This window comes from Manihot esculenta, chromosome 11 (genome assembly GCF_001659605.2).
Source record: "Manihot esculenta cultivar AM560-2 chromosome 11, M.esculenta_v8, whole genome shotgun sequence".
NCBI classification, from domain to species: domain Eukaryota; kingdom Viridiplantae; phylum Streptophyta; class Magnoliopsida; order Malpighiales; family Euphorbiaceae; genus Manihot; species Manihot esculenta.
In genome coordinates this window covers 3334266-3470480 of record NC_035171.2, presented here as the reverse complement: position 1 = coordinate 3470480, position 136215 = coordinate 3334266, and the positions used below count along the sequence as shown (strand labels likewise).

Sequence of the window (136215 nt, the reverse complement as noted above, 5' to 3'; positions counted from 1 at the left end):
GCCATCGTCCCAGAAGATTTTACTTGGATGGAAGTTATCTGTGGCACTGTTCAGCTCTTTGACAGAGAAGCAACGAGTTGGATTACTACCTCTGCCATTATTAAACGCGATTGAGGTCTCCAATAACGTTCGCCCATTTATCATTAAGCATGTCTCCTCCACCGCTTTCTTGTCCTTATTCTTGGGTCTGAAGCAGGCAATCATCTTGTTGGTTTACTGTTCACTTATTTCAGATTCAGATCCATGATAAAATTTCCTAGTTGTTGGAATTGTACATGTTATGTTGCGAAACCCTAAATAGAAGTGGAACGAGTATGTACCTGTGGATGGCCAAACCAAACACCAAGGTGACCTTCAGCCCAAGAATCCCTTGCTCCACAAGGATGAACAAAAACAGTTTCAGAACCAAAAATCAAGAAACGATAAATAAGTTTCACAGAAAACTTGACTTGGGTCAAAGTTGTTGTGGCACTGAGGAACACTTAACACAAAGAAGCAAAGGATTGGATTCTGCCATAATTGAATGGAATTGAATACTGTGTTGTTCAGCAAAGGGCGAAAAAAATCATGTACCAGTGGATAGCGAAATAAAAAATCAGCTGATGAAATTTTAATCCCAAACGGAGACTAGAAAGGCCAATTTTCAGCTTGTCGTGAATACTTTCCTGTCCTGGAACTACAAAAACCATAAATGAATAGACGAATGAGTTTTTTTCAAATCAAGAACTATTCTATTAATTAAAGCGTTTGAAAATTCTCCTGGAAATAAGTTGCCCGTTTTCTGGCCATGCCCTTGCTCTAGAAAATTCTCACAGGAGAAATGAGGCCATCTCAAAGAAATTTCGAGCCCAATTCGTCGACTTGAGAGAGCATTTAGACGTGTGTGTAACAAACATCCACAAGAGTTTGGGCTACCATTTATATTGCTAGAACAAGAAGAAGCAGGTGATAATCTGGCCGTGTGCTGAAGTTTCACTAGAAGAGTAGAGCTGGAACCATAACCTACTCTGATGGCTCTATCCATGGGATAGGCCCACAACGAAGTTCCTCTTCGGCTATTTCCACTAGAGAGGTTAGGGAAAATATTCTGTTCGTTTCACGAAGAATAGTAATATAGTAAAGTTGAACATTGCATTTCATTATTCACAAATTTTTTATTACTATTAAATATTAATTTAAAATACACTAATAGACTTAATCCGATTGTATAAATCTGGAAAATTTCAAAATTTATTCTCTCAAATTTTAATTCGTATTTAAAAAAAATTAATTTAAAAATAAAAAGATACCATCACTATAAAAGGGAAATTTTGCCAAATTGGAGATACCATTCCCAATAATTATTAAGAATAATATATTTTATTTAGATTTTAATTATATTATATGTGAATATTAATTTGTAGCTTTATATTGTCAAAGCCATGCATGTTAGATTTGCAAATTTTTCTTTTTCTATTAAAGAATTATATATTAATAATTTAACATATGCAACATGAGGTGCATTTCATATTTGATGTTAAGTATCAATTTGTTGGTTTTTTTAATAGTTCTTTTCATTTTTTTTTTATTATTATCAAATTTCCACATGATTTTTTTTTCCATTGTCCACGCACTTGGATGAAACGAATACGACAATACATTACACCGTTTTACTCAATCCTATAATAATTATAACCAAATAGCGATCATTCCGTTCCTTATAATATTATTATAAAAAATAAATAAAATAAAATAAATCAGATACCACTTGTGGCCTCTGCTGTTGACCAATCAAACGGAGAGAACATGATTCCATGCCTATATATTATCAAATTGCTCCAACAATAATTACATTTTAATACCAAATTACTTGATATTCTACCATATCTCTTTGTAACTAGTACACCAATCATTTTTATTCATTTTTTAATAAAATAATTAGAATAAAATTTTATTATATGATCATAATCGAAACGTTGTTAGAAATTATGAAGAATACAATAAATCTATAAATAAATAAAAAAAAAACAATTTCGACCATTTGACAAAAAGAAAAAAAAACTTATGAATCTCATTTAAAAATCAGGTATTATTTACCATAATATTTCAAATTAGATATGTATTTAGTTGAATTTATAAAGTTTCTGTATATATAAAAAAATTTATTCCGGTGGAATTAGGCTCCCCTCTACTAATTCTTTTTCTCTTATCCTCTAGTGATACATAACCGTCATATTGGTACAGTATTATCTGTTTCTATTATACAAAATAGTATGTACAAGCGTATCTCTTTATCCATTCTAGTTAGGCGGCCATTATTTCTCTTTATCCATTCTCGTATTTGATGAGTTTTGAGTTTATATTTTTCTGCAATCTCGACCTCAGTCTAAATGTTAGGTTAATGATAATAACAAATTATACTTTATTTTAAATAAGGGGAGAAAAATCTAAGCTAAACTAGATATGTTGTATAAAATTATAAATCTAAGCTAGAAATAAGAGACAAAATTGAAACCAATAAAAAAATATGAAATTGAGAGACAAAATATCTAAAAAAAGGGATGGGAAATCTAATAATTAGAAGAAAGGACCCATATGAATCAAATCTCTGAGTTGTTTTGAAACTTACACTGTGCGCTGGCTTTGCAGATAAAAAAAATCAATGCATTCCTCGTGCTCGGTGCCTATGAAGCTTCTTCACTCTCGCATACGAATGGGCATGGAGGTGGCAAGCAGCTGGTTTCGTCATCGTCTCCTTCCTTCTTTTAACTATATATATATATATATATGCAATTGGGAGCAGACTCGATATAACAATCAGATTGTTGTGTTAATTTATATTAATTAGAGATTCATTAATTTACAATTACAATGTTCTTCGTTTACCTTTTTTTTTTCTTATTAAAAATATATATTTTTTTATTATTAGCGAAATAATTAATACTCTCATATATATATATATATATAATAATATTTTAACATGTAAAATATGATTAAAAATAATAATGATGAGATACGAAAAGAAATATAATTTATGTTAGTATGCTCATATAGTGTTATTTATCGCTATTTTATAGAATCGTACGTATAAGTGTATTTATCTATCTGCCTTCCATCGTCAAGTAGCCATTTAATTTCTCTCCGACACTTATACTAATAGGGTCGCGGTATAGCGGAACTTACTCCCTTATTTTCCATTACGTCAAATAAGTTGGATTCCTTTTAGATAAGTTTAGGTCCCGATCAGTCCAATATACTCGATTATGGATTAAATTATATGCCGATGGATCAATTTAAGTGGTAAATTTTAATGAATTTTAGGTCTGACTCTTCTATCAAGACTCCACCTGTGAAATTTAATTATTTGAATTGGGAAATAGTTATATGAAAGTATTTAGCCTTTAATATATATGCCCCAAAATATACTTGAGATACTTCAGTAGATATCAAAAAAAAATCCAAAACTAAATAAGACCAATGAATATATGCTTACTATAATCAAGAGGGGTGTTGAATATATAGATGTTCTAACTAATAAATAACAGAAGCATATGATTAAATATAAAATACACTACAAAGAAATTTACCAATTTATAAATTATGATATGATGATGATCTAAATATGCACACAGCAAAACCCCAAAAAGCTGTGGTGGGTTAGCTTCCCAACTTTATACAGAATCTGGAAGATGTTGCTTTTTTGTCTTTCTCCTCCAATTTAACTTATCACTTTACACCCTATCACGCAACACCAATCTCTTTAACTCAACCCTACTGGTAAACACAAACCCTAAACAAAAAATTCACTCATTGGTGGCAATTTGGCTTTAGTATTGCATTATATTATTGTAGAATGCTGAGGAAAAAGAAAGAGACTCAAACGGACAAAGCAATAGAGTCGACGTGGACAAAAAACAGATGAGAAAAGAAGAAAAATTTTTTTTAATTGAACGTTGTTTGGTACAACAGTGTTTCAGTGTGTAGACTCTAGACGCACTTCTCCACAGGAGACCCATTCTTCTTTGGCCCCACACTTCATCCCTTCCCTTCTTTTGTCTTCTTTTATCTTTTAATTTCTCAAATTCTTTAAGAAAGTGATTTTCTTCAACTCTTTCATTTTCCCCATTTTCTTAACTCTCTCTGTTACCAAGTTTTTGTCAGTGGAAAATATTCATGGTTGGTTGAGTGTCACTATAAAGGAGCGTATCCTCCATCTTCCCCTTTCCTACAAAAACCCTTCATTTTTCTCCTCTTCCTCATCAACCCCCTCCCCCTTTCTCTCTCGCTCTCTCTGCTTCAACAATGTCAGAAGAAAGCACCTGCAGTAACTCTTCTTCTTTTCCCACTGCTGCCGCTGCTACTACCACCACAGACACTTCTTCTAGCAACTCCAAAGCTCAAGATGTTGTAGCTAGAAAACCAAAAAGAGCAAGAGATAGCAAGCACCCTGTCTACAGAGGTGTTAGGATGAGAAGCTGGGGTAAATGGGTATCTGAAATCCGTGAACCCCGTAAAAAATCACGTATTTGGCTTGGAACTTTCTCTACGGCTGAAATGGCGGCGCGTGCCCATGATGTCGCCGCCATGAGCATTAAAGGTAATACAGCAATTCTAAATTTCCCTGAACTAGTTGATTCACTGCCTCGTCCTGTCTCGTTAATGCCTCGAGACATTCAGGCAGCTGCTGCTAAAGCTGCTTCAATGGTCGAGTTCAACTCGTTAACATCGTCATCCCCATCCCCATCTTCATCTTCTTCGTCTTCTTCATTGTCATCGGTGTTATCAGAATCATCATCCTCGGTGTCAGAATCCGAGGAATTAAGCGAAATCGTGGAGTTGCCAAATATAGAAGGGAGTTTTGACTCGGCCAAACCGCAGACTGAGTTTATATTGTTCGAGTCGGTGGACGGGTGGGTTTATCCACCAGAAGACATGTATGGAGAATTCTCCGATCAGTGGTTGGGATTGGAGAGATTGATTTCCAGCAACTTTGGAGCTTCAGTTTGGAATTAGAGGCTAAATTGGTGTGCTGTTTCTCTTTTGTTTTTTTTTTTTTCTTTATCAGGTTAATTATATTGATTTTAGCTTTTAACTAGATGCCAAATGTTTGGCTTCTTTTGCTGACTCATAATTTCTGCTACTGTAATATATAAATTCATACTGTTCTAGACTTCAGCTTCATGCTTCTCTCTTTTTTTTTTTAATTATATCATTACGTAACAAGATAAATTTTTTTAAAGATTTCATTTCATTTACAAGATTATTAATTTATTTATAAAAAAAATTACAATTTAATTGATATTACAAGTAATTGTTGGCCCCATTTGTTTCTTGTCAAAATATAGGACTTTTTTAAAAAAATAAATAGATATAAAGGAAATTACTGTAGAGCATGTTATCAAAAACAAATTATTGGTTATAGACAGCTGGGAGAATATTACAATCTTGTCATAATCATGTTTTTTATTTTGTGTAAGAATCATACATGTTCCTGTTTTTAACTTTTTTTTTTTCTTTTGACCTTTTGTTTTTTTTAATATATATATAAATGGGTATGAATAAAATCAATTAAATACTAATACTAACTAACAAAATTGAAATAACTGGAGAATTAATCATTGAAATTCTGAATTTTTAACAAGATTTTTAAAATGAATGGAATTTTTAGTATTATGATGAGAATACGCTGAATTCATTTAAAAATTAATTTAATAAATAATAATATTATAATTTTTATATTATAAATAATTATTCAACAATATATTTATATTATGAATTTATATAAATTTATTTTAGTAGTAATTATTATGTATTAACATTTATTTTGTCTTTACCCATACAGGTTCAATTAGAAGAAGGCATATTAACCAAATACGGAAGCATTGTGGTGGCGCAATCACGGTCGCCGTCACCAGTCACCACTTTGAAGCAAATTGCAAAATGTACCGTTGGGAGGATCGCATGACATAAGCAGAATGTACCGTTGCAAAGCATTTCTTTTTTTTTAATTTTTAAAATTTCATTGACTTGGTACATGACATACGTAGACGCTTTATGCGACAAATTCAAGTTTGATAATTTTTTTTAAAATACTATAAAAGAAAAAAAAATCATGTGGATTATGTAATGGAAAACGAATTAATCCGTTGATTACCCAAATTCTATTTGCAACTTTGGAATTCAATTCTCTCTTTTTTAGTTTTTTTTTTTTGAATTTTTTTTTTTTTTAGCTAATTGTAAATTTCAACCTATAAATACATAAACAAAATTTCCAAAGTCAAATAGTTAATGCAAGAGATAACGGTTAGTTGGATGCCGTTTGTTTTGGGCTAACTTCCGAACATCACGTGAGAAGGGTGGGGCTGGCTGAGAAGCTAGCTTGATCTCATTGACACGTTTCTCAACTAAAATTTTAAATTTTGAGAAAAAAAAAAGTAGAATTTTAAATATTAAAATTATTTACTCTATTTATTCTAGAATTTTTATTTTAACTTCATTTTTATAAATTAATATTTTTAAAAAAATATTAAATAGTTTTGAATATTTAAAAATAAAAAATTTATTTTATCATATAAAAAATTATTTAAATTGGATTTGTTGGAATTTTAATGATACATTTATTTTGCTAATATTTTAGATTTTAATGCAATACGTAGATATAAAATGCAATTTATTTTTCCTTTAACGTTAGTAAATTGATTCATTTGTATAAAAATTTTAGTATTAATAAATAAAATGGATAAAATTATTTATTTTATTAATTAATTCGATAATTAAAAGAATTAATTCATGACTGTGACACTTGTATATAGCCAGCTAAAACCTCAACAATATTAATATTCTTTGCTATTATCAAAAAGCTTATAATTTTAAGAAACAACTATGAATAAACTACCTTAAAATCTTAATTACCTGTTTCATAATTGAGCATGGGCGGCAAGTAATCTTCGCCAGTAGATAATTATTAATTATAAGACAACGTGGTTGCTTCATGACTGTTCAATTTTCAAGCAACTAAAATTTACTAAGTCAGAAGTTTAAAGAAAAATTTATTAATATATACATAATTTTTTAATGAATTAATTCTGTAATTGTCACAAATTGACGTATATGTATTTGGTTGTACTGATTGATCAAATCCCAAGTGGCCAAATCAGTTTGCTGAAAGTACAAATTGAATTAAGTAATTGGTCTATATGGAATTGTATTCTAAATTGTTGTGTCCTTTTGTACAATTATAATTAATTCCCACGTTGATTTCATAATAATTATTTAATATTACTACTAGAAAAAAAGTCTTTACTGACAATGCATGGGCCAGCTACTTTCGTTTTCTTAAAGCAAATTAAAGAAAATTGTTATAAACAAAGACCAAAACAAAGAACTTATATTAGAAAATAAATATAAAAATAAATTTAAAGTTTTTTAATTAAAAGAGAATAGATTTGCAACTTTTCATCTGCCCTGTTGGGTTTTGTACATTGAACATTGTGAAGGAGGAGAAGAGAAATGGCAGATTCAGAACCACAGCAGAATCAATGAGTTGGTAGATCATAAGTCAAAATCAAGAACCCTAGCTCTTGTTTCCAGCATTGGGTTTTCCAGCTTTCGGGAGACGACGTTGGGAAGCTTGCTTGGGATATTAAATTCAGAAAATGATATTACGAAAGAGACTTTTTTTTTTTTAATTTTTAATTTTTAATTTTTTAGGTTACATTGTCCTTTTTAAGTATTTGTGATTGCTATTATATATAAAGCATTTTCCTCTTATTTTTATTCATAATCCTATTAAATTTATATATGTTATTTGCTTAAGTTGGTGAATGAGATATTTATTTTTTTAAATATGAATAGGGAAATAAGAAAATAGAATATGAAACGTTTCAGATTTATTCAAATATATTTATCACCGATCTAAATTTACGAACACTTGTCGAAAATATCTTTATAAATTCTCTTTTTATCTATTTTTTTATTTTAATACGATTATTTTTTGAATAAATGTAATACGATTAATAATAAATGTTTAGCTTTTAGGTATATTTAAAAAATAATTTAAAATTACTAAATTAAAGATGATTGATAATACATCCCATTTGTTAGGTTGTGACAATAATATATAGCTTTCTTAAATTAAGTTGGTGAGAATATATATATATATACATGTCCTTAATTGTAATTTCCAACAGATGATATTTTTCTCTATGTTTTGAGATCAACCAACATTTTGACACTACGAATTTTTACATAAACAAATTCCCACTCATTAACCATTACCATATTAAAAAAATAAGAAATATATGTATCCATTGAAATAAATTTAAAAAAAAAAATAAATATTATAACCTAAACTTGTTAATATAGAAAAGCAAGTGTATATCATATTGAAAAGAAAAAAATTATTCCTATAATGAATTTATTATAAGATATATTCTTTTTATAATTCGATTAATTTGAGAATAGACTTATCGAGTAACAAAATGCTCTTTTTAAAATTTTTAAAAGTAATATATATATTTAAAGTTTAATACTCACAGATTTAATTTGGTGATAAATGCATTTGAGTAAATTTGAGATATGTTCTGCTCTATAATTCTTAATTTCTATTTTAAAAAAAATTAAGTATAAAGGAATCTATACCATTTTATTTTATATATATAAAAGGGTTGATAAAACTTTTTGTTGAAATTAAAAATTATAATTAAGTTTACATTTCATCTTTGACGATAGTGATGGTTGATGTTTCAAGTATAAAGTCGAAATCAATTTGTTTTCATCGGTGAAAACTGTCCAATTAATTAACAGATTCATATGAAATTAAGATTAAAGAAAGACCTAGCTACACAACTTGACAAGTTATAATTATAAAGAAAACCAATAACGAATGGCATATAATTAAAAGAAAACATTATTAATTCCATTTAACTTTCATTTTTAATTTATCTTTTTCTATTACTTAACTTAATTTTCACATGTTTTCATTAATCTGAAATGTAGAGCACGTAATTTTAAAAATAATTTTTAATATTTTAATTGAATTAAAATATTAATTTTTAATGATCGAAGAAATAAATTATAAAAAGTTATTTGTCATGATCAACTACTATACGGTAGCGTTGAATACCGCCTAAATAAATGAATTTTCCAGGGTGGTTGGAATGATATTGGATGAAACAGAAGAGTGAGGCCCATCTCCTTTAAGGGCAATTGTCCAATTGATTGACCTAACTTGATATGCAGAGAGAGAGGAGGGAGAGGAGGACAGGTTAAGGACATGGGCTTAATGGCACAGTTGCATAATGGGGCATATGATTCTCATGTGGTTAGAACAGAGAGTGGGTCTTTTGATGAATGTGCCTCAAAAAATTGTGAGGTTTATATTGGAAAAGATGATTAATGTTATGAAATCTTTTGTCTATTTCTTGTGGGAATTGCATTGACAAAACTGACCCTCTTACACCTACTACTGGCCCCATTAGGACTCTTACATCCTTTCAGTTTAATTCTCTATCTTACTCTCAGATTCATACCCTCCTTCAATACTTGTGGTCTATAAGAAATCATAATCTCCCCTCTTCTCATATTATTTATATTTTTTTAAATCATTCGATATTTAAAATTCACAAATTAATTCAGTCTGATATTGAACAAGTTAATTAAAAAAATATTATCTTTTAAATTTTAAAAATATTTCATATTCAAAATATTCGATTTAAAATCAAAATATACCTCCTATATTTGTAGTCGAAATCATAATGCCTTTTTCTCTTTGCACTTAAAATAAATAAAAAAACCTATAATTTCATTATTTTGAGTACAAAACACCTACTTTTAATATATATTTGTAAAATAAATGGAAATAAATGTTAATAATAACGAAAAAATAATTAATATGAAATTTTAAAGAATGGAGACAGTATTCAATTCAAACTGAAAAAATTGACCAAATTAAATTAATTTAAAATTTTAGTTCGGTTTTTTATTTATTTCGATTCAGTTCAGTTTTTAATTTCAAAAATTTCGGTTATTTCAGTTCGGTTTGGTTTTAATCAGAAAAAAATTAAAAAAATCGAATTGAACCGATTAGCGATAATAATATATTATTTTTAATAATACTGAGAGATTATATTATATTAAGATTAAAATACTTTAATTAAATTTTAAAATATTAAAAATAAAGGATAAAAAATAAAAAATGTATTAAAAATTCAAATCAAACCGAATCAGATCGATTTGATTCAATTTGATTTCTGATTAAAATCAGTTCGGTTTGATTTTTATAAATATTAAAATTTCAGTTTTCAATTTATTCAATTCGATTTGATTCGACTGAATATTCACTCCTATTTAAAATAGATGAAAAAATCAAAGGTTAACATAATTAAAATTTAAAAACTTTTTAATATTTTTTTAAAATATAAGAAAATTTTACTAATAATAATAATTGATGACCGCTGGATTTCTTCACCCCGGATCAGGGCCTTGACCACAGCCCAAGGCCCATAACGTAGAGGCCCACGCACCTGATACGCACAACAAGCCTGACTCATTCAACCTTCAAGGCTGGGCTCAACCAAGCTTCTTCACTCAGATCGGCCCAGTCCGCGACCAGCAGGCCCTCTCCTCTCAGGCTCGGCGTCCGGCCCGACTCTCGGCCCAGCCCAGTATCCAGAGCCATACTCAGACAGCCTAGCAGATCCGCTTGAGCGTACGCACGAGGAGAATCAGAGGCCGTTACGCATGGAGCAGGCGGCTGATACCCTCGTACGCCCGAATCTGTATGTCAAAGACGCGTGTTCCAATCATGGAGAGGCCTTTACACGTTACCAGCAAGCATAGCGAAATGGATAAAAGGGGAACCCCCTCCCCAGAAAGTTTAAGTTTTATCTTTGAATACAAAAACCCTTGTAAAACCCTACTCTATTGGATCTCAGATCATCAATAATAATAATAAAGAAATGTATAATTCACCCAAAAGAAGGGTGAAATTCTACCTAATTAACACCCATTTATGGTAATCTGTTTCTGTGGTTTGAAGGCTCATTCTCAAGGCAGCTTATTAATTAATCATATTTATTTCACCTTTCTTTAATAGTTGCCAATTGAGTTTGCTCATCTTATTGGCCAGAGTTGTAATTTGTCAATTAATTATAGGAAATATATATTTTTTTAATTCATAGAGTCTCTATCAATGAAAAGTTATGAATTAAAGCACCGAATTTAATTGTGAATGTTTACTAGTTCGAAGAGGAATTAAAATTTGAACCCTTCAACTAAATTTAAAAGTTCGCAACGAAATATTACTAAAACAGGTAGAATTTTTAAATATTATAATTTGTTAGTATTCAAAAGTTCGCAACGGAATATTACTTAAATCATGGTCGAATTTTCGAATATTATAATTTGTTAGTGTTTTGAGTAGTTTCATCTCGTCTCATACATATAGCATTTTCAAAACTGCACAATTTTTCTGATCCAAGTGATTTTAATATTAATGAAAATAGTTCCGTATAAATTTATCCAAATAATTTTTAAATTTATTTTTTATTTAATTTAAAATAAATAATTCAGATTATTTAATAATTTCGTGTTACCTATTATATATAATTTCTACGCGCGCGGGATATCACATAAAAAATTTATTATTTTTAATTTATATTTTTAAAATAAATTAAAATTTTCATAAGAATAGAAAAAACATGTTGTTCTACTAATAATGTAAAATAGTTTTAAAGTAATAATTTTATTATTATATAATCCTATATTTAGTAGTGTATTTTAAAATTATTTTATTGTAAGAATTTTTAATATTTTGCTTTTCATTTATTTTATAATAGTATCCTTAAAATATATAATTTTAGTTATATAAATATCATTATATTTTATATGGAAAATTGAAATTTTATTACAAGAAAAATGATAGAAAACAACTTAAAAATATTTTTTAAAATTTTTAGTTAATTTTTTTAAGAAAAAAAATGCAAAACTTTGTTTTACAGATTACTTATAAATATTGTTTATAAAACTATTCCAGTTTTTAAATAGTGAACAAATGCTAATGCTTTATTTTAGATTACCGTTGGAAAGTAACAGATGTAATTTAAAATATTTTTAAAAATATTAAATCTAAACATTGAAAAATAAAATTATTTTAGCATTTCAAAATTTTATAGTAAGGTTAAAATTAAAATTAAACACCCATAAATATTCTTATGATAATATTCATTTTATACAAAAAAATAAAATTAATAAAAAATTTCCTGTTGTCTTTCCCTATATAAATTAGGCTCAAATTTATCTATTAAAAATTATATAACTCATATTATTAAATTATTCTTAAAACTAATGAATGTTAATTTTTCATTCCATATTTAAGTAAGGATATATTAATAATAACAAATCAATTTTTTTAAAAAAGTAATATATAATTTAATAAAAAAAATTACTTTTATGGAATGAAAGAGTGATTTCCTTTTTTTTTTTTAACATAACAATTATTTTGTCAAAGTGCATTTTACTTTGGTGGTTAAGATCAATTAATCATATTGACTTTAAGGTCTTATACATCTTCTTAATATAGTTGAAATCAAGTTTTTTTATTATTATTATTTTTTTTTTGAAATAGAGATTGAAATTGAGAGAGTAAAATCTGAAATCTCTCAATTTATTTAGATACACTTACCATTAGGTTAAATGTATGAGTGCAAATCAAGTACTCTTTATTTTCTCTTAAACGCTCGATCAAATTATACTTTTTATAAATAATTGATAGAATACAACCTGATGAATCTAATTTTCCTTTTACTCCATGATAGATCTGGTTTTCTTCTTGTTCCATCATATGGGTCCATCATATGGATCTCTCAATATTCAATTTGATGAAAGGACCTGCAAAATAAACAAAGATAGTCAGGGGTCTACTGGAATGTCCCGGTGGAGACTCTCTGACGTTCAAGTCAGATTCATGAACTAGTGTAGTATGAATAGACAATAGTTGCAGAGAAAAATAAAGTAAAAAATATGGAATCGAGGAAGAAGCAGAAAGAAGAAGGAAGGACCCCCTTTTTCCTCTGCTCGTGATGTATATCTGCTTACAATGCTAGTTGTCTCTGTCACTCAGCTCCGTACGTACGGATGTGTCAGGATTCCTCTCCATGCCAGGCAGCCATTTAACTTTTCTCAGCGCGCATGCGGGTAGGACTGCAAAGTGACTGGGCCTGCTCCCTTACTTCTTATCACGTCACCTGGCTAGGCTCCCTTTAGATGGGCCCGCGCATGTGATCTGTTCGGCCTGCTTCACATAGTCGAGCTAGGACGCGCTGTGTGGAGCTGGATGGCTTTGAGAAAGGCCTGGTGGGCCTTGGGCCTGCGTCCTTCTTTAAAGACTGGCCTTGCCTTCAGGTGCAGGAAGTCCGGCGGTCATCACAATCGATTAAATAATTTAATCATTAAAATTATATCAGTTATTGAGTTTTGATATCTCTCATTTTATATTTAAAAAATAGACAATTGTATTTGATTTTAAATAAAATAATTAATTTTGATTGAAATATAAATTTAAAATTTCATAATTTTAAAAAATATTCCAATAACACTGAATTTTAGTTCATTTTATATTTTAATATAACAAAATCACACGTGAGACTTTTAATTTGATTTTACTTATTTTCAAAGACTTTCAACAAGCGCCCATGGCCTAATGGATAAGGCGCTTGACTTCTAATCAGGCTGCGCGTGAGTGAATTTGTCATATGATGTTGAGGCATGATTGTGGTGTCTCTTGTTTACCTCTAGTTATGGTTGATATCCTTATGAATTTCTCTTTTAAGTAAGTAAACATTTTGAAAGTGCAACTAAAAGAATTTAAGATAACATTGAATTTAAGGTAACATTGGCGATCTAATAGCTATGAAACTTCTCTTTGAAATAAGTAAACATTTTAAAAGTACAACATGAACTTCTCTTTTAAGTAAAGATTTTGATAGTGCAACCAAAAGAATTTAATCATGCCTCCTATTTACCTCTAGTTATGGTTGGATCTAATTGGGTATCCGTATTTCCTATGATGTATCCCTATAAACTTCTCTTTTAAGTAAGCAAACATTTTGACAGTGCAATCAAAAGAATTTAGAGTAAGATTGACGATCTAATAGCCACGAAACTTCTCTTTGAAATAAGTAAACATTTTAAAAGTGCAACCAAAAGAATTTAGGATAACATTGGCGATCTAATTGGCTATTCGTGATCTAATTGGATAGCCATGGAACTTCTCTTTGAAGTAAGTAAATATTTTAAAAGTGCAACCAAAAGAATTTAGGGTAATATTGACGATCTAATTGGCTATTCGTGATCTAATTGGATAGCCATGAAACTTCTTTTTGAAGTAAGTAAACATTTTAAAAGTGCAACCAAAAGAATTTAGGGTAATATTGGCGATCTAATTGGCTATTCATAGCTATCCATACTCCTTTCCTATGAACTTCTCTTTAAAGAAAGTAAATATTTTGATACTGCAACCATAGGAATTTAGGGTAACATTTGTGATCTAATTGGCTATCTGTACTCCTATGGAGTTCTCTTTGAGATAAGTAAATATTTTGACAGTGCAACCAAAGGAATTTAGGGTAACATTGGCGTGAGAGCTATACCAAAGAAGGGTATTTAATGAGAGGGAACCCTCTCGCATCAAATGAGTATAATATTTCTTGCATTTTCTGATATCTTTCTTTATCTTAATTTATTTATTCATTTATTCCAAGATATTTTGTGTATTATTAAGTCAGGTTTCTCGTGATGTTGGACTTGACAAGTTTGTGATAACAGATATTGTGAACATATAGTGTATAACATTTTTTAGAAAGAATTAGAGAATAATGTGTATTATTAAAAGACAAGTTTAGTCCTACTTGTGTGGTTGAGCAAGAAAGAGACCTCATGACCAAACAAAAGTTCTCATAAGTGGGTCAACGTGGAGCAGGACCAAGATAGATCAAGAAGTACATGTTTCTTAAGGCAAGTCGATGTTGTGAGTTACGATGAAAGCGACATAATAAAAGGAGTATCTTCTAGTAATTTCTTAGTGTTTGAGTCATAATGATGGTTTAATTGCTTCATGTATAGTCAATCTTAATAGTTGTTTTGAGTATATTTTTGTTACTCATAGGGTTCAATAAGAAAATACCACATGTCAGTCATCTTGGATATCTTATGTGTAATATGCATCTTTTTGTAGACATTTAGGTAAACTACATTCTTAAATAGAGAAAAGAGATAAAGTGTACAGAATACTAGAGCTTACAAATAGGGACCAGTAAGACGTGCAAAAGAGGAAGAGAGTACTGAGTGGGTTCTTTTGAAAGTGGGGACACCGCTTTCATATGAGGATTCTTCAAGCTTCGCTACAAGTAGAATAGGGTTGTGTTATATCGAGGAGATGAGTAAAGGCAATTCAACTCTTAGTGGTCAATTTTGTTGGCACACCAGTTGATTCATATTATGTTTTATTCTAGATGACTTGCTATATTAATTATTATTTGAATCTAACTTGGTTATCAATAGCCTTTCTTATGAGACTATTATAGGTTAATCACGATGTTAGGTGTGGCATGACTTTATGCAGGTTGATAGATTTACTGTATGATTGGGTCGTACTTTTGAGGTAAAGAGTAAGGTCAACATTTAAAGACAAGTAAAGGGGAGACGGGTTAAGAAGAAAAGAACCATTGATCAACGAGTTCAGACAGTAAGTTCAGCAAAAGAATAAAGTAACAACTTTTCGGGCTTTTTGCAAAATTAGGGGTTGGAGAAAAATTATTTGTGGATTTAGGGTTAGAAAAAAATTATTTGTGGATTTGGGGTTTGACTGCCAGGTAGCAGCCGAAAAAAGAGACTGGCGCCTGTTTAACAGGCGCCAGAGCCTGGCGCCAGTCTTTTTTTTTTTCTTTTTAAGAATGGCCTGGCGCCACTTAGAGTGGCGCCAGGCCATTCTTTATTTTTTTTAATTTATTAAAATATTAAAATATTATAATTATATTAATTAATTAATATAATAGTATATAAATATTTAAAATTATAAAAATTAAATTTATTTTTATTGGACTGCTATTATACAGTCGTACATATCACACAATAATATTAATGCCCTAATATTTTGGAGAGTTATGAAATATATTATTATATAATTTAATAACCGCCAGACTTTTCTCACTCTAGGGGAAGTTAAATCCGAAAAAGTGAAATAGGCCTAAGGTCTCAGAAACTCACTTCATTTAGTCGGTCCAGCATCTTCGATCCTGATGCAGACAGACACGGGCAGATCGGGCTGCCCGCGAGTCTGAGTTCAGCACGAGAAGTCCAGCCCGGTGATGTGACTTGAAGAAGAACAGTAAGCCTAGTCAATTCGCAGCTCTGCCGCATGCACGCTAGAGGAATTAAATGGCCGTCTGACGTGAAGAGAGATTCTGATACTTCCATACTAGCGATCTAAGCACTTTCGGTTGTAATTAGATAATATTAAATATTTTTATAATAATAAATATTTTTTATAATTTTAATATATTAATATTTAATAAATTTTATTATTAATTTTTAAATAAAAAATTATTATAATATATAATTTTATAATTATAAAATTAATATTATATTACGATTAAATATATAAAAACAATTCGATGGTAATTAGATATATAAAAATAATTTAATAATGTTGTTTATATTTATTTATTGATAAAATTTTTTATTATTTTAACAAATTAATACAGTAATTTTTTATTTAAAAATTAATAATAAAATTTATTAAATATTAATATATTAAAATTATAAAAAATATTTATTATTATAAAAATATCTAATATTATCTAATTACAACCGAAGGTGCTTAGATCGCTAGTATGAAAGTATCATAACCTCTCTTCACGTCAGACGGTCATTTAATTCCTCTAGCGCGCATGCGGGCAGAACTGCGAATTGACTAGGCTTACTGTTCTTCTTCAAGTCACATCACCGGGCTGGACTTCTCGTGCTGAACTCAGACTCGCTCGCAGGCAGTCCGATCTGCCCCGTGTTTGTCTGGATCAGAATCGAAGATGCTGGACCGACTAAATGAAGTGAGTTTATGAGACCTTAGGCCTATTTCACTTTTTCGGGTTTAACTTCTCCTAGAATGAGAAAAGTCCGGCGGTTATCAAATTATATAATAATATATTTCATAACTCTCTAAAATATTAGGACATTAATATTATTCTGTGATTATGTACGACTGTATAATAGCATTCCAATAAAAATAAATTTAATTTTTATAATTTTAAATATTTATATACTATTATATTAATTAATTAAAATAATTATAATATTTTAATATTTTAATAAAAAATAAATAAAGAATAGCCTGGCGCCACTCTAAGTGGCGCCAGGCCATTCTTAAAAAGAAAAAAAAAAAAGGCTGGCGCCAGGCTCTGGCTCCTGTTAAATAGGCGCCAGCCTCTTTTTTCGGCTGCCACTTGGCAGTCAAACCCCAAATCCACAAATAATTTTTCTCTAACCCTAAATCCACAAATAATTTTTCTCCAACCCCTAATTTTGCAAAAAGCCCCAACTTTTCACAATATTTGCAGTAGATTAAGGAATCAAGGGCAGAATATTTACCAACCGAAGACAGAGCTTTCAAAGTTTCATCGTCAATAAGAGCTAGCAACTCACAGAGATCAATTGGGGGAGACACCAACAACTGAATGAGTTCATACCAAAGATTAAGATTGCCCAACAATTTAATCAAACATGATTGGAATCAGGTCACGTTACGAGCAAGCCTAAAAGTGTCGGACTCCAAGATTGAAGAACCCCAACAAGCTCAGTCGATAAGGATGTCGACCATTTAAGTGGGGGAGTGTCAGGTCATAGAGTTTTCGGAGATCAAAATTGTAATTTTTCAATATTAGCATTCCCAAGAAGTAATACTGGAATAAATTAGTATAAATTAGTAAGAAGTTAAGGGTCGAGACAATTTGTTGTAATCCCTTTTCATATATTTATTTTTGGGGGTGTGTCATGTGAGACATATTGATGTCTTCTCCTGTCACAAGTCTATTTATTTTTAAAGCACTTTAGGGGGTAGTGATTAGTTGACCACCAGTAAAGGCTGGGCCTAGTTGGCTACCGTAGGCCTATAGAGTTTCAGAGTTATGCCTTCACTCCTTGTAGACCATCCCCCTGTCTACAAGGGAGGTGAGGATTATTGTAAGGTTTGTATCAATGATAATGTATAATTACTATTTTATCTCTAGAATAAAATAAGTAGTTTAATCATGAATTCTCATGTCCAATTGTTTCTCTGATGACTCTTGTGAGGCTTATGAGTATATGCTTCTTATTAGCTTCGCTATTCACTTGTATAATCTCAGCTAACATGATTGCTTGTTATTATAAATTATTAGGTGATTCTTCAGGCTGACTTGATTTGAAAAAAGTTCAAACCAAGTACCGCACAGTTCTAAGTGCTAAAATCTGAAACCGTGACACATAGCATGCCTAGATTGGCCTTTCATACTCGCATCGCTTTGCCTGCTCCTGAACATAAATGATGATTGCTTTATTCCTCGAGCCACATTCAAAACCTGTCATCAAAACTATCATATAAAAACTTTTCTTCTCCTCTGAATACCACTTATGCTTTAGAAAAGACTCGACCACTTCTCTTTTCTATTTACAGACTCCCTTACTCAAGGTAACTCCTATTCGTTTTTTCTCTCATAGCAATGAATAGGAACACTTCTTCCTCTTCCTTTAGTAGAAGTTCAACCTCTAGCTCCTCGTTTGATGGCATCATTCATTCTCCTGCTCTTATTGTCCTGCTGAAGGCAATCCATGGCCATGAAAGTGTCTCGATAAACGATACTCCTTCGATGCTGATTGAGAAGGATGTTGATCGTCTTTATGATCACTATCAAATCTCATGGGAGACCTTCTGAATCTATGCTCCCACCTTGCGCATTTGTGTGGATGACCGTATTCTTACTAGGGATACAATTATCATCTATGAAGAGCAACTAAAGGCAGGTCTTCAATTTTTGATGGACCCATTCTTCGTTGAAGTCCTTCATTTCCATAAGCTGGCTGTTGCCCAACTGCACCCCAACAGTTGGAGGATCTTGGTGGCTTTCTGCTTCCTCTGCTTCAACAACAACATCAAGTCGAGTGTTGCTCTATTCTCCCAGTTGTACAGTTAGGAATTTGAAAGAACAAAGAGTTTCGGTACTTCAACGGAGAAAACATCAAACCCTTTTCGATCGGATACCATTATCCCTCAAATGATGAAAAACAAGTTTTTCATCCTATGTCACCGAGTATCCGTGGGTTTTGGGCGGCTCCAAACTGCACGGAATGTATATGTGGAACTTCAAAAGGATGGGGTCCAGCCACGGCGGGACAAGGAGGAGTCTTTGAACCTTCCTCTAGAGGATGGCCTTGACATAGAGGATTGATATCACCATTGTGGTGAGGAACGCCTTTCTGTCCTAGCAAAGCCATACTCAGGCTGACTAGGCTTAGACTTCTCAACTATCTAACCTTCCAACCAACTAGGAAAGCACATCACATGCTAGCATGTGGGGTATTTTTCTTTTTAACCCATTTGTTTTTGAAACTACCTTATTTACTCACCTTGTATTTTATGCAGATATGGCTGGGTCACAAAACAAGTACGCGCCGCTCATAAAGGCAAAGCAATTGCTGGAACGATTGGTCCACCTTTTAAATGGGCTCATTGGATCGAAGAGATTATCATTCTTTCTCCTCCTCCACCCCTTCTATAATAAAAAATTGGCCCCTATTTAGCCTGAGTCTTCTATAAGGGGCGCCTCTGCAATAGTCCTTGTCTCTGTTGAGCCATCACCTGAGAACGCTGGGGTCGAAACCTAAGTGGCTTGTAGCATCCAACACATGGCATTGGCACTAACTAGGACGACCTCTCTTCTTGAGGAACTCCGCCTGTTAATCCTCAAAGCCAAGAATGCTTTGAGGCCTGGGGACCGTCATTGCTTGAATGAGGTCGAGATAGATGACCTCTTCGACAACATCATGCACTCTACCATGGAGAGTGTCCTCTACGCATATATGGCCAAGGAGTGGAATAAGACTCTAACGCGAGAATTTAGGGCCCAAGAGACAGACAGAGGTCTCCTACAAGAGGAATGCTCAAGGTTGAAGGCTTGGGTTGAGGAAATGGAGGGTACAATGAAGGAGGCACTAGAGTTAGTGGACAAGTTTCAGGCAGACCTGGATGAGGCCAACGCTTCCAAGCTTGCCCTTGAGAATCGGGCAAGAAGTGCTGAGGATCAAGTGGCTATACTCCAGTGCCAAGTTTAGGAGCTGCAGTCTCAGGTTGAGGAGGCCAACAAGTGGATATGGGATCCTACGATTATAGATATGATGACGCTATGCTAAATTGCTCTATAACGCTAACTTTTTGTGAAGTCTCACCCTGCTGAGGAGAGGGTGAGTCTCAGCGAAGAATCGATGATTACAATGTCTGGGTCTTCCTTTTTATGAACGTGACCATATATCACCTAATTAGATCCTTATTACGTGACCTTGTCTTATGGTGACAAATTATGACTTATTTTGAGCGATAATTATATTATATAAAGAGGTATTTTAAAATATTTTTAAAAATATTAATTATAAAACAACAAAATTATTTTAATATTTTAAAATTTTATAATTAAGATTAAAATTAAAAGTAAACACCCATAAATATTCTTATGATAATATTCATTTTATACAAAAAAAATAAAATTAATAACAAATTTCGTGTTATCTTTTCCTATATAAATTAGGCTCAAATTTATCTATTAAAAATTATATAACTCATATTATTAAATTATTCTTAAAACTAATGAATGTTAATTTTTCATTCCATATTTAAGTAAGGATATATTAATAATAACAAACCAATTTTTTTAAAAAAGTAATATATAATTTAGTAAAAAAAAATTACTTTTGTGGAATTAGGGCTATAATCGAACCGAGCCGAATCGAGTTTTGATAAGGTGAGACTCGATTAGAAAATAAATTTTTTTTTTGAAAGTAAAACTACTCATTGTATTAATAAAATTTTATCAAATAAAGAGGGATATCATCTCAAACAGAGAGACGATTAAAGATTCTCTAACCAAAGTATAAGCAGCTAGAGTAGCATTACGACGAACCCATCTAACAGAAATATCAGTTCTAGAGTCTAACAAAAATTTACAATCATTCAAAATTAAATTCCTATATAAGATAATTTGGCAAAGATACTCTTTCTTTCTCATCTCTCGAGCATAAATCATTGAACTCTCCCAAACAAAGCTACAAAAGAGAGCTTCTACGAGATAAAACTTAAATAAGGTTCTAAGACTGACGTCATCGTTGCGATTCCGGAAACCCATAATAACTAGTAAACCTCCATTGAATATTACCTTCCGAAACAACCGAATCAATAAAATTTAAAGAAAAACTAACCACAGACCTATGACTATTCCATGTTAACGAAAGGCCTCCTCCCAATCTTTGTCTAACTGAGAAGCAACCATCAAAATATAAAAAACTACGAAAAAATTTCATACGAGAACTAAGAGCCTTTGTTTCCGTCAAAAATAAAATGTTCGGCTTGTAACTAGAAACCAAATCCTTCAATACAATAATTGTCCAAGAATTGCCGCCATAAATTTATCAAAGAGGTCTGCATATTCTGAAAATTGATTAGATTGTATGTGAGAAATATTCCCACTATACAGAAATCATAAGTAATTATTGAAATATCTCTGGAGCTCTTAGTAGGGACTACAACATCTTCTTCATTGATAGTTAATTAACGCAGTTCGTATTTTATGGGAAATGGAAAAGAAGAAGTTAGGTTTAAGGAAAAGGTAAGAGTATCGAGTCACAAAGAGACCATAGAGGGAAACTTTAGTTCCTGAGATTAGAAAATAAATTTAAAAGTTCGAGTTCGACTCGAACTTCATTTATAAACTCGAGTTCGATTAATAAAATAAATATTAAACTCGAGCTCGATTCGTAATAAACGTGTTTATCACATTAACGATCCAACTCAAATTCCATTTAAAAAACTCAAATTTGAGCTCATTTATACTCGAATTTGAGCTCGATTATATTATAAACAAGCTCAATATAATTCAAATTCATTTAAATTATAAATAAATTTAAATTACAAATAGAATTTAAATTATAAGGTCATTAAAAGACTTTTAAATTAAATTTTTTTATTCAATTAAAATCTCTCAAACCCAAAACTAATGAAAAAAATATAGAAGGGTTGTCATTTTATAGAGAAGTCACAATCCCCCATATCCCTTCAACTTTCGATGTGGGATTGGTGTTGGCGAATGAGCATGCTCACGAGCTTGTTCGCTAGTCTGCTCGCGAGTCAGGTTCACGAGCCTATTCACGAGCCAGCTCGCGAGGTTATTCATAAACTTGAAAATGAGCCGAATACTGCTAAGCTCGAACTCAGCTCGTTTATTAAACGAGGCTAAAAAGTGAGTTCGAATTCGACTCGTTTAGAAAACGAGCTGAGTCCGATCGAGTTTTTATTGAGTTGAGTTTCGAATAACTCATGAACAATTTGATTCATTTACACCCATATATGGAACGAAAGAGTGATTTTTTTAACATAACAAATATATTATACTTTGGTGGTTAAGATCAATTAATCATATTGACTTTGAGGTCCTTTACCTTTTTTAATATAATTGAGATCAAGTTCTCTTTATTTTCTTATAAATATAGATCAAATTATTTTTTTTATAAATAATTAATTGAATAGAACAGTTTAAATAATTTAATGATTAAAATTATATCAGTTGATCAATAAATTCAGTATTGAGTTTTTATATCTCTCGTCTCGTATTTAAGAAAATAAATAATTTTATTTGATTTTAAATAAAATAATTAATTTTGATTGAAATATAAATTTAAAATTTCATAATTTTTAAAAATATTTCAATAACACTGAATTTTAGTTCATTTTATAGTTTAGTATAACAAAATCAGAAGTGAGACTTTTGATGAAACCTTTAATTTTTATTTAAATTTTATGTTTTCAAAGCCTTTCAACAAGCGCCCATGGCCTAATGGATAAGGCGTCTGACTTCTAATCAGGCGATTGTGGGTTCAAGTCCCACTGGGCGTGAATTTGTCTAGTTATTATATTTGAGATTCCGTGAGCAGGTTGGATATCATGATCTGATTGAGTAAAAATTGTGGTTATCAATTCTTATGATTTTCTTTTGTGAATTACTTGATTATGATATTGTGAACATATAGTGTATAACTTTCTTTGTGAATTACTTGATCCTGATATTGTGAATATATAGAGTATAACTTTCTTGATTTTCTTTTGTGAATTACTTGATCAAGATATTGTGAACATATAGTGTATAATTTTCTTGAGAAAGAATTAAAGCATAATATGTATTATTAAATAATTTTTTAGTGTTGAATCATAATGATGGTATTAATTACTTCATGTATAGTCAATCTTAATAGTTGTTTTGAGTATATTTCTTTTGCTCATAGGGTTCAATAAAAAAATACCACATGTCAGTCATCTTGAATATCTTATGTGTAATATACATCTTTTTGTAGGCATTTAGGTAAACTACATTCTTAGGTAGAGAAAAGAGATAAAGTATACAGAATGCTAGAACTTACGAACGGGGGAACTGTAAGACGTGTAAAAGAGAAAAAGAGTGCTGAGTGAGTTCTTTTGAAAGTGGGGACACCGCTTTAATAAGAGGATTCATCAAGCTTCACTACAAGTGGAATAGGGTTATGTTATGTCTAGGAGATGGGTAAAGGCAGTTCAACTCTTAGTGGTCGAGTGTTGTTGGCTCACCTGTTGATTCATATTGTGTTTTATTCGAGAAGGTAGTTGGTGTCTGTAACAGCCACTTCAACGCTCAAGTCAATAAACTAAAAAAAAGTAGAATGTAATGAGATGTTTTGATCTCAAGAGTAGTTGTGTAAAAATACACATTTTAATCTATGTATTAATAAGTTTTTACACGGTAAGAAGATGGGGATAGTTATCAAATTTTCTGAAAATTTGATTAGTACCGGCTAGTGAATATGAAATTCCACAATTATGAAAATTTCACAAGTACCGGCTAGTGGATGTGGAATTCTACGATTATAGATATGATGAGGACATGCTAGATTGCTCTATAACAGTAATTTTTCGTGAAGTTTCGCCATGCTGAGGAGAGGGTGAGTTTCAGCGAAGAATCGAGGATTACAGTGTCTGGGTCTTTTTTTCTATGAGTGTGACCATATATCACCTAATTAGAGCTCGATTATAGTGTCTGGGTTTTTCCTTCTATGAGCGTGACACTATGAGCGTGACCACTAGGGCTGAGCAGTATTCGGTTCAAACTGAAAAAATCGACCGAACCGAATTAATTCGGTTTTTAATTTTAAAAATTTCGATTATTTCGGTTCGGTTTGGTTTTGATCAGAAAAAAATTGAAAAAACCGAACCGAACCGATTAGTGATAATAATATGTTATTTTCAATAATATAGAGAAATTAAATTATATTAAGATTAAAAAATTTAAATTAAATTTTAAAATATTAAAAATAAAGTGTAAAAGATAAAAAAATTATTAAAAATCGAAACTGATCAAACCGAATTTAATCGAACCAAATCAAACCGATTTGATTTGATTCAATTTTTGACTAAAATCAGTTTGGTTCGGTTTTCATAAATATTAAAATTTCAGTTTTTGATTTATTTAGTTCGGTTCGATTTTGAACCGAACCGACCGAATGCTAACCCCTAGTGACCATATATTATCTAATTAGACCCTTATTATGTGATCTTATCTTATAGTGATAAATCATGACTTATTTTGAGCGATCATTTTGTTATAGGAAGAAATATTTTAAAATATTTTTAAAAATATTTATTATAAAACAATAAAATTATTTTAATATTTCAAAATTTTACAATTAAGATTAACATTAAAATTAAACACCCATAAATATTCTTATGATAGTATTCATTTTATAAAATAAAATAAAATTAATAACAAATTTCGTGTTATCTTTCCCTATATAAATTAGGCTCAAATTTATCTATTAAAAATTATTTAACTCATATTATTAAATTATTCTTAAAACTAATGAATGTTAATTTTTCATTGCATATTTAATTAAGAATATATTAATAGTAATAAACCATTTTTTTACAAAAGGTAATTTATAATTTAGTAAAAAAAAATTACTTTTATGAAATGAATAAGTGATTTTTTTTTTTGAACATAACAATCTTGTTGAAGTATATTGTACTTTTACGTTAAGATCAATTAATCATATTGATTTTGAGGTCCTTTATCCTTTCTAATATAGTTAGGATCAAGTTCTCGTTATTTTCTCATAAATGCTTGATTCAATTATTTTTTAATAAATAATTAATGGAGTAGAATAATTTAAATAATTTAATGATTAAAATTATATCGATCGATTAATAAATTTAGTATTGAGTTTTTATATCTCTCATCATATTTAAAAAACAGATAATTTTATTTGATTTTAAATAAAATAATTAAGTTTGATTGAAATATAAATTTAAAAAATATTTCAATAACACTGAATTTTAGTTTATTTTATATCTTAATATAACAAAATCACACGTGAGACTTTGTGAAATGTTTAATTTTATTTAAAGCCTTTCAACAAGCGCCCATGGCCTAATGGATAAGGCGCCTGACTTCTAATCAGGCGATTGTGGGTTCGAGTCCCACTGGGCGTGTATTTCTATTTCTTTTTTTTTTTTTTTCATGTAAATTATTATTATTATTATTATTATTATTATTATTATTTTCCGATGATAAATGGTCGAAAAATCACAACTAGGTCATTATAAAATACAATAATTTTTCTGGTTATTTTGGTTAGTATAATGATAAAAAATCAATAACTTCTAGCTTTGCCATGGCTAAAGCCTCTTTCCCCAGCGATGAGATCTCCTCCACCTCCATCTTCTAAATTTTGAAGCTACAATGTAAACCATTCTGCCATGTCCAACAGGACTTTTATAATATCCACCACATTTTGTTCTTGCAAACTTTACATGCATGGCATAACCAAAGTGTTAAATATTGCCAATCCCTTATATTTTTTCTTTTATTATTTTTTTGAAATCATCAAAATTAAATTATTTAGTTTTTTATGTTTTTAAAAATTCAAGATACTGCCATATATTGTTAAATCAAACCTCTTACTCATTTTATCAGAGAATTTGCTGCTCCCTCTACTTTTTAAATAATATTTTTTATTTAATCAAAATATTGAATACTAGCACTGAATTTTCTTAAGTTATTGAGTCTTTTGCATGGATAATCTTCAACCAAGTGTCCAAAACCCAGTTGGTAATGTGTAATGTCATTTTGGTGGCTGAATCCGTTTGTAGGTTTGTGTTATGTATTGCCTCCAAGAAATGAACTCATGGGCCAGTTGGTAAGGTGTATTATCATTTAGTGGCTTTGTGAAAAATTGTATGCTTCATCCCAAGTTGGTAGAAAACTTGAGTGGAAAATAAAGGTTTTCTTGTGATTTTGAATGAGATACTTAGCCAATTTAATTATTTGAAAACAACCCATTTGTTTGCTACAAGGCAACATGATAATATATATAATTTAATTTCCCATAATTATGTCGGATAATCATGTGAATTAAAGCTAATTATCATGTATTGGAGTTGGATTTTGATTGATTGATTGCTTAATGGGGCAATTATTTTCTAGCTATTTCCTTTTCATTATTAAAAAGAAAAAGGGCTAACAAACAAGCTTTAATAATCATTGCAGTCTTCGTCACTACTAATTCCTAACTAATGGGTCTTTTTGAAAATGAAGGAATGGAGACAAATTTAGGTTATTTAGTAATGCGTGTATCTCTTAATATTCTTTATTTGATTGAAGATAATTTAATTATAAAATTTAAAATTTATTAAAATATTAAAATTTGATATGTTTGGTTGTCAATATTTTATTAATTTATTTTTTTCATGCAGGAGAAATATATTATTTTCTTTGATCCAATTAAATTAGTTATGAGAATTTTCAAATTAGAGGACGCCAAAAAATTTTATTTATTCTTCTATCAAATCTTTCTGTGTTCATTTGTTCGATTAGTTTTAAAATCTTTGTCTGTGCATTTGTTCGATTAGGTTTAAAATTAAACTGTATCGAATAAATTAAAAATTAAAATTTTAATATTTATAAAAATTAAATTAAATCTAATCGATTTTGATAAAAAATTAAATCAAATCGAATTGAATCAATTTAATTCAGTTAAATTCGATTCGATTTGATCGGTTTAAATTTTTAATAAATTTTTTATTTTTTATATTTTATTTTTAAAATTTAATTGAAATATTTTAACTTTGATCTAATCTCTATATTATTAAAATAATATATTATTATCACTAATCGATTCGGTTTAATTTTTTAATTTTTTATTAAAATTAAATTAAATTGAAATAATTAAAATTTTTAAAATTAAAAATTAAATTGAAATAAATAAAAAATTGAATCGAATTTTTAAATTAATTGCATTCAGTTGATTTTTTTAATTTGAATCGAATAGCGTAATCCCGTTTGCTACTATTGATGATAGCTTCATAACTGGTCTCCTTCTTACTTATTATTTAAAAAAGTAAAATAATAATTAAAAAAAACGTAATGAGTTTTTCCTTTCTCTTCATTGTTTGTTTTATGTTTTATTTGATTTGATTTTTCTTTTTTCACTTTGAACAATATGTTTGCGAAGGCTAATGCTGCATGATTTAATTAAAAAAAATGTTATAGCATCAATCAAATATAAATAAATAAAACTTATTTTGGGTGCATCAATCCCCATTTTTCTTTTTCTTGAGGGAAAGAAGAAAATAACTATAAAACAAATTAATGGGAAACTTTTCTCTAAAAGACAATCTTACATTACAAGAAATATTTAAAATTTCCATTTCAATTGATAAATTAATTAATGAAAAAAAAATCTCTATACAATAAAATTTTTAAAATATTTTTCTTAATTTAGCTCTACCCTTCTCTTTGCCTATATACACTAATAATAGAAAAGTCTTTTATTCTATCTTGATTATTGCAGTTCTACATGTTTTTTTTTATTTTAAATTTCATCTAATATACTTAATTTAAAATTATAAACATTAAATATAACTAATGTGTCTCATTAGGGTGAGCATTCAGTCGATTCAATTTAATTTTAATATTTATAAAAATCAAATTAAATTGATTTTAGTCAGAAATCAAATCAAACTGAATTGGTACGATAAAATTCAATTTAATTTGGTTTGATCGATTTGAATTTTTAATAATTTTTTATTTTTATTCATTATTTTTAATATTTTAAAATTTAATTGAAATATTTTAACTTTAATATGATTTAATCTCTCTATTGTTGAAAATAATATATTATTATCATTAATTAATTCGATTTGATTTTTTTAATTTTTTTCTAATTAAAATCGAACCAATCTGAAATAATTGAAATTTTTAAAATTAAAAAGTGAATCGAATTGAAATAAATAAAAAATTCAACTAAAATTTTAAATTAATTCTATTTGATTAATTTTTTCTATTTGAACCGAATACTATTTATCCATATCCCTAGCCATGAAGCAGAAGTCGAGAGAAAGATGCATTAATTAACTTGGGAATTAGGTTTATAATTTGCATAAAATTAACTTGAAATCAACTTTTTCCAATTACTATTATTATAACAAAATAAAAAAATTACAAAAATGTTTAATATTTAAATAGTTAATAATTTTTTTCATATTTAATAAATAAATTTCATCGATGCTTCTTATTTTATTTTTCATTTTTGTATATGAAAATTTGAGAAAAATTCTATTTAAAATAGAAAAAGGAAATAATAAAACACAATATTTATTCGATCGGAACACATATTCTTTTTAGAAAATTAGGATACTAAAAGTTAAAACTTCTTAGTCCAAATAAAGAATTTCAGCTGGACAAATTTTTCTTTCATGAGAAGGATTATAAAAATCCAAGAAAAGAAAAACTGATAACAGCTGCTACTGAAATTCTTTTTCACAAAGAACTCTGCAAAGTAATTTTCTTCGACCAAGTTTACTCTTCAAAATTCTTGAAGCCAAAAGTTTCTGGAGCAAATATTTCTTCAATTTCTTTACAAGTTTTTTTTTTTTTTTTCCTTGTGTAAAAAGCCAACAGTGTGTAGTTGCTGGAAGGACCAATGGAAGGAAAACCAACAGTATCAGGAGCAACAGCAATCAAAATTTCTAAAATTACTTACACAATGGGACTGTTAACACCAATTTCTCTGGTGGTGTTTGTGGTGAGAATGATCCCATTACCAAGACAAGTAAAAAAGGAGACTGCTTAAAATTACTGAAGGGATCGTCTGCGTAATACTGTCATGCATGGGAACAAGCTTATTTGCAGACAAATGGATGATGATGATGGCGTCGCCTGCACAAGGTATAGATTTGATGCCTGTGGATATATTCTTTTTTCTTTTTTTTTTTTTTTTATTTTTATAAACCATGTTTATATATTCTTTCACTCTCCGTTAGGATAGCCAATCTATAAATATTTTTATTATTACAATTTATATATAATTTTTTAATATTTTTTCATTAATATTGGTATGTGATATTTTAATTTTTATAATTTTTTAATATAATGTATTAATTTATAATTAAAAAAATTTAAAACTAAAAAATAACTATATTTTTAAAATAATTAATAAAAAATTAATACATATTTATCTTTCTAATTTATGATATATATATTTATCACTTGAGACTAATGAGTGACGCAATTAACTTTAAATATTTATGTTATGTGGCGTAAATATATTTATAATTTTTTATATTTTTATAATTTTATTTTATATGAAATAATAATTAATATATATAATAAATATAATTTATTTTTTTATCACTATTAATATATAATCTTTATTTTCGTACTTCTTTTTAATATAACAAATACAATTTTTATTATATTTATCATAATAAATATAATTTATTATTTTTTTAGTCATTGTTAACTTATGATTTTTTAAATTTTTATTACTTTTTAATATAATAAATATAATTTTTATTATATATATTTTTACTATTATATAACTTTTTGATATACTACTACTTTTTAATATATTATATTAAAAATTTTATTATATTTTTATTATTAAAAAATTTTTATTATATTTTTTATTTTAATAATAAATAGAATATTAAAAATATTTTTATAAAAATTGAGTAAGTACCATATAAAAAAATTATTTGGAGAACTAAAAAAAAATCACTTTTCCTATATAGCAATAATTTTATAATAAAAGAATATATAAAATTTTTTTATTATTTCACAGTATTATTGTTTGTTTATTTTATAATTTTATAAAATCATAACTAATATAATTTAATTACAAATAGTAAAATATGTGGTGAATAATTATAAAAATAAATAAATAAAATTAATTAAAATTATTATAAAAAATATTAATTATGATAAAAATATAAAATAATTAAAAAGTTTAATAGAACTAATTATATAAAATATTATCAAACTAAAATTTTATTAATTCAAGTAAATATAAATAATTAAAGTATAATAAAAAGTAAAATTATGATTTTAATATTTTAAATCAATTGTTATAAATATTAAACAAATAAGTTATTAAACTTAAATTACTATAATTTATTATATTAATAACTATAATAATTTTAGTCTCTTTTACCCTCTATAGAAATATAATATTTATTATCCATTTTATATAAAACTCATTAATACAATCTCTATTCCATATATTTTTTTCACACATCTTTGTCCAACATTTTTAAATGGCTCATATTTTAAAATTTTAAAACTTTTCTTTTTTATTATTTTTTAGTATTTAGTACGAATCGTGCACCACTCAGCACAACCTTCGTAATTAAATTAAAGTTGAACGAGAAGTCATCTAAATATTATAAAGAGATCATATTTTTCTTTATTAACAGTGAAATATATTTATATCTTATTATAAAACCATTCATACTGATGATCACTGGATTTCTTCACCCCGGTATAAAGGCCAGGCCCATGAAAACAGTCCATGATCCGAAGGCTTCAATATTCCCCTCGAGAGCCAGGTCCAGCCCGCTCAGTCACAGGGTCGGACTCCGCCTAGACTCCTCAACCAAACCGGCCCAAACCTCTCGGCCCAGTAATCAGGCCCTCACCAGGCTCAATTTCAGCCCTACCATTCAACCCAGCCCGGAAAGGGGAAAATGACCAAGATGCCCCGCTGGTAGGTCCTTCCGCATGCGTATCAGAGGAGAATCATACGTATCAGAGGAGAATTAATGGCCGTTACGCATGGAGCAGGCGCCTGACACATCCGTACATACGGAGCTAGGCGGCAGAAGACAGCTAGCATTGTGGCAGAGAGATAGATATATATATCACGGTAAAGGCCACGCAGAGGGGGCTTTCTTCTTCTTCCTTTTCCTTCCTGGACACCAATTTTATTCTTTCTGTAACCCTTGCCTAAATATACTACTCTGAGCCATAAAATATGACTTGAGTGTCGGAGGGCCTCTGCCGGGGCACCCCCGGTAGGCCCCTGACCATTCTTTCTTATTTTACAGGTCCCTTCACCAGATAGAACATGGAGAGATCCATCAAAGAGCCCAGCAAGAAGGGACCCAGAAGAAAACCATATCTATCATGGACCAGGAAGAGGAAAATATTTATCACATACTATTACAAAGTAGTATTCTCTTAATATGATTGATATACTAGATTTTATACTCAAGAAATTATCATACTTAAAGATATTATGGCACCGCCACCGCCATACACCACCGTTAGAGTTTAATAAACTTTAATAAGTTTTTTCATAAAATTTATTATTATATATTAATAATAAATGATAATAAATATACTACTGTTGGAGTTTAATAAATTTTAGTATAATTTTTTGAATAAAATTTATTATTGTATATTAATAATAAATGATAATAAATATTAAAATTTTTAATTTTTTTTATCGTAATTGAGTTTTTTTAATTATTATTTTAAATTTAAAATTTTAAAGAAAATATTTATTTTTCTTAGTAAGCAGGTGAATTTATACGAAGAAATATTTTTTTACAAAATAATATCAAATAATAATAATATAAACAATTTTAATATATGCACACTATGGGTAAATAATTAGTGTAGAGAAAAGATTAGATAAATCACATATTTAGAATTTTTTCTCTAAATAATTTATCGATAATTTTATCTTAATAGAATTTTTTTAAAAAACAAAGGATAAAGCCTTATTTTATTAATTTTCCTTATTTTATTGAATTCTAGTAGAATAAATAATTCCCCTGTTATCTAAAATGGGCCTTGCCGGCTAGGTTGGAGTGGGTCGGATTATTCAAACTTTTAAGCCTTTAATGGTTAATATATCAGTATCATTAGTTCCTATTTGTTTACGAATCTTTAGGTTCAGGACACATTTTTCCTTATATATATATATATACTGTTGTTATGTATCCGACAAATAAAGGGTCATTCTCTTACTCTCTTTGTTCATTTTATTATTCTTCTTCTGTTGCAGGATTTTAGAGTTTATTTTTTTGCTCTTTTTCTCAAGATATCTTTTTTAAATTTATTTTTAGTTTTACTTTTAAATTTTTTTAATATTTTAAATTTGGAGTTTTGTGCTGATTGGAAGTTTCTGATTTTCAGCCTCCGACTTTGATTTTCAGCGCACTTGACATTAATGAAATCTGCTATCATACTGCCATGTACTATGCTGCTATGTATACAATTGGTCTGATTGACTTATTTCCGGCTTGAGGTTTGATAAAATCTGGTACCAGCCATGGTATATGCAAATGGGACACTTCCCTCTTCTAGAAGTCCACTGGTTGGCCCCATCGACAATTTCCTGCAAGTCGCCTTTTACAAATTGCAAATGGGACACTTTTATCTGGACCCGCAATGACTATACTGTCTAACTCGGTAATTTCCACCGACTCTAATTCTTCTTCGCTCGCTGCCTATTTCCAGGAATCTGCGATAATCGGAAATTTCCTCCGGTTCACCTTTTTCTTGCCTCCTCCGTAGAATCTGTAGTAATAAGGTGTTAAGTTGCCCTTATCAGGAATTAATATTTATCCTAATATTTTTTTTACTCCTTTACGGGCTGCTTCCTTCTTTAATGTCTTTGTCTTACTGGCTTCGGGCCTTCTGCTGGTTTTCATTTCCACATTATGAAGCTTTAATCAAAGTGACATTGAGACACGCAAGAGGAATATTTATATGTTAAAATTATAGAATGTTGATTTTTTTTAAAAAATTTTATAGATCGAATTATGTATTATGCATTAATTATTTGAGTGTGAACTGAAAGAGAACGAGTACTAAAATTGACTTTGGAAAAGCCTTTGTCTCACTTCAAAAGAACCATTGATCATCAATGAATTTCCTTGAAGGTGGCTGGAACTCGGAAGCTGAATGCCTTGAAGGTTCCATGAAGATAACAAAGAAATTAACAAGTGCTCTCTTCCTTCTCAGAATATATAGGTCTTTTGCTTTGTTGCCCACATATACTTCAGAAACCTGAACATACTTTTCCAGCCTTAAGCCTAGCACACAAAGGACATGGATCCAAGGCTTTTAGAAGCCATTCAGGAAAATGATAAAGTTGTCTTTGAAAAATTAGTTCAGGAAGACAAACGAGTGCTTCAACAACGATCATCGGATTCCTCTAACACATCTCTACACTGGGCAATAATGAAAGGGAAAACAGAAATAGCTAGAGCAATTTTAGAGCTGTGTCCTGACTTGGTTTCAGCTCAGAATATTCGAGGGGATACTCCTCTCCATGAAGCCTGTCGGGTAGGAAATGCTGATATGGTGATGTTGCTGTTAGAGACCAAACAAGCGGTAGCCACTCTACTTAACTATAACAACGAGAGTGCATTTTCCATAGCTTGTAGCCGAGAGCATCTTGATGTGGTTAAGCTCCTGCTCAACCTAAGTTGGTTAATGGATATCGAAGAAGCTAGATACCCTTCAAATGCTTTGCACCAATCAGTGTCAAGAGATAACACAAGTACGTTCTGAAACTTCTTTTATTTTCTTCTTTTCCCTTTTCGGGTTTGAAAATGTTCAAGTCCGTATGTGTTTTTCTCAGCCAAATTAATGGAGCTGGCCATGCAGGAGTTGTGAGGGCAATATTGGAAGCGAGGCCAAGTTTTGCTTCGAAAAGTGACCAGGATGGGTGTTTACCACTGCACTGCGCTTGTGAAAAGAGTAGCTTGGAGATGACAAAAATCCTTTTAGAGTATGCCCCCCAAAGTAGTATGGTACTTAATAACAAAGGGTATGCGCCGCTGCATTTGGCTGCAATGAATGGTTGTGCTCCCATCATTCTTGAATTTCTGTCGAGAGGTTCCCAATATGTCATTTTATTCACAAAACAGGGGGATTCTCTACTTCACCTTGCTGTTAAATCCGGCAGCTACGATGCCTTCATCGTCATGAGGGATGTTTTTACAACCATACCTCACTTCCTCCGCTTCCGAGACCAACACGGTAATACAGTCTTACATCTTGCTGTATCCACAGGCTGCTATAAAGTAAGAATCTCTTATTCTCTCCTTGTATGCTTATCTCGGGTCTTTTTTTTTCTCTTATCGACAAAGATGTGTTATGTTCAGATTGCAGAGTACTTGATAAAGGTTAAACTATTGGATCTCAATGACCAGAATTACTCAGGTCTCACAGCACTGGACATACTCGAAGAGGTAGCTTTCCCTCATGAAAAAAAATGGAGTCTTAAGGACTTGTTAGTTAAAGCCGGCGGTAAACGTAGCATTCTGATCTCTTCGACGTCACTAGTTAGAGAAACAAGTGACGTTGACATAGAGCACAAAGATATTAAATCGCCTACTTCTTCTACAAGCGCCACAACGACTCACAATTCACAACCAAGTGGAGCTGCTGCTCAAACAAATTATAATACGACAAGATCTGAAACGAAGCAAAAACCAGCGGAAAAGGAACTAGCTAGAGACATTAGTGATCACCTGAGAAAGATGCAGATAGAGGCACTACAAAATTCCAGGAACACCATTATAGTAGTTGCTGTTTTAATTGCAACAGTAAGTTTTGCTGCTGGGATAAGTCCTCCTGGTGGTGTCTTCCAGGATGGACCAATGAAAGGGAAATCAATACTAGCCAGAACAACAGCTTTCAAGGTGTTTGAAATAAGCAACACTATTGCATTGTTCACCTCCCTTTCAGTTGTCATTACTCTCATCAGGATCATCCCTTTTCGAAGAAAACCGCTGGTGAGAGTGCTAAAGATTGCTGACAGAGTCATGTGGGTGGCAGTTTTGTGCATGGGAATCAGTTTTGTAGCAGCAACTTGGGTGATCACACCACATAGTGGAGGCACCGAATGGATGCCTGTGTTGGCAACGGCTGCGGGTGGCAGCGCGCTGGGAGCGACCTTTATTGTTATAGCTGTGATTTTTACTATTCATTGGCAGCGGAAAAGGATGTGGAGGAAGAAAAGGACAGAAGGAAAGGTAGAAGAGCAACCAGTTGAGCAATTTGCAGTAGAGGAATTAGAGATAAAGATCCTTGGAAGCGCAAGTTCAGACATTGCACCCAATTACGGTTTAGGATATCACACATACTGATAGTTCCGATGAAAAACTTGTACGCCATGTATATACATGGAATTACTGCTGTACTATAAACAGGCTGGAAACAAAAGAATTAGACAAATTTCGGAAAAATAGAAGTTATTAGTAGCAAGAAACCAATATTAATAACTGCAATTAAATGCTACGAAAACATTCAAAACAGAGAAACTCATCCGAGAATATCAAAAGCAGTATTGTTCAACAGCTAAACAATTACTCAAAAGACATTGTTTAGACAAAGGATTCCAACAGCTAGCTGGAACCTGACACTGATCAACAAAGAATTGTTTAAGATGACAACAGTAAAGCAACTAACGTGGCAAGCAGAACCACTAGGAGTGAAACAAGTCTATCGGACACTACTGCTCCTGAACCACTAGAAATTGGTTTTAGTTATAACTAATTTCATGGAATTGAATTTTTAGAATTGAATTTTAATCTTTATTCAAACTAAACACACAAAATATGAAATTCAATTGAATTCAACAAAATTTTAGAAATTGGAACTGAACCAAACATAGCCTAAAAGTCCACTGGTTGGCCTCATATGCAATCTCCTGCAAGTCGCCATTTGCAATTTGCAAATGGGACCCTTTTTCCTGGACCCCCAATGACTATTTCCAGGAATCTCCAGTGATCGAAAATTTCCTCCGGTTCACCTTTTTCTTGCCTCCTCCATAGAATCTGTAGTAATAAGGTGTTAAGTTGCCCTTATTAAGAATTAATATTTATTGACCTATCTCTAGGGATAGGCATGTGTCGACTCTGTGAGACTTTTCTTTGCCTGTAAAAAGGGTTATTGCATGTGGAAATTAAGAGAGAAAAAGAGAATTTATTGTAAATGATTGTTAGAAATGAAAAAGGAAAAAAATTAGTATTTCTCAAAAATTCAATGAAGTTTGATATTTATTCTTCTGTTATCTTTTTTTTCTTTTGTTATATTCTAACATATATTTGCTAAGTTTAAATCAATTATTCTCATCTTTATTTTGATGTTGCATATTCTACAAAAATCTTAATTTTTTATTTGTATTCGTGATGCTTTGGTTTGTGAGCTACTTTTATCTGTTTTTATATATTTATTTTCTGTTTTTACAAATTTAATTTTAGTTTTAAACATTTATTTTTTATTCTTAATCGAACTTGTTATCCGAATTTCTAAACTTTCTATTTTTATTTTAGTGATTGTATTAGAGATTCTTTTGATTTTTCAACGGGCTATCATAGGCCAAATAATTTTTGAGAGCTTGTTTCAATGCTTTTGTGACCTTTTTTAAGTTTTTTATTTCTTTTATTTTCATCTACTTTCTAATTTGAAAAGTTAGAAAAAGTTAGTTTTTTCATCTACTTGTAAATATTCAAATACTTGTAAATATTCTAACACTTTGAAAGATTTATTCTAGGTTGGATTTTTTTATATATTTTCAAAATTCAAGACCTTTTGAAAGATTTTATATTTATCTACTTTTAAAATTTTAAGAAATTTAAAAGATTGGTTTCTTTATCTTTTTGTTTGGAAGTATCCAAAATTTATGAGAAGACTTGCAAGTCTATAAAGATTTAAAATTTATAAGACCTGCGACTTTATATTTTTAAATTTATATTTTAGACTATCATGTCTTTAAACTGATGTTTTAGACTAACATATTTCTAAACTATTTGAAAAAAAAAAATCTTGTTTCAAAGGATTGACATGTCTATAGAAGGCTGAAAATTTTTTGAAGAGACTAACAAGTTTATAAAAGACTGAAAGTTATTTGAAAGAACCACCATGTCCATAAAAAAGCTAAAATTTTTTTGAAGGAACCAATAAGTCCATAAAAGACCGAAAGTTTATTAAAGGGATCAATATGTCTAGGGCTGAGCAGAATCCAGTTCAAATCGAAAAAACCGACCGAACCGAACCGATTTGAAAATTTGGTTCGGTTTTTTATAAATTTCGGTTCGGTTCGGTTCGGTTTTAAATTTCAGAAATTTCGGTTATTTCGGTTCGGTTCGGTTTTGATCAGAAAAAAACCGAAAAAACCGAACCGAACCGATTAGGAATAATAATATGTTTTTTCAATAATATAGAGAAATTAAATTATATTAAAATTAAAATATTTTAATTAAATTTTAAAATACTAAAAATAAAGTGTAAAAAATTAAAAAAATATTAAAAATCGAAACCGATCAAACCGAACCGAATCGAACCGAATCAGACCGGTTCGGTTCGATTCGGTTTCTGACCAAAATCGGTTCGGTTCGGTTTTCATAAAACCTAAAATTTCGGTTTTCGGTTTATTCGGTTCGGTTCGGTTTTGAACCGAACCGACCGAATGCTCACCCCTAAATATGTCTATAAAAGGCTAAAAATTTCTTGAAGGGACCAGCATATCTATAAACTATAGAAATCTTTGTTGAAGGGATTCAATGCATGTCCATGAATTACAGAAAAAAATTTATTGAAGGGACTCGATACATATCCATAAATTGCAAAAATAATTGTTGGAGGGACCCTATGCACGTCCATAAACGGCTGAAATTTACAACTTTATTATTAAAGGCTTTTAGTCATTTCTTTTTATAATTTGTTGTTTGAGGAGAAGTAGCGAAAATCTGTTGAGATTGTTATGTTTTTCCTGAATTCCGTCGCTGCAATCAGTATTTAGATCATATCTACTCTCTTCACTATTTTTTTAACAGTGGCGAATCTTTGGCTTCAATTAAGAAGGATCAAAAATTGAAAGAAAAATTCTTGAGAATTATTGGCGAATAGAGATATTTTACTGCAACAAATTTACGCTTATGAGATCTTTTATCGAATGAAATTAAAGAAAATTTGTGTGTGTAAAACAAGTAATGTACTCATATATAGACATGTGTTGACGGAGTAAAGATTATATTTACCTGTAAAAAGGGTGTATTGCGGTTAGAAAGAGAGAAAGAGAGAATGGAGAGAATTTCGTGTAAATGATTGTTAGAAATAAAAAAATATATATATATATTTCTTTCTGTTTTAATGAAGTTTGATATTTGTTTTTCTCACCATCTTATTTCTCTTTTATCAAGATAATCTCATAGTCTGAAATATATTTGTTAACCTTAATTTCTGGTTTACATTTGTGATACTCTATTCTAAGAGCCGTTTATATCTGATTTTAGATATTTATTTTTTATTTTTAAATATCTAGTTTCAATTTTATATATCTATTTTTTATTCTAAATCAAACTTGGTTATCAAAACTTCTAAAACTTTTTATTTTTATTTCAGTGATGGTCAACAGCTCCTTTTAATTTTTCTAACATTTATCCTAAAAAATTTTTTACTCCTTTACGAGCTGCTTCCTTCTTTAATGTCTTTGTCTTACTGGCTTCGAGCCTTCTGCTGGTTTTCATTTTCTCATTATGAAGCTTTAATCAAAGTGAAAGTTATTGGGTAAAAACATTGTGACACGCGAGCGGAATATTTATATGTTAAAATTATAGAATGTTGATTTTTTTTAAAAAATTTATAGATCGAATTATGTATTATGCATTAATTATTTGAGTGTGAACTGAAAGAGAACGAGTACTAAAATTGACTTTGGAAAAGCCTTTGTCTCACTTCAAAAGAACCATTGATCATCAATGAATTTCCTTGAAGGTGGCTGGAACTCGGAAGCTGAATGCCTTGAAGGTTCCATGAAGATAACAAAGAAATTAACAAAGTGCTCTCTTCCTTCTCAGAATATCTAGGTCTGTTGCTTTGTTGCCTACATATACTTCTGAAACCTGAACATACTTTTCCAGCCTTAAGCCTAGCACAAAAAGGAAATGGATCCAAGGCTTTTAGAAGCCATTCAGGAAAATGATAAAGTTGTCTTTGAAATATTAGTTCAGGAAGACAAACGAGTGCTTCAACAACGATCATCGGATTCCTCTAACACATCTCTGCACTAGGCAATAATAAAAGGGAAAACAGAAATAGCTAGAGCAATTTTAGAGCTGTGTCCTGACTTGGTTTCAGCTCAGAATATTCGAGGGGATACTCCTCTCCATGAGGCCTGTCGAGTAGGAAAAGCTGATATTGTGACGTTGCTGTTAGAGACCAAGCCAATGGAAGCCACTCAACTTAACTACAACAACGAGAGTGCGTTTTCATAGCTTGTAGCCGAAGGCATCTTGGTGTAGTTAATCTCCTGCTCAACCAAAGTTGGCTAATGGACATTGAAGAAGCTAGATACCCTTCAAATGCTTTGCACCAATCAGTGTCAAGAGCAGACAGAAGTAAGTTTTGAAACTTATTTTATTTTCTTTTTCTTTTCCCTTTTGGAGTTTGAAAAATGTGTTTTTTGAGCCAAATTAAAGTCAATTAATGGAGTTGGCCGTGCAGGAGTTGTGAGAGCAATATTGGAAGCGAGGCCAAGTTTTGCTTGGAAATGTGACCAGGATGGGTGTTTACCGCTTCACTGCGCTTGTGAAAAGAGTAGCTTGGAGATGACAAAAATCCTTTTAGAGTATGCCCCCCAAAGTAGTATGGTACTTAATAACAAAGGGTATGTACCATTGCATTTGGCGGCAATGAATGGTTGTGCTCCCATCATCCGTGAATTTCAGTCGAGAGCTCCCGAATGTTTCAATTTATTCACACAACAGGGGGATTCTGTAGTTCACCTTGCTGTTAAATCCGGCAGCTTCGATGCCTTCATTGTCATGAGGGATGTTTTTACAACCATACCTCACTTCCTCCTCGTCCGAGACCAACACGATAATACAGTCTTACATCTTGCTATATCCACAGGCTGCTATAAAGTACGAATTCATCTCTCCTTTTACGCTAATCTCTAGTCTTTTCTTTATTTTTTTTATTTTTATTCTTTTTTCTTTATCGACAAAGATGTGTTATGATGTTCAGATTGCAGAGTACTTAATCAAGGTTAAACTGTTGGATCTCAATGCCCAAAATTACTCGGGTCTCACAGCACTGGACATACTCGAAGAGGTAGCTTTCCCTGATGAAGAAAAATGGAGTCTTGCAAACTTGTTAGTTAAAGCCGGTGGTAAACGTAGCATTGTGATCTCTTCGACATCACTAGTTAGAGAAAGTAATGACAATGGAATGGAGCACAAGGATATTAAATCACCTGCTTCTTCTAACGGCGCCACAACGACTCACAATTCACAACCAAGTGGAGCTGCTGCTCAAACAAATTATAATACGACAAGATCTGAAAAGAACAAAAAACCAACGCAAAAGGAACTAGCTAGACACACTAGTGATCACCTAAGAAAGATGCAGATAGAAGCACTACAAAATTCGAGGAACACCATCATAGTAGTCGCTGTTTTAATTGCAACAGTAAGTTTTGCTGCTGGGATAAATCCTCCTGGTGGTGTCTACCAGGATGGACCAATGAAAGGGAAATCAATACTAGCCAGAGCAACAGCTTTCAAGGTGTTTGAAATAAGCAACACTTTTGCATTGTTCACCTCTCTTTCAGTTGTCATTACTCTCATCAGGATCATCCCTTTTCGAAGAAAACCGCTGGTGAGAGTGCTAAAGATTGCTGACAGGGTCATGTGGGTAGCAGTTTTGTGCATGGGAATCAGTTTTCTAGCAGCAACTTGGGTGATCACACCACATAGTGGAGGCACCGAATGGATGCCTGTGTTGGCAACGGCTGCGGGTGGCAGCGCGCTGGGAGCGACCTTTATTGTTATAGCTGTGATTTTTGCTATTCATTGGCAGCGGAAAAGGATGTGGAGGAAGAAAAGGACAGAAGGAAAGGTAGAAGAGCAACCAGTTGAGCAATTTGCAGTAGAGGAATTAGAGATAAAGATCCTTGGAAGCGCAAAGTCAGACATTGCACCCAATTACGGTTTAGGATATCACACATATTGATAGTTCCAATGAAAAACTTGTACGCCATGTATATACATGGAATTACTGTGCTATAAACAGGCTGGAAACAAAAGAATTAGATAAATTTCGGAAAAATCGGAGAAGTTATTAGTAGCAAGAAACCAATATCAATAACTGCAATTAAATGCTACAAAAACATTTGAAACAGAGAAACTCATCCTAGAATATCAAAAGCAATATTGTTCAACAGCTAAACAATTAATCAAAAGGCAAATTGTTTAGACAAAGGATTCCAACAGCTAGCTGGAACCTGACACTGATCAACAAAGAATTGTTTTAGGTGACAACAGTAAAGCTACTAAGGTGGCAAGCAGAACCACTAGGAGTGAAACAAGTCTAACTGACACTACTGCTCCTGAACTTGGCTGTGGTGATGGTGCAGAGTAAGATTCAGGTGGATTTGCAATGGATGGGGGAGAATGTGATCTTTGGTGATGCAGTCCCATCACTTCTACAATCAAATGCTGGCCATTTCTGCAGTGACCAGGGTCTCCACTAATAAAGTAGAAAGGTCCTGGCCTGTCAAGATTGAAAATACTCCTCCCATTGTTGAAGGCAACAATAGGGTTGCTGTCGTTGCAGTGGTAATAACCCCATTTGTCAACTTGAATAACAGAGTCATTCTTGTACACGAATGCTGCAAACAGAAGAAAATCAGTACTGTGACAGTGCAAGAAACAGAACAACCCAAGATATGTTCATGTGTTATGGAGCACTTTTTTGCATGTAAGCACACATTCAGCTAAAAGAATTATTTTAGAAGTTGAAATTTGGAAATGAAATGAACTTCCAAGTGAACCAAATTGTGACGAACTCACAAAGAGAATCTCCAACTTGAAATCTGTTCCTTTCAGCCCATTGGGTATACACTGCAGTGTTGTTGCCCCCAGGCTCTTGCCAACCCAACTCATCCCCCACTTTGAAAACCCTTGCTGCATCAGCCAAACCGTTCATGCATGCTAGAAAGACTGGAAAACAACTAGAAAAGAGATGCACAGCAGATGCCATCATCTTAGTCTTCTTCATTTTACTCTCCTGGAAAGGTCCAAAAGCCTTACTGATAAGAGAATGTGAGAAGCAATGTCCGTTCAATCAAGTGCAATATAGGCTATGATTGATCATAGAAGAGAATTATATGGTTAAAGCAAGTAGTGGGTAGTTTTTATTCAGAAGAAAACGTGGTGTAATTGGCAATTATTGGTTGCTATAAATAAAGGAAACGTGCATTTCAAATTGTGGCGGTTAGGATTGAAAAACAGGGCAGATGTGTTGTGTTATTGCAGATGGTTATACTATACTCCCTCCCAAAAGGCTACGTGATCGTGGTGCGTGAAGATGTTGTCCAGGAATTGGTCATGTCCGTCTTTAATGGAAAGGTCTTATCAATGGAGAGGTATTGATTCAACCTCAGTTGACACTTTGGATGTGTCAAGCTGTACTTGGAAATTTATAAGATACTTAAGAGCACTAAAAGATAGTGCTCCTCAGAGAATAAAATTACAATTATTCATCAGGAGAATAAATCCAATGTATTTTGAAAAGAACATGTACTCCATAAACACTGATAAACTATCACTATATCAAGTGATAAAATATTTAAATGAATGATCAAGAACATCAAATTTGCACTTTATGAACGAGTATAATTCAACCCGAAACAATGGTGTGATGTCGTAAAAAAAATCCACTGAGGTTATAGAAATGTCAAAAATCCCTTGTGCAATGCCGACCTCTAGGCATGCCCCTACATACCAGTTTACTAGTTTCATCACTTTCAGCTTTTTTGCAGAAATGTAGTTTCTACTCTGCAATTTGAACTGTCACACAAGGCAACAACTGCTTCCTCAAATTCCCATCATTGCAGATCCAAGGAATCAGGGGCATTTTCAGATGGGTTCTCTTGGCATCTCGCTTATAAGTTGCTTACAGTGGTTTCCTTTTGGTTCATCATTGTTTCTTGGAACTCTACACGCTTGGCATCCCTGAGATCAATTATACTTGGTGGCATAGGTTTAATAGAACCATGCAACTCAACCAGATGAAAGAATTCTTGTTTGGACAAACTTTTGTTCTGAACTAGTAGATCAACAACAGCATCCATCAGCTCTCGATTCTGCTGCAGAATCTGATATAGAAAGCTGAATGTTTATACAAGGATACCAGGAAGTTGCACATAGGTGTTTTCTTCACATTAATATGAAAGATACCTCTTTAGCACGCTCGTAACACGAGTTTAGAATCCGAAGTGCCTCTAGATCAATTTCCTGCAATTTGCAAGCTTACGTCAGAAATGCATCAAGGCAATTTTTGAGTTATTTTCAATCCGTATTCACCTTGGCAGAAATGGCAAAACAAAATTTTTTGCCATGTTAATAAATAGAAAGAAAGGCAAGAAAATTTCTCAAATCCTGAGACCATATTGAAAACAATAGAAGTGAGCATGTGGAACATACATTGATACGATCTGCAACCCAGAAGTCAAACAGGCCATAATGTTTTTCAGAAAGCCCACCAAGAACATAAGTCCGAGCTGCCGACCTAGCATGGTCTGCTGTTTCTGCCCATATCGTACTCAACTGAAAAGTTCCATAAGGTGATAGAAAATCATTCTAGACCATGAAGAGAGTGATGAAAATTCGTGTACCATCTATGGAATGCAGTTTCCGATGAACAAAACAACTGATGGGCTAAACCAGCTAGAAATCTTATTGAAAACAGTAAACAGCATGCATGGTTTCAATATTATTATGGAAGAATATGTTGTGTTCTGAAAGCCATATCACTGATTTGAATATTTGATACAGAAATCCTTCCTCAATCAGAGCATGTATTGCATCGCTTCGCTAGGAAATCCATTTCACAATAGATGCCAGTTATCATGTTGGAAGAAATCTTGTTTCTGAACCTGAACTTTGGAGTTAAGTTTTTGGCCCAATTTATGCAAACTTTTGATTCAAGATCAAATTAGCCCCTTTCTTGCAAAGAAGATCAAAACAATAATCTTTGAAATTTTTAATAATAAAAATATTAATTTTATATTTGAATATTAACAAATTATATTATAATTATTAAAATAATAAAAATATTAATATTTATTATTAATGAATTTTTATAAAATTAAAAATATAATATTAATATTTTATTATTAAGATTTTGAAAAATTATTATTTGAATCTTTTTTTTTACCAAAAATTGTCTAGTTTGATCCTAAATAAAAAAGTTTGGGTAACTTGGGCCACAAACTTAATAGCCAGAATTAGACAGTGGCACCACCATGAAGTTTAGGGGAAAAACTGGGATTCCTTATCATGTTCCATAATTTCCTTTTGGCTATATCAATCTACCTAGTTTTGCAAATAAGCATGTTCAGGAAGGACCCAAATGAAGGAAATCAATTTTGAAGAGGGACAAATTATCTAATACTTTTAGGTTACACATAAGTCATCAAAAATCCAAACCATTTTGTCATTGATCTTGATGCAGTATAAAAAGAATTCTGTAAGCTGGAGAGCAACTATTACAAAAATAAATTCTCCACAAGTAATCAAAATTGTCGGGAAGAAGGGAATCTGCAACAACTATTATAACTTCTATCATCTTTTAGATAAAGCAGCATAAAACAAAAATTCTGAAATCTAACATTTGTGCACTCAACACTTTCTGCAATCTGCAAAATAATTTCCATGCATGTATAGTATACTGAGCCACACAAGCACAACCATGTATACATTAACAAATGTTCCTTTACCTGACCCTCACCATGCCAAAGCTCATCAGCTGCACGAGGTGCCAGTAGAACAGTGATATGATCCAAAAGGGATTGACGACTGCATTATAGGAAGAACCAAGATGGTATGGGAAGTAGATAGATACAATGCCCTTAAGCAATTTCAATGAGCAACTAACTGAATGAAAATAATTAAATTACTTAAGGGTAACACTTTTCTACTAATAACTAGCCATTTGGGATACCGCATTATTATATCAATCTAAGTCTTGCAATTATTGGTTTAATTTGACATGCATTTTGGAAATGGCTCTGCTGGAAAAGGAAGAAAACAACATCATAATTCAACAGGTTGCCTATTTTTTTTATAGTAATTTGAACAATAAAAGAGATTAAATAATGACTTGTAAGAAGATATACCTAAGCATTCCCCCCTTGAATTTGACATGATCCATTTTCATTCTAACATAACCAAGTTCCCTGCCAGCTCTAGGAGCAATAGTGACCTGGGCACAATGAAAAAATAACAATAGTTAACTTTTATGTATTCATATTATTTCACAGATTGTTGATCGAATTTTCTTATCGCCCTCTGAAATCCTTGTTTTTTTTGAACTGAAATCCATTTCAATTTGTATAGAACCAATTTCACAAAGGTCCAGCAAAGTCTCTATTGACTAGAGCAGTGTGCAGGAGGAAGGCTGCAATATTTGTGTACAACAATTATTACAGATGGCTGCACAATATTTTTGGACCTTTACTTTGAACCATAGAAACAAACATCAGGTTTTACCCCTTTTCTTCTTGGCTTCATTAATTAGAAAAAAAAATGTTTTAATGAAACATAGATATTCAATTCAATAAAGTTTTGTTTCAAAATCTCTCTAATCTCTAAACAAGTATAGATATGATGTGCGAAGACAAGTTCAAATATAAAAAGGGTACAGATGCAAGAAACAACTTTAATAGACAAGTTAAAAGGCCATACAAACTCAATATTTCTAAGATCAGGAAAGTTCACAGCCACAACTGCCGTGGCTGCTTCATTAATAGCTACTTGCTTCCATGTTTCAGGGCTTCTTTCCTTCCTATCTAGCATTCCTCTCTCTTCTATTTGTGCAGCTTGTAGCAAGTCATCAGTTGTAATCTGCACAGATGTTAAGTTCTTCATTAATACCCTACTATCCACAAGGGAAATTATTATTACATATCAAATTATCAGAGCAAAATACAAAAATGAGGATAATATAACATAATCACTTACAAATAAGCCCCACTGGAATTATTACGAACACAAGTTTTGACAACAAGGTTACTAAGTTCATTTCATTCATATCAATGAACTTAATTCAACTAAGCTTTAATCCAAACTAGTTGATATCATCCATAAGGATTATTTTCCTCCATTCACCCACTTTGCAAATTCAGATCACATCTTCAGGAAGAGCTAGTTCCCCTGAATTTTTTTACCTACTTCCACCCATTTAATGTCATCCTAGGTTTGCTCCTCAGTTTTTCATCTCCTATAACTTCAATGAACATTATAAATAACAAAGAAGTCAACAAAAGTTATCATGACATGCAAACCAAAGAAGGTGGAGAAGAATGTTAACAATTAGCTGGTCCAAAAGTCACCAGTGCATATTTTGCCATATGCAATTTTTTGGGTGGCATCCAAAAAGTGGCCAGATTTCTTTTCCTTCAAGAAAAGCAGGAAGGAGATTTCAATATTTGAAGTCCTATCCTCTTGCATTTAGGCAGGCACTTTGGCCCTCTGCCCAATGACTGCTGGTTTTATCTAAATGGTTAGAGTCTAAACTTGAGGCCTGAACCGAAGTAGATTGTTTATACAATCATAAATGATAAGCAATTGCCAACCTCCAATTATGCACCTCCAACCAAGAAATATTTCAACTGATAATCAGTTATGCACTTCAAATCTAAACACTAGTCAAAGGAAGACATTTTCTTCCAAATTTATCAGAAGTCACTTCAAAATTATTTTAATATAGGATGTGACAATACAAGGTCATTCATTTATAATAATATTCATTATTCAGGGCAAATCAAACCATAGACGATCAGAAATTCACAATATAATTGAGGCTGAAAATATTATCTCCAATAAATATCAAATGGAGAATCATCTCAAAAAACGAGTTATAGTTTGTCTAAAAAGTCTTATCTCAGACCTTGATATCCCATAGGCTTTTTCTTTTCCAATTTTTATAGAACATATACAGCTTTCCAATTCCAGTATACTATTTCTCACATTTATTTCTCACATTTCCTCTTTAGCTAGTTGCCTCTAAGAAACTCAATTACAGTTAAAAGTAAAGAGGACCATTCAATTAATAAGAATAGGTGCTACCTCAGTCCTTCCATCACGCATCATATTAATTGCAGCAACCTCAATTATGTTGGCCAGCTCAGCACCAACCATTCCATCAGTTATACTAGCAACAGCCATGTAGTCCACATCATCAGCCATAGGTTTTTTACGGGCATGAACCTAATTATGAACAAAGGAATCAAACAAAAGAAGTAGCGGATGGCAAATCATGAAGCCTAACAGAACCATAGGAAAAGAACATGCAAACATAATGAATATATCACCACCTTCAAAATTTCAATGCGGCCTATAAGGCCAGGTTTCGGTATAAAAATTTTTCTATCAAACCGTCCAGGTCTCACTAGTGCTGGATCAAGAATGTCTGGCCTATTGGTGGAAGCAATAGTTATCACTTCCCCTCTTCCTTCAAACCCATCCAAGCATACAAGAAGCTGAAATTTATGAACAACAATGAACATCAATCTGCAGATAGAGGTTTAACCTGAAGTAAAGAAAATCAATAGTCCTACACTCCAAGTGATAATTACCCCAACCAACCTGATTAAGAGTAGCATCACGTTCTTGCCCACCAGAACCTTTTATCAACCCACGCTCCCTTCCAACAGCATCCAATTCATCAATAAAAACAACAGATGGAGCCTATGAAAACAATAGAAGTATGATGGCACGTTGAAAGTTGTCCATCTCCAATAAAAGCATCAGAAACTTGAAAAAGCATATAACATATGAGAGAGGAATAGGAAGAAGGAAAGAATAATCAGAAAGGTGTTGCATTCTGAAGCAACTTCTTTATAGTTCAATAGAGCTCAAGGGGAAAAAAAGATCAAATGATAAAGTCCAGTTTGTTATTTTGAATACTTCAAAATTCATTAACAACGTCAGTGATTGGTTCAGACATAAGCCATAACAAACTAGACATAACCTCATTACCAAGTGCTAGATTAGGAAAGAGTGTGTAATAGTGCAGCTAATGACAAGACTTACATTTTCCCTTGCTTCCTGGTAAAGTGATCGGACACGAGAAGCACCAACTCCAACATATATTTCCACAAACTGAGATGCAGAAATGGAGAAGAAGTTCACACCTGCCTCCCCAGCCACAGCTTTTGCCAGTAAAGTTTTGCCCACTCCAGGAGGTCCACATAGAAGTATGCCACCTGAGGTAAAACCAATTCCAGCAGGTAGGTTATGCAGAAGGATGGGAAGTGTAAATAGCTTTAAAAAGCAACTAAGCAATAATAAAAGGGCACTTAAAGCATGCTACAGTAATGATATAATTTTTTCACTCTATATCCTTTTCTTTCTCTTCGTCTCAACAGATCTATCATAAAATTACTCTCCCAAAAATATCCTGTTAATTTGTTGTGTGGAAGTAATCCTACATGAATTAGGAAAAAAGGCAATGCTTTATGAGATCAATACAAAAGAATGTGTAAAAATAACAATCTCCCATTCGGGTGAATACTATGATATGGACAAACACGATAAGAGAGGAATCTATTGACTCTCAAACAACATATCAAATGAATCTCCATGTTGGAAGCCAAACTACAGTGGAAGTACCATAACAACATTTGATAATTATTCTTTATGCCAAGAAAACTTTATTTGCTCAATTACTCACATACAACAAGCAGTGTAAAAGAGCAGTGTTTCATGCAATCGAGAAATTTGCTATGCAAACAATGTGATAGCTATGAGGCTCTTCCCTAAAGAAAGAACATTTGCAAATACATATGTCATTCAAATTTCAAACATATATTAAATAACCAATCCAACCAGAAATTAGAGAAATGCCAAAATGTGAAAAATAACATGTCATGGTTTCAAAATCTTACCTGGTATCCTCACTCCTCTCCTTCGATACATCTCCCCATGTGTGAAAAACTTCACAATCTCCTCAAGTTCAAGCCGTATCTTCCCAAGTCCCGCAACATCTGAAAACTTTACATCCACACCCCTCTCCAAATACTGAGGTAATCTTCTATTATGTGCACGTCTAACTCTTGCACCCGACTTCATGAACTGCGTAGCCATCTTCAAGTACGCATTCTGCTCCCCTTTCCCTTGCTCACCTTCACCCTCACCCTCTTCCTCTTCCTCAATCCCCATCATCTCCATCTCCAACTCCCTCATTTTCTTCCTCTCCTCTGCCTCTGCCTTCTCAATCTTCAGCCTATCTTCATAGTCCTTCTTCTGCTTTTTATAACTAAGCACCACAGTCCGGTAAAATATCACAAAAAACACCACCCCTAACAGTGTGGACACATTTCTGTCACGTGCCAACTGAGCCCACATATTGGCCATCCTTATAGAATTCATTTGTGCATAAAGCAATGACTCCTTATTCTTCTTTTTCCTAATCTTCCTCTTTATCCTTCTCTGCTCCTCTTTCTTTTGAATTTTTATTATCATTTCAATCATTTCACGCTCCTCCCTCATTCTTGCCAATTCCTCTTTCCTTTGCCTCTTAATCTCCTCTCTCATTTTCCTCAACTCCATAGCTCTCTTTGACTCCTTCTTAGGCTTAAACTTAGATAACATGAACTCTGGAACTTTCCACAAAAACCCTAAATATGGTTTAGGCAGCTCCGGTTTCTTAACCGGAGGAGTATATGCATTAACACACATTGTATCGATCTTTAACTCATCCCATGCATCCCAAAACCTCTTATTACTCTCTAGAGAAGGCAAAACAGTCCTAAAAACTTTATTATCATCCGAAACCACTAAAACAGCCTCTGCCCGTTCTCTAAAACATGCTTTGGGCGCTTTAATTACATGCTTAAGCTTATTGCTTTCTTTGAAACTCAATATTTCAGTATATGGAATTCGATTTGATACAATTGGGAGATCCTTAGACCATTGTTTAAGCTCGTCCAAGGTTAAAGATTCTTGTGTTTTTTTCTGGGTTTTCTTTTTGTGACCTGTCTTAGCTGCTGCGGCAAGGACAGGTTGCGGGGAGAGAGAGGAGGAGATTATGGTGAGGGTTATAGGTACAGCAAGAAAACTGAAATGGGTTTTATTAGCTTTATGCGTTTTACTCGTTTCATTATGATTTTCAGGATTCGGGTCTTGTTTTTGGCAAGAAATGGAAGGGTAATCGCGTGGTCTTAGTAGAAATTTGCGAGGCTTTTGAACATTGGGGAAGGGCGAAGAGCTAAAGAGGAAATTGCTGGCCATGAAAATGGAAAGTATATAGATGAATTCAATGAAACAAAGTGAAGATAAAGTAGAACTCACATTGTAGAAGCTGTTAGCATGTTAGAAAAGGAGCTCGCTTTGATTGCATGAGATTGAAATTTCAGAGCGGGATGGAGGGAGAGAGAATTATGCGCTGTGTTGCTGTTGGAGCTCGTAGATAGTGTTTACAGCAGAACAAAGGCAATGATGAAAACGCACCGTTTCCCCACTCGGCGTTGGACACAGCACTTCGTTTGATTTACGGCATGTTAGGGAAAATTTTCGCAAATAAAGCAGGATTTTTAAAAGAAATATTAGAAAAAAAAAATCCAAAAGTTATCTAAAGTTTACCGTAATTTATATTATTTATATTTAAAATATTTATTAAATATATATTTTATTATAATAATATCATTTTTTTAATTTATTATTCACTTTATATTTTCACTTTTGTATAATATCATAAATTATTAATAAAAATTTCGAATAGAAAAAAATTGCAATTTAAAATATATAATATTTTATTTTATTTAAAATATTATTAATAAAAAATAAATTTTTTAAATATAAAAACTATATATAATTTATAATATTAAATATTAATATTTAATAAAATATTTTAATATATATTATTTATATGTGATATTTTATATAATAAAAATTTATGTATAATAAATATTTATTCAATATAATATATTTAACATATTATAATTATAAAATATATTTAATTTCAATATAAAATTTTAACTAAAAAATCGTATATTTTATTAATAATATAAAATTTTTAAAAATATATTATAATTTATTCAATTTAATTCTCAAATTAAAAATTTTTTTATCATTTAAAACTTTAAATATAAATATAAATTATTATAAATATTTAAATTTTTTTATCAATATAATTTTTAAAAATAATCTAATTATTTGAGAAAAATATTTTTTAATGAAATTAAAATTTTTATTTATATACCTGTATTTTAATATTTTAATTTATTAAACACTTCAATATTAAATTTAATTTAATAAATATTTAAATTAAAAAATTATTTTTAAATATAACTTTAAATCTATAATTTTATCGAGTGTTTAAAAATAATTTCGTGTCATTTTGGAAGAATCTTTTGAAAACTCCTTGTTTCACAATTACTTATTATAAGGTCACAACAAATTTAATTAATACCGATTTGTAAAAAATATTTTTAAGAAAAATATTTTTTGATAAAATAATTTATTTATTATTTAATTTTAATTTAAAAATAAAATATATTAACAAATATTTATATATAAAGCTTATAATATAATTTTAAAAATATAAAAAATGATTTATATTTTAAAAATAAAAAATCAATTTTCTTAAAATTACTTAATTTTTTCTTTATTTTAAACACTAGAAATTGTGAATTTATTTTTTTTTAAATATATATTTTGTAAAAATGGAAGTTAAGTTGCTCCTCATAATTGTTATTTGTATCTTATTTTTGTGAATTTAAAATATAAATAAGTGATAAAATCCATATAAATGTAATATAATTATATAAAATTAATTATAATTTAACTAAAATTAAATTTTATAAAAATATGATTCTAATTTATTAAATTTTAATTTATTGAATAAAAAATTTAAACGTTTATTGCATTTCATATTTATATCATAATTTTAAAATTTTAAATAATAAAATTAATTTTTTTATATTCACCTTAATTTTAACTATTTACCTTAATCAATTTTAATTAAAAAAATTTTAGTTTGTGTATCATGAGAATTATTACTTGAAAGACTTAATTAGATAAAAAAAATTAAATGTTTATGTTCATTTATATTTCTATTTAAAAATTTAAATTTCAAATAATAAAATTAATTTTTTTTAATTTATCATTATTATAATTAAGAGGATTAAATTAAATTTAAAAAAATTAAGACTAAATTATAATATAATAACTAAAATTTTTATATTAATAAATATATAGTTTTTAAATTTAAAATTTATATTGAAAATATATTTATTTTATATTTATCGTATTTAATATTAAATAAATAATTATTATAAATAAATTTTCACTATATAAAATACCATATATTAAAATATTTTATTAAATATTTATACTCACCGTTTTAAATTATATACATATTTTTAATATATAAAAATTATATTTTATATTAATAATATTAAATAAAATAAAATATTACACTTTTTAATATATAAAGTCATCTTTTATAATTTTTAAAAAAACTTAAATGTATTAATCATGTTTATTATAAATTCTTTAACATATTTAATATTTTTATTTTACTCACTTATATTGTATAAGTAAACTTGTGACGTATATTAATTTATTAATCGATTTGATAAAAATTATATTTTATATTAATAATATTAAATAAAATAAAATATTATATATTCTATTTTATAATTCTTTTACATTTTAAATTTTTATTAAATTATAATATGTATAAAAATGAGAATGAAAAATAAATAATATAATTAATAAAAAAAGACATTATTAAAATAAAAATATATATTATACTATTTTATTAGTCAAATAAAACTTTGGGAACTATATAATAATTTATTATTAACTTTTTCAGATTCAATTTAATTTTTTATTATAATTACGATAAATTAAAAATTTTAATTTTATTATTTAAAAATTAAAATTTTTTTATTATAATTATGATAAATTAAAAAAATTTAATTTTATTATTTAAAATTTAAAGTTTTAAATATAAATTAATGTAAATGTTTAAAATTTTTTATGAAATAGATTTTTTTAAGCAATAATTCTATGTATACATGTACTAAAAATTTTTGGTTAAAATTAATTAAAATAAAAATGAAAAAATAATTTTTATTATTAAAATTATAATATAAATTTGAAAAGTGATAAATTTTTAAATTTTTTTTATTCAATAAGCCTTAAATTTAAATTTATTAAATTATTATTTAGTTAGACCAATGAAAAATTCTAACTTTTAAATTTTTTTTTTTTATAAGAATGAGCATTACAATAGAAATAAACTTATATTCAACCCTCCTGCTTAAAATTTCAGAACAGGTGATGACTTCGGCCCGTCTCTTTAGGTCCATCACTGGTCAGCCTAAACATTCGTTAGTTAGATTTGAAATTAAATCCAACTAAATAAATTAAAAATTTAAATTTTAATATTTATAAAATTAAATCGAATTGATTTTAATTAAAAATTAAATCGAATTAAATCAATCTGATTTAATTCGATTCAATTTGATTTAATCGATTTTATTTTTAATAATTTTTTTATTTTTTATATTTTTTAATATTTTAAAATTTAATTAAAATATTTTAATTTTAATATAATTTAATTTCTCAATATTATTAAAAAAACATACTATTATCACTAATTAATTCAATTTAATATTTTTTATTTTTTAATCAAAACCGAATAACTGAAATTTCTGAAATTAAAATTCAAATCAAATTAAAATAAATAAAAATTTAAACTAAATTTTTAAATTAATTTGGTTCGGTCGATTTTTTCGGTTTGAACCGAATACTGTTCATCTAATTAGCACCATTCCTGTTTAAATGAACCGGCAAGACACTATAGACAGACGGTTCAATTCGCAAAAGACTTCCAACAATCGGGTCATAATCACTGATATAGGACATGTTATCATAATTAGATATGCGCCATCTTCCTCCTTACAAAGGCAGATTGAACATGGTGGATTACAAAATCTGACGTAACAAAGTATTTCCCCGGAACTAATTTAGAGAACGCATATATTTGCTACAAGTTTACATGCTCCCATGGGTGTGCAAACATCTGGTACAGGAGGCAAAGGAACTTCAGTAACTTGACTTGGATAGCCACATAACCTCCTGAGCAGCCAATGCAGCAAGCAAGAAGCAGCTGAAGAAAGTGAAGGCTATAGAGATAGCCACATGGTCACAGAAGTAGTGTAGAGGCTTGCAGAAATTTGGTAAAGGCATAAGTCGGATTCCTGTTCGGTTCAGATTGGTGACCCCTGATGCAGCAGCCGCAGCACTAAGCATCACATACGCGAACACCTGCAAACTTGAAGAACAATCAGACCCTTACAAAACATTATTTGTGCTTCAGCTGAAACTGAATTAATGAAAATTTCTCAAGTGCATGGCAGATGCAGATATCTCGCAAAGATGCACAAGTTAAACATGAGATGAAAACATAATTATTGAAAGATGCAGATGGGTATGCACGAAGTTGAAAACAAAATAATTCTGCAGTACAATAAAATATTCTCTGCCCAAAAAGAAAGTACAATGTGAAATTTGATACAGAAGTGCAAGACATTGAAAGGAGTTCTTCTATAAGGTAATGAAGCTTATATTACATGAACGGTATGATGCAACTTAACAATGCAATACTGACATTTTCAACAAGAGAAACAGTTCAACCTTCAGTTCTTTTTTTTTCAGTAGAACAAGGGAACTGCAACTTGCATCAGTTTCTAATCCTGTTTCAATTAGCTAAATGTTCTGCTAAAAAATAATCAAGGACACAAAAAGTTCTCTCTCTTTAGCTCTTCAACACATCAAGATAGTTTTCACATGTGGTCACCAGAAAATAGATCTTCCTGCTCTCAACTCATATAGTTCATTGGATAATGATAAACATTTGCTTCTTACAGATATAGCTTTGTTCCATAAAACTGATTAGCAAGGTTCTGTCGGTATTAATCAAAGCAATAATAACTCTTCCAATACAAGGAAAAGAATAATAAAGCCAAGAACATCAACATAGCATTACCCCCACATACGAAAGGCATTAATGTAATACCTGATCTCCTGCAAAAATAAGCCAAGCATGGGTTCTTGATGGAATCACTGGAGATTTTCTAAGCAGCCTTGACATGCTAATTAGCAGTTGCAGCAAGGAGTAAGCAACTACAGCTGCAGAGACTCCAACTAGATACCTGCTCAGCATCCAATAACAGAATCAACAACTACTCAACATACAAATTACCACCCCAACTGCCTTGTAATGATGACTCAGAACTGCATACATCTTAATTACATAATTGCTTGAATCCTCCCCTTTTAACAGTCATGTGCTTGATACTTGAGGAGTGAACTCTATCCAAAATGTAAGAAACTCTATAGTTAACAACCTTTTCAATAGAATCTTTTGTCATAATGTCAAACCATTCTAGAAATCAAGTAGTAATGCACTCAACCATTAATGTCACTCATGTCAAATATCAAAGATCTTGAAAACTCCGTGTCAAAAAATTCCAAATAGCATATAGTCAGGAACCCGAAAATATTAATTTATTAAAAAATCACGGGTTTGATTCTGTTCATTCAGATGTCAATGACCTGAAGGTCAGAGTACCTAGAATTTGTTTTCGCACGAAGCAACAAAACCGAGGGCAATTCCGTGAACACAAAGTTCAAGAGACTTCATAGTTTCCACATAACATGACAAGCAAGGCTAGCAAGCAAGGACAGAAGCCCGCTTTTGTCGGTCAGTTTGGGTCAATTCAAATCACAAATTGAAGATAGACTGTTTGGTTGCTAAGAAAATGCAGGGAATAAAAGAAAGAAAACAAAAGCAAAAAATTTCAAACTGCTATGCACTACCAGAAACCATGAAAAACAAAAAGGAAAGATAAAAGGGAAAATAAAAACCTCCGTTGATGACAATGATGTAATCTCCAAAATTCCATTTCTCTGGTTTTCTCTCACTTTCTCAGCAACCAAACAATAGAAACATCATGATCAGCAAGAAAAATAAGCATTAACAATAGACAAAGACACTAACATTTTGGCAATTACGTAGACCCAAGAAACTTAGCAACTTACTCGAACGATTGAGCGAATGACCATTTAGAGTGAACAGGAAGCTTAAACCCATAGATGGAGACAGAGGTGGACTGATGGGCTGTGACCATAAACGATAGTGATGCAACAGATGCGAGCATGCACAACAGCCTAAGTGCCACGTGCAAGACTTCAGCTTTCCGGCCAAAAGGCCTCGCTGCTCTTATCAGCGGCCCACTGATTGTGCCACTGATCTCCGTCGCGGCCACCTTTGATTCCGTTAGCTGTGCAGCCACCTCCGATGGTGGCACTTTTTGGTCATTCATCATCACAGCTTCACTTTTTCTTGATCAATCGTTTGCAGATGTCTTTTTCTGTATCGGTTGTCAGTAGAGGAGGAGGAGGAGAGATGACTCAGATGTGAAGCTGGAAGCTGGACTGTGGAGCTCTCTCCTCTCTTCTCCTCTCTTTCATGTACTATGGTTCTTTTTACAGAAAACTCTCTCTCCTAATCCTAAAATTAAGGTAAAGCATTCTTAGGCCCTATAATTTATTAAAAAAAAAAATTTTTATTTTTTTCTGAAATAAAAGGAAAAACCTAGTAAAATGTTAAATTAAAAATTTTTTAATTTTTTATTTTCAATGAAAATTTTATTAAAAAATTAATTAAATTAATTTTCAACAATATGATAAAGAAAATTAATAAAACTTTTAAAAGATTAATTTAGATAAAATAAAAAATTAATGTCGTTGCTGACAAAACAAAATCACAAGTGCACAAACTTAATTTTAAAAAAGTAAGTTTTTTAATTGGGTCCAATCATAATCACTATTAACTTTTTAAGATAAGGACTTATTTTCTGAAAGCACCTAATGACTTTATTTAACGCACATTGAAAAGGGGCAAAAAATAACGAACACTGTACTTTATTTTTAGTAAAAAACAAAAGAGTTATTAATTTTAATAAAATATAATCTACTTTCTTTTTTTAAAGAAAGAGGACCATTTAGCTACTTTTTAAAAAAAAAGAGGAATTTAGCTACTTTTTTTAAAGGAAGTGGATCTTTTTGTGCGTGGTGTACATTATCACGAACACTATAATATCAATTATCTCTACATTGAAATAAAAAAAAAAATTCAAAAAAAAATTAATTTAATTATTTTTTTTATCAACTTTCTTATTGAGAATAAAAAAAATTGTTCCTTTTAATTTAAAATTCTATCTTAAAAAAATTAAAATTATATATGAAATATGATTTTATAGAGAAGTCTTTGAATTCTCAATCATGTACGCGTTAAATAAATTAAATAACAAAAGGAAATAGCTTCTAATGTTAAATTATTTTAATATGGAAATTAACCAATAAAATTCACTCGAATTGCATTGTTTTTTTTTATTTATTGTTTTATGTTTCAAATAATCTTTTACTATTTCAAATTCAATATAGAATGAAGACTCTCTTCTCTCGAACTTAAACCTGAATTGACAAAGCCGTTATGCATCCCATTTTCGAAGACAATAAAGAGCCCTATATATGACAAAAATTTAATCTAAATGCCAAACATAACATCAAAGATTTTGGACACTATAGACTTGGTTGGAGAAGCAATGGCACCTCCTGACTGATGGGCGCTGCCACTGCCATTTTGAAGATAGTAGGGGCGAGAAGAAACTCTTATTGTCTTCAAATCTGAGCTTGTTGAAGATGGTGGTGGGGGTAAAGTCATGAATCCCGGATTGTTAATTCTTTCATTCAAAGCTTCTCGTTGCATAGGATCTACCGGCTTCACGCCTACTATTAGTACCCCATTTATTTGCATCCCGTTCTTGCTGAGAGCCTTCTGAGCATCAGAACGACTCTACACAAACGAAACCACAAAAACCAGTTAATGATAACTTCTCCAATTATGTCACATCTTAACATCATTGCATTGGCTGAAATTAACAGCAAAATTCAACCTTGCTTTGCCTATACAGCAGTGGCTAAGTCTCGACCAAGGAAAGACACTATCTCAATTCAGTAATTAACCTAGATGGATATTCAATAGATCATAACGCTAACAAACTTTTTTTTAAGTGAAAAAGGAGAAGGAAAATGAAGAAGAGAAAGAGAACAACAGCAGCAGCGCATTACTATAGCCTCAACTGCATTCTTCATATCATAATAAATTCCAATACCAGTAAACATGGTTTGAAGACGTTGGCAAATAAAATTGGTAATATCATTCTTTCTGCATTTTTTGCTGTTAAATGAACCCTGAGCAGAGAATCGCTAATGCAAACCCAAGCAGCCCAAGCCACATGTTGGACAGAAAATGACAGCAAAAATCAACCACTTTCAATCATATACTTCAATAGCCCTACTGCTATAGCTCAAATCCCATCATAAAGGAGGCATAGCCATGATATAGGCCAAATCAGGCATGCTTGGACTAATTACAAAAATCCATGGAAGCGTACAGGTAGCCCAGCTCATAACAAGATGAATAACATGCACATGCAGAGTTATTAAACCTTTGACGGAGGTTGACCTGACGGAGAGATCAGGTTGATAGGCCAGTGGTTCAACCAATCAATCATTAAAAAAAAAATTAAATGCACATAAATTACTTAAAAAATTAATCAATAATACTTAATACAATAAATGACAGATCTAATTAAATAAGTTGTAATTACTTTTTTTTTTTAAATTACAATATTTATTAGTTTATATTTACATATATCTTGATAATGTTTTTAAATTTATTTAGAAGTATCAATTTTAAAAATTATTACATTTTTTCCATATTTATGAGTAAAATATACAAATCTTTTTATAAATATGTAAATATATCTTTTTAATATTTCTGAAATAAGTTATACATTACAAAATAAATAAACATGTTATATTATTAGGGTATATATATATATATATATATATATATATATATATATACACACACTAATAAAAACAAATATCTATCATGTTAGCTCAATTGGTTGCTACTTACACCTTTTATGAGGCCTTACCATTACCAACACTCAAAAAAAATTGCTCTCACGACACACTAGTTTGGGGTTCGGATCACAGGTACTACTGTCCAGTTTGGTTGCATTTAGTAACAATGTGCACACCTACCGCATGAGCATGTCCATGTTTTACCAAAAATAACGAAGTTTAGTGGAACAATTCAATGCCCATAATTAACAGTTATGAACATGACATTGTCATTATGCTGAACCTTCTGGATTTCACAGTTCTGCATTATTACATTTATTAAATAAATATCAACCTAAACTTGCATGATGAATTTCTGATGTGTTAAAATGCATGCACTTAATCTGAACTAAGACATAAGTGCCAATAGGAGTTGCAACAAGGATGCAACGGAGCAAAAAAACTAACTTACATTAACAAAAGAACATGGATCCCCAACCTCAAATTACAAATAGCAAATAAGTAGAACCTGATAAAGAATGTGCATCCAGTTAGCATTCCTCGGACCAGGAACATGTTTCAATATCACACCACATTTTTCAAACTCCCGCAAAACTAAATTGGTATCACCAGGAGAGAACCTGCATGGAAATATTTGGGATAAGCAGTACAGACAAGAACAATTCCAAAGAGAACGTGAAGACATTTACATTGCAGAAATGGGATCAACAAAATCAATTTTCAGTGGGGATCAAATAATGAAAATTAACTTTTATCAACAATGATTTATACTACCACGGAATTCCCAACTTCACATTCTTCCAAAGAAAAAAAAATACAAGGACACTTGATAATCTAACTGAAAGCTTTCAAATGTCAAGGATAGAAGCAGTTAGTTGCTGCAATAAGTGTCTATCTTCAGGTATATGCTCAATCCCAATAATGCAGAAATAGTACAACCCCAAATCAAACAAACTAGACTGATAATTTTATTTTTTTTTAAGAAAAAAGGGTGTTCAACCAAATTTTGGGATTTAACTCATTGCAGAAAGATTAGCAAACAATATTTGGGGAGATATCATAAAAAAATGACACATACAGATAAGTAATAAACTAGTCAACAAGTGCGTGCAAAAGAGAGACAAAACATACCCATAAACGGTAACCCATTCTTCCTCATCAAGATTCCCTGCTGGCAAGCAGTTCCTCTGCCGCTCTGGTCTTGCAACTTCCCTCAGTGGTGGTAGTGTGATCAAAGCACCGGGTTGCACCACACCTTCAACTGGAGAACCTTTCCCCTTATCTTCTTGCTCACTGCTACTAACCTTAGTGGATGACCACCATGCTGAACCCTGTTGATTCTGATGATCACTCATCAAAGCAAATGAAGTGCTAGCCTCAGATTTGCTTTTTGCTGGAGTCATGAAGTCCCTCCCAGAATTTTGGATAGGACTTCTAGGGTCTGATTTTACTTCTGGGGAAAGAGGGTAATCAGGAATTCCAGATTCAGGGGAGAAATCTGAACGGTCCTCCAAGGTATACATGGGAGGGGGTGGAAGATCCGACCCACTAAAATTCTCACGCCATAGAGCAGATACTGCAGCTGCCTGACCTGGAGTTGAGAACTTCCCTTTATGCGTAGACACTGGGGAAGCCAAATCTTGGAAAAACAATGACCGACTCCCAGAGGATTTGGGAGTTCTACGTACTGTAGTGCTCATCTTATAATTCCTTCAACAGACTGACCTCTACCAGCAAGCAACAACATATTTAGCATTCGAAGATAAATTGGAAAATAAAATAAGGAACATGAATAACAGCATCGCAAGTAGACAACTCATCACTCACAAATGAGTGAAGAAATAAGCACACAAAGCCATCTCTCATCAACGAAAAATAAATTCACAGAAAAATCCTAACATAAACTTCAAATTAGACAAACTACTAAAATATTAAGTTTATTAAAAAAAATCCAGTTGAACAAGGAGTATTGGGAACCAAAAACACGAAATGTGAACGAATTCGAACTCTATTTCGTGATTATTCCAAGAAAAACTAAGGAAGAAAAAAGGAATACCTAGCATTCTTTCAATTCCTCAAGAGAGGGAGAGAAAGCGTACCTGCTATTTGGGATTTTATGGTTTTCCCTACCAGAAGCTTAGATGGGAGCAATCCGCCAAAATGAAGCCGGAAAAAAATTTAAAACCCTAACTAAACCTCAATATAATGCGATTCAAATTTGTCAGTTTAAATAGTTTGGTGGCGAAACTGACCTCCATTTTCTTTCCCATTCGGCAAATCACCACAAGGGTAATTTTGTCTATCGAGACTAATTATTTCTCTTAATCGCGTTTAGCCAGCACGACTACGCACGTGCAAAACTCTCTACTCCGTCAATATGATGTTATTCATCTATGTCCTAATGAAACTAAATCCATTTTGACGATTTAATTCTTTTGGATGAAGATCCAAATTTGGATTGTTTAAATAATAATAATATTAAATTTAATAAATATGTGAGATTAATTTAAAAAAAATATATAAATAGTTATAATATTTAGAGATAATGGTGAATCTTCTTTTTTAGGGGTAGAAGCCAAACATCCTGACTACCCTTATTGCTTTTTCTTCTTCCATAGTCAAGGAGATGATAATTAGTGGAGCCTTGCCTAGCTAGCTAATGGTAACCATCAAATTATAAACCCAACTGGCATTGGGCTACACACACCATGTGCCCTAAAAGCTAATGGGGTTACTACCTATACCTCAAGCTCCAATTAAATCCATAGATTTTTTCTATAATCTCTTCATTAAATATATATCTTCTGGAGTTCTCCTAAAAAATAGATAAAATGGCACAAATCTATATCTATATAGCTACCCACTCCTCTCTAAAAGACATGCTGGATGAGCAAATTGTCTTTCTTGGCCACCCACTTGAGAAGAAGGTGAGATTTAGTAGTCTTTTCAGAAAGAGAGCTAGCTTGGCCAATTGCCAGTCATAGCTATGCGTGGGATCCTTCTCTAAATATCTAATAATTTTAAATTCCTTTTGTGTAATTAAAAATTATTTACCTTTAAAAAACAAATCCTACATTTTTATTAGGTGTATTAATAAAAAAATTAAATATTTATTATTTTTCACATTTATATCTTAATTTGGAGAATAAAATTATTTTTTTCATATTTACCTCAATTTTAGCTATTCTTCTTAATCAATTTTAATAAAAAAAATTTTAATCTCCGTATCATGCCAAGTAGAATTATCCCTTAAAAGGTTTTTTAATAAAAAAAATTAAATCATTTATACTAATTCATATTTATATTCAAAATTTTAAATTTTGAATAATAAAATTAAAATTTTTTATTTTATCTCGAGAAATAAATTAAATATGAAAAATTATTAAAAAATTACAATATAGCCCTTAAAGTTTTATTTGGCTAATAAAATAGTCTTTAAAATATATTTTTTATTTTAATAATATTCTATTTTATTAATTCTATTATTTACTTCTCATTCTTAATTTTTTACACATATTAAAGTTTAATAAAAATTTAAATTATAAAAAATATTATAGTATAAAATATATAATATTTCATTTTATTTAATATTATTGATATGAAATATAGTTTTTTATAAGATCAATCAATAAATTAAGATACATCATAAGTTTAAGTTTAATTGTTATATAGGTAATCAAAATAAAAATATTGAATATATCAAATAATTTTAAAAAAGTGATAAATATATCTAAATTTTTATAAAAATCATAAAAAAGATAATAGTGGGTATAAATTTTTAATAAAAAAAACTTAAATATACAATATTTATATGTAATATTTTATATAATAAAAATTTATTTGTGATAAATATTCATTTAATATTATATATGACAAATATAAAATAAATTTACTTTTAATATAAAATTTAAATTAAAGAAGTATATATTTATTAATATAAAATTTTAGAAATTATATTATAATTTGCCATTAACTTTTTTAGATTCAATTTAATCCTTTTAGTTATAATTGTGATAAATTAAAAAAAATTTAGTTTTATTATGTAAAATTTAAAGTTTTAGATATAAATATGAATTAATATAAACATTTAGATTTTTATCTAATAAATTTTTGAGAAATAATTCTATATGATATAACACGTAAATTATCAATTTTTTTATTAAGATTAATTAAAATAAATGGTTAAAATTGAGATAGATATGAAAGAATAGACTTTACTATTTAAAATTTTAATATCAGAATGTTTAAATTTTTTTATCCAATAAAATTTTTATTATATACGATTATCTTCGGTTTCAATCAGCTTCACAATCTTTGAAGCATAGTAATAGTTTGGAGCCAAATCACTGAAGTGAAAGAAGACCACTACCCACCATGTCCATGGAGCCAAGCAATCACTAACTACATTATTACCTACCGACAATCACCCACTCTTAGCCCATAACATCCCATTGCACAAATTTCTTAACTCTCAAAATTTCCTCACAATCAGCATTTCTTACCATTTTTATCCGTATCAGACAAATTCATTAAAAATAACAAAACACTCGCTCTTAATCTTAAACAATGACACAACAAGAATGCCTCCAAACCCATATTCAAAATTTTGTAATTTACTAAATTATGTGAAGAAGAAACCAATGGAAGTAAGTGTGGGAGGTGGGTGGCGACAATAACCCAATCACCAACTTAGCAAATAACATGGAAAGATCCCTAGACAAGAAGCAACAAAGCCATAGTGGGAACTTTAGAGATATTATCTAAAACAGATGCAAAAAGAAACACAGTCATGCACGTCATCTACTGCATGTGCCTCCTCACATGAATGTCTATTCTTGTTTATACTCACATGTCTATGCATGCTTACATGTTATTATGTTTCATCTATTACTCTGTACTTTAGAGTACCCTTTTCTTTTATTATTGTTCTTGTGGGTCTCAAAAACATACATACATATAACATCATGTGTATCTCTCATATCCAACATATCCATCCAATGCCCGTATTAAGCAATATTTATCTTTTCATTGACAGTCGGATTTCATTTATTCTGCGCAAGACTGAACCAAAAAAATAACGCTAGTCCAAAATTTATAAAACCTCCTTTAGCTGACCGATCTACCATCTCAAATCTTAATCCAGACACACAAAGCAGATTGGATCGACCGCGAGCTCAGGTTCAACGGAAAGAAATTCAATCCGGTGATATGACGTGAGGAAAAATAGTCCAGTCACTTCGCAGCTGACATGGAGCAATTAGCCTTGGACTATACGACAGACTAGGACCGGATCTAATTTTTGCTGCCGACATCTGATAGAAACCCACGATAGCTTTTTGGAAAGAGAATTTCAAGACGCACGACTTTCAAAAGTATGAAAAGGGATATAGACTTATCACAAAGTTTGATATGAAAAATTTATCGTTTAGATATCAATTTTGCATTTTAATTTTTTTTTAGATATTTTAAATATTTTCATAATTTTGCATATTAGAGTTTTGTTTTCTATTATAAATAGTCTCTCTTAACTATTAGAAACGCACTTTTCAATATTTGAGAAATTTCAATAAGACTTTTAGCCTTCTAGCCTATCTTTTCTCTTATTTCGTCTTAACCAAACGATATTGGTTAAAATTTCTGACGGAGTCTAAATAATCTTTTATCAGCAGTTCTGCCCGCATGCGCGCCAGGAGAGAATTAGATGGCCGTCTTGCGTGGAGAGAAGCTCTAATATATCTATACGTACAGATCTGAGTGACAGAGACAGATGACAGGGGACACTGTAGCAAAGAGACCGTTAGATGTCACTAGCAAACAAAAAAATATAAAAAAAAAAGAGAGAAAATATTTTTCTCTCCATCTAAACTTATACTCATACCGTAAAACTTTCTTTTTAAATCTCACAACATCATCTTTCTTTTTAAATTTAAGGGATTTGATTAATTACTAATATGTTTAATTTGAAGGGCTTGAACTATTTAAACTAAAAAAAATGATGGGATGAAATCTTTGACCCAAGCAGGGAAGAGCAAATGTCTACAATCAAGTGGACAATTACATATCACCACTAATGCAACACCTAATTGTAATTAATTGATAAATATTTTTTTAATCATTAATCCACATGACATTGTGTGCACCATTTTGCAAGCTAAGCTTCTAATTGTTTCCCTTTTCAAAATTTTAATTAATTATAAATTATTATTTCAATGAAGATGGTACGTACTGAAAACGATATTTAGCTGGTTTATAATCCCTATTTCATTATTCTTTATTCACTGAAATCCATGCCCAGCAATTCGCTCTCCTTGTCATTGTAAAATGTTGCAATAATATATAAAGAAATAGAGAAAGTCATAGTACTCTTAAAGAAATTAAAGACCATGAATTTGCCAACCAATTCTTTCATGTGCAATTGTATTTTAGGTATGGACACACCATACTTTATGTGGGCCAGATGTTTTCACTAAAATATTCATTCATTCTACAAAATATTTTCCTCTTCTTTTAATTTTTATTAAATTCTATTTTTAATTGTTTTTTTTTTTTAATTTGAAGAAGAAAAATCTCCCATGAATTCAAATTAATTCTAATTTTTCCATCTTTTGAGCAAACTCCCTTTTTTTTTTTTCAAGTTATATCATTTTTTTTCCCAAAAAGAAAAGCTACAAATTCAAATGTGATGAAGCAAAATTACCAAACTAAAACTACTCTTGGACCCACTAGATAATATGCCTAAAGTTGGGCCCACTGTGATGATGAATCAAGAAATCATCGCCACCGTTCGATACGCCAAAAATCGAACTTTGATGAAGAAACTGTTCCTGCTGTGCTCTTTGCAATTCCTTCTGCCTTCTAAGTTCCATAACTTTCCTATGAGAATTTGAATGCTTCGTCGACAAAAAAGTTGGACTCGCTGCAGGTCGGTATTCGGGTACCAACCGACCCGACTTGTACCTGACTCCACAGGCATTGCACAAAGTTTTTGGTCCCATGGGACCAGTCCTCCATTGAGGAGTCTTCTCTGCCTGACAATGAAGACACTTCCTGACCGGAGCTTCTACAGCGGGATTCGAATTGTGACTTCCTTGTTTTTTGGAAGACGGTTTGGGGGCTTGTGAAAGGTGGAGGAGACGCGTTGACCAATCACAAGGGGCAGCTCGGGAGCGCTTAGAACGGGCCTTGCCGGGGAGTGGAGTTTCGGGCTGAAACATTGGGTTGTTAAGGTTACGGGCTGATGATTCCGGGTGGGATTCTGATGAAGATGACTCCGGCGTAGGTGGTTTCGATCCGGAGATAATGTGTAGGTTGGCTTGGAAGTTTTGTTCCGTTGAGAAAGAATCTTCCACAAAATTTGAGAGCCATTCAAGCTCAGCCAAGTCATCGTACTGCAACGCAGCAAGAAAGTTCCAAATTCAGTAATAGAATCAACTGAGAAACTTAACGATAAGAAAACTTATACCAAAACTGAATCATTATTTTAATAATTAGATAGTTAATAATTACCGGAACACAGAGTTCGCTGGAGAAGTGAGAATCGGCGAAGCTCTGGTGACCGACATGATTTCCGGAAATGGAAGAATTGCTGCTGTCATTGGAGTTGAACGTGGAAGAATCAATAGTAGCAGTGCAATTTTTAGTGATATTATCAAAAAAACCATCAGTCATTATAGCATCATCATCGTTTGGGAAATGGAGAAGGTCATCAACAGCAAAGTGGTCTCCTGGTTTCTGATCAGAATTTCTTTTATCCGGAAAGAAATCAGCCGCAGCTCCGCTGCCGAAGTATCCGCCGATGAAGAAGTCTGGTGCCTCCATTGGTCCCTGTGTAGATGAAGGGGAAGTAATGTAGTTCTAGAGAGAGAGAGTGTGTGTGTGTTTTGTCAATAAGAGATAATGTGTGAAGGATATTTAGAGTGTAGAGAGAGAGAGAGAGAGCGTGAAGCTTTAAGAGAGAGAGAGTGGTGGTGGAGGGTGGAGAAGGTGGTGGAGGACTGGTAGGGTTTTGAGGAGTGAAGGAGGGGCCAAAATGAAAATAAGGAAAAGTAGGAGCATCTTTTTGCATGGCAGAGGAATATTAATAAAATAAATAAGGAAGTGACTTGCAAGTTCTGTAAAGTTTATATTAAACTCTATCATTTTTCTGTTTTTGGCAACTTATAAATTATTTGAAAAAAGTACACTCTCCTACATTTTCTTTTTTTTTTTTTCGAATTTTACTTTTATCTTTTGGATTTTTCTTGATTTTCCTTTGTTCTTATGAAGTAATGAGCTGTCAATGGTAAACTTTGAAATTTTCCCTTCAAAATATTGTTACTTTAAACAAAGCTTAAAGAAGAAAAGCTCTTTAACAAATAATTAATTAAGTTATATTTATTCACTAATGAAAATTTTCAAGTATAAATTCTCAGGAAAAGTTCCATATCATAAGACAAAAGCCTGAAAAATTAACAGCAAAAAAGAAAAAGTTAAAGAGTTTAGTTATGCTTAATTTAATGGTATCATACAAATCAAGTGTAATTAGTAGTAACAGCAGAATTGTCAGTTAAAAGGGTAACAGCCAGGCAGCATAAACACTTGTCTTCCATATTCATCCTGCCATTTTTTAAATTCTTCCTTAATCAACCTCACTTAGCCTAATTACCAATTAACTGCAGTTTAATTTATAATAATAATAATAAATAATATTATTTTTAAAAAAAATTATTATGTAAGAAAATTCAACCCTATTGTCTAAGTGATTCCTCCGTTAGTGTCCAAGTTTACAGCTGCTCCAAATTATTATTATTTTTTAAATATTGGGAATTGTGCCTTTCTCTTTATTTTTAATTTTTCATAATTTCTCCCCCACCAGTATCAATGTTTAATTTCCCAAACTTAATTAATTGCTGTTTCTACTTCAATTTGGCCTATCATTACCTGCGATTTATATTCCCTACCCACGTTTAAGCACGATGGTTACAGCTCAACTTCATCTAAACAACGGTCATGATCTCATCCACGTGGCTTACAAACACATTTTTCTTATTTTCACTTTTTTATCTCATCTACTAAATCGGGTTAAGCAAATTAATTATGATTATCTACAGTGTTTAGTAAAAAAAAACTTTAAAAATGTTGAAGTATCTCTATCCAAATGCCAAAGTGTTGGATTAAACATTTCTTTCAAATGTTACAGACTGAGGCATTCAACACTAATCCCTAGGTTAAGGTTATTATAAATTGGGTAAATTGGATAAGGTTTTTTAATATATATTTTTTAAAAGTTTACCTAAGGATTGTTTTAATTTTTTTTAACAGAGGTGAAATAAATAAAATAAATATATAAAATGGATACCACCATCTTAATTAAGGGGTTAACTAATCCATCATTAAAAATTAAATAAGATAAATTAATAAGCCTGTGATTGTGAGGGCTTTTAAAAGGGGGTGGGATGGGGTCCACTGAGCACGTGACAAAGGGTGGTTTTGTCAGCAATCATGTGAGCGAGTGAAATCTGCCCGCTTTTCTTTAGGTTCATTTGTGGAGGTGGGTCAAATTCCATGTGGCTCGAACCAATTGAGACTTTCCCATGATGCTTCTTCCACACGTGCGTTATGTTTAACACCAACATGATTGAACGTGCTTACTCATCACGTGCTTGTCACGTGCATCTCTTGTCGATAATTACGACTTGGTTATATCTTCTTTTTCTTTCTAATAACCCTTAATTACAAATAAGTTTTGAAATTTAGTTTTTACCCTAGATTTACTATTATTATTATTGTTATATAAAATCCTTGAAGATTTTTCAGTTCGTACATTACCAATTTCTCATAGGACTCCACCTCTGTGGATTAATGAATGGGATCGGAAAAAAACAATGGTGGGGGTTGGAGAGAGAGAGATCTGCAACGTAACATGGGTTCCTATCAGATGAGCACAGGCTTAACGACAGAGACAAGGTGGCAGCTAAATATTTCAATACAAAAAAGGAAAGCTGCATGAAGATTAGTCTTAAATCGGTGCTTCCATGCATGTTTCCTATACAATTTTCTTTTTCGAGAAGCAATCACAATATTGAATGGTGAATATATGCAGCCTGCAAACACCCAATCCGATATCAAAATGAAGTAGCTAATGATGAGATATAGTTAATTACCTGATCATGAAGCCATGAATAAAGATTTTTACTTCCATTAATTAGCAACCTTGGAGATCATGTAAGAGGCACTAGCATTAACAGTCGATTTTTCTTCCAACACTTTGACAGTACTGTCACAACCACATCTCAGCAAGGTGAAGCAAAACCAGAAACAATAAGGACACCATGGTGTAGCCAATGGAGCCCATGAAAGTGAAGTTATACCAACTGGGTCAGCTTCATCAGTCCCAGATGTGTCCCAATCCACTACGTGCTTTTGCATTGAAACATTGTCATAGAAGCCGCAAACCAACAAAAGACCAACATGATGGACAGTACAGATGATTTGTGGTTATAGAAAACATGAGCTTGAATCCACTTTTTCTGATTTCCATGCTTCCAGGTTATGATTAGCTGTGCATTTTCTCAAGTCTATTTAAAAACAACTGCAATATAATACAAAATACGATTTCTTCCATCTATTTCTCTCTTCCTTTTATGGTATCAGAGCTATAAAAAGCATACTTGCTTTTTTCCGATCCTAAATCACCTCCGTTTCTTTAATTTGTTTCTGATTTTTCTATTGTTCACTATGTCTTCATCAAGTTCTACAATTCTGCCTCATTCTAATGGCAGAAACTTGATTTCTTTCAATTCTAATCAGTTTCCATTGAAACTGTCTGCACAAAATTATCCTTCATGGTGAGCACAAATTCTTCCTGTTCTTCGTGGTCATAATCTTATGGGTTATGTGGATAAGTCTTTGCCACCTCCCCCTGCTTTTACTCAAGTTGGTGAGGAAGGCACAACAAAGAAATAGCAAATCCTGATTATGAGTTTTGGGTTTGTCAAGATCAGCTGATTCTAGCAGCGATCATAACTTCAACAAGTTTTTCAGCTATGCATGTTCTCTCTTCAGCGACAACTTCAGCTGATGCGTGGGAAAAACTTCGAGTTGCCTTCGCCAATAAGTCAGCAACAAGAGTTTTATCTCTTCGTGAAAAGTTATCAACTGCTAAACGTGATAACAAATCAATTTCTGATTACTTGCAACAAATCAAAAATATTGCAGAAGACTTGGCTCTTTCAGGTAATCCAGTTTCTGGTGTAGATTTGATTGTCTATGTTTTGAATGGTATCGGGTTAGAATTTCGTGACATAGCTGCAGCAATCCGAACTTGTGATACTGTGATAAGTTTTGGCGAACTTGAGGATAAACTTTTGGCTCATGAAATATATCTTAAGAGTATAGATTCCTCTTATGATCCTGTTCCATTAACTGCTCATAGTGTTTGAAAGGGTTCCTATCCCAAATAGAATTTTCGATCTAATAGTCAAGGTAGCTCGGCTGCTTATGGGACCAGAACTGGTAATATCTCAAATTCTTCTACTACTCGAAATTATTCTAACAAGATTTAGTGTCAAATTTGTGAAAAACAAGGACACAGTGCTCGTCAATGCTTCCGGGCTAAGGACTTTTTCAAAAATAATTTTCCTAAACCTCAAGCTCATTCTGTTAATACTGGTAGTTCAAGTGAGACCAGTTGGGTTCTTGATACAGGTGCTTCACATCATGTCACTAACGACCTTCAGAATCTGTCCTTGCACGAACCATATGATGGCTTAGATGAGTTGCACCTCACTGACGGATCAGGTTTGCGCATAACACATGTTAGATCAAAAATTTTGTCTTTTCCATCTAAATCCTGCTCATTAGAAAATGTCTTATGTGTTCCACAAGCTAACGAGAATCTTATTTCCGTTTCTTAATTTTGTCTTATAAATAATGTTTCAATTGAATTTTTCTTTGATTCTTTTGTTGTTAAGGATCTATTCACGGGGGAGATTCTTCAAAGGGGCAAAATTGAGGAGTCATTATATCGTTTGTCATCCTCCAGATTTTCCTTTCATCCTTCTGCTCGTTATAGTGTTTGTGCTTCTAGTTCTTCTTGGCATCAACGACTAGGTCATCCAGCTATAAAAATTTTCAATTATGTCGTGTCTCGTTTTTCTTTACCAATTTCTAAAGTTAATCAAATAAATTGTGATTCTTGTCGTTGTAATAAGAGTCATCGACTCTCTTTTGGTGTTTCATCATTATCGAGTTCTCATCCTTTAGAATTATTATATTCTGATCTATGGGGTCCTGCTCCAGTTCAATCTAGAGATGATTATAAATATTATTTAATTTTTGTTGATCATTACACTAAATATATCTGGTTTTATCCTCTTCGAGCTAAATTTGATGTTGCTCTTATTTTTCCAGTTTTTCAGAAATTGGTTGAAAATATCATTCAAACAAAAATTGTATCTATATATACAGATGGGGGAGGGGAGTTTATTGCTTTAAAATCTCTCTTTCAAGCTCATGGCATTAATCATCTTTAAACGCCCCCTCATACTCCACAGCATAATGGAGCTGCTGAACGTAGACATCGTCATGTGGTTGAAACTAGGTTAACTCTTCTTCACAATGCTTCTTTATCTTCTGAATTTTGGGTTTATGCATTTTGTGCGACTGTATATTTGATCAACAGGTTACCAACACCTACTCTAGATTATTCTTCTTCATTTCTTAAATTGTTTGGTAAAGTTTCCAATTATTCTGGTTTATGAATCTTTGGTTGTCTTTGTTATCCAAGCATTCGCTCTTATGCAAAACATAAATTCTCTCTTAAATAACTTCCGTGCTTGTTTCTTGGTTATTCCTTGAATCAAAGTACCTATCTTTGCTTCGATTATAAAAATAACAAGATGTTTGTTTCTCGACATGTCATCTTTGTTGAGGATCAATTTTCTGGGTGTTCACTTGATTTGTTTGCGTTAAATAATTTCGGTTGGCATGATTTTATTTCTGACCAGTCCATGTCGTCCAACTCTAGTACTGCTATCTCGTTTTAATTGCAGGAAAATTCTGGTGTAGCTGCTGTCATACCTTTTTCTGCTGTAGCAGAACCTATTTCAACGTCTTCAGCTTGTTCAGGTTCCACCTCCAACTTGTCCAGTCCATCTTCATTGAGTTTCTCATCCTCCAGTCAGTCCCCATTGCTGTTAGACATCCCTGATCAGTCTTCTTTGCCTATGAATACTGTAAGTTCTCCTCCACATACTAGTCAGTCTACTTCGTCCAATGATGATGCTTCGGACACTAATGTCAATATTGTTACTCCTGTCCAGCCCCTTGTTCGAACCCATCCGATAGTTACTAGGTCCCAAAATAATATATTTAAGCTGAAAAATCTTAATCTAGTAACTAAGCATCCAATCCCAAAAATTTTTGAACCAACATGTGTTTCGCAGGCTCTTCTTGATCCTCAATGGCATGCTGCCATGTGTGACGAGTTTAATGCTTTGGTAAGAAATGGAACATGGGTATTGGTACCACCTGATCCAAAACATAACTTGGTTGGTTGTAAATGACTTTTTCGAGTTAAAAAGAATATTGATGGTAGTATTGATAGATACAAAGCCCGCCTTGTTGCGAAAGGATACAGTCAACAACCCGGAATAGATTTTGGGGATACTTTCAGTCCTGTTTTAAAACCAGTAACTATTCGGATAGTTTTAACTTTGGCAGTGACTTCCAAATGGCCTATATTTTAGTTGGATGTTAATAATGCTTTTTTGCATGGTCCATTATAGGAACAAGTATTCATGAAGTAGCCTCCTGGGTTTGTTGACAAAACTAAACCGGGATATGTTTGTAAGTTGGTCAAAGCATTGTATGGACTTCGGCAAGCACCGAGAGATTGGTATCAAGAATTGAGAAGTTGTGTTCTTGGTCTTGGTTTTGTGCAATCTACTAGTGATCACTCTTTGTTTGTCTACAACAACGATAATATATTATGTTATTTTGTTGTATATATTGATGACCTTCTTATTACAGGAAGTTGCAAGGTCTTCATGCAAACATTCATTGACAAGCTTGCTATCTGTTTTTCATTAAAGAATCCGCAGACTTTGAATTTGTTTCTTGGTATTGATATGCAACAAACTTCGAAGGGAGTGTTCTTATCTCAACACCATTATGTACGGAAATTACTTGCTACTCATAGCATGGACGAGACCAGATATTTGTTTCTCAGTAAACAAGCTTTCTCAATTTATGCAAAGCCCCACAAAGTTGCATTGGGAAGCCTTGAAACGACTCCTTCGTTATCTCAAGTCCACTCTTTATTATGGCATTCTTATTAAACCGCAATCTTCTCTTAAGTTTCATGCTTTTTCAGATGCGGATTGGGCTGGGGATCCTATGGATAGAACATCGACTACAGGGTATATCTTGTATCTTGGCAATAGTCCAATTTCTTGGTATTCCAGAAAGCAAAAATCCGTTGCTCGGTCATCTACGGAGGCTGAATATCGTGCAGTAGCAACAACAGCTTCTGAGGTAATGTGGGTCAAGTCTCTATTATTTGAACTTGGAGTTCAGTTGCAAGACAATTCACTGCCCATTTATTGTGACAATATTTCTACTACTTACACTTGTCAAAACCCAGTATTTCATACGAAAATGAAGCATATCGAAATTGATGTTCATTTTGTACGAGACTTGGTTCACAAAGGAGAAATACGAGTTGTTCATGTGTCCTCTAAGAATCAATTGGTTGATTTGTTGACAAAGCCATTGATCAAAACCAGTTTTACTCATCAGAGATCCAAGATTTGTGTTCTTGATGGTACCTCAATCTTGCGAGGGAATGATAAACCAATATCCTAACATATTTGGTTTAAATATCATATTTGTATATTTGTAAACTTATCTTGATAAACCAATATCCTAACATATTTGGTTTAAATCTCATATTTGTATATTTGTAAATTTATCTCTTATAACTGTATTTATTTTCATACAGAGTCTATTTAAAGATAACTGCAATATAATACAAAATACGATTTCTTCTTCTATTTCTCTCTAACTTTTAGGAGAAGCAGACAAAGAATTCAATAAAGGAACTGGTACTCGCTAGGAACGGGGATTGATTTTTATGGGTTTCTTCCGCAGAAACAGAAAATGCGTTGAGAGGCCCAAAGGTGGGATATGTTCGGGTTTTACTAGAGGACATGGCCCATGTGCATCGGCTCAGTCGCTAATTCCATGGCCTTTGCCTGTAATATGAAAAGGGCCATTTTGAAGAAGAAATAGACTGCATGACTTAATCTTTTCATTTCCATAAATACCCTCAGAAGAATTTGCAAATCCCACCAAATCATAGCTAATGGTATTGGAATTTCAGCCTATCATATGATTATGATTTTCAACGCTGCCTTTAATGAATTTTCTTAATATACAAACAAAGGCGATAGCTTTGAATTCCTTCCTTTCTATATTCTATTATCCTTTCAAGAATCTCAACCGTACCATTTCTTTATTAGCACTTCAATTGGATTCAACTCTTTCATGTTCTAACATCTTCAGAATTTGCTCCTCTCCAACTCCTACACGGCCATGTTCATCATCATCATCTAATAATCTTCAGGTAATTCTTCTTATGCTTGCAGTATCTTGATTAACTTAATGAGATTATTGTTAATCATCAGTAATTTTTAGGATCTGCTGATTTTCTTTCTGATTTGTGAGATTTGAAAGTAGTAAAGGGTTGGTTTATTTCTTTCATATATATGCTTTCTCTTTTGGTGCGATTCCTCTTGGCCCGTGTTATTTCCATCTTCCCACTACTTAGTTGATCCTTTCAACTTTTCACAGGGATCAATGGAACAAAATCTTATATCCCACCATTCAATTGGGCGAAATTGCAGACCAAAATGGTTGGATAAGAAAAGGGTCCTTCAAGTTATTTTGCTTGTAACAATTTGCATGTGGTTGCTACACCGAGTCGAGAACTCGCATCACCAACATGAAAATTACAACCAGAATCTTCAAAATCCTAGCAGTGAAAGAAACATACTCATAGTCTTGGGACGCAGGGGGATACAAAAGTATATAAATGGAGCCAATGCAGAATTTCAAGATAAAAATGATCCCCATGAATATGAAAGAAGAGATGGAGGTGTAGGAGATGATGAGATTGATGGAAACATTAATGATGAAGAGAATGTACTGGAACTTTTACAAGAAGAAAATAAAGTAGTAAATGGTGGAGATGAAGCAATAGACTTAGCAGCCAAGTTTCATGGCGTTGCAAAACAAGACACTGAAATGGAGAAACTGGATGATGTTGAAAGAGTTGAGGCGTTTCTTGACGAGAATGGGATTCCACCGGATGCCTCTTCTTTTTTCAATTCTACATCACTCGAGCAATTTCATTCTCGGACTAGCTTTTCTGTTTAGTTCTTGTTTACCATGTATGATTGCTCTCGTTGTTCTACCTGCTTAAAAGCTTAATAACGTGGGCGAGTCTCAGCTTTGTGCCCCTATGCATCAACGAGTAGGCAACGACTTGTTTAGCCCAGAAATCTGTAATAATTATTCTTCTCAGGTCCAGCCCATTAAAAAAATAATTGGGCCTGACCTCATCTAGAGCAATACAGTAATCATATCAACATTTAGCCTCGGCACAATTCTGCTACAACTTTTAAGACAATATTAGTATTCACAAAGCTTAATCTTCAAAGTAAGAAAAGTTTTACTAGTCCTACTTTAATTTAATCGAGTGAAAGACAGAACCTCATCTAGAGCAATACAGTAATCATATCAACATTTAGCCTCGGCACAATTCTGCTACAACTTTTAAGACAATATTAGTATTCACAAAGCTTAATCTTCAAAGTAAGAAAAGTTTTACTAGTCCTACTTTAATTTAATCGAGTGAAAGACAGAAAGTAAGTGAAGAAAGAATGAAGAAACATAGCAAAGGTAAAAGAAGAAATGGAAAGAAAAGATCTGCCTACTGCCTCGCTTCCTTTAAATTTGGGCCATTTATTTATTTATTTTAAATTTACAACCCACGAGCATGGAAAGAGATGGAGATGCATGATCATGAAGAAGAGTAGTGGATAAGCGGAGCTCTCCTGGTCTAAAAAGCCAAGATATTTTCCATTTGTAAATGCAGTATCACTCACATTAATCATTCACACGAAGAACCAACCCAGCAGAGATATGTAAGCAAAGCATGCAAAAGTTCGGGTTTACAACGATTATAAAGTAACCGTCCACAAACTAAGAACCCATGTACGGTTGTGATACCTAACCAACTGGCTTCAACTACCTGTAGCTTTGCATGCATGATTTAGATGCTCGTGAAGCTTACGTCAAAGTCATTTTCTATCATGTTACTTGGGATGTTGTATGGTAAGAATAGAATCCCTCGTGAATGCTCTAAAATTTTCCATTACTTTCTGATTGATGGAGGAATAAATAACTATTAGAAAGGGAAATGGATAGCAAGATATAGATCTATTAAAAAAATTAAAATAAATAAATAAAGGAACATGTATGCTCAATTTGCCATGACATGACAGTGATAAATGCTTCTAAAGGTAAGAGTTAACCCTGAATTAAAAAGTAAAATAAATTTGCTTTTCTTCCTAATCTTTCTAGAAAAATCTATCAAGTTCACGATTATTCACACTGGCATTGATGATTGACAGGTGAGTATCCAGGATCCACAGCATTTCACTGTCCAGATTCTCAGGAAAATCAGAGAAGTGAACCACTATAAGTATGGTGCATGTACTTGCCATCCACCTACAACCATCGAGATAATCTCCAAGTAAATTATCTTCAAGTTTCTCCATTGCTATCTCTCAAACCCCACTTCTGCAGGTGTCTTTCTTCTCTTCTTTCCAAGATTTTCTTGTCAATTATGGCTCCACATGGAGAAGCTATTGCTAGCACTTACACGAAGACCAACAGCTTCTCCAAGCCACCAAGACTCTCCATCGACAACAATCTCCATCGAACAATATCTGACATCTCATATGAGCTGAGCAAGGAAGCCATAGATATCAAGCAGCTCCCGACGATATCAGAGGTTGAAGATGCAAAATGCGAGTGTTGTGGCATGAGTGAAGAGTGCACACCCGAGTACATTGATCGCGTTCGCAACAAGTTCTTAGGGAAATGGATTTGTGGGTTGTGTGCAGAGGCAGTGAAGGAAGAAAAAGAGAAAAATGGAGGCAAAATAGAGGAGGCTCTTAATGCACATATGAATGCATGTGCAAGGTTTAACAAGCTTGGCAGGGCTTATCCAGTACTGTTCCAAGCTGAAGCCATGAGGGAGATGTTGAAGAAAAGCACAAGAAGGGGACAATCTATTAGTCCAAAAGGTGCCCAAAAGAATGGAGGGATTGCCAGGAGTTCAAGCTGCATTGCAGCTATTACAAGGGACATGGATAATCTCACTATAGCCAATTGAGTTGCCAAAAGGCTTCTCCATGTGTTTTGAATCTCCTCATCTCTCAGAAATATGAATCCTTATTAACTTATTTGATTATTGCCTTCCTTGAGTATCCCCCTTAAGGTCTTGCATCATGACTTCATTTCGCATGGACTAACCTTTTTGGTTACCTTTGAAAGGTTTTTTGGGTTGATCCATACTTGTTTAATCCCTTTCAACTGAGGGGCGTTTTAGTTTCTCCCCTTGGTTGTCCTTGTTTCCACCTTTCGCTTATATATTTAACTTGGTTTTTCTAGGTGGGTCTAAAATCAGCTTCCTTTACCCTTTTGTTCATCTTACATGACTAAAGATTAATCACTCTGTAGGGTCTCTGTCTCCTCTCCTTGGTAGGTATGTCAAGAAGTCTCCGCTGTAGTTCTTTCTGCCACTTTCTGGTGTGAACTATAAACTTTCTCTGAGTAGCAGTTGTTTGTATTGGGAAAACGCAGCAAATATCCGATTGTCTTTGTCTGTAATGACAAGGCTTTAGTTATTAGTCGTTCCATACATATTCAACTTACTGTATCTTCAAAAATCTATCATATATGGATTGATTAAATAAATTATGCTGCTGCTTTGAATTTGTCATCAGCCCATTTCCTTCAATTGTTATGCTGGAGAAACAAATAAAAGTTGGTACTTCAAGGGCTTAATCTAGTGAAACAATTTCAATCTTAAAACCCCATAAGTCGACGTTTTCAATTCAAACTGCTAAAACAATCGTCTTGCGCAAACTGAGAATCGCTACCAGTGATCATCACTGACAATAAATAAATTGGCAAACAATTCACAGGTTACAGCGCCAATTTGGCAATAATTCACAGCCTTTTCCAGCTTAATAGTTAGTAAAAAGGCTTCAGCATCGTCTCATCAACTGTTATTACAACAAAAGTGAGCAGATGTTGCTAATGATTAATCATCAGACAATACCGAAGTTGGTTTTCATGCAGAATTAAGAAAATCAAGATAGGACAAGGTCACGGAACACATCAACTCAAACAAAGTGATTGCAACCTTAGTAATAGTAATATACTGTCACATACAACCATCCGATTAATTTCTAGGACAACGATTCCTAGTTCCCACACACAAAATGAAGTTTAGTACATGGCAAATGAACGAAGGCACGGTCCTTGATGGTTCTACTAAGTATTCCACGGCTGTCATACATTATAGATAAACAAGCCCAACAAAACAATATAGTTTCTCAGACAAAAGACCAGTTTATAAACATAAAGCAGACGCAGTGTGCAGTTTCTTCTTCATTTAACACCTTCCAGGCCACTGCTCGCTCATACGAGACTGGTCTCCCCATGCTCGACAAACAGATTCCACCTTGAAGACAAGCAAAACCCTAGCAGAAGAAAGACACACGAGGCAAAGCGTACCAAGCCATTAATAAGTGTATCTATATTAGTTAGAAGTTCTAAATATGAATGTAAATTTTGATGTGTTAAATTACAAAGTTTTTAAACAGCAAGCATTATAGTTCTACAGCTTCCCTAGTAAGAACTCTAAAATATCCAGGAACGACTAAATCATGCTAATGGTTCGGCATAATTTCTTAGTCTTCTATGCATTTCTATTTTCCTTTTCATCAGATTTATGGGAGAAACTGCAAACCTGTTGCATTATCTGTGGGAACTCTGAGCAGAGAGTCTTTCGACCATGATCATCAAATATCTTTTCCAAAGTTACGTCTTGCAATGCTACCAAAGTAGTCTCCAACATATCAAGCCCTGCTTGGTTTGCAAAAGTGAAGACTGGCAAAGCCTGCAGATGCTTAATAGTATTAGAGAAAATAAGCTGATTATATAAACTCAACATGCATTAAGAGAATGAATTTTTTGAAATATCGGTTTGAATGTTGATGATAATAAAGATGAAAATAATAACGTTACTTTGGTTCCATAGATTCATCTACTAAGGAAGCAGGGAAATAAATAACAAAAATTTGACAAAGACAGGTCAGTTTTTCAAAGTCTTCTACCCAAAAAAAAAACACTACTAGAAGATGCATAACAGAATTGTATCAATCTATTTAGCATTTGTTGTGCAGCATCTCCGTCTGAGATATATTAGAACTGCTCAGAAGTGGGTAGGTCAGATTTCAAAGATTTCAAAATTAGGTTTTCATATTGTAAGATTGACAAAGATGAGGGAGTATTATAATTGCCTGCACCTTCAGAGAGCAGCACATGATGGCATCTGAATGATGCCACAGGGTTTTGAGAATAGTTTCACTTCCTTCGCTGCTTGATTTGAGCAACTCCACACCCAAGTAGCACCTGCAAAGTTACAACCACAAATGCAACAAACACAACCTTCATTCAATAAAAAGCTTCAAACCCAAAATGTCCTGACATAGTTATTAAGTTGGGGACTTCATAATAATATCTCATATTAAGCTGTTATACTAGTGAAAATGACAGAAGTAATCTAGCTGTTTTCGAATTCCGTACCACAAATTTAAGGAAATTAAGAAAATAGAGTTGCATGCAAAGATATAAATAATAAGAAAAAGAAAATGTTAAGCAACCAATGTCACTTCATATTTCAAGTCCTTAAGTTCAAACATATTAGCCCCAATATATTTGACATTTGAGAAGAACAATAAGAAGAAGCCGGAGAAACCAGTTCCAAGAAAAATGAAATTGATTACATGTGTATATAAAAGATTCATGTAGCATAAAAATTTCATAGTAAATTAATTCAACTTAAGAATGCAGCATAAATACACACAGATTGATAGGGTAGAAAAAAACAATCCGACTGAGATAATATCTTGGAAAGCGCAAGTGTCATACCTATAGCTCTGACAGATCCAACGAGCAAGAGTCTGTGCTTCAGGAGTACCAAGTGGCGATCGAAGACCAGCATGTGACCCCAAATGAGAAGGAGAAAGTGCTAATGCCACTCTCTGAACAGATGATATAATACTTCGGACATATTGTCGAGCCATTGATGCTACATGGTCTTGCATATGGCTCTCAAATGCAAATTCAAATGCAATTGTCATCACAGATCTCACACAGCCAGAATTAGCAGAATAATCAGTGGAGGATTTGTTTCCAGCAGGTCCAATTTCAAGGGCAGAAGCAAGATCCAGGGTGCGATTTGGACTGGAGGCTTCCTGCATTATTTCATAATGCATCAACAAAGGACACTAAAGAGAAACAAATGAGAAATATAAGATTGTTGATACAATTAACTAACCTTTCCAGAATCAAGGGGGATGATGCGAAAACCAGAAGGCAGAAGAGGTGCATCATCAGCAAAGGATGCATCAATGGGAGCAAATATAAGTTCAGCACAGGTGCCAATAGCATTCTCATCCATTCCACTACATAGCTAATAAATTGGTGCAAACAGGGATAAATAAGCCAGAGAACCATGATAAAGAATGCTGCATAAAGGTAACAAGTACTACTATGCTAGGAGAACTGAAATGATATGCAAGCATTACCATGTCAAAACCACTTAAAAATCAGTCTTAATAACCAACTATCAAAACTAGCAATAGTACCAGTTTCAAAAATACCATAATGTACTAGCAATCCAGCTTTAAGCAACATTATCCAAAGGAGGCAGTCAGGGAACTAAAAAAAATAAAGTTTCCTCTCATTCTATAGCTTTAATTCATGAACCTCCCTAATCTTACATATCCATCTTTCAAATCTGTAGCTCATATATTGGCGAACTAAAAACTCTTTAAGAATCTGAACACTTGCCTTTTATCCTTCTGTCAATCTAGAATCAATTAAATCATCCAATTGTCATATTCAGTGAATCTTAAAATATACACACACACCTTGAGACAAGGAATAAGAGTTTACTTAGGGTGGCCTACAATGTCAAGCATTAAATGGATAGAAAACATAACCCCAAAAAGTAGTGTAGAGAAACAATACGTACTTGCAATAGAAACATGTCCCTAGGCATCATTGGATCTTCTGGAGAATGGCTTACACCTTCCAATTTAATGACCTCCAAAAACTAATGAAGATAGAATTTATCCCATTAAAGAGAGTAAAAAGAATAAGGAAACATCTCAAATAATTAATTTCATGTTCAACAGCAACACAATTTTATCAACAAGCTCACCTCTTCATGCTCAATAGTATGAGCAAGAGGGAGTATGACTTGACCTCCAAAACTTCCAACTCGAGATCCTGGTAAGCCAGAAGGACCAACTTTAATTGCAGCAGCCGAGTAAGCATCAATATTGTTGTCTGCCCATTCAGACCTGTGCTCCCGCAAGAATCTAAGGAGGATTGCAGGAGGAACATTCTGAAGAAGGAGAAGTACATGGGCCATTGCACAAGCAGAAGAAAAATGATAAAATATTAACACTGATGTAAGATACATGATCATGAACAAGAAGATTTGTGAGTATGATTCCCAGTGACTTTCAATTTTATTGGGTAGACCCCAAGAGGGTGACAATGTAATATTATGCTAAACGAAATGCTTAAACCATTTATAATTGGTAATGGTCAGTTGCAAAACATAAACAGGCAATAAATCTGTGAAAAAGTGATAGTTAATTGCAAGAACTTCACCATTGAAGTTAGAACATAACACATACAGAGCCACAGAATTGCAGACACACTATCTCCTAATGAAAGGGTAAAATGCACAAGCCGTATTTATTTTCAATTGTCTCCCAGCAAACCTATTGAATGTAAATTTTTGGTATTCTAACCTGCAAAAGCATTGATGCTTTGGCACATAACACTGCATTGCTGACTGCTGGAAATCCATTAGTAAAGGGAAGATTTAAACCCATTAATTTCTCAGGAGATGAATTAACCAGGATAGTTACATCATCCATGCCATCATTTCCCATCATTGACCATCCCTCATCAGTAAAACCATTGAGAGCCTCATTAAAACCCCTGCCACAATAATATAGAAGATCTTAATGAAGGTAACAATTAAAAGACGGGATTACACAGTAAAACAGTAAGAAGTATTAACCTGCTTAACCTCTGACTCAATGCTCGCAGTGCTGCTGGTCGTCTGCCCCAGTTGGTAACACTAGACTGAGAAACCTCCTGAGCTATCTGCCTTAGCTGGCGCAGCGCCTGTGAGAAAGTACAAAATATATAATTGAAAAAAGTAGATACCTACTGCTCATAAGTTATAATTAAATTGCCTTGAAGTATGTAGGCCACTACAATTGTTTGAAATCTCAAGAAGTAGAAATTTGCATTGGCAACTTGATGAAAATACAATATGTAATCTTACCGCCATCGTTGTCTTTTGAGCAAGCACTGTTGATGATTCATACAGGGGTCGCAGCACTTCAGGCACACTCCAGGGCTGGTTAACAAATTAATATTCAGATTGTTCGTTTTTTGTCAATGAGAAACTTCAAATTTCACAGCCAACAAAAAATATGTAAGGACTGCCTACCTCTAAATCCATATGATCAACTATGTGTATGATTGAGCCCCCCCCTTCACAAGGTCTTATAAGGTACCCACTTGGCAGCATTTCAGCTCTCACAAAATGCTGTACTGGTGGCATGCTTGGGCCATTTTGTGTATTTTTAAGTGATCTCTCACATATCTAAATTTAATGTCCAAAGTTTAAAATGGAAACATAATTAATATAAAAAGGCTAAAACATCAGAAGTGATGAATTAAAAATTGAAAATTTTGGGGAACATACCACAAGGCTACCATCTTCTAAAACAGAAGTATAGCGCAACAACCAGAAGTCACGAGCAGGTGCCAACGTTGTTGGTGCATAGAGCTGTAACATCAACAAAATTTTGTAGTTTTAAACAATTGCATAACTAAATCCTCCAACAGGATTGTGAAGAATAAAATGGTTAATGTTATTACCTGCATGTACAGCAGCTCAATGGTTCCACCATTGGCAGTGGGCAGCACATTCAGCACATCCACAGCTCGGCAATCCCGGAACCATGACGGCCTATCCTTGAGGATTTCTGCAACCTGGAAGGAAATAGTGTAGTGTGTAATAAATTATTCTTATCGGGTCAAACTAGGAGAATGACAGGGAAGGAAAGAAACCAAGAGCACTTACCCTTGTAGGCTCTAGACCAACCAGGCCGCAGGCTCGTGCTGCCACACCAGTGCAACCATGAGAAATAGCAATGATTCCAATGGAATCCGGACCAGGCTGCACATAAATTATTTCGCAGGGAAAAACAAATTAGTTAAAAACAGACCATTCGATAAAAAATTTGCTTGTGAAAGACAAAGTTAAGACCCATGAGCAAGCTATCTTCCGTATATGCAGATAAAAGATATTCATTATAAAAGGCAAAAAAAATTGACATAAAGTTAAGGTATTCAGGAGCCAACATTTCAAGGTCTGTAGCAGTCACATCAAGTACATACGTACAATTCACAGTGTATTTCACAGAAAAAAAAAATTTTAATGCAATTTGAGTAACAAGTTTTGAAATTTTTTACAAGAGAAAACGATTTGCTAGCCAATTAAAATTTTAAGAAGGAAAAGATAAGAGACAAAAGGTACCTTCATTCCAGGCATTTGGACCCACTCCACAGCAGTTCCAGTGGCCTTTGAAAGAAACTCTGTTAAAGTCTCTTCTGCAATGGACAAAAGTCTGGAAAAAATACAAGCATGAATTTAATATTCCTCACGCACACACACAAAAAAAAACAAAGTGGTCACAGAGCACGATAACAGAAAAGGACCCAACAACCATATCCCCACTAACCCTGCAGGACTCGCATCCCTTGGCGGATGCTGAGGTGTCAAGTGGTGTTGACCGCTTGTTACCACTGATTCACAACTTGTATCTTTGGTTGCAAGCGTTGTCTGTAAGAAAACAACCGTTCTATCTCAATTCTCATAAAATTCAATAACATTTCAACTAAAGAAATAAAATTAATTAACGAAAGCATTGTACCCTATTGGTTGCTGACACATATTACAGAGAGAAATCCATTGTTTGTCTCAAAAGCAATTCAGTGGACAGGGCAATTTGAAATTTTTATTTTTGTTTTCTTAATCGATAATTTCCCAAAAATCATATAATTTATGATAAGCAGGAAGGAAATATAGCAAAGAAGGCTAAATTCTCACGTTCTGAGTATGCTGGCGAAAGTAACCATTTTCATACACCAGCTGTGACACCTGCTTCTGCAACCTATCATTTTCCTCCATTAGAAGCTTGTTCATTGCCGTCAGCTTCCTATTCACTGCTTGAAGGCGGGATGCCTCTTTTCTCTGCTTCTCTCTGCATCTGAAAATTCAAAATGAAACACTCAACACACTGTTATGATTAATATTGCAAAAGGATTCAATGGGAAAAATGGTTGGGAAGATCATTATTCGTTAAAAAGCAGTATCAAACCACACTGAAAGTTGAGAAATATTTGATTCAGTTTCTTTTGGGCATCACAATTCAACTTCCAGTTCTATTCTTCTCTTAAATTCTCAAATCAACCGAGAACTGATGTTAAATGTTCTTGAAAAAGACTAAATTTTCCTTGGTGTTTTTTGACTTCCTCATTGGGACAATCTCAAGCCTTTTAATTGCACTATCCCAAACAATAAAATTTTTTTAAATCATTTCTACTGCATTTAAAAAGGGGAAGAAAATCTACACGTAAGAGAAGAAACAAAATGAGATTCCTTGGTTCTGACATTGAAATTTTTATACCTTCTATTCTGAAACCAAACTTTGATTTGTTTGGGTTCAATGTTAGAGAGAATGGGGCACTCCCTAATGAACTGTTGGCGACGAATGGAGCTGGGTTTGGGGCAGTCGTGATAGAGCCTCTCCAGGGCTTCGACCTGCTCAGGCGTGTAGCGGACATACTTGCCATTGTCGAAGTTCGCTGGTTGCTTACCATCCTTGCAGGACATTGCCATCTTCAAATTAAAAATCACCACAATTCTTCACAGATACCCACAAAAGAAGTGGAACCGAAAAACCCAAAGTGGGGTTTCTCTTCCTCGATGACAAGCTCAAGCAGCTCCACCAACAAACAAACAAACCCAAGTACCGCTTTCTTCCCTCAAAATCTAATTTAAGCAACTTGTAGAGCTTGTTAGTACTAAAAAGTAGAAGCAATTCACTCCCTTAACTACACTTTGAAGCAATTCATGAAGCTTCAAAACCAATACAGATATGAGAAGGCAATTTATAAATAACCCAAATCCACAATATTTGAAGGAGCTAAAAACCTGATACAAGCCCGAGACGCTTCGCTTATCCAAATTATCACACTTTCTGAAGCTCAAGAAAATATAATAGAAAAGGGACACGAGTGGGACTTCACTCAGAGCTTAGAACCACAAATCACAGTGCCCACGAAATTTGAAGCAAACCCAGATACTTTATCCTCCTTAATCACACAATCTCACGAACCCTTAGCACCTGAAAGAACTAAAAATGGGCACCAGTGTAAATCTGCAACTTTTTGTATTTCTCTAATATTTGATAGTGTACCGCCAGGATAGAGATAAAGCAAGAAGAGACAGCGATATCCAGATTGGACACATCGTTATCCTCGTTTTGTCTATTACTAGACAACCCCCAAACACAAGAAAAGCATAAACCTTTCGAGATCAGAGCTCAACACCAACCGATCTATTTCACCAAAATACTGAAAAATGCTTCACGAAACCACCGAGAACAATATCAGAAACAACACCCAGAAAAGTTTCTCCTGAATCAACAGAGTCTCTAAGGATTGGAGTTGGAAATCAGGGTCTTTTATGAAGAGATCTCCCAATCACGACCCGATAACCAGCCAAAACGGCACAGTAATAGCGATCCAAGCTCCAAACAAATCGTTCCCAGAAGCTGAAACATTTTCTAAAGGCTCATATCATATCGAGACACCCCCAAAAAACAAAACAAAACAAAAAGCAAGAATTGGAAGAGAAGCGTTTCCGTTTTTAAGGAAAGTTGAGGGCTTTTGCAACATGTGTATGATTTAGAAGGAGAAAAAACGAAAAACTAAAGTGGGTATCGAAATTTTTGAGAGAGTAATAAAGAGCAAGAACAGCCTCAGTGGTTGAAGACGGAGGATAGGGAAAAAGTAAATAGAAGTAAAGTACTTTGGTTAGGCTTTTGTTGCTCTGTTTTCATTGTTTTTTCCTTTGTATTTTGAGGTTTTTTGCTCTCTTGTGTGTGTTTTCGTGTGGGCTTTTTTCATTGGTTGGTCGCTTTCGGCTACACAGAGAGAGGGAGAGAGAGAAAGAGAGAGCCTTTGAGCTCCACTGTGTAGGGAGGTGGAGAGGAGAGAGAGAGAGCTATTTTTTTATTAATTTTTCAAATTGGTGAGATATTGTAATGACGATAGTACCCTTATTTATACTGCCTTTCTTTTTATAACATGTCATGTTAGGTTGGTTAAATAACTTTTCCTTATTTGGTATTTCCATGAGTATGACTTCTATTTACTGTTAAATGTCAAAATTACCCCCACCATGTTTTTTTCTTTTACTTTCATGAATAACACATTTTTTATAGTTCAAAAAATACTGTTAAATGTCAAAACAAATAATTTATTTTTAAACAATTCCCTTTCATTTGAAAAATAATTAATTAATTAATTATGGTGATATAGAAGTGAGGGGCAAAGTGGTAAATAGTTAAAACAAAGGGGGGGGGCAATGAGGTAAAATTACGAAAAAAGCGGGAATAGGAAGTAGGGAGGGTATAAAGAAAGCGGAGGCATGGAGAGAGAAAGAGAGGTTTTGCGTGGGACAGAGAGGACACCATGATGGTTTTTTTTGCATGCGTCTCGATTTTAAAGCTGAATCCAAATAAATAAAATTAAAATTTATTCTACCAATAAAAAAATGCTACGTCATCATAATGGGCAGACTGTAGAAATCCGTATGCAAGAGACGCATGTATGATAACATAAATACTTGTTATACCGGGAGAGATACATGCATGTATATAATAATACACAAAGATGGTATGCGATGATTTGACGTGTGACATGATATGTGAAATGGATATATATAGTATCGGTATATGGTGGGTGTGTGATGTAATATGAGGGCGTGGGGACAGCTAGGGTGTTGGTGAGGCTTATCGTTGGATGTGTATGTGATGTTGGCTATGATGATCATAATCCAGTCAGGTAGACCGGATCCCGGGCTGACTCTAATTGTAAAGGACAGATCGGATTAATCGTTTCGGTTTATAGATCAGTCAAAAATCACAGAACTGAATGAAAAATTGAGTGAAATTATATCAAATCGTTGAGGAGTTGAAACGTTTTTGAATTGAAATAGTTTCAAACCAGGGCCATTATGATTTGGAACCGTTTGAAATTTTAATCGATCCAAGTGATAAAGCTGCTGACTTGGTGGTTCCGAGAAAGCCTATGGCAAGGTCTACAGTCACAGACTGGTGACCACTGTTCCATCTCAATTGAAATTCTGAATCATGCCACGTTAATTTATGATACTAAATATAATTGAGAAGTATATGGAGAAAATAAATAAATAAATAAATAAATAATTTTAAGGAATTATAATTCTTGTAATACATAGTGATGTGAATCTTTGGATTGACTTTATTTAGATTAATAAATTTTAAATTATTTTTATTTTCATATGATTGAGATTTGTATTTTATATATTATGAGATTGAAAATAAATAAATAAATAATTTCAAGAAGAAGTCTAAATAAATAAATCAAAGAAAACGAATTTGGATTTGATTTATTTTATTTTATATTTAAAATTTTCAAATAGAGTGATGCTGGCTTCTGAAACCTAATCCTGAGAGGACTTGATACAACTCTTGAATAGCTCTATTGTATTGAAACCTGGATTAACAAGCCAATCAGCTCAAGCCATTTATTAAAAAAATAAAAATTAATGTCTTTTTTTTTTACCAGTAATTGTAGATTATTTATTTTAGAATTGCATATACGAAAGACATACCAATTAATGATGATGACTTGTAGTTCCTACGTCACTTCTTAAATAATCATTTTGCAGAAATTAATAATTATTTTTCAAAGGACAATAATATTGTTTTCTGCCAATTCTTAAATAATAATAATAATAACTCAAGAAAATAGCTAGGTTAAGGAAAAAAATAAATAAACTTTGTATGACATTTAATAATTAGGAATTTTCAATGAACAAGAAAACAATATGCGAATATCTTGTTTACTTCCCGTGTGGAAACAATGCAAGTTGAAGACATTATATATATATATATATTTCGTGTTAATAATTATGATAATCTCTTTATTTATTTTTATTTTTTATTACTATTTAAAAAATTTAATATTAAAAGAGATAAAAATAAATTATTTATTTATTTTCATAAATAATTAGCTAATTAATACTCCACACAAAAATTTAAATAAAGCATAAATTATATGATAACATATAAAAAGCAATTATCATTGAAATCGTGAATGATCATTTAAATCATTGAAATCGTGAATATGTAATTTAAAACAGACGGAACTAATATTTTCCGACCTCTTCTCCAATTATGCATTAGAAACGAATATAAGGACTATTAATCCCAACAAAAGTCGTGCAAACCAACGACAATTTGACAAAATTAGAACGAGTCAAGTGAGTTTTATGCAATAGTCAGTCTCGTTAGCCTTTTTTGAAATACTAAATAAGCATGCATAAAGGTTATTCAGCCACTTAATATGCTTGCCAAATAATATGGGCTCTCTTTCTAATATATTAATTGGGCTGGATAGTGGTTCTCTCTTCTGACCCAAAAAGAATTAACCCTCCTCACATATACTCACAGATACATCCTCCAAATGGAGATTCTTATTTATTTTTTTATAATAATAATCTGACCCTGAATGTCGGAGGGTTTTCATTGAGATATTCTGGTGCACCACTGACAATTTTTTATATTTTACAGATCTCTTCCCTTAAATTTGAGTACAGTGGAATCCAACTGAATCAATCTTGAATCAATAATATACTCCTTAGATCAAAGCGTGGCTAAGTGTTTATATTTTAACACCTAAATTTCCTCTATACCAATATGATTATAATTTGTAAATATCTGATTACATATTATACTATTCAAATATATTCGATAAATAGCAATAGTTTTTTAAAGATAAAGTTAAAATAATATAACAAAGTTTATATTTAAAAAAAAAGTTAAAAGGGTATAATTAATTTTTTTATTTTAAAACAAAGATACTTCATCTATTATCACTTAAATTTCATTTTCATCGATATTTTTAACTATGTTTGAATTTAAATAATGTAAAAGAATTTATTATATTAAATTAAGTGGCTTGTCGATAATATCTGTAATGTTCTTAGGAAAAAAAATCATTTAATTTTTATTTTATAGTAAAAAAATTCACAGAACAAAAATTAATACAAATTTAACTTTTTTTTTTGTTTAATTTGCCTCAAATTATAAGGATTTGGGATATTCATTGTTAAATGATTATAACAATCGCATGATCAAATGGGCCTGGGGCCATCCACAAGAGAAAGAAAAGAAGAAGAACTGAAGTCTCTAGTAGCGATTGCCTCCTTGAGAATCAAATTGGACCCAAGAACTTCAACGAGTTTAAGTTTTATATACCTCAAAGTTAAGCCCAAGCCCATTTCAGGAGCCCAAAGTCTCTGAAATTATTTTTTGGAGGGCTTCTTGTGATAATTATTTTAATATAAAAGTTAAAATTTAATTTTTTTTATAATAATAGTGGGACCCACTGTAAAGTAACTTGATGAGAAGTTAATTAACGGCCTTTACCTTTACATCAATTTATCTGTTAATTTTCTCTAGCCAATATCTCAAGCACACGGAAGCTTGAGCACACAGGATCATTACTCAACCAATGGTGATCGTACCAATTATTTCATAATCACTTAAATAACCCTAATTATCCATGCACCCATAGGTTGGTCTTGTACGCATTGTACACTCCTTTTTCTTTGTCTTCTACCTCCCACCACCTCCTTTATATACTCCCTCACCTGCCCTCTCTTTCTCTCGTCCCAAGCAAATCTCAAATCTCAAATCTCAAATCTCTCAGCTTGCAAACAAATGGTCTCTCTCTTTCTCTACACAAAATCACAGAAAATGGAACAAAATCTACCAGTAATGGCCAAAAGGATATGGGAAACTGTACGTGTTCTCTTCTTCATGCTGCGAAAGGGCATATCCAAGAGAAAGCTTCTGGTTGATCTCAACATGATGCTTAAACGCGGCAACAAGATTGCAACTAAAGCCTTAGGGAACCTCATGTTCAACCACCACCACCACCACAACAACAACCACCATGACCACCTCCCGGATATCTCCTTCTCTGCCCCACCCCACGAGTACGAGTTCAGCTGCAGTAACACCCCCATGTACTCACTTCCTTTCCATGTCAACAAGCGCCGCCACCATAATAACTTCTTCTCATGTGCATTCCACACGCCACCAACTCTTGATGATGATGTTACGACCATGAATGCTGTGAAGCTAGCTTTGGACATGCTAAACAATAACAACAGTGAGGTGATGGTGGAGGCATCTCCCATGCTGCCGGGGTTTGGCCAGAGCCCAATGGTGAGGCAGCTAAGGATAACTGACTCGCCGTTCCCATTAAGAGATATTGATGATGATGATAATGGTATTGTGGACAAAAAAGCTGAGGAGTTCATAGCCAGATTCTACAAGGAACTGAGGCACCAGCAGCAAAAGCTATCAGAGAGAGACCGATGAGTTATCAGTTTCGATTTGCATCTCTTCTTGGTGTGGTCGACATAACAATCAAAAAAAAAACAAAGAATTGTGTGTGCAGTAGTCAATGTTCTTGATGAAGATAAAATTATAATTAAGCAATGAAAATGAGCTGTATATTACAGGGAATTATCAAAACTTGATCCTGTATATGCTTGATTAGTAAATGATCAATATATGTCTGCTTTATGGATATTTAAATTTATTTTTCTTTCCTTAGATGGAATTTTGAAAGCATGGGATAAATGGGTTTGTCATATTAATCCTAATTAAGGTGTTAATTATCTGTGGGATTAATTTAAAATCTTTGGATTACTTTTAATTTGGAAGTATGCAGCTTTAACTGGTTTTGATGTCAACTCCACTTACTTGCCCTGATGAGATTCCACTAAGTTAAAGTAACCCAATTAATTAGGTGGCCCCTCTGCTAAATACAATAATCTTTTTCTAACTTTTCCTTTTTCTCTTTTTTGGTTTCCTACTTTTGAAATTTTATAAGAAATCCCATTTGTGTTAGGTCTTTGGAAAATTTTGTAATTCCATTGCTGTATATATAATAAAGATATTATAGTTATTGATATATTTGAAATAAAAATTAATTGATCGACTCATAATAATTAAATTGTTTTATGAAATCCTTAGATATAAATTAAATTGTTTTCAAAATAAACTTTATTTTTAGAGAAAAAAAAAATTTAAATGGAAAGGTTAAGAGTGGTTGGTGTAAAATTGATGTAAACGTTTTGTTATTATATAAATATAGGGTGTGAAATTGTGGCAATTTGCAAGACAGATGTCGCCATTTGATCTCACCGTTGCCTTCATCAACTTTTTGTAAAGTGTTTTTAATTATATATTAGAGCTTTAGCTTTTCATTAAAAATAAAAATAATAAAAATTTACCGCTTGATGTAACCTTTTGATATATATGCATTATTACACATATAGCCATCTAGTAGGGAGAAAGAGAGAAGTGAGTCGAAAAATGATTTCAGGAGAAGGGGTTGGTTTGCCCCAACAATCTATTTTGAGATCTATTTTCAATTCCGTCTATTGATTTAGTCTTTTTATTTATTTATTTTAACGTACGATAATTTGTGTACGACAATTTTAATTTGTGATGATATTAGACGCATTTCATCTCTATTATTCTCATTAGAGTAATAAAATTAATGAAAATCGGCATTAGAGTACTGGTCTACTCTTAAATAATAATTCTATGACCATATCAAACTAAAAATGTCATGAGTCAACTATTTTCAGACGATGGTGACACTGAATTTATGAGAACATTAGTTACATATCATCGACTATTGATTCATTATTCAGAGTTTAAGTCAGCCATTTTCCAGCGATGGTGACACTAAATCTATGAGAATATTAGTTGCATGTCGTCAACTATTGATTCATTGTTCAGAGTTTGATTTCTCTATTCTATCATCGGTGGTGGCTATTTCGATTTGTTTATTTGTAATTGACGGTATGTTCAATTGAATTTTTCATATTGTGGTTGGGCACTGTATTTATTTAGCTACTGTTTTTACTGTAGTTATATTGCGGTTTGCTTCCTGATCGATGCGGCATCATTGATGCAGCTGAGTTTTCAAAACATGTTTCAATCAATTTCTTGTATTAGGAGTTTTTTTTTTTTTAATTGAGATCCTATTCTTTTTTAGGCTATTGAATTGAACTTTCTTATAATTATACTTGAGCCTGATTGAACCTTAAAAAATATAATATATATTGCATTTGGTAAAAAGAAAGATGTAACCTTTTATTATTTATAATTTAATATAATAAATATCTTCAAAGCTATCTTCAGATAATGATAATCAATTATCAATATTTAAATTATTATAAAATGTAATAAAAAGGATTTCGATTAGAGGATAACGAATCCCGCAATTATTGATATAATAAGAATTTATCGATTTCTACCTTTTAATGGTAATTTGTATAATAAATTATTTGATCAGTTTAGTTCAGGAGAGAGCGAGTCTTATCTTGCTTTGAATATCAGTAATTAGATGTCCAAATCTGCTTTTTTTTTTTTTAATAAGACTTCTGTGATGGAATGTAATAGTTTAATGAAACTTATCACGTGACTCGGTCATATAATGACAATTTATAATATATTTTAGACAAATATTACGTTATATAATTAGTAAAATAATTTTTAAAAATTGATTAATATAATACTCACGGGTTTAGTTTGACAGAGATTTTAAATTCTACTCCCCCAATCTCCGGTCTATATTTCAAAAAATAAAAAATTGATTAATATACAATTCGATTAACTCTCTTTAAATATAATTATCTATGAGACTGCCTAAATTTTTATTTAAAAATAAAATACAACTTAGAGCAACTCTATCGAGATTACCTAATAAAAGTAGCAATCAATTCAAACTAGGTTTGCAAGATAAAAAGTGGCTGGATAGAATTAAATTTTTGCCCCCTTAATTATTTTAAATTAATATTATAATTTCTGAATATTTAAATATCAGGATTAATTTGGGAATTTTATCAATATAATTCATGTCATTTTGTTTTGAGAAGTGGTTGGCAAGTCAAATACACCATAATATAAGAGTAAAGAAACAAAAACTTTTCAAAAAGTTGCAATTTACAATTAACAATAGGCAATTCCATCAATCCAACTTTGTCGAGGTTTGAATTTTAGGTCTTAGAAAAGAAAATGAAAGGAAAGAAAAAACAAAATCCACCACTGTTGATTGAAAGTTAACTCCTCCAATTGTTTTGCACCGGTGGTAGATTCAATATGGGACATATACCAACTTCCGTAAAAATGGTTAAGTATATAAAATTACAAATAAAATTATAATGCACTGATATATTTAATGTAGTAATAATAGTATCTGAGTAAATTTAATAAATTTAAGATTTTATTTTATCAATTTTCAATTTTCATGTAAGTACCAGTTTACCGGTGACATTTTTTTATTAAATTTCTCTGCTTCTCTTATAAATTAATTTTAAAATTTTATTTGTAAATTAGAATTTTTAAATTAAGGTGATAGGAACATCTTCCAATTTAGTAAAAATTAATTTACAGAAATATGTTAAATATATACAAATTTCACTTATAAGCTTTTTAATATATGCAATTTTTGAAAAAAAAAATCCCAATATTCTATGCTAAAAAATGTCAACTAATTCTGAACTTTATTGACAGAAAATTTTCAAAATATTTGTAAAAATAAAAAATCTCAAGTCTCTAGATATTTTTGGCATATGGCAGTGCAATTATTGATGACTGCTATGCTTATTAGTCCTTGGAGAATTGACAATGAGGCCAAATAATTTATTTTTATTTTCAAAATAGACTCAAGGGAAAAAAGGAGAGAGATCTCCAATTCAATTTTGTCCTTTGTAGTTGAAAGAAAAACAAGGTGCTCTTTGCTTTGGTGCCTTTCAAACCATGAGCTTGGAAGCTTTGCTTCAAACATGTGGGAAAGATGGCTATGAAAAAAAAAAAAAATTTCAATTTCTTTCATGCCAAGCTTTCTCCATTCTCCATCATTAAGGAACCATATTATAATTTCAATTCAAACACATGTTCTCTTTCATGCAAACCACGCAATAAAATATTTTTTGTGAGTATTTATTTTTTTTATACGAATTAAATTATCGATCTCGTTAAAATTATAAAAATATCAAATCACTCATTTTAATATTCATATTTGATGTGATTTTTTACAATAAAAATATTAAAATTAAAATTAAATTTTTGGGTAACAATAAAAATATTAAAATTAAAATTAAAATTAAATTTTTGGGTAATGGCAATATATAGTATTTATTTTTATGATTAAGTAATGGCATTATGTGGGATGGATTTATTTGAATGTAATTATTTATGGATTCAGCTTTTGCTTAGCAATTAGGTGTGTACTCAATAGAATAATGTTTGTTAGATTTAGGTTCTTAAAGTAAATCAAGCCTGTGAAAATGATATCAGCTACCCAAAAAGCTTCTACTAGTGGGTGGGAAGGCTGCCATATACTATGCCCAATAATTGAACTCTCTCTGTCTCTTTTGAGATATTTACTGATAAATTTAATTTTTTAAAATAATATTAAATTTTCATAAACTAAAAAAAATATTTTTTATTTGTTAAAATGTAAAAATAAATTTATATAGATTCGGTGAATATTTTAAATTATAAATTTGTATTTTTTAAAAATAATATCTGGCTTCCTATGATTTTTTGGTATTGGGTCCATTTGAATATTCTGGAATTAGCCGTTGAACCATGCAACCTCGATTATTTGGTTAAATCCATTCAAAATAATGAAAATTTTGTAATTATTAAATAGAATTTATTAGAAATTAATTTATTTATATATAATTAGATATAAATATATATATTTTTTATTTGATAGTGGTTAATTTATTAATTATATTAAAAAAATAAGAGAAAAAAAAAATAATATAACACCGTCAAGCTGCTTTTACGATGTCCTTGCAAAGTAAGAAAGCTGGTCAGAGAAGAAACTGAACTCATTTGAAAAATGGAAAGAGAAAAAAAAAATCGAAGCTTTATGTATAGATGATTAATTTGTAGCTGCCTTCTCACTTGTGGAGTTGATTTTGGGTTGTCAGTGGTCACCAGGCTGGATCAACAGTTTCTCTATTGAAATAATGTAACCAGTCAAAATTGTACGAATTTAAGCTTATATATTTTGTAATTAGCTATTTTGATAGTAATTAGAGAAACATTAAAAGATTTAATTTTGAAAGTTTTATTATTTAATTTCTCAATATTATCATTATAAATAAATAAATTTATATATTTTTAAAAGTCTATTAAAACGTTTTTTATTTTCGTCAATAAAATAATTTTTTCATTCTTTTTTCCGTTAAAAATAAATAAAAAATTATAGATAAAATATTTAAAATTTAATTTTGCTCTCAAATAAAATATCTTATTTAGTCATTGGATATTATTATTATTAACAAATCAGTTTCTACATTTTCAGAAATCTATTAAAGCGTTCTTATCTTTTCTTATATCTATTAAAATGTTATTATCATTTTTTTTTTATAAAAAAATTCGTTTCTCCTCCATCTTTTTAAAAAAGAAAAAAAAAAGAAAATGATGATGATGAAGGTGAAGAAGAAAAAGAAGATGATGAAGGAGAAGAAGAAGAAAAAAGAAGAAGAATCACCCCTTACTCATCCTTAAAAAAGAAGAATTAAAAGAAAAATTGAAGAAGAATAAAAAAAAGAAAAGGAAGAATCGATGGAGGAGGAAGATAATTTAGTTTTTTACTATATTTTTAACGGCATAAATAAATAGAATGATTATTTTGTTGATGAAAATAAAAAATAAATATATTTTAATAAATTTTTAAAAATATAGGATATGACTTATTAATAATAATAATAATATTCAGAAATTAAATAATAAATCTCTTGTACCTTTTTATAATTTAATACCGTAATCATTATTTGACTGAAATAATTTAAATATTATTTTTAAAATGAAGAGAGGATATAAAAACCACTTCTTATAACATTTGATTATTTAATATCTAACAACTATTTACTATTAAAATAATCGATTATAATAGCCAGTATTATCTTATTGAGTCACAATCCATCGCCTCAATCACTAAATAATAATATTTTAATTAAATTAAAATATTAAATATTATTTTTAAAATTGATATGAAATTTAATAGGTATTCTTAAAAATGGATATACTTTGAAAAATATAAAGTTAAAATTAAAGAATGTAGTGATAGAACTAAAGAATATTGGATTGTTGGTTACATTGAGAAGAAACCATGACAAAATATTTCATAGCTTGTTAAAAATAAAGTTGGAATAGTAAAGTTATAAAGTTAAAAAGGAAAAAAAAAAATCAACCATTATTGAAGTGTTTTATGTAATGGGTTGCCACTTGTGAGCAGCAGGCAGACCATCCTCACCCAAACTTTAACTACAAAAACTGAAATCACTGAGTAATTAACACAAACAAGTTAAAGCTAACCATTAAAGAAGGCAAAGTTTATGCTTTTTAGAATTGGCAAGGCTTTAACACTTGGAACTCTTAAAATCTCATCCTCATCCAAATAACTACTACAATATCTCAGCTTTCTTTTCTTTTCTTTTCTTTTTCTATCCTTCACTCAAGGGACCTTTGTTGGAGACAAACATGACAATTACCTCAAATCATTACCTTGTCAAATCTTAACCTCAACCTTAATTAATGGAGTTTAGCATCAACCCAACAACTTAAAAACATCCAGGTGTTTGCACTTAATCCCACCTCATTTCATGGATTACTCTCTAATTTTTTATTTGAAGAGAAAAAAAAACCTATCCTTAAACAATATTATATATTTTTAGATTTTCTTTTTCTCCAAAACTGTCGAATTTCTTATATCCAGAGATGAGGTCAAATCCTAGAAGAAGATATAAACTCAAAACCTATCAGAACCCCAAAAGCAAATCGGTCCAATGATGCGTACACTAGCCGTAACTCTGACAGGCCGGACTGATCCACACGCGGGTCTAGAACCCCAAAAGCAGATCGGTTCAATGACGCGTGCACCAGCTCGTGACTCTGACAGGCTGGGCTGACCCACACGCTGGTCTAGAACTCCAAAAGCAGATCGGTCCAATGACGCGTACACCAGTTCGTGACTCTGACAGGCCGGACTGACCCACACGCGGGTCTACCAGGGGAGGAGAATAGGTCTGGTTATCTCGCAGCCCTATGAGCATGTATGCTAGAGAGAATTAAATGACCGTCTGACAGAAATGAGTACGCTGACACGTCCGTGTATACAGACCTTAATAATAGGAATAGATAGCACGATAGTTTAGAGACGATTATGCGTCACTAAAAAATAAATAAAAAAAAAAGCGAAAAACGTAATTTTTTCAAACTAAACATATACTCGTATTGCATACTCTATTTTCTGTAGTCTCAAAAAATTATCATGCTTATAAAGCAGAAATAGATAGTCTTCCAATCTTTTGCCTAATTATTAATAATAATCATCCACAAATTGAAAGAGCACTATATGTGTACGTTACATGCTAAAGCAACAATAAAGTTGCTCCACTAAGAATTTGCTGTTATTAGTTAATTATTACTTCTCTAAAGCAACAACTTACTCATGTCTTTATCAATCTATTTTATTTATTTTATTATTTTAATTAATTATTTCCTTTTTTCAGTGCTGAAGACAATTCATCACCTTTGATTTTGAGCTTATCGAACCCTGATTCAAGGGTTATTTATTTATTTATTTTTTGAATTGGCAAGGGTTATTTATTTTATTTTTTCTTTTAATAGTGACAATAAATTATATCTGAATTATATGTGGCTCCAGAATCCAACCTAAATCCAATACAAATAAAGTAACTAGGAATAATTATAAAAAAAAAATTAGTTTTTTTTCTTTGTTTATTTACAGAATTGTCCTTTTCTACACCAAATTGCATATTTAATTAATTGTGATTTATAGATTATTGGTGCTCCACATCTAGTGTAACAAATTAGTATCAACAATTGCAATTTAGAGCAAGTTGATCTTATCCATTTTGGGCAGTTTTTTTTTTCAGACATTGATTTACTCCATGTTTTGAGGATGTTTGCCAAATGGGAAACACAAATTGAGTGCTTAACCCTTAAGTTATAACATTTAATAATATTTATCATTCATCAATCAAATGTTAAATTCTGTATATCTTAATTCTTTAGGCTTCTTTAGGCTCCTTGGTGTTTGTAATTCTGCCTTTTAATTAATTATTTAATTTATTTTTCTCTTTTTAAGTAGCAAAGTCTGTTTAGATTAATATTCTTTTCTTTATGATGAATTAATATACAATAACATATTTCCTTAATCGATAAGACATTCTTAATTTCTTTCACATCATCAAGGATACCTTCTGAAATGAAAACCATGAACTCCCAATTTTAGAAATTAAATTCATGAGAATAACTAAAACAAGGCTAACCATGTTTGAAATTAAAAAAAAAATGCAAGAGTTTAATGATTTCTTTTTGTTAATTTTCATATTTAAAATTTTTTTAAAAATTTAATTCTTTATTAATAGTTTATATATTTTATCATTAAATGAAATTTCAATAATATATCTAATGGTAAAAAAATAAAGTTAGCCATATACAATCACATACGTAGCCCTAGTTTCTAATGATAAAATTTCAATGATTGCTTTGTTGGTAAAATTTTTTGTAACTTAAAAGGCCCAATAATCTTATATTATTAATTCAAGACTTGGGCCAATGTGGACAACAATCATGTTCCGCTGCCCGGCCAGCTACTCCAACGCCAAGACTCGAGAGCCGTGCGCTCCCTCCACTGAGCTGGACGACCCGGCCCACGGCCACTTTGCCTCTAATATTCTCCAATTATTTGTTATTTTATAAAATAAAATCTCTAACTTAATTCGCTTTTTTTTTTAAATCAGTGTAATATCAGTAAAATTATTATTTTCTGCGTAATAAATTATTTAATTACAAAATTTTAAATTAAATTCAAATCAAAATTAATTATAAAATTGTAGTACTAAAATTATAGTTTTAGTCCCAACTCGCAATTACTCACCAGCTCCTATCAATCAAAAGGTGCAGAGCCGACGGTTAAGATCTGAGAACCCCACCACAAAAACATGCACCAAGATACACTTGAACATCAGAACCATAGTTACGTTGGCTGGGTTTTGTCAGAGTGAACCCCAACCAAGGGAAGGCCGTTGTCGTAATTTCCTCTTATTTCCCTTCAAATGCATTTTCCAGCAATTAAATTCCTCTTAAACCCTTAATCTAGCCGTGCATTTGATACTCATCAATGATCCATAATCTGCCACGTAATTATTTCCTTATTTAATAATATTCTTCACTGTAAAACAGAATTTCAGACTAAAATATCTCTCTTCTTGTTTCTCCCTGTAAATCACTTAAAGCTCTTTCGCTTCTCTCTCTGAGTTTATCTCTCTGTGAGGCGATCCCTAATCCAAATCCTAGTTTCCTTTTGTTTCAATCTAAAGATTGTTAATTTTTCTCACATTCTGCTTCTAATTGCATTCAATTTCTCTGGTTGCTCTGCTTAGTTTTCTATTGCCCAAGATAATTGCACGGCTTGGATGCTGTTTGGATTTTCTGTTCTTGGGATCGATAACGCATATTTCTAGCCAATTAAACGGAATTGCAAAAGATTTTGGTTTGGTGTTTTGTTTCTTGGGTTGATCGATTGGCGTTGCTGTGGGGCGCGGATTTGTCTTTGGGTGCGTGAGAGGTTGGATTTTACATTCAAGATTTTTTATTTGTGATGAGAATCGTAATCAGAGAATGAACGATGCCGGTTCTGCGTAGCGGAGCGCGCAGGGGCCGGCGAGCAGCAGCAAAGCAGCAGGCAAAACCGACCGTGTCAGGGGACGCGATCGCAACAAGGACACGCAGAAGGCAAGCGGAAGCAGCTGCCGCTGGGGCTGCTCCTGAAAATAATAATATTAACAACGATAACGATAAGAACCAGCAGCAGCAGCCGGTGGATGAAAACGTAGTCGCTGTTGCTGCAGTAGTGGCGGCGGCGGCGGCAACAGTAGCGGTGAACCACGGGGTGAATAGGGGTGTAGAAGGGGGGGCGGCAGTTGCTGGTATTGGCGCTATTGGTGGAGGGGAGGAAAAGAAGGAAGAAGTTGGAGAGAAGCTTATGGACGACTACGGTAGTGGCGGGAAAAGTAATGATAAAGCCAATGCAGGTGAAGATGAGGGGAGCACTGCTCCACTTCCTGAAAAGGTTTGTTGGTTAGCTAAAAGAAAATACATATGGATGCATTTTTTGCATTCATGTTAAGTGCATTTGATATATGTTTATAAGTATAGATGGTCAATCGTTTTGGAGGCTTTTGAGTTGAGGTTTGATATTTGGGTGAAAGTGGCTGGTATGAGTTGTGTTTGTAATTATAACGGTAGAGAATTGCACTTTCTCATCTTATGATGTGGTAAAAAGAAAAAATTGTTTATGTTTTGGGTTTGGAGTTACAAGAGCGGGTTGTTTGTGTGTTATTCTGTGGTTCCTAGTTTGATATTTTATGGTTATATTGGACTCTGTTTTTGATGAGGTCATTGTTGTTTGGAAAATCTAGGATTTTGATGGTAGCATTGCAGAATCTGTATCTGTATTTGTGCCATTATCTGACTGGAACTATAGGATGTTAAATCAAGAACGTGATCCGACTGTTTTGAAGTGTCGGATATGTGTGTTCCTTTTGGTTATGTGAAAACTCAGAAAAAAAAAACTCTGATGTTTTAATCATTGTCTGCACACATTGATTTTTTGAGATGGTAATTAATCCTCAGTGTTCCTTCAAAAAGTCTGACATTAGGTTCTCTTTTCGAATGCAAAAAGATGCAGCAATTTCTGAATTTTATGCCTTTTCCAATAAACTGCCTTTTGGTGCTAGATTGCATTGTCTTTCTTAAGTTTATATGGTTAGAATACACAGCCTGAAACTGATCACTCAATAGCCTGCAACTCTATTCTTTGGGTGTAAATTTCTTTTGGTAAATTTTTGACTTGCTTGGAGTGAAACTTGAGGGAATAGGTTTAATGTTTCTTTTGGTAAATTTATGATTTGCTTATAGTAAAACTGGAGGGAATAATCAATTTGCTAAACTATTGCACTTAGGGTGTGCATAATGGCGGCTTGCATTTATCATTTTTTGGTATTGTAAGTGGTATGCACCATGGGGTTAACCTATTCTAGTAGTTCAAATTTTCAACCCCAACTGTTGCTAGTTTCTGGAATGTTGATTTGCTAATTTTATTTGTCGATCACTGAACATATAAAATTAAGATATTTTAGTGATGGGAAAGTGTCCAAACAGTTGAACTGAAATATATTAGCCATTCTATGTTTATGCACATTGACATTTTCATTAATTGAAATCCATATGTATTGGTAAAGTAGTCCCACCTGCATTTGGTCGAACTGTAAACTAAATCAAGAATTTGAGACTAAAAAATTATGTTATTGAAGATTTTTGGGAGGAATTTTTTATTCTATTCTAATTGAATTGATCTTCACAAGGTTTGAGTATTTATACATAAAGAATCAACCTAAAATAGGAATATTTACGATAAGAATAAAAATCCCTTAAATCAAGCCTAATTAGAATCGCAAAGATTTGAATCCTCCTAATTAGGAACTTTGTATGTTGGTCAACACTCCTCCTCAAGTTGGTGTCTAGATATAACACATGCCCAACTTGCAAACCAAGATATGATAGGTCTTATCGCTGAGCCTTTTGGTAAAAACATCAGCTAGCTGTTGATCGGAAGTTACATGATCTAACCTCAAGACACCATTTATTAACTTCTCTTTAATGAAGTGTCGATCACTCTCTATATACTTCGTTCGGTCATGTTGAACTGGATTGTGAGTTATGTTAATGGCGGCTTTGTTGTCATAGTATAAGAGGAGTTTGTCCCTCTTCAATAGTTTCAATTTCTCCAGCAATCTCTTGAACCATAGGAGTTCACAAACATCCTGTGCCATCGCTCTATATTCCGCCTCAGCACTTGATCGAGCAATAATACTTTGCTTTTTGTTTCTCCAAGTGACAAAGTTTCCTTCTACAAGTGTACAGTACCCAATAGTCGACCTTCTATCATCAAGGGATATAGTCCAATCTGCTTTGTGTATTTTATCTGAGAAATAAAAATTCCCTTCTTTGACATGGCAACCCCGATTTCTAAGAAATGTTGCAGTTTTCGTAGATCTTTAATTTCAAAATCCTGAGCCAAAAGCTTTTTTAGTCGAGTCATCTCTTCAGTGTCATCCACCGTCATTACTATGTCATCAACATAGACTATAAGATGAGTAATTTTACTCTTCTGATGTCTGATAAATAGAGTATGGTCAGTATTGCTTTGTTGATAGCCAAAGGAAATCATAGTTTTGTTGAATCGATCAAATCAAGATATGCAAAGCCTTCTTTAGTCTGCACACCTTTTCTTATACGGCAAATCCATGAGGGATTTCCATATACACTTCTTCGGAGAAATGCATTTTTCACATCAAATTGTTGTAGATCCCAGTCAAGGTTGACAACGCAAGATAGCAATACTCTGATTGAGTTCATTTTGATAACAAGAGTAAATGTCTCCTGGTAATCCACTCCATAGATTTGAGTGTATCCCTTGGCCACTAGTCTAGCCTTGAATCTTTCAATTGATCCATTTGTTTTGTGTTTCACGGTGAACACCCATTTGCAGCCAACAAGTTTCATTCCAGGTGGGAGAGTGACAAGCCCACAGCTCTCATTTTTTGCCAGTGCTTTGTGCAAGATCTAACTTCTTGTCTATTTCCTTTGTGTCTACTCCACAGAGTTGGAAGGAAGCTCCTGCAGATCCTAAACGAGAGACTGAACCTTACTTCAGTAGTACCCCATCACCTCTTCAGGGAGAGGAGGGTGGTAACACTTATAACCCTTCTATGTGGGAGCATACTCAACAAACACACATTTAATAGCCCTCGGATCAAGCTTCACACCTGTCATAGTATGAACAAAACACGTGCATCCAAATATCTTTGGTGGAACAATATAAGCATTTTTTCCTTGTAGTACCTCTAAAAAGCTTTTAAAGGCAAGAACTTTAAGAGGCATTCTATTAATGAGATAAGCTGTGGCTAAGATTGCATCTTCCCAATAGGTTTTTGGAAGGTTCATGGTAAAAAGGAGAGATCAGACTACTTCTAACAGGTGTCTATTTTTTCTTTCAGTAACACCATTTTGGGCACTAGTATAAGGACAAGTAGTTTGATGCAGTATCCCATTAGACTCTAGATAAGCAGAAAAAGGCCATCCATGTACTCTGTACTATTATTAATTCTCAAAGCTTTTATCTTAGCATCAAATTAAGTACAAATCATCTTGTGAAAAAATTGAAAGCAAGAAATTACATCACTCTTTGCCTTTATCAAATAAACACAAGTCTTGCGAATGCAACAATCAATAATAGTAATAAACCACCGATTACCAGATAGTGAAACCGTTCGAGTAGGTTCCCAAATATCAGAATGGATGGTCACAAAAGGGATCGTACTCCTGTTGTTACTGGAGCGATTAGAGATTCTTGTATACTTAATATACTCATAAACATCACAAATTAAAGAACTACTTTAAGCCTTGGAAAATAAATTAGGATAAAGTTTCTCTAAAATAAAGAAGAATGGGTGTCCTAACCGTCGATGCCACTATATGATTTCCTGGTTGACATCCTGATTTCTTCCAAAAAAAGGTCGAGGTGAATTCAAATTCAGATTCCCTTCCAACATATATAAGCTATCGTGCAGTCTACCATTGCCAATCTTTTTTCCAGTTTGAAGATCTTGAATAACACAATGGTCAGGAAAAAAATTCAATTTTACAATTAACTACTTTGGTGAGAACACTAATAGAGAAAAGATTAATAGAAAAACAAGAAACATGAAGAACAGATGATAGCTTGATATTTAGAGTGCAAATAATAGAATCGGTTTTAGATATAGGAGTGGAAGAACCATCTGCGATTTTGACCATGTCTTTTTGTAGACATGGAAGATAATTAAAAAAGTCTTCAGATGAGCCCGTCATATGTCTATTTGCACTAGAATCAATAATCCATGGGGCAAAATCAAGAGACGAAACAAAAGCATTATCAGAAGTTCTTGCATTACTCACACAAGTCACTGCCATTTCAAGAAAAAATCACTATTTTTCTATCACAAACAGTAGAAAATTATTGTTACTAAAGAAATAATTATTGTTCACCGGCGAAAAAGGCATGGGTCTAGCAGATCAGAAATGTGATTTGAAGGCGAGTTTGCCGGAAAGGATCATTGCTGGAAAAACCACTCGAAAACGTCTCCCACGCCGGAAAAAGGTGAACCAGGTCACAAGTCCACACAGGTCATAAGCGCGATTTGAAGGCGAGTTTGACGGAAAAGACCACGGAAAATGTCACACGCGCCGGCGCGTGGGAAAGATGCAAAATCTTGCAAGGGTGTGCGAGGCTCACGCGTGTGGCTTTCCGGCGTCGGAGCTGGACGGCTGGCCAACGACCTTGCTAGTGGCGATGGTGAGATGGAAAAAAAAAAGCTAAGAGAAAAAAATGAATTTAAACCCTAAAATCAGAAAAAAAAAGCTTTCATACTATGAAAAATTTTAGGAAGAATATTTTATTCTATTCCAATTGAATTGATTTTTACAAGATTTTGAGTATGTATGTGTAAAGAACCAATCTAAATTAGGAATGTTTACAATAAAAATAAAATCCCTTAAATCAAGTCTAATTAGGATCTCAAAATTTAAATCCTCCTAATTAGAAACCTTCTATGTTGGTCAACAGTTATTAGTGTCTTGCTATTTTCGAATAACTTTTAGTTGGTTAAATAGGTGAGTGTCAAAGAAAAAGAAGATAGAGAGGGTCTTTTTTTCTTTTTTTTTTTTTGGGGGGGGGGAGGTGGTGGTGGTGGTGGTGGTGATGGGTGGCACGTGGGAGCATGATAACAACCATGGTGTATGAAAGAAAATCTGAGAGATTAATAAGGACTTGCGTTTGGCTAGTTGGTTTAACTGGCTGCAAATTCGGAAATAATTCTATATTCTCTAGTGTCTTTGTGCATTTACTGCAAATTCCATAAGAGAATCAAGGACTGGTTATAAAAGCTAAGGTACTCAATAACATGGCAGGTAATAACTCGGATAAACAAGAAGATCAGAAACAAAGAAGTAGTAGTTTAGTTTTGTAATGAAGAAAGTGTAAATTATTATGAACAAAGTGAATGGAGAAAATGAAGTTAAAATTCATAATAAACTATTTTGATGTTTTAGGTTCAACATTCTAATGATCTGATTATTGCATTCAAAATTCTATTGATCTGATTATTGCAGTTTGCTATGTGCAGTTATTATTATCTATTGTGTCATTATTGAGAATCATGAGTTAGAACTGTGACAACCTTAGACATGCAACTGCTTGTTCATATACTTACACACAAGTGTGTAATTGAATTGTTCTATGTGATCGAGAACTAAGGAATAGCAGTTTAATTGTTGAATTACCTGAAAAAAGTTCTATGGTGATGCCTATAGTATCTGCTTTAATTGAATTCAGAATAAAAGCTGTAATTACCTTCTGCCCCAACCTTTTCTAAAGATGATTGTCCCATTTCAGAATAAGTGCCATATTGCAATTTTATGAAGCTTTCAGCTTCATTTTGTGCCCATTCCTTCCCCTAGTGTTCTTTGTTTTCATAGTCTTAATTCCACTCTAAGTCATTGTTCATTCTGAATATGAAACTTAAATTCTACAGTACTGAGTTCATTAGGAGTTCATATGGGTTGTTAATGTAAAGTTATGCTTAGATTAGATACTGTATGTCTCCAAACAGTGTTCTTTGAGCACATGCAGTTTTAACCTCTACACTTAGTTCATAGATGCCGGTTTGGTGTGTGTTTCTCTTCTACTGGTGTCAAGTGTATTTCTTTGTTATTCTCCCTGGTAGATTGTCCTGTGCATTTGTTAAATTTCAGCGTTTTAACCCAATACATTGATGGTAGTCTTTTTTGTTCCTTAATGATAAAGTTTCAATTCCTTGGTCATGATGCCACAGGTTCAGGTTGGCGGTTCCCCACTTTACAAATTAGAAAAAAGGTTGGGCAAGGGTGGCTTCGGTCAAGTATATGTTGGTCGACGCCTTTCTCCTGTTGCTTCAAATGATAGAACTGGCCCTGGAGCTGTAGAGGTATTGCAGTTACCCTTTCATGTTTGATTAATTGTGTTTGGTATTTGTTCATTTGTGTTTCTACTTTGTATTTTTTAACTGCCTGGAAGCTTTGCATTTTAGGTGGCCTTAAAATTTGAGCATAGAAGTAGTAAAGGATGTAACTATGGACCACCATATGAGTGGCAAGTTTATAGGTGAGTATTTCTTCTTTTTTCTTTTTTAGCTGGAGTAATATTTCTGGATCTATTTAATTTTTTATTACTTGCAACAGCTTTCTTGGTGGCAGTCATGGAATACCACGAGTACACTACAAGGGTCGGCAAGGTGACTATTTTATCATGGTATGCTATCCTTTTTTCTCGGCTGGTTTGATTGTTGAAACTCTTATTTTTCAGTTTTTTATAGTAACTTACCATTACCTGTCTCATAATGTTTTCTCTTGGAAAACTTTTATGCATGTAGGTTATGGATATTCTGGGGCCAAGCTTGTGGGATGTTTGGAATAATAACTCTCATACGTGAGTTATATTTTTCAGTTCTTTTTGCTATTTATTATTTTGATCATCTATTGAGTTTTGTTTTTATTTTTGTTTCTTATAATTACAGAATGTCCATTGAAATGGTTGCTTGTATTGCCATTGAAGCAATATCAATATTGGAGAAGATGCACTCTAGAGGGTAAGTTGGGTGGTTTGCAATGGCAGGTTGAGGGATGATACAAGAGTCTTTTAGATGTTTGCATATTTTGTTTAAAATATCTCTACAAACTCTGTGCTGTGCAAAACTTTTGCAGTTATGTTCATGGAGATGTGAAGCCGGAGAATTTTCTTCTTGGTCCTCCAGGAACTCCTGATGAGAAAAAGTTATTTCTTGTTGATCTTGGATTAGGTAATTGGTAACTCAACTTATTTCTTTTTCCCTTAAATCTTAGATGTGTGCATAATGATCTTCATTACTGACCCATTATTTAATGAACCATTTTGTGGAATCAGCTACCAGGTGGCGAGATACTTCAACTGGTCTGCATGTTGAATATGACCAAAGGCCAGATGTTTTCAGGTAGGGCTCTTCTAGTCTCATTATTTAAATCTCCATCTTAATTGCTGTGCTTGCCATTGTTAATCATTTATTTTCATTGCTCCATGATTGATGATTCTTTCATTCTGACAGAGGAACAGTTCGATATGCTAGTGTGCATGCCCATTTGGGGAGAACAGCTAGTAGAAGAGATGATTTAGAATCACTTGCTTACACCCTAATTTTCCTTCTCCGAGGTCGTTTACCTTGGCAAGGGTACCAGGTTGGTTCTCTTTCTTTAATTCAGACAATCTTTTGGCACCTGTTTTTTCCTGGGCACACTCTTTATACTTGACACATATATATAGTTATTTGTATCCCTGTTTGTGTATGGCATTGTTGTTATTATTTTTTGACATCATGATGTTCTTAGGGAGAGAATAAGGGCTTTCTTGTTTGTAAGAAAAAGATGGCAACATCTCCAGAGTGCCTCTGTTGCTTCTGTCCACAGCCTTTCAAGCAGTTTGTTGAATATGTGGTGAACTTGAAGTTTGATGAAGAACCTAATTATGCAAAATGCGTTTCTCTGTTTGATGGGATTGTTGGTCCAAATCCAGATATCAGGCCAATTAACACAGAAGGTGCTCAAAAGGTACATGAGCTTTTTCCTTTTTTTTTGTTTATTTATCTATTAATGGCTTATTGAGCCATGGAAGAGAAGTATGTAAACCTGTAAATTTCAAATGTACCTAATATGTGCTTCAATTCTTGTGAAGCTTATTTATCAGGTTGGTCATAAGAGAGGTCGGTTGTCTGTGGAGGAAGAAGAGGATGAACAACCGAAGAAAAAGGTTCGAATGGGCATGCCTGCAACACAATGGATTAGCGTGTACAATGCTCGAAGACCTATGAAGCAAAGGTATTAACCATACACATCATGTCATTAGTTTGTGGTCCACTGTTATGTTTTTAGCACTGTTTAATTGGTATAATGAGGCAATTTTATTTTTGTCTTGCATTATGCATCTCCTAAATGTTGGTAAAAAATGGAACTGTGTCATTTCTTATTTAAATCTTGTTGATTTCATTTCTTTTTTTTTTTTCTGATGTCCTATAATGTTGAGGAGTCTGAGAAGCTTCTGTCACTTGCTTTTGTAGGTATCACTATAATGTGGCTGATGCAAGACTTGCCCAGCACATTGAAAAAGGAAATGAAGATGGCTTGTTTATTAGCAGTGTAGCTTCATGTCAAAACCTGTGGGCCCTGATCATGGATGCCGGTACTGGTTACACTGCACAAATCTATGAACTATCGCCACATTTTCTTCACAAGGTCCATGCTTGTCTTTGAACTGCTATAAATTTAAGAATTGTCTTCTATGGCTGTACTGAAAATGTCAGCTGTATTATTCCAATTGTGCATAATAATATAACTGAATGCTTTGGCTGTGTGTGAAGGATTGGATAATGGAGCACTGGGAGAAGAATTACTATATCAGTGCAATAGCTGGAGCTGCTAATGGAAGCTCCTTAGTTGTTATGTCTAAAGGCTAGTCAAGCTCTATAATTGTTTAGTTTGTATTTGAGGTATGTTTAATTAATTGGTTTTGTTTGACTCTTTTTCCATTTGAGTTCAGGTACTCAGTATTTGCAGCAGTCATATAAAGTCAGTGATTCATTTCCTTTCAAATGGATTAACAAAAAATGGAAGGAGGGATTCCATGTTACTGCAATGGCCACCTCAGGGAGTAGATGGGGAGTTGTTATGTCTCGTGGTGCAGGGTTTGCACATCAGGTCATCTATAATATTCTGATGTTAAATTGCAGTATATTCTCAGATAGAAAAGGTGGGAACAACTGACTATCATGTGCAACCAATTTCAGGTTGTTGAACTTGATTTCCTTTATCCAAGTGAAGGCATACATCGTCGATGGGATCATGGATATCGGATTACAGCAACTGCAGCTACTTGCGATCAGGCTGCTTTTGTTCTTAGTGTGCCAAGAAGGAAACCTCCAGACGAAACACAGGAGACGCTTCGAACTTCTGCTTTTCCTAGTACCCATGTCAAGGTGAGATATTTTTATATGGGATTTAGTCGGTACTGATTTTCCTGTATTGATGAGGGTCTAACATTTGAGATGGGCCTTGCAGGAGAAATGGGCGAAGAATTTATACATTGCCTCAATGTGTTATGGACGAACGGTGTCATGAGCAACACCTCTCGCTCTCTTCTCATTCTCTCCCTGTAGCTGTTGGTTGAGAAGGGAAACGCTGGTTTTCTGAAGTGGCAATGTCAAGGCGTAGAGGAATTTTGATGAGTAAATAGCTTTTTATCAATGGTAATCAAAGTATAGAAGTTCTGGGTTATGCCTGTCATTTATGTGAAATTTCTCCTGCCTAAGTCTGATCCGCCAGAGATGGGCATGATTTTTTCAACTTTTTTGTACAGTCTTTGAATAATTACTTTTAACTAGAACATCATGTAGGATTCATGATCCTCTTCGCGTGGGATGTTGACTTTGCTTTTTGTATGTTAGTGATAGTGTTTCTTTCTTTCTTTTGTGCGTGTATTTTACCAAATTGATCAATTCCTTGTTATGGTAATGATACCTATCTAACAAGAGTTGCCTGGGCTAGACTTTTTCTGTAGCCATGGCTTGCTTGAGGGCTGTATATTTTCTTGTAATGCGTCTTGGGTCTCTTTCTATGCTATAAATATTATCTTTGGCAAAAAAAAAAAAATAAAGAAAAGAAAATCATAGCCATTTTTATTTTATATGAAATTTCAGATTTGTCTCATAAACCGTGCTTACTGATTTGGAGGTATCGTTCGATTAACAATCACACCGTTTATGGATTGGAGGAGCGGCAAAGGGGGGAGATCTGTTCCTATGGGAATGTAATTTATGTTGATGGGAAGTGGGGCAAGCCGTCTAGGCTGTGCTAAAGAGTGAGTATGCTCTGGGTCTCAATCTATCTTCCCTTGACAAACCAAGTGCCTTCTTGTGGGGTTATATTGTGAAGGAATTGATTGAACAGTTGCAATCTAGTGAAATTTAATTGGATTTTCACCGGTGGCCTAAGAAATTTATAGGGTTGGTTGGTGACGTGTACCATTCATTCTGATTCTATTAATTAAGCTCTCAATGATCTTTTTCCATTTGTCGATAGTTTTAAGCTCGTATCTTAGAACCCATTCGAGATTGTATGACCCGTAATTTGAATGTTTTTAAACTAAGTCAATTTTAAGAATTATTCGATAATCTGTGATTCTAAATAATCTTTATAGTCAATGACACATTATAAGATGAGAATTTTCAAACAATCTCTATAGCCGATGACACTTTAATTAATACTGAAACTCTCGAGCTATATATTCATAATTATTATAATAGTCACAAAAAAATAAGGAACGAACATGAAAATTTATTAATAAATTATTTATTTTATTTAAAGAATAAAATTATATTTATATATTCACGTTAATATAATTTTTACAACAATCTTCATTTCGCTTATAAATAGAGGTAGTTTACAAGAAGTAAAAACACAATAGTCAGCTGAGAACAATTCTCATTAGTAGCCAACTAGTTACCCTCCTTAAAGAGTTTTAAGAACAAAATGACTTGTGGTGGGATGAGACCCCAAAATAAATAAATAAAATCCGATGAGATCTTAAAATAAATAAATAAAAAGGATTTATAGCCAACAGGTTCACCTCTTAACTTATTACTAATTTATAATAATTTTTTCTAATATTATTTCTGAAAAATTTCATAATTGAAAATTTACGAGCTAAAAAATGAGTTCTTAACTTGTGTAAGAAATATATATGGTCAGATTAATATACGGAAATCTTCAATTTCCTGCGGATGTGATTTAAGATTGGCATTTCAATTTTTTTCACGAACTCATTTATTTGTCGGTGTATTTCTCTACTCATTTCTGTTGACTCTCATTTTTAAGTGATGATTACTTTGCAAAATCTCCCTTGACGAATAGTTTGTTACTGTAATTCATTCACATAAGGACGAATAGTTTGTTACTGTAATTCATTGACGTAAGCCATCCAGTAAATGAAAACCGATCAAAAAAATTTATATAATTGTCAAACATCCCCTTGGTCATAAAGGAAATAGTTGAATCCTCATAAAAAAATCTTATATATCGCACAAACAACTTGCTCAATTCTACATGGCACTCATTCTTGTTGATGGAATAATTTGTCAGATGATGAACCGATATTTGAAGTGACAGCATAAATCAAATATTGCGATGAGCTGGAAAAACCATCACAATTGTATCGATGGAAAACCAATATTGTTTGAATCCATGAAATGACGTTTAGCATCGGCGAGGATTTGATGTTACGGATACATGTCCTGAGGAAAAGCTACAGTTGGCACCCAACAATGGAGGAGAACAGAAAAACAAAAAGAAAAAGAATCGACTTTGTTAAGCTTCACTAATTATATGTTGTAATAATTAGTTAAGACAAAATAAAAAGAGCTTTTAGGTTGGAGATGGCATCAACAATGGCCTTGGGATTCTATGTGACAAACAATCGAGTATGCTAGATTTTCAATTATCATCTCCTAATAACAATCTCTCACTTTTCATTATTCTTCTTTTAGTTAGAGATTTAATTTAATTTGTTTATATTTTTATATTTAATAATCTTATTAATTAATATATTCATATATATAATAAATGAACTTAAAGTTTTTATTATTACTATTAGTACATAACTAATTAATATGTTCATAATAAATAAAATCTATTATTTTTATTATTATAATTTATATATAACTTTTTATTTTTTATATCACTATTATTATTACGTGACTTTAATTTTTTATAATTTTTTTAATATAATATATTAATCATAATAAAATAAAAACTTTAACATATATATTTTATTTTTATTTTTAATAATAAATGAACTAAAAAATTATAACCAACATTATTAATTAATTGATGTTATATATTGAATTAATAATACTATATATTTTTCATATATTATGTGAATAATAATAAATATATAAGAGATTACTAAATGCACAATTAATTCTACGTAATTATATTATAGGATGTAAATTTATAACTTTTTTATACATTTTAACATAAAATAATAATTAATATATAGGTTAAATACAATTTATTATTTTTATCATTACTATTAATGTATGAAATTTCCTATTTTTAATATAATAAATATAATTTATTATATTTATTAGTAATTTCTTACTACTTTTTAATATAATATTTTATTGATATTGTAATAAAAATTTTATTATATTTTATTATTAAAAATTATTATATTTTTATTTTAATACTAAATAAATGTTAAAAATATATTTATACAAATTAAATAATTATTATATAAAAATATATAACTGTAAATATATATATAAAAGTCCATAACAAAATATTATATAATTTTTTTTTATTATTTCACAGTATTGTTAGTTTATTGATTTGATAATATTTTGAAATCATATCTAATATAATTTAATTAACAAAGGTTATATATTCAATTCAAATCATTTATAAAAATATATATATAAATAATTAAAATATAATAAAATGTAAAATAATGTTTGTAATATTATAAATTTTGAATAACTAAATTATTAATATTAATAATTGTGGTAATTTTAATCTATTCATTTCCTATAAAAATATAATATTTGTATGTTTATTTATTTTTTTTAATTCACTCGGCAATAAGTTACATATTAAAGTAATAATTTTTTTTATATTATTTTAAATTCAATAAAATAAAATAAAATAGTATAATTTATTTTTCACAATCAATAATTTTAGATTTAAATAAAATATTTTATTTCTTAAAATAAAATATTTTATTTCTTAAAATAAAATATTTTATTTTTTTTAATAAATGGAGTGAATTCATATAAAGAAATATATAATATTTTATAAAATAATTTTTTTATTATTTTATATAATAATAATATAAAATATTTTAATATACGCGGGCAAACGTATACATGATAGCAATGGGTCACAGGTTGATATTCAAAACATCAAATTTCCTTAAAAAAATAAACAAAAAAATGGTATAAAACACTCAAAACTATTGCAACTATAACTTGCTGGCCAAGGGAAATCGTCTTTCCCATTTCTGATTTGCTGGTGAAGCTTGGAGGAGAGTAGAGAAAAGCCATTGAAATGGTGTCCTCTTGCTCGCCTTTGAAGATTGGCCTTCCTAGAACATGCTTGTATTGCCCACCACTCAGACTCTGAAAATAGATAAAATAAATTTCATTCTATTAGGACATGCTTAGACCAGCTGTCATTAACTGGATAAAGCAAACATAATCATTCATTAAGCTACTCAAACATAACCTTAAAGCAAAGGTTAATTTTGTTGATTATGCTGTGGTTTTAATTAATACTCACACATCATTGCTATTTCTCACAGTTGTAAAGTCCAACATCATCCTTAGATTCTCCAAAAGCTAAAATTTCACTACTCCCATCAATACCATTACAAAATTTTAGGTAAATATGAGTATGAAAACAGATTATTTGGACAAAAAGCATGGTGAATTTAAATTTAATATGCAAGTGTAAGTAGCTATTTGCACCTGTATTTGATCTCCAGCAGTGACGACCAATGCATCTTTATCTGGGGAGAAAGATACCCATCCTTTTTTAGAGTAGACATGAAACTCTGAAGACCCATCACAGATATGGAGGCAAAGTGCATGGGAGTAATCAGTTCCTCTTATAAGCATTTTGATCACATCATATCCCAAGTAGTTTGCTCTTCGATTATTTCTATGCTTACAAACATAGCAGACTGAGCCAACCAGATCTTGCCCTTGCAAAATGTCTCCTCCATACATTGTCTTCCTCTCAGAATTTTCTCTTACAATTTGCATGATTTTCTCTGCTACATTTTCCATATCAGATACTAAAGCTTCCATTTTCTCACTGCAAATTGCAAATAGCAACTTTGGCATGAGACATTGATCAAATGCAATTTCTTTTAAATGTATAAATAATAAATTTTCAAGACGAGGCACTTAATTACCTGAAATTTGAATATCTAGCTTCCATTATTGTCTCCATGTCTAACTTCAACTTCTCATCTCTATACCACACAAACTCTTCGCTCAATTCACTCTCCTCCTCCCCATGCACTTCCTCGAACCCATATGGCTTCTCCGGGGACCTTGTCACTGTCAACCTTTGCTTTGGTGGCACCTTAAAAATTCCGGCAGCCATGGTCAGCACCATTCTTGTAAAATCACTTGGAATTCCATAATTAACCAACTGAAAGCATCCCATTCTCGACAGTGAATCCAAAATCCTGGGAATTGAATCACTACCCGGAGAATGCAAAGATTGGAAATCAATGCTTGGAGGCGTTTCAACGATCTTTTGCCTAGGGAAGATCTTGTCAGGTAAAACTAAATCTGGAACACGTAGTGAGTGCTCAAGAAATTCAGTGAGAACATCATCATTTGCAACAGATGATCTCCGGCCAGAGGCAATTGGAGATGGCGGCGGAGCACGAAAATCAATGGGATTTTCAGGCATGATATGAGGTGATGAAAATGCCATGAATATGATAGTATTTAAGACTGAGCAATGCTTGCTTGCTTGAGAGATATATTACTGTATTTAAAGTATATAAAATTTCTTTATTTTTTTTTCATTGTACAAAATTAAAGAAAAGAAAAAGTGGAAAGGAGCACAATGATGGCCTGTCATGGACATTATAGACACATGAAGAATCATGACAAGCAAGGTTACTTTCTTTTGATAAGCTTTTCTTTTTCGATTTTTCCCTTTACAACTTTCACTCTCTTATTCGTCCTCTCGATGACTATAATGGCCAGCACTGGCCAGGCTGACGAGGGCTTGCAGCTGATGGGGGTTACCCTGGCGAACCAGGCCCATTCTTCCTGGCTGACACACTGAACCCTCTGTCGCATCCTGCACCCCTGGTAGTGTGGAACAGTATCACCTGTGTTTCATAAAAATTGAGGGTAGGGTAGAAGCTGATGATGATAAACGTGAGGGTCTTTATTGATTTAATTTTCTTGTGTGGGACTGGAAGTATAGACTAAATTTCAGGTCCAGGCATGAGTCCTCAATTTTAGAATTAAAGCTGAGAACTATAATGGCCAGGACAATCATTCTCCTTTTCTCAAAAATAAAATTAATTGATAGAACTAAGGGTTAGGCCCATTACAACATAATGGACTCCAAAGATCCAAGATCTAATAAACCATGATATTAAAAGAAGCACGTATCTCAAACTAAGAGTATGTTGGGTTTAAAACCGAACAAAACTGAATAAATTGAAAATTAAAATTTTAGTATTTATAAAATTTAAATTGAATCAATTTTAATTAGAAATTAAATTAAATTGAATCGGTCTGATTCAGTTCGATTCAATTCGATTTAATTGGTTTGAATTTTTAATAATTTTTTATTTTTACTCTTTATTTTTAGTATTTTAAATTTTAATTAGAATATTTTTAATATTAATATGATCTAATCTATTTATATTATTATTTTTTGAAATAATAATAAATAATATATTATTATCACTAATCGATTCGATTTTGATTTTTTTTATTTTTTATTAAAATCGAACCAAATTAAAATAATAAAAATTTTTAAAATTAAAAATTAAATCAAACCAAAATAAATAAAAAATTGAATAAAAATTTAAATTAATTCAATTCGATTAATTTTTTCAATTTAAACTGAATATTGCTAAACTCTATAATATAAAATTAAAAAATTATATTTAAAAAAATAAAATGACCCGCTGAATATTAATAATAAAAATTAAAATAATAAAATATAAAAAGGTCTAAATTGAAAATTATTTATTCACCCTAATTTCATTTGTTTCAATAGTTAAGGATATAATTAACCGATCCCTCAGCCAATAGGAATAAACTAACTTTTATAAATCGTTCCTGTAAACACATGGCCCAACACAAGAAGAGGTACCAGCAGAGACTGATGGTGATTGGTAGGTATAGCGGGACCTACAAAGAAGTGTTTGTATATGATCAAAATCTCCTACATCAACGTAAGGTCTACAATCTTCAGTCTCCTCCTACTTTCATCCAGCGCCGTCGGTGGCGGGCTCCACCTCCACTTCCACCAACCCCCATGCAGATGCTACGGTGGCTGCTTCCACGTGGTTTTTTCATACACGTACGTATAAGATAAATAAATATTTCTTCTGAAAAATATTTTTTGAGAAAATATTGTCTCTGATTTTTATTAGAGTCATGAAAAACATAATTATTCTACAAATGATGCAAAAAAAGTCAGCTGTCAACAACCCCATGATGAAAACAGAAGCATGAACACATGTGAACGTAAAGAAAAATTAAACCATTCTAATTATATTTATTAATTATAAATTCTTACCCAAATAATTGAAAACACAGTAAAATAAATAAATAAATAAATAAATAATGTTTCTGGAATCACAGCAATGAAGAGCAAATTAAGGTCTTACAGAAGAAGAAAAAATTATACTACTGACATAAGCAAGATACGAAGACGGTGAAGACAAATCTTGTTATAAAAATACAATAACCTAATAAATCAACACACAAGAACCAAGTGGTCCAACCAAAGAATTGGTTTGGTCTAAGAAAGAAATAGTTAGCTCACCTAACATTGCAAAGAAAATCTTTCCATGGATGCAAAGGAATTTTTACATTTTCACATGGCAATAAGGTTGTTCACAGTAAAATTACGTATAAAAACAAATAGGTCAAAAGAATCTTGTTTAGAAAACATTGGTTTTTCTTCCACACAGTATACTCGGATCAAATTTATGTACTTTTTTTAAAAATTTATTCAAAAAATATATTACAATTATAAATATAAAGAAATGATAAAGGATATAGATAAATCAAATTTCGATCAAATATGATTCGATTTTTAAACGAGTGAAGTTTGAACTTAATTTTTAAATTTATTTAATAAATAAGTTAAATTTAAATTTTATAATATTTAACTCGTTAAAATTGAATTTGTGAGTTCAACTTATTAAAATTCATGAGTTTAACTCATTTCTAAATTTATGAACAAACTCGTAAACAGACTAGTAACAGACTCATAATAGTCTTATTAAGTAGATTGAGATTTATATAATAAGAGTAATAATCTTCTTAAATAAACTGAAATTTATATAATAATAAAAATAAATTTAAACTTTACATAAAATTTCATAAATCAAATTTTAAATTTTTTTAAAGTTAAACTCAGTATACTTTATTTAAGCTCTTAAAATTTACATAAAATTTAAGAAATTATTTTTATAAGTTATATACTTATTTAATTAAAATGATTTAATTTTAAATTTATTAATTTTAAATTAAAACTCATTAATTATATATATAAATATAAATTAAACTATTCAAAATTAAATTGAATAAAAACTTAATTTATTTAAATTTATTTGTAAAATGAGATAAATTTAAATTTATTAATATTCGATTCAAGTTAGAACCAATCGTTCAAAATTCAAATTTGAAATTAAACTCAATACAAGCTCAACATGTTTAAATTCATACATAATGATTGCATCATTTTCAGGGAAGTAAAGGAAAATGAAGGCAAAATTCCGAGAAAATATCTTTGGAAGTTAGAACTTGAAAATAGAACCAATGTCAGAGGTTAATTAATTTCTTGAGAAAAATTAAGAAGAAAGAATAAACTTTCTGCTCTGTGATAAAATAATTAATATTTATTCTCCATATGACATAATAATTCTACATGAAAATTAATTAAATTAAATATTAAAACTGTGTGTAGAACAAATGAATACAACAGAAACAAAGAACCTAGAATAAATACACAAGAGCTTGCGTGAAGTGGTAAGACTACAAATACGCCAATTTCTTCGGTTCTTCTAATTATTACTTTTGATTTTATAAAATGAGTATATTAAATTATATTAAAATAACAAAATTATTATTAATAACATTAAGTGAAAAATATACTTGAGTGTCAGTAGGGTATGAGAGATGGAGATATATGTGAAATTATATTAAATATCTAAAAATAGTTTAAATTATCATTTGAAAGGAATAAGGAATTAATGAGGAATTATATTAAAAATAAAATAAAATAAAATTATAATAGTTAATTTATATTTTAATTATAATGTGACGAGAAAATCAGATAATATTAAATATAAAGAGAAAATTAATTTTTAATTCTTGAGCTACAGGATAATTAATAGATTTGTTTATCTATTTTTAGAATCCAATACTTTCATTATTGAGATTTAATTCTATTAAAATTCAAGATTTCTACGTCAAAATATTTTATTAAGTCAATAATTTTTACTTGATCAAAGGAAAGTGAATAAATATAATCTCAAAAATATTTTTATTAATAATAAAATAAAAAATTTTATTATTTAGTATTTATAATATGAAAAAATTCACTATTTAATCTCTTAAATTTTAAAAAATATATTAAAATATCTCTAATATTTTAAAAGGTCTACTCTATTAATTTTATTGCTAAACATTTTACTAGTTAGTCCGTATAATTTAAAAAAAAATTATTGGTTAGTCTCTCAAATTATTAAAAAATTTACTAATTAGTCCTTCCATATTATGAATATTTAGATTTTTTTATAATATTTAACAATTAAAATTAACAAAAAGACTAATTAGTAAATTTTTTAAAATGTTTGGATCATTTTAATAAATTTTTTAAATGGCGAGCAGTGATCGACAGCGAATGGTATTATAAAAATAATTTTTATTGAGTTTTAATTTTTTATTTTTAATAATTTAAATTTTATATATTTTAATTTTATTATCTTTGGTGAATTTGAATTTTAAATTTATTAAAATTTTTATTTATTTATACAGATTAAATTTGAAATTTTCTTCATTGAATTTTGATAAAATTAAATTTCAAAAACTAAAATATTGAATTGAAAAAATAAAGAGATAAATTTATTAATTATATAATATCTTAGAGACGAAAATATATTTTTTTTAATTATTTAAGAGAAAAATCTATAAATTTATAAAAATTAAATTTTAAGAACTGACGTGTTAGGTTTTAGAGAGGATAATTATTTTTAATTTTTTTACGAAAATATTTTTAATTTGACGGAATTAAATTTAAAAAAATAAAGTGTTGGATTTTAAAAACTAGAAGGAATATTATATTTTAAAAAAATATAATTTTTCTAAATAAAAATAATGAGGGGAAGGATAATTTATAATCCTTTTGATTTTGTTAGGAGAGATAGAACTAGGATTGACAAAAACTTGTAACCACATCCACCAAGGAAAAGAGAAGGATTTTAGTCAAAAAGCAATAAATGGGTTATTTTTTCAATAAAATCACTAAACGGTCAACAGTTGAATCAAGATTTTCGTATGACCTTTAAAATTTTAGATTAATTATTTAAGAAATATCACCCATCTCTTCTGTTCTATTGTTTGAAAACAGATATTATTCTTATGTTTTTCTTATTTGAAATCTTCTCATGTTTGGTTAAAGCTCTTATTGCAGCTAAAAAGAAAGTTTGAATTGTATGAAGATATTGCAAATATTTTAGTTCTATTCTCAAATGGGTTAATTTTTTAATTTGAATTTATATTTTAGTTTTTTTCATTGATTTTGAATTATAATAAAACTCTAACCACTCTTCTGATTCAAATTAATTTATTTTTTAAATGTTAATAAATATAATTAAATAAATAAAATAAATTTTAATATTTTAAAAATTTTAACTTTACACTTACAGATTTCGCTTGGTGGTGAGTATATCTGAATAAATCTGAAAAATTTCAGTTTTACTCTTTAATTTTTGATTCTTCAATTTCCGATCTCTATTTGAAAAAAAAACAAAAATTTTAACTTTCTTAACTAACTTTCCCAAATCAGTGAAAACTAAAATTAACCATTTGACTTCATTTCATTCTAGAAAAATGACCATAACAAAAAATCTGTTTTATAATATTAATATATTTTCATTTTGGTTGTTGACGTGTGAAATCTGAATGACACATCCTCTGACCACATGAGCTCAATGATATATTCTGTGACGATTGTTGTAACTTCTACATTAAAATTATCCCATCATATGTTATCGCTAATCTGAATCCATATTTAAGGTTTGACATTGCTATCCAAATTGCCGTTTGAGAAAAAATACCTTTTTAAAAATGTTATTTAGAAAATATTAAAGATTATTTTTAATATAATTTAATTATAAAAAACACTAAAATAATAAAACAGTTTTTGCTAAGTTATTTTTTCAACAATATCTGAAATATTACTTTTTAGAAAAATTTAAGTCTTCGAATTCAATGTCAAACACATTTTTAACATATTCAAGCTTTTAAAATTTAGTTCAATAAAGTTTAATTAAATAGGTCTTTTAAATTAAAAAAAAACAAGTCCTTTTAAATTTTAAAAGTAGATTAATAAATTCTTTTGAGTGTTAGTTTATTTATTCTAAATCATTCTCTTAAATATTTTTGTATATCATTTTGGTTATTAATTAAAAGATGTTTTATTTTCATTATTATCTGTTTGCATGTTACATAATAATGATTAATATATCTGATTACTTATCATTGTATTGATAATAATAAGATATAACTAGTATGATTATTGATTGATAATCATGAGATAATTATATATATGTTGATATAATTCAATAATTATAAATACTTGTTAGAGAACAAAGTATTAGATAGACCCGCATTAAGATCACTATATGGGTTATTGTCATAAGTGAATATCAAAATAGTTATGTTTTAATCCTTTGACTTGAGATTATCATAGTTTCCAACAGAATGACTGTTATGTTTTGACATAACCAAACATTGTCTTTAATCGGACAATCATAAAGGTTATGATTGAGCATGATATAAATTATGTAGAGGATATTGAACAATCAATATAGAATTTGTCCTTATTTTTTAGAGAGATATCTTCTGGGCCCCTCGATAAGTGAGACTGAGAAATGCATGGACGTGCTCAAATGAATTAATAGTATGATTAATATCATTTGATTTTATCAGTCTACTTAGAGATCGAGAAATCACAAATTTGACATTGACCATGGCTTATATTCAAACTAGATATCGTATGACAAATAAATTAATACATGTTCTAATTATTAGGCTTTATCGGACTATCGATCCTCATATTAGTTGGGTAGTCATAATGTCTTGCTAGAGACCGCTTATGATTTATGGAACTTGTAGGACTAGGCCTATTGCCAATTAATATGAGTCTATTGGGTCACACACAAAAGAACTTTGTTGATATACTATGTCATATTAATGGGCTAAAAGTCCATTAGTATAATTAATAATAATAAAAATGTTATTATTATTAATATTAATTATTATTATAATATAATAATATTTAAAAAGATCTGCAATCTATTTGTAACTGTTACAGATAAAATATTCTTCGATTTTTTTTTATCAAAACAAACTATCACGGAAGATATTTGAGTACTTGTAAGATTATGATAGTTGGTTGTGAACATAACTCTTTTGTGAAAAGAAGCGTGGAAAACCAAAAGACTAAAAACGAATAAAAACCTCTTCTGCGAAGTGGGAGTAACGTTTTTTGAGAATTCATTTTGAGTTGGAGATCGTGAGCACATAGTTTATCCATCTTGAGAGAGCTAGCACTCTAGAAGGATAAAAGACGTTCGTGTGGATACTATTGAGGGTGTTCGTTGCAAAAGCAGCACCATCAGTCCGGAATAGTATCTTCTCCTCGAGTCTAATAGGTTAGTCTCTTATTCTTCCTTTCGAAATAAACAAAGCACATAGATCCTGTGAAGGAAACCAGAGTTTTTTAATTTTTCCGCTGCGTGTTTAGGTTGCAGTAATCTCTGGGTTTCCTAACACTGAGAACAACCCTAATGGCGGCAACGATCTCTCTATAGAAGAGGAAGGTCTCTTGCAACGTAGTGTCCGTAGGAAGCGGAAGGATGGTGAAGGAGGTTGCTCTTTGGAAGAACAAGATGGTGAAAAGGTTGAGTTTGGACAATCGTCTCCAATGGTTCCTTTGTTTAGGAATATGTTAGTCAATGGGAGTCCTAATGATGAGATTGTGATTGTTGAGACAGTTAAAGCGAATGATGAGGATTCGTATGAGATTTCTGATGGAGAAGAGGATGAGGAGGATGAAAAGTGCCCTAATATTAAACTTATTAAAACTGAGAAATCTCATTACTGTAAAACTATGGAAGAATTCCTTAATTATTAAGTTGATTGGAAGATCAATAGGGTATGCCTATTTATTGTGAAGGATGAAGGAACTTTGGAAACCTAAATCCCCTATGGACTTAATTGCTCTGGACAATGACTTTTTCCTTGCTCGATTTAATAGTAGGGAAGATTTTGATTTTGCACTGGAGAGTGGACCATGGATTATAGCTGATCATTATCTGTCAGTTCACCAATGGTGCCCGAATTTTGATTCATTTAATGTTTCCTTAGAACACTTGATAGTTTGGGTCCATTTTTCATGCCTTCCAATTGAATATTTTAATGTGGATTTTCTTATGCGGTTGGGGAGGAAGATAGGAGATCCTATCAGAGTGGATAATACAATTAATCTAGTGACAAGATGTCATTTTGTGAGATTATGTGTTGAAGTTGATATTACTAAGCCTTTTTTGTCGAAATTCAAGCTGAACTGAAGAGTTCAACGTATTGAATATGAGGCGTTGCATATGGTCTATTTTTCGTGTGGAATTTTTTGGCATATGAAAGATAATTGTCCTTCATTGCGGAAAGAGTTGCAGTCAAAGAATGTAAAGAATGTGCCTAATTCGGCTTATAGTAACCTTTCTCCTAAGGTAGCTCAATTACCCGATAATCAGGTGGTTAATCCAGCTGTTTTAAATGATTTTGGTGATTGGATGCTGATTAAGAAAGATAGAAGACATAATCAGCGTCCTCAGAAAAAACCTATGTTTAAATTCGGCTTAGGTGATCATGGTCTGAGGGAGTCAAACAAGGGTAAATCAACAATGAAGACCAATAGTAACCCCTTTAGTTCTCTTGTTGATCCCTGTGATTCTGAGACTCATGTAGAACATAATGTGACTCCACCAGTGGTACAAGATTTTCGTCCTATCTTGGGTAAGAAAAAGCTATTGGATTCTAAAGGGAAGGGTCAAGTGGTTGCTAATGTGGCAAGAGAGGAGACTCCCAATATCGCTTTAGATTCCTATGTGAGATTTAATGGGCCTGCTATGCAAAGTTCGGTTCTAAAAATCAAAGGGTATTCGAGTGGATCAGGGGGAGCTTCTAGAAAAGTTGCAGCATAGGATGACTATGTAGTTGTTCAAGGGAATAATAGAACAAATCAGGTCAAAGACTTGAGTTGTTTCTAACCCAAATTTGGTGGGACTTGCAAATTTGGATACTGAATCGGATAGGAATCAATAGGATAATTTTAAGAATCCTTCCTTTCCTCATCCAACCCATCCCAATATCCCAGCAACTAATGGAGATGGTAATCAGGATATGAATCTTCACGATGATGCGACGATAATTGTTGCTCAGACTTCCTTGAATGAATTTCAGAAGAGTGGTTTAGCTGGTAAGATGCCCTCTAATGAGGGTTCTCACTAGATTTTTTGTTCTATTATGGGTTCAGTCATCCTCATGGCTCTCTTTTCTCTCTTATTTTTAATGATTATTGGAGTTTGGAATTGTTAGGGTGCTGCTTCTTCTAATTTTCTGAGAGCTTTTAAGGAATACAATCGTATCTATAAGCCTTAGATTTTTGGTTTGGTTGAGCCTCAAATTTCTAGCCATTCAGCTGATAATGTTTGTAAATAGCTAGGTTATGATAATTGGGTTCGTGCTGAGACTTTTGGTTTCAGTGGGGGTATTTGGATTTTATGGTCAGAAATATTTTTTAAGTTGACGCTTGTGTCAACGAATCCACAATTTGTTACATGCAATGTGTTACTTGATAATGGGACCCGTGGTTAGTAAGTTTTGTGTATGCCAGCCCTGACATTAGTTTATGAATATGTTTGTGGCATTCGATTTTGGGTTTCAATGGAAGTGAGAAGAGTTGGTTACTGTTGGGCGATTTCAATTCTTTTATGAGCGCAGATGAACAAACTGGCTATGTTAATGTTGACAATGCTAGAGCTAGTGATTTTCGACAATAGATTTTTGATAACTCACTTATTGATTTGGGTTTTGAAGGTACTCCTTTTACTTATAGTAAGCGTGGTATTAATTCTTCTTATAAAGCTGCTCGATTGGACCGTTGCTTGTGTATTGAGATTTGGCGTACTACATTTTCAAGAGCTATAGTTATTCATGCTCTAAAGTTGCATTATGATCATTGTCTTATTTTTATGAATTGCGCTGGAGTTACAAATTATTATGTTCACCGTTTTCATTTTCAAGCGACTTAGACAGCTCACAAAGATTTTGTTGTTGATTTTCGTGGTTGGAAGAAAAATACTTATTTATTTGATAATTTAAAATCAACCAAAGACTCATTAAGCCAGTGGAACTGATCAAGCATAAATTAGCTACATTTTTATTATCTTTTTTATTGCTTATTTACACATTTTTTAGTTTAATTTATGGTTTTTATCTTGTTTTTACAGAAAAGGAAGAAATTGGAAAATTGGAGAAAAAGTGCAGAAAATTGACAGAAAAGTGATTGGGTCAGTGATTTGCCCAGTGATCCGCCCAGATCAAGCTGAAGCAGAAACCTGGAGGCAACAGGCAGAAGTGATAAGGTCAGTGATTTGCCCAGGACACTCGAAGACACTGGCCAAATCACTCGCAGAAGACAGAGAGGACTGACTCGCAGAAACGTGATCGGGTCTGTGATTTGCCCAATCACTTGAAGAAACTGGTCAAATCATCGGGCAAATCACTTTCACAACAGAAACTGACAGCAGAGCGGGAATTTGGGCAGAAAACAGAAATCCGAATTTTCAGAAGTCCAAATCCAACTCAATCACTATCAATACAAATCCAAGAGCCACGAAAAGAACTTCTCATCCAAGGAATTCCAATTGCAATTAAATTCAACATCAAAAGAGGAGTCAAACACCAAATCAAAAAGGGATTTTGAAACCCTAGATGGATGGAAATCTGCAGCTATAAAAGGAGAGCCCCCAAACCAGCAAAGGCATCTGGTGATCAGCAACTCAACTCGCCAGAAACTCTCCAGCATTTTTCTTCTTTTCTTTTCTTTTCATCTTTTTGTGTATTTAGTCCACCATGAGTGGCTAAACTCTTTCTTTTCTAGTTGAAGTTGGTGAATTTCAGATTTTGTGATGAATTGGGAGATTTAAATCTCCATTCTTAAACTTCTATTTATTTTCAATATTTATGCAATTTGAGTTTTCCATCATTATTACTTTGCTTTTAGAATCAATAAGGGCCCATTGCTTTTAAATTGCTTAAGTAATATTGTTTGAATGGTTTAGGTCCGTAATTGCTTAGGTTGTTCAAATACACATTTAATCAAATTGCATAATCTAAACTTGACCACGCGGTTGGCAAGGATAGAATTGGGTTTCTCTAAGTCTTAATGCAGTCAACAGTTGTTCGATGCTACAATGCCCCAAGGACGTTCCTTGGCAACTTGTTGATTAGTGTTTGATTAGCGAACGTTTCCTAATCAAACTAGAACTAAGGAGGAATTTGGATTGTGAGAAGCGTCTTCCACATCCTAAACTAATTTATTGAGATAAATAGGAGTATTAAAGAATCAATGATCAATTCTAAACAATCTGAAATAAGATCCATACTTCAACTAGAAGCTTTTCTCTTATTGATTTACTCATCTTTAAATTATTGCTTTCTTTTGCTATTTAGTTTTAATTCATCAACTCAAACCCCCCTCTTTTAATTATTTGTTATTTACTTATCTTGGTTATTATTAGGAAGATCTTTAGTGTCAATTCCCTGTGGTTCGACCCTATTGCCACTATCTACAAGTTTATTGTTGATTGTTTAATAGGTTTATTTTTGACGGCTTCGACAACCGCCTATCAGGAACCGATATGTGTTTGGGAATATTTTTCATAATAAGCAGAGGTTGATCCATCGAATTGATGGTGTTTAAAAAAGCTTAGCTATTCGGCAAACAAGAGGTTTAGTGAAGCTGGAATTTAATCTGAGACGACAGCTTGAAGATGTTTTGAAACAGGAAGAATTGTACTGGTTTCAACAATCTAGGGATGACTGGATTGTTTTTGGTGAGAGAAATACAAGGTTTTATCATCTTTCTACTGTAATTAAACGCAAGAATCAACAATTTCTCAAGTTGAAAAATGGGAACAATGTGTGGATTGAAGATTCTAGTCAACTTAAAGAGCTCGCTCGTGGTTACTATCAGGAGCTATATTCAAAAGATTTGGCGGTTGACTGCAGCCATTTCGTTAGACCTGATGGGCCTACTCTTTCTTCTTCTCAACGGTTGCTTTTGGATCGTCCTTTCTCTCATGATGAAGTGTATGATGCTTTGCGCCTTATTTCTCCTTACAAGGCTCCAGGACCCGACAGTCTACAAGCAGTTTTCTTTTAGAAATCTTGGTTTGCAGTTGGTTCACAGGTTTCTGAGTTTATTATTGAGGTCTTGGGCGGGAAGGAGTTTCTAGAGGAAGCTAATGAAACGGTTCTGACTCTTATTCCTAAAATTGCTTGTTTAGAATTTATTTCTCAGTTTAGACCAATTAGCTTATGTAACGTGATCTATAAGCTTGTTACAAATATGTTGGTTAACAGACTGAAAGATGTTTTGAGCTCTCTCATTGGACTTGAACAAAGTAGCTTCATTCCTGGCCGATAAATTATTGATAACATTGTGGTGTGTCAAGAAGTTTTGCACAATATGAGAACGTCTAAGCGATCGGGGGTTTTATGGCGATTAAAATTAATATTGAAAAAGCTTATGATAGACTAGAATGAAATTTTATTCAGTGGGTGCTAGTTTCTTATCACTTCTCCGATGCTTGAATTTCTAATATTATGAATTGTGTTAGAACATCTTTTATGGCAGTGTTGTGGAATGGTAAGAAATTAGAATCTTTTAAACCGACTTGTGGTGTGCGACAAGGCAATCCAATGTCTTCATATCTTTTTGTTATGTGCATTGAACAGCTTTCGAGAATGTTTAAACAGCTTGTTCATCAAGGCAGATGGAAGCCAATTCCTATCTCGGCTAATGGTCCGATGATTTCTCATCTTATGTTCACGGATGATATGGTTTTGTTTGCAGAAGCTTCTGTGGAACAGTTGGATTTGATTTTATCATGTACGAATAACTTTGCTAAGGCTTTCGGGCATAAAATGAATTTAGCTAAGTCTACTCTTTATGTGTCGCCTTTTGTTGATAGTGATTTGGCGTCACTTTTGTCTTCAAGGTCAGGTATTCCTTTGACTCCTGATTTGGAAAAATACTTGGGTGTGCTATCTATTCATGGGAGGATTTCAGTCTCGACATATAGCAGTATTTTGGATAAAATGAGAGGCAGACTTGATGGCTAGAAGGCGAGAGCTTTATCAAAAGTTAGACGACTTACATTAGTTCAATCAGTTCTTAATGTTATTCTTGTTTATGTGATGCAGAGTGCTCTTTTACCGGTGTCCTTTTGCAATGAAATGGAGAAAATATGCGGGAACTTTATTTGGCATGGGAAGGATATGAAGCCAGCTGTACATCTGATTAATTGGGATACGATGTCTTTACCGAAGCGGTTAGGTGGTCTTGGCATCAGAAACATGCGACAAATGAACCAGGCTCTATTAGGGAAGTTGTGTTGGCAAGATTATAAGAATCCGCAAGCTTTGTGGGTTAGGTGTCTTTTCAATAAATATGAGTCGAGCCTTGTTCGTTGGGAGGTCGTTAAGCGAGCTAATAGTTCAATCATTTGGAAATCTTTTTGTTATGGTTTGGAGCTACTTCAAAAAGGGGTAGTTGTAGATGTGAATAATGGGATGCACACTAGATTTTGCTGGATGATTGGCTTCCGGTTGGACCTCTTTGAAAATTTATACTTAAACCGTTGATTGAGTTGAATATGTAGGTTTGTGTTTGATATTTCTGGGTTCCTAATGTAGGTTGGAATTGGAACATTTTAAATTCTCTTCTTCCTATTAATGTCCTTTTATATTTCCAACCAATTACTTTAGTTGATGATATGTCGTGTTTGGATGGTTTTGCATGAAAGCATTCTTTTTCTGGCTTATATACAGTTAAGTCAGGGTTTGATACATTTTATTCAGAAGTGCCAGGATCTAATCTGGATTGGAAAGGGCTATGGAAGGTTCAAGTACCGCAGCAAGTTCGAGTGTTTTTATGGGAAGTGACACATGAGAAAATTATGGTTAATGTTCAATGCTGAAACCGAGGATTTATTGATTATGATTTATATCCTCTTTGTAGAGCTGCAAGTGAATCTGTTTTGCATGCTCTACGAGATTACCAACACGTGAAACAAATTTGGTTAATGGAATACCATGGGATGTGCTTTTTAGTTTGGTTGTTTGATGGTTATAGAAGTGAAAAAACTTGTTCGTTTTTAATGAAAATAATGACTAGGATACTATTGATGCATCCTTTATTCAGCTTCGAGCAAAAGAATATGTTCATGCATAGAGGTTTTCGGTGCAGGCTGGGTCTGGATCGACAGGCCGATCTTTGAAGTATGTTGGGTGGAAACTGCCAGAAATAGGCTGGGTAGTAGTGAATTCCGATGGTAGTGCGTCGTTGTCGGCAGGAAGGGCAAGTTGTGCAGGTTGTTTTCAAAACAATGAAGATAGATGGCTTTTGATCTTTCAACAGTTTTTGGGCAATTGTGGAGCAATGGAGCGGAGAATATATTATGCTTTAGTATTAGCATAGGATTCAGGATAGAAGAAGATTGAAGTTCAAATGGATTTCCAACTCGCGTTAGATTTACTTGCAGGCAGAAGTGCATGAGTTTTTAGAGTTGCTAATTTGGTAAGGAATTGCCTTTATCGGGAAGCAAATGCGGTAGCGGTAGCGGATCATTAGGCTAATTTAACAATTGGTGATAATTTTAATTTGAAGATTTATCAATGACCTCCTGTTAAATTTTTGCTGAATATTGATAGTATAGGACTTTCGTGGCCTAAATTAATAAAATAAGGGGTCTATCCCTCCTTTTAAAAAAAAAAAAACAACTTTATAATTTATTTTCAATTTAAATTCAGGTAAAGCTATACACAAAAGGTCTGAATATTGATAAGTATTTTTTGTTGAATGGTTTATGTTTAAATTTATTATGTCATTATAGTCATTGCCACAAGCTTGATTACGAAATTACAAAGATTTGATTCTGATTATGATATTGAAATAATCTTTTTCACACCCAAATACGAATTTTGCTTGTAAGGGAATGGTTACGAAAAGCTTAATTTATATTTAATAATACAAAAGAAATTGTTAAGCTAAGAAACGAAATACATTCAGAAGGGAACAGAAAAGGCATGATTGGTCTGGTTTTTGCATAAGAAGCTTTTGAAGTAAACAACGTAATGAAGAAGCGAACGTTAGTGGTCCGAATCATCCCTTTAGTACTCAAAAGGAAAAAAATAAAAAAATTATATAATATTCTATATTGAGTTGGACAATATCATGCAATTACAATGTGTATCAAGATTTGTCATTGTCTGCCTAATTATATGTTTTTTTTTTTTTTTTTTTTTTTTTTTTTTTATTTTTTTAATTTTAGGAAGTAGATGTGTCTTCCTATCCTTTTCTTACCAAATGGGATGACAATACGATGTTCTACAGTGTAAATATATAAAAATTTTATTATTATGAAAAATATATTTTTCTATTTTTTTGTGTTTAGAACATTAAAAAAATTGATTAATAAAAAAAATTTCTTTAATTAAAATAAAAAATCCAAATTTTTGCTTCTGTTTGCGTATTCTTATTGTGGTTTGTGATCGCACCTATCAAAATTGATTTAGCTTTTCCACTGCTCCACATTTTTCTGTCTTTGAATATGTTTCCTTTTGTTTGAATTATTCTTTCGTTTGGAATGATTAATTTTATAAAAAAATTCAAATAAAATTTCATAAAATTGCATATGTTTTAAATTTCATTTAAAATTAATTTTTAAATTAAAAAATAAATTATTCCATTTAAAATAATAAAATTGATAAAAAAAAATCAGTTTGAATTGAATTCCTTGTAAAATTTAATATTAAAGACATTTTTCACATAGAATATTTTGGATAACAAGTTAGTTTTAGAAAATAAACAAAAATGCTAATTTTTTTCTTTTTTTAAATTCCAATTCCACGACTAAACTAGAGACGAAAAAAACCTTTACGGTTTTGAATTGAATGCTTTCCTTCATTCTCAACTAAGCTTTAAATTTTATTGGCTTTAAAACAAATAAATTCTAATTTGAAGACAAAGAAACTTGCTTATTAAAATTCAAAATTTTGACTTTAATTAATGATGATCCCAAATTCAAATAAATCATGCATTCTCTTTTTATTTTCAAAAGAGGTTCAACTATTTTATTTTTTATTTTTTATAAAAATGAATATCAAAATTCAAATTCTCCATGTGTCTATATTCACCATTAAAAAATAAAAGAACTTGTTAATACCATTTCAAAAAAAAAAAAAACTTGTTAATAAACTAAAATTCATACGATGACCTCATATTATAAATGTAAATTATATTTTAATCTTTAGATTTTAGAATAATTAACGGATTAATCTCTCTATTTTTAGAACCAAACACTTAAACTCTTATATTTTTATTTCATTCAAACTGAAAATCTTTTCATTCTAAAATCAATTAAAAATGATTGAAGTATTTTAAATATCAAAAACACCCTTAGCTAAAATCTCACCCTCTCCCTCTTTCTCCTTTTACTTCCCTTCACATTAACTCTCTCTCTCTCCACATCTTCATATTTGATCTTTTTTCCTTCTACTGCTTCACATTTTTCTGTAACGACCCGAAATCGGACCGCTACCAGCGCTAGGAGCCAGGTCGACTTAAGGTCGCTGGACCCGTAGCAAGCTTGCTATACTCTCTGTGTACCTGTAAAATCCCATACATGATCATATATTTTCTGTAAAAAATATCAAACTTTTCTCTGAACCATGGCTCAACCTGTGCATGCACTATCTCTGTACTACAGAACCCCCTACTAGAGCTTGCTCTAGACGGGTTAAACTCATACATGTTAAGCCTGGTTTTCACATACTCATAAAAACATTTCAATAAACAGATCATGTATACAAAAAGGATTTACAACATGGGTCAAGCACAATACTCTACACTATACACTACTAAAACATCTCTTTACAATAGTACATGTCCACACTATGCTATTACAAAACTCTTTACTCTTCCTGTACCCTGCTGATCTTCCCCTGACCTCTGATCCTGCAAGACTGGGATTAAGGAGAGGGATGAGCTACTATAGCCCAGTGAGTAGAACAGATTAAACATGTCAATAAAATATGCTCACATAGAATGCATCACATCACAAGTAAATCACATCATCTCAGACGGACTGATTCAAAATTCCCTCAATCTGTGCCCGGCCAGCGAAGGAGCTCCTCAGGACTTTATTACGCACCCTGTGGTGCTCTGTGCCCGGCCCTCTCAGGGCTCCTCAGGACTTTACTATGAGGGCTAATGAATCCACTATGTCCGATCTGTACAAGCATAGAATAATGCAATGCGTCACATTCGTGTAGTCTAGTGCACTCACCCTATTACATATTATGATGCATGGAACATGCTAAAAGCATTTAAGTTCTCAATTTAAAACATTAAGTTTAGTTCCACTCACCTCTGGCTGACTCTGAACTGACTCTGAATACTCTGAAGCAGTGCTCACTGCTGCTCTCTTCGGTTCCTCTGGTCCGTTTCTACACAGGTGGACTCAAATGAGGGACCAAACTAGCTCAAGAACAACTCTATAAAACTCCCCAAGTACCCCCTAAAACACCCTAAAACATGCAAAAGAAGGCTGGACAGGGCACTTTCGACGGTAGGTTCGGCGGTCGAAAGTCCCTTCCATAGCCGAACCTCAAGTACTTTCGGCGGCACTTCGGCTGCCGAAAGTCCTCTCCAGAGACGAAAGTCCCTAACCTTCGGCAGCACCTTCGGCGGCCGAAACCCCCCTCTAGAGCCGAAAGTCCAAACTTTCGGGGGCAAGCTTAGGCAGCCGAAACCACCTCCTTAGCATGTTCGGCGGCCGAACCTTCTTTCGGCGGCCGAAACTAGGTTCGCCAGTAAGGCAGAACCCTGCTCTGCTTCAAGCAAAACTTACCCAAACTTTACTCAAACATGCAAACCACAATTCCACAACCTGCATATACTCAAGTATAGGCACAAAGGGTCCAAAACTAACTTAAAACCCCAACAAACAACACATCTCAACACATAAACATGCTTTGATCACAAATCAACTAAAACCTCAACTTACCCTAAACATGCATCTCTACCCATAAAACTTGATAAAACCTTCATAAATCATGCAAAGAAGTTCAGGATCTTCACTTACCTCTTACAAACAAGAAGATAAACGATCCCAACGTGGAGATATGGAGAAACTCTCCCTCAAAGTCTCCAACTTCAAAACTTTTGATTGATTTGCTGAAAAGTTTCAAAACAACATAAAACTCATCAAAACTTTGAAAGATTTGAAGAAAACATGAAAATCACCCAAGGAAGATCATAGTCTCATATTGGTCTGTGCAAATGGAATAAATCTTATCCATTTCACCGACCTAGGGCCTTTTATAGGTGGCTGGCCAGACCACCTTCGGCGGCCTAACGTGATTCCAAACTCATGCATGTTCGGCGGCCGAACTTCACCTTCGGCGGCCGAACCTGGCATTTCTTTCTTGGTGCTTTTCTTTCAAAAACTCATTTTCTTTTACACTTAGCACATTAAAACATCTTCAAATCACTTTAGAAAACATAAATCTTACCCTTCAAGAGGATTCCGACATCCCGGATTCCACTGGAAAGTAGAAGTCTGATGCCGGACTCTAGCCGGGTATTACATTTTCTTTCTCTCTCTCCACTCTAACTCGACACTTTTGACACAGCTGAAAAAGCGACCTTGGCTTATGACATCGCAGCTTACAAGTTTTGGTGCGACTTCGCAAGGCTTAACTTCCCCGACCTCCGCCATCAGGAGTCTCACATTGAAGGTTGGCAATATAAATGGCCCTATCAAATTGCTTAATTTCATTTTGATTATTTCCTCGAACAAGTTGCTACAATTTTTCCTATTGCACATTTTCTTCAATTTCTTTTTCATTGAAAAAGAATTAATGAGAGACATCTTAAGTTCTTTTTTTCCTTTTTTAACTATACAACTCATTTGTAGTGCACTGTCCTATTTTTGTATTCAAAGATATCAGTAATAAAGTTGTTTTATATATTCTATGATTGCATTGATAGATATTTCTTTAATTAGCTTGACTATCTGAATTGGTTCTATTTTTCACTTCAGCATAAGCACCTACGGTTTATTCTAGTGTCAATATGAAATGTTGGATTAACATATGGTAGATTGTGATTTTGGGCACTCACTTTTTGTTAATTTTTCTTTTTTATATGATTAACAGGATCTTAATCGGTGATTGAAAATGTCAAATCCAAAAGTTTTCCTTGATGTTTTTATTGGCAAGATGAAAGTTGCTCGCGCTGTTATAGAGCTCTTTGCTGATATCACCCTAGAAATTGCTGAAAATTTTCGTGCTCTCTATACTAGGAAAAGGGATTGGAAGATTTAGAAAGCCAATAAACTATAAGGGCTGTACTTTTCACCGAATCATCCCTAACTTCATGTGCCAAGGTGGGGATTTCATAAGAGGCTGAGGGAATGGTACCGAAGAAAAATCAATCCATTGCATGAAGTTTGTAACGACCCGGAACCGACACCCCTCTGTAACGGCCCGAACCGCCACCGGCGCTAGGATCCAGATCGGCTTAAGGCCGCCGAGACCCGTAGCAAGCCAAACATACCTCCTATCACCTGGTCAAATCCCATACATGATCAAAACTTAACATAAAAACTGGAACATCTGATGTAAATACCGAGCTTGACCTGTATGCAACATAACTGAAAACATAAAAGGATCCCCTACTAGAGCCCTCATCGAAACTCTAGCTGGGTCAACATAACATACATCAAGCTGGGATTACATCCAAGGAACTAGAACCTAACCTGTGCATGCCTCAACCACAAAACATAAGACCTCCTCTAGGGTCCTCATCCATTGCCATAGCGTGGTAACCAACACATGCCACAAGATTAGTGCAAACATAACTTAACATCTAGCATAACATTCATCATGTATTAAACAGGGACTAACCAAGTCTTAGGGCCAAGCACAGTACTAATCCATAAACATAACTCCAATTAACTTTACATTACAATAACTCAGTTACATTACATCATGTCCATACTAACAGTACTAATCTATAACTATTACAAAAGCATAACCTCTGCTCTTGAGACTTCCCGATCAACCTCAAACCTGCAACACTGGGGTTAGGGGAGAGGGGTGAGCTAAAAAGCCCAGTGAG

At 32.1% G+C, this 136215-nt stretch overlaps 15 protein-coding genes and 2 non-coding genes across 28 annotated transcripts in view; 9 read left to right on the top strand and 8 right to left on the bottom strand.

The window, feature by feature from the left end:
- LOC110626232 (non-functional pseudokinase ZED1) overlaps nucleotides 1-1035 on the bottom strand; it is a 2076-nt gene extending 1041 nt beyond the window's left edge. The window contains exons 1-3 of one of the 3 annotated variants that reach the window (XM_043961660.1): nucleotides 574-1035; nucleotides 321-369; nucleotides 1-216 (exon numbers count right to left, since the gene is read on the bottom strand). The exon at nucleotides 1-216 is cut by the window's left edge and continues 1041 nt beyond it. In XM_043961660.1, coding sequence (XP_043817595.1) covers nucleotides 1-204 — 204 coding nt within the window. In that variant the 5' untranslated portion in view covers nucleotides 205-216; nucleotides 321-369; nucleotides 574-1035. Of the gene's footprint in view, nucleotides 217-320 lie in introns of all 3 variants that reach the window. The other 2 variants (XM_043961661.1, XM_021772017.2) reach the window with 2 other exon arrangements.
- Nucleotides 1036-4072: 3037 nt separating this feature from the next.
- On the top strand, nucleotides 4073-6163 carry LOC110626235 (dehydration-responsive element-binding protein 3). Its single transcript, XM_021772023.2, has 2 exons — nucleotides 4073-5003; nucleotides 5822-6163. Exon 1 carries the CDS (start codon nucleotides 4282-4284, stop codon nucleotides 4990-4992), a length of 711 nt encoding a protein of 236 aa, XP_021627715.1. The 5' UTR covers nucleotides 4073-4281; the 3' UTR covers nucleotides 4993-5003; nucleotides 5822-6163.
- A 16931-nt stretch (nucleotides 6164-23094) lies between these two features.
- On the top strand, nucleotides 23095-23167 carry TRNAR-UCU. The gene has a single exon. It is a non-coding gene; the product is annotated as a tRNA-Arg (tRNA).
- Nucleotides 23168-25713: 2546 nt separating this feature from the next.
- On the top strand, nucleotides 25714-25786 carry TRNAR-UCU. Its single transcript has one exon. It is a non-coding gene; the product is annotated as a tRNA-Arg (tRNA).
- A 3467-nt stretch (nucleotides 25787-29253) lies between these two features.
- Nucleotides 29254-36571, top strand: LOC110627145 (ankyrin repeat-containing protein At5g02620). Of its 3 annotated transcripts, none has more exons than XM_043961697.1 (4): nucleotides 29254-29522; nucleotides 32775-33050; nucleotides 33524-34146; nucleotides 34254-36571. In XM_043961697.1, the coding sequence occupies exons 3-4, from the start codon at nucleotides 33693-33695 to the stop codon at nucleotides 35738-35740; spliced, it is 1941 nt and encodes a 646-aa protein (XP_043817632.1). In that variant the 5' UTR covers nucleotides 29254-29522; nucleotides 32775-33050; nucleotides 33524-33692; the 3' UTR covers nucleotides 35741-36571. The 3 variants fall into 3 exon arrangements, with proteins under 3 accessions (XP_043817632.1, XP_043817631.1, XP_043817633.1); XM_043961698.1 differs by having other exon boundaries at nucleotides 29256-29522; nucleotides 32775-34146; nucleotides 34254-34672; nucleotides 34754-36570; XM_043961696.1 differs by having other exon boundaries at nucleotides 32775-34146.
- A 2914-nt stretch (nucleotides 36572-39485) lies between these two features.
- On the top strand, nucleotides 39486-41609 carry LOC122721235 (ankyrin repeat-containing protein ITN1-like). The gene is made up of 3 exons (XM_043961699.1): nucleotides 39486-39994; nucleotides 40101-40519; nucleotides 40623-41609. Exons 1-3 carry the CDS (start codon nucleotides 39928-39930, stop codon nucleotides 41607-41609), a joined length of 1473 nt encoding a protein of 490 aa, XP_043817634.1. The 5' UTR covers nucleotides 39486-39927.
- A 281-nt stretch (nucleotides 41610-41890) lies between these two features.
- Nucleotides 41891-43014, bottom strand: LOC110627146 (early nodulin-like protein 1). Its single transcript, XM_021773397.2, has 2 exons — nucleotides 42449-43014; nucleotides 41891-42267 (listed from the first exon to the last, which is right to left on the bottom strand). Exons 1-2 carry the CDS (start codon nucleotides 42654-42656, stop codon nucleotides 41891-41893), a joined length of 585 nt encoding a protein of 194 aa, XP_021629089.1. The 5' UTR covers nucleotides 42657-43014.
- A 125-nt stretch (nucleotides 43015-43139) lies between these two features.
- LOC110627144 (probable inactive ATP-dependent zinc metalloprotease FTSHI 2, chloroplastic) lies at nucleotides 43140-51129 on the bottom strand. 2 transcript variants are annotated; one of them, XM_021773391.2, is made up of 11 exons: nucleotides 49549-51129; nucleotides 48695-48867; nucleotides 48248-48349; nucleotides 47977-48141; nucleotides 47729-47869; nucleotides 46346-46504; nucleotides 45778-45863; nucleotides 45379-45457; nucleotides 44084-44206; nucleotides 43838-43894; nucleotides 43140-43755 (listed from the first exon to the last, which is right to left on the bottom strand). In XM_021773391.2, exons 1-11 carry the CDS (start codon nucleotides 50891-50893, stop codon nucleotides 43543-43545), a joined length of 2643 nt encoding a protein of 880 aa, XP_021629083.1. In that variant the 5' UTR covers nucleotides 50894-51129; the 3' UTR covers nucleotides 43140-43542. The 2 variants fall into 2 exon arrangements, with proteins under 2 accessions (XP_021629083.1, XP_043817630.1); XM_043961695.1 differs by lacking the exons at nucleotides 43140-43755; nucleotides 43838-43894; nucleotides 45379-45457 and having other exon boundaries at nucleotides 44132-44206.
- A 3372-nt stretch (nucleotides 51130-54501) lies between these two features.
- LOC110625981 (CASP-like protein 3A1) lies at nucleotides 54502-57194 on the bottom strand. Its single transcript, XM_021771693.2, has 3 exons — nucleotides 56717-57194; nucleotides 55692-55827; nucleotides 54502-54940 (listed from the first exon to the last, which is right to left on the bottom strand). The coding sequence occupies exons 1-3, from the start codon at nucleotides 57001-57003 to the stop codon at nucleotides 54719-54721; spliced, it is 645 nt and encodes a 214-aa protein (XP_021627385.1). The 5' UTR covers nucleotides 57004-57194; the 3' UTR covers nucleotides 54502-54718.
- An 850-nt stretch (nucleotides 57195-58044) lies between these two features.
- Nucleotides 58045-61867, bottom strand: LOC110625789 (nuclear pore complex protein NUP35). Of its 3 annotated transcripts, none has more exons than XM_021771438.2 (4): nucleotides 61714-61867; nucleotides 60746-61341; nucleotides 60123-60234; nucleotides 58045-58535 (listed from the first exon to the last, which is right to left on the bottom strand). In XM_021771438.2, the coding sequence occupies exons 2-4, from the start codon at nucleotides 61312-61314 to the stop codon at nucleotides 58227-58229; spliced, it is 990 nt and encodes a 329-aa protein (XP_021627130.1). In that variant the 5' UTR covers nucleotides 61315-61341; nucleotides 61714-61867; the 3' UTR covers nucleotides 58045-58226. The 3 variants fall into 3 exon arrangements, with proteins under 3 accessions (XP_021627130.1, XP_021627131.1, XP_043817423.1); XM_021771439.2 differs by having other exon boundaries at nucleotides 60746-61334; nucleotides 61714-61811; XM_043961488.1 differs by having other exon boundaries at nucleotides 61671-61753.
- Nucleotides 61868-66192: 4325 nt separating this feature from the next.
- On the bottom strand, nucleotides 66193-67685 carry LOC110626985 (GATA transcription factor 9). Its single transcript, XM_021773198.2, has 2 exons — nucleotides 67121-67685; nucleotides 66193-67002 (listed from the first exon to the last, which is right to left on the bottom strand). Exons 1-2 carry the CDS (start codon nucleotides 67430-67432, stop codon nucleotides 66337-66339), a joined length of 978 nt encoding a protein of 325 aa, XP_021628890.1. The 5' UTR covers nucleotides 67433-67685; the 3' UTR covers nucleotides 66193-66336.
- Nucleotides 67686-74882: 7197 nt separating this feature from the next.
- On the top strand, nucleotides 74883-76266 carry LOC110626103. Its single transcript, XM_021771846.1, has 2 exons — nucleotides 74883-75218; nucleotides 75446-76266. Exons 1-2 carry the CDS (start codon nucleotides 75012-75014, stop codon nucleotides 76028-76030), a joined length of 792 nt encoding a protein of 263 aa, XP_021627538.1. The 5' UTR covers nucleotides 74883-75011; the 3' UTR covers nucleotides 76031-76266.
- Nucleotides 76267-77350: 1084 nt separating this feature from the next.
- LOC110626236 lies at nucleotides 77351-78660 on the top strand. Its single transcript, XM_021772024.2, has one exon. The coding sequence runs from the start codon at nucleotides 77370-77372 to the stop codon at nucleotides 78054-78056; it is 687 nt and encodes a 228-aa protein (XP_021627716.1). The 5' UTR covers nucleotides 77351-77369; the 3' UTR covers nucleotides 78057-78660.
- A 411-nt stretch (nucleotides 78661-79071) lies between these two features.
- Nucleotides 79072-87199, bottom strand: LOC110626538 (homeobox-leucine zipper protein ATHB-15). Its single transcript, XM_021772502.2, has 18 exons — nucleotides 85744-87199; nucleotides 85164-85323; nucleotides 84796-84896; nucleotides 84591-84681; nucleotides 84135-84230; nucleotides 83930-84043; nucleotides 83754-83837; nucleotides 83496-83651; nucleotides 83328-83402; nucleotides 83058-83164; nucleotides 82783-82975; nucleotides 82182-82367; nucleotides 81993-82073; nucleotides 81294-81428; nucleotides 80885-81210; nucleotides 80260-80365; nucleotides 79701-79850; nucleotides 79072-79431 (listed from the first exon to the last, which is right to left on the bottom strand). Exons 1-18 carry the CDS (start codon nucleotides 85953-85955, stop codon nucleotides 79285-79287), a joined length of 2520 nt encoding a protein of 839 aa, XP_021628194.1. The 5' UTR covers nucleotides 85956-87199; the 3' UTR covers nucleotides 79072-79284.
- Nucleotides 87200-91051: 3852 nt separating this feature from the next.
- LOC110626200 (hypha-specific G1 cyclin-related protein 1) lies at nucleotides 91052-92009 on the top strand. Its single transcript, XM_021771983.2, has one exon. The coding sequence runs from the start codon at nucleotides 91111-91113 to the stop codon at nucleotides 91774-91776; it is 666 nt and encodes a 221-aa protein (XP_021627675.1). The 5' UTR covers nucleotides 91052-91110; the 3' UTR covers nucleotides 91777-92009.
- Nucleotides 92010-100731: 8722 nt separating this feature from the next.
- LOC110626517 (casein kinase 1-like protein HD16) lies at nucleotides 100732-111151 on the top strand. 2 transcript variants are annotated; one of them, XM_021772460.2, is made up of 16 exons: nucleotides 100732-101596; nucleotides 107460-107591; nucleotides 107694-107767; nucleotides 107845-107914; nucleotides 108036-108091; nucleotides 108180-108251; nucleotides 108367-108461; nucleotides 108566-108632; nucleotides 108744-108873; nucleotides 109024-109242; nucleotides 109379-109509; nucleotides 109749-109923; nucleotides 110049-110139; nucleotides 110228-110385; nucleotides 110475-110663; nucleotides 110746-111151. In XM_021772460.2, exons 1-16 carry the CDS (start codon nucleotides 101153-101155, stop codon nucleotides 110803-110805), a joined length of 2163 nt encoding a protein of 720 aa, XP_021628152.1. In that variant the 5' UTR covers nucleotides 100732-101152; the 3' UTR covers nucleotides 110806-111151. The 2 variants fall into 2 exon arrangements, with proteins under 2 accessions (XP_021628152.1, XP_021628151.1); XM_021772459.2 differs by having other exon boundaries at nucleotides 100733-101596; nucleotides 109367-109509.
- A 3458-nt stretch (nucleotides 111152-114609) lies between these two features.
- On the bottom strand, nucleotides 114610-116232 carry LOC110626276 (1-aminocyclopropane-1-carboxylate oxidase 1). Of its 4 annotated transcripts, none has more exons than XM_021772091.2 (5): nucleotides 115655-116231; nucleotides 115206-115554; nucleotides 115018-115076; nucleotides 114905-114917; nucleotides 114728-114856 (listed from the first exon to the last, which is right to left on the bottom strand). In XM_021772091.2, the coding sequence occupies exons 1-4, from the start codon at nucleotides 116185-116187 to the stop codon at nucleotides 114914-114916; spliced, it is 945 nt and encodes a 314-aa protein (XP_021627783.1). In that variant the 5' UTR covers nucleotides 116188-116231; the 3' UTR covers nucleotides 114728-114856; nucleotides 114905-114913. The 4 variants fall into 4 exon arrangements, 3 of the variants coding, with proteins under 3 accessions (XP_021627780.1, XP_021627782.1, XP_021627783.1); XR_006352461.1 differs by having other exon boundaries at nucleotides 114838-114856; nucleotides 115018-115087; XM_021772088.2 differs by lacking the exon at nucleotides 115018-115076 and having other exon boundaries at nucleotides 114610-114856; nucleotides 115655-116232.
- Between the last annotated feature and the right edge of the window lie 19983 nt (nucleotides 116233-136215).

Bases quoted from the DNA above. Each gene is read 5' to 3' on its own strand.
- LOC110626517 (XM_021772459.2), top strand. From the start codon at position 101,153: ATGCCGGTTCTGCGTAGCGGAGCGCGCAGGGGCCGGCGAGCAGCAGCA. The intron at 107,768-107,844 runs GTGAGTATTTCT...TACTTGCAACAG, and splicing joins TATGAGTGGCAAGTTTATAG to CTTTCTTGGTGGCAGTCATG. The intron at 108,252-108,366 runs GTAAGTTGGGTG...AAACTTTTGCAG, and splicing joins GAGAAGATGCACTCTAGAGG to TTATGTTCATGGAGATGTGA.
- LOC110626200 (XM_021771983.2), top strand. From the start codon at position 91,111: ATGGTCTCTCTCTTTCTCTACACAAAATCACAGAAAATGGAACAAAAT.
- LOC110627145 (XM_043961697.1), top strand. From the start codon at position 33,693: ATGGATCCAAGGCTTTTAGAAGCCATTCAGGAAAATGATAAAGTTGTC. The intron at 34,147-34,253 runs GTACGTTCTGAA...CTGGCCATGCAG, and splicing joins AGTGTCAAGAGATAACACAA to GAGTTGTGAGGGCAATATTG.
- LOC110627144 (XM_021773391.2), bottom strand. From the start codon at position 50,893: ATGGCCAGCAATTTCCTCTTTAGCTCTTCGCCCTTCCCCAATGTTCAA. The intron at 48,350-48,694 runs GTAAGTCTTGTC...TTGTTTTCATAG, and splicing joins ACCAGGAAGCAAGGGAAAAT to GCTCCATCTGTTGTTTTTAT. The intron at 45,458-45,777 runs GTATATCTTCTT...CCTATAATGCAG, and splicing joins TTCAAGGGGGGAATGCTTAG to TCGTCAATCCCTTTTGGATC.
- LOC110626236 (XM_021772024.2), top strand. From the start codon at position 77,370: ATGTACTTGCCATCCACCTACAACCATCGAGATAATCTCCAAGTAAAT.
- LOC110626276 (XM_021772088.2), bottom strand. From the start codon at position 116,187: ATGGCATTTTCATCACCTCATATCATGCCTGAAAATCCCATTGATTTT. The intron at 115,555-115,654 runs GTAATTAAGTGC...TGCAATTTGCAG, and splicing joins GCTAGATATTCAAATTTCAG to TGAGAAAATGGAAGCTTTAG.
- LOC110626103 (XM_021771846.1), top strand. From the start codon at position 75,012: ATGAATTTTCTTAATATACAAACAAAGGCGATAGCTTTGAATTCCTTC. The intron at 75,219-75,445 runs GTAATTCTTCTT...AACTTTTCACAG, and splicing joins CATCATCTAATAATCTTCAG to GGATCAATGGAACAAAATCT.
- LOC110625789 (XM_021771438.2), bottom strand. From the start codon at position 61,314: ATGAGCACTACAGTACGTAGAACTCCCAAATCCTCTGGGAGTCGGTCA. The intron at 60,235-60,745 runs GTATGTTTTGTC...ATTTCCATGCAG, and splicing joins GAATGGGTTACCGTTTATGG to GTTCTCTCCTGGTGATACCA. The intron at 58,536-60,122 runs GTTCTACTTATT...TCGTTTGTGTAG, and splicing joins GGATGCACATTCTTTATCAG to AGTCGTTCTGATGCTCAGAA.
- LOC110626538 (XM_021772502.2), bottom strand. From the start codon at position 85,955: ATGGCAATGTCCTGCAAGGATGGTAAGCAACCAGCGAACTTCGACAAT. The intron at 85,324-85,743 runs GTATAAAAATTT...TTGAATTTTCAG, and splicing joins GTTTGGTTTCAGAATAGAAG to ATGCAGAGAGAAGCAGAGAA. The intron at 79,851-80,259 runs GTGCAGGCAATT...AAGCATCTGCAG, and splicing joins TCATGTGCTGCTCTCTGAAG to GCTTTGCCAGTCTTCACTTT.
- LOC110627146 (XM_021773397.2), bottom strand. From the start codon at position 42,656: ATGAAGAAGACTAAGATGATGGCATCTGCTGTGCATCTCTTTTCTAGT. The intron at 42,268-42,448 runs GTGAGTTCGTCA...TTCTGTTTGCAG, and splicing joins TCAAGTTGGAGATTCTCTTT to CATTCGTGTACAAGAATGAC.
- LOC110626985 (XM_021773198.2), bottom strand. From the start codon at position 67,432: ATGGAGGCACCAGACTTCTTCATCGGCGGATACTTCGGCAGCGGAGCT. The intron at 67,003-67,120 runs GTAATTATTAAC...GCTGCGTTGCAG, and splicing joins CCAGCGAACTCTGTGTTCCG to TACGATGACTTGGCTGAGCT.
- LOC110626235 (XM_021772023.2), top strand. From the start codon at position 4,282: ATGTCAGAAGAAAGCACCTGCAGTAACTCTTCTTCTTTTCCCACTGCT.
- LOC122721235 (XM_043961699.1), top strand. From the start codon at position 39,928: ATGGACATTGAAGAAGCTAGATACCCTTCAAATGCTTTGCACCAATCA. The intron at 39,995-40,100 runs GTAAGTTTTGAA...TTGGCCGTGCAG, and splicing joins AGTGTCAAGAGCAGACAGAA to GAGTTGTGAGAGCAATATTG. The intron at 40,520-40,622 runs GTACGAATTCAT...TATGATGTTCAG, and splicing joins TATCCACAGGCTGCTATAAA to ATTGCAGAGTACTTAATCAA.
- LOC110625981 (XM_021771693.2), bottom strand. From the start codon at position 57,003: ATGATGAATGACCAAAAAGTGCCACCATCGGAGGTGGCTGCACAGCTA. The intron at 55,828-56,716 runs GTAAGTTGCTAA...GATGCTGAGCAG, and splicing joins TCATTCGCTCAATCGTTCGA to GTATCTAGTTGGAGTCTCTG. The intron at 54,941-55,691 runs GTATTACATTAA...TCAAGTTTGCAG, and splicing joins TTATTTTTGCAGGAGATCAG to GTGTTCGCGTATGTGATGCT.